The 112,480-nt window shown below is 47.3% G+C and overlaps 2 protein-coding genes and 1 pseudogene across 2 annotated transcripts; all 3 read right to left on the reverse strand.

The window, feature by feature from the left end:
• Nucleotides 1-1,462: 1,462 nt before the first annotated feature.
• On the reverse strand, nucleotides 1,463-2,821 carry LOC144167855 (uncharacterized; annotated as a pseudogene).
• Nucleotides 2,822-15,080: 12,259 nt separating this feature from the next.
• Nucleotides 15,081-20,357, reverse strand: LOC144167004 (uncharacterized). Its single transcript, XM_077696413.1, has 2 exons — nucleotides 20,218-20,357; nucleotides 15,081-15,801 (listed from the first exon to the last, which is right to left on the reverse strand). The coding sequence occupies exons 1-2, from the start codon at nucleotides 20,340-20,342 to the stop codon at nucleotides 15,393-15,395; spliced, it is 534 nt and encodes a 177-aa protein (XP_077552539.1). The 5' UTR covers nucleotides 20,343-20,357; the 3' UTR covers nucleotides 15,081-15,392.
• A 2,542-nt stretch (nucleotides 20,358-22,899) lies between these two features.
• LOC144167857 (glutamate receptor ionotropic, delta-2-like) lies at nucleotides 22,900-90,540 on the reverse strand. The gene is made up of 12 exons (XM_077697009.1): nucleotides 90,519-90,540; nucleotides 87,397-87,501; nucleotides 86,274-86,307; nucleotides 83,773-83,896; nucleotides 59,225-59,386; nucleotides 53,903-54,012; nucleotides 52,254-52,341; nucleotides 44,158-44,316; nucleotides 34,938-35,070; nucleotides 32,753-32,982; nucleotides 25,245-25,381; nucleotides 22,900-22,960 (listed from the first exon to the last, which is right to left on the reverse strand). Exons 1-12 carry the CDS (start codon nucleotides 90,538-90,540, stop codon nucleotides 22,900-22,902), a joined length of 1,365 nt encoding a protein of 454 aa, XP_077553135.1.
• Nucleotides 90,541-112,480: the final 21,940 nt, after the last annotated feature.

The following is a 112,480-nucleotide window of genomic DNA, read 5'->3' on the forward strand; positions in this document are numbered from 1 at the left end:
CTTTGGAGAACAAGTCGGTTACAAACCGCTTGTCATGATCTCCGAAAGCTCTCAGTGATGTGCGGAGTATTCAGGTAAGCTTCAGGTAGGCATATTTTATATTTCGAATTATCGATATATCGAACTATTTTACGATCCCCTTGGAGTTCGTTATATCCGGGATCGACTGTAGATGGTCACTTAAATCTGATACAAGTACTGCGGTTCGAGTGCTTTCCGCGTGTAAATTTGTGACGAATATGTCAATGAGTGATGATGAGTTGACCGCGAGTCTGGTGGGTAGTGTAATTACGTTCTGGCAACCATTTTACTTTAGCAGAACATCTAGTTTAACCTGCGAGGTATCACATTTCAGCATGTTAATATTAACATCGCCACCACAAATTACATTAAGCTGATTATTATTCACAAAATCAAGAAGTGTTTCAAGATATTCTAAAAAAGGTGTCAGGGAACCACTTGGGGGATGGTGCATACAACAAGAAGAGTGCCTTGAAGTTTTACGGTCAATATTTCGTAGTCATGCGTCATTGCAGAAAATTGAGGTATTATTTCACAAGAAAATGCCTTTCTAACCAAATGCAAACTCCACCGCCACGGCCTGTGGGGCGATTCAGATAGAAAGTGTGATAAGATGGTTTACGAAAGACTTCAGATTGTTGTGTGCACCATGTCTCGGTTAACCTAAGAACATCAAATGATGGCTTTATTTGATCTAAGAAAAGATTCAAGTCAACTGCTTTGTTCCGAATGGATCGTACGTTTAAGTGGCATGCTTCTTAATGGCATGCTTCTTCTCGCCTTTAAAAAACCCGAGAAGAAGCATGCCACGACGTTTATTAAGTGTGCCATTGGTGTTGTGTACGAGATCCCTCTGATTTGTGGTAAAGTGTATATCGGCCAAACCGGCCGATGCAATAATGACCGCCTCAGAGAACATGCCTTGTCGATAAAAAATGGAACTGGTTCGCACTTGCCACAACATTGTAAAGATTGTGATTCTGTAAACCCAATCTGGACAAAACAAAAATAATCGAAAGGAGCAGAGATGCTACCGCACGTGAGGTTGCCGAGGCTTTTTTCATAAAAAGAAAAGGGCCCATGTGCGTAAGTGTACCGTCACTTTCTATATATGATAAGAAAAGTGCATTTCTACAAACTTTTTTCTGATGTTCGCCAGATGACCGTGATGTGTAATGTTTTCCCTTTCCTTTCTTTTTCTTCAGTGCATGCCTGCTATTTATATGTTTGTGCTTTTCGAAATAAACTCAGTTGTTAGCAGCGCCTGTCCCGTTTGCCACCGTCCTCGTCTTGTTTGCGCTAAACCTTCCATTTAAGTGTAGACATTTAAATGACTTCGAAAACTGAGTACCTAGGTACTTATCAAAAGCGTGCGGTTGCACGTAGTCTTCGGAATGGGCGGATGCCATGGTATTTCCAGTTGGCTTTATTTTTCTTCATCTTATCTGAGCCGGTCGCGGTCGCAAGCATTAGTAACCACCACCACTGGGTCGCCATCTACTTTGCGCATGAGTACTTTGTTGTTGTTATGCCATACGTATTTGAAATTGTTAGCCTTGGCCCAGACTTTTGTTTCTAAAAGCAGAGTGCGTGTCCTTTTTGTCAGAATTTCCAGCACGAACAAGTCCTCATGCGCATCAGACAGTTTCTTCCTATTCTGCCACCACATGTCCCTGTCGGTCTGTTTCGCAAAGCGACAGATTACGCCGGGTATCTTATCTTTCTTGGAAGGGAGGCGGTGGATGGCTACGATGTCAGTTTTGTCCAGAAGGGGCAATTTTATTCTGGCTGCAAGCTTATTGATTTCACTGACCAAGTCTTCGTTTTTCAGCTATCTGTATACCGTGAAATTCAAGATTAAGTCGCCTGATTCGCCATTCAAGGTCATCGACCTCTCGTCTCATCTGTACAAGCTCGTCATCCTGAGCTTCCACTTTTTCGAGCCTCCGCTTCAAATCCCTTGCTTCCTGCTCGTTGCGCTCTGTGCGTGTTAATAGTTCGTCGTAACGTTCGCTCATGAATTGTACACTGTCTTCAATGCTTTCCACAGTTTCCTTCAATGGCATCAAGTACTCGAGTTTTTCATGCCTCTAGTTTTTCATAAATCCCCAGTGTACCGCAGCCGCCCGGTGGCAAATATCGTGACCTTTGCAAGACACATCCAGGCCGCCTTCACCGCCATTGACGACAAGATGAGGGAAGCAGTATTTGACGCTATGTTGATAGGCTGCCGAAATGCATCGACGCTGACGGCGGTCACTTCGAGAAATGAGGACACGAGCCCTTCGTTTTTTCCTTCTTGTTTACTTTGACGACTACGTGGACGGTTGAAATCAGTACATTGCTTTTTTTTACTGGGCCGACGGCGTGAATTGCCGGTAAAAAGGTCCTTGCTAGGGACAATAAATGCTGCGTAGCGAAAGCATATGAACTTCTTCACCCCCAATGTCCTATCTCTAATTCTTAGCGTAGCAAACTTCTAAGAAAGTTCAGCGTAACTAAAAAATTGGAACTGACACACTGATTTGCACGTTTTTCATGCGATGTAACAGTAGGTGAGGAAACAAATCCAACGTTTATTGGCAACGATGAATCGTGGGATTGTTTTAGTATGATTGGTATCAGCTGTTATGCAAGTATTTGTTATAATCGTAAACTAGGGACGAAAAATTTTTCTTACCGTCTGCTACACCATTTGGCTTCTTCCTACCATGAATCCGAAACGTGGGTTTTGCTCTGCATACCCTAGGTGGCGCCGTCGTTCCAATATCAACTTGCGCACGTCCAAATCAGCCGCCATTTTCCCATAAGCGAAAATTGTCATTTTTTTCCAAATAACCAGGTAAGTGCCGTTGTTGTTCGTGGTGTCAAAAAATAGACCACAATACGGGACTTTCGTGTGAACTTTGAGCGCGAACAGAGCAGCGGTTCGTTCAGGAAAAGTTTTCAAAATGTTCCAATTATGGCCGCACTACCCTGTATTTGGCTTGGCGACTATTCGACGTTAACACGAACTACGCTGAGAATTTCCTAGAAACTGTACTTCGTACACAGCGTTCGTAACCAGCACTATCCTGTGTCAAAGCGAAAATTTTGCAAGCTTTTTTACGACCCTTTTTTTTGGGAGTCGATGCGATCTCCGAAGTAGCGGGCCTTATCGACGCCTTGCGACGATTCCGCTGCCATGAACACATTTCAGCCTTACATTCTGCGATTAGTGTCGGGTTTAAAATATTTAAGCACGCTCAGACCAGATAACATTACGCACAATTTATGTGTAAGTACACTTACCGGTCATGTGAATAATGGTGGCTTCGTATATCCACCCGCGTCTCGCTATCGCCAGACCAAAACGCGTCGTGCAACGTCTCTCTCTTGTAGTCATCGACGTCTTGCGGAAAAAATCCGCGCACGTCCTTGTGCTCGACCACTTCTCTTTTTCCCTGCAAAACGTACTGCACGAGAGCGTAAATTTTTAACACGAGGATGCTCGCACAGTACAAGAAAAGAAATGCGCTGCGCAACGCTGCCCCTGGCGTGGGCTGCGGCTGCGGCTTCAGTCGGCCCACTACAATGCATTAGTTGAAGTCAGATGTGGAAGCGCACGAAAAATACTTCAAAACTCGGTAATTTTTGTTTTTTTAATATAAACAAATGTTAGTAACTGTTGATGAGCTTTCTGAATAAAATCTTACATTGTATTGTCCACTAATACCACCTTCCAAGTTTTTCAAGGTTCCCCTTCAAATCGCGTAATCTTACGTAATTTTCTCTCAGTAAAACAGCTTCCTGTAGATTGTAACTACTTTTTGCGTCTTTTTTATTGAAAAGTAGCACCCCTTTTTATTGAGAAAACGGCATTGGCAATTTTGTTAGAACTATATTTTTATTTTGTACGGCGCGCCACATTAGCAGCGGTGACAAGCAAAACTATCGCGTGACCCATGTAATGCCGGGGTCTGGCAGGGTCTAGTTTACTGTACAGGCCACAGGCGAGTAGCTGTATCCCCATCCTTTGTTTTTGTAGTTTAGTGCTATTGAGTTGTTTTGTTTGGTTAATTAAGGTGTTACAATGAGTACACCGGCCGGTAAGCGGTATCGCCGATACCCCGAGCCCGGAGAAGCGAGAGATGTTCTGGAGGCAACGTTGCGTTATCAGCGTGGCAAAACGCTCTCGCGAACTTGATGGTGTCGAATTCTGTGAAAGTGGCTCCCAGCTGTCGTCCGATGGAAGTGAAGAAGGACAGAACTTGCCTCACAGTGAGTTTGCGGAGGAGCCAGATCAAGGTTCGATTGGCGACCAGAATGCGTCCGAGGACAGCGACACGGATGGCTACGACAGCGAAGGGGTCAGCGACTACGAACATGCGGTCGACTTCTTTGACTGCCCAGATTCTGCTGACGACTCGACACCTTTTGATTATGGCGACGAAGACATTAAGCACTTTTTTGAGAAGTGTGCCCATGAAGTCCTTCCGAATCCAGCCATCAACAAGGCGCAGGCCATATTGTTTTTATTTACGTAGGTTGTGTTCGCTCGCTTAACTTGGATGCAGGTGGGTGGCTTGTTGAAGCTCATCAACACGCTCTGCGGTGCTGAAGTTGTTCCAAGGAGCAAATTTCTTTTTAGGAAGATGTGGCAGTTGGAATAGGTGTTCAGTTGGAAAAAAAAAAGAACAGCGGAGCTGCTCACACTCTAACAAGCTCGAAAGCCGACTTCACTGTTATAACACCCTCTCTGCGGTGGTGCACCCTTTACAGGTGGCCCAGTTTTTCTTTGTATTATTTTGCTAATGGCACCGAAACTACCTCCTGAAGCTTAAAGAACTTCACTGGTAATAAATTATGCCAATTCATATGGCTGTAAACATCGTGAAGTACAACCCCCCCCCCCGCCCTCTTGTAGAGAATGTTCAGTCCACCCGTGTAAACAGGTACAAAATGCCTCCAAAATTGGAGGTCTCTCCACCTTTTTTCTTCGTTGGCGGTTTTACTAACACCCATTTTTTCTTTACGCCCTTTGTCTTAGTTTCGAACACCCTAATTTGTAGCTTTACACCCTTCTGGGAAAAAGGGTGTTGAAATAATGAACACCCTTTTTGAAGGGTGTTGAGGTGGCAGGGAAGATTTGTATGGTATTTAATAAAATTCGATAAGTTACGGATCAGAAAAACTGCCGCGTAATTAAAAAGTTTTTGCAAATCCGCGTGTTGATTTGTATGTTCTCGTAGTAAAATCCATACTTCCAAAATTAGCGCTAAAATATCAGTTTTTTGCGACAAGCCCACCGACTCCGTCTGGGGCCTTTCCTCTGCTGGGTAGAAAAGCAAGAACAGCACATGTATTGCTAAGTAAGTATGCACTCCCTGTACCGCTTGCATCCCGTGTTCCAACTGTAACTTGTAAGTATTGTCTGTTTGTGTTGAATGCTGCGCGCTCCGCCGTTTCAAATTGCCTCTGCACATGCTATCACCTCAAAAAAGGGTGTGAGACTCAACGCCCTTTTTTTAGGGTGTTGAGCATCCTCAGCATCCTTTTTTAAAGGTGTTGAGCTCAACACCCTTTTTTCATTCATACACCCTTTTTTTGCCAAAACACCTTTTAAGGGTGTTAGCCATGGGACAAGATTTTTACACCCTTTTCGGCCAGAAAGGGTGTAAAAAATTTAGTGTGCGGCGTCGCGTGCGCGAGAAGTTACAGAGATTGTGCGTTCCCGCACGCGCGTACGCCGTGAAAGAAATTGATGGAATAGAAGTCGTTGCGAAGTCGCATTCTCAGTAAGGCAAGCTTATTTACAGGGCCAATTCAGCTCAGTATTAATTTTTCTTGTTTCACAGCCTAATAAAGTGACCCCAGCGTATACAACCGCGTTCCACGACAGAAGCGTGTTTGTGTTGTTTCCTCTGTTCGCGCAACCACACTACAGTTACTTTTCGGTTGCCCTTTTCCAGCTCGGTTGGTATTGTCACTAATTAACAACGGATTCCAAACGTTATTAGCTGATGACAAAGTAACGCAGTTCCACACAGATGGAAATCTGCTGCGGAGCTGCGGTTGTCTTTACAAGGATTCCATTTAGTTTCGGCTTCTATCTTGTGAGCTATGTTAGAGTCGTCTTAGCGGCTAATTGTGATACAGTTTGTTTAGGCCGTTCAAAATTCTCCAAAAAGTATTTCCTCATCCTGCGCATCCTCTGCTTAAGCAATAGTAACCTCAACTTCCAGAGTTCGCAAAACGCACTAAAGAAGTCGGCGCGAGTGAATGCAACCTTGCCTTTGATAGCTTTCCACGCTCTCGCTTGGAATGCGTGGTAGAAGTAGATCTGTAGAAGTCGGGGAACAAAGTAGGGCAGTAAGCGGGATGCGCACTGACCGTCTTGACATTGATTTTGGCATTCCCCGCGAAGTGCTGTGAACATATTCTTGTGCCGCCTTTTGGCATCCATTCGGTGCCGTGAATGTCGCTAAAAAAAGGTTACTGCTGATAAAACTATAGTGGCGGAAGCCGTAATACCTTGTGTTATGCAAATTCAACGACGGCATACGATTCATCGCAGCGCGCGATGTGTATGGAACACTGAAAGCAAACGTTTTAGTTTTACGGCCCTTCGTGTCTGCGCTGCGCATAAACAGTCCACGTACTAGTAATTTTACTCCTTCCGCTGGCAAAAAATGTCATGGCTTTCTTACTGCTAAAATTCATTTCTTGCGACGCTTATACTCCACGGCTGCCTGAGAAACCTCTACAGAATGAAGGCAGGCTGCCTTTCACGATTGTGGCAGTCCTTCACGCAGCAGTAGCGGCGCTGCCACTAATTCTTTCCTGCAGCATTTTGTTCCTTTCAGACCCTGCAACTTGCAATTATAACTATGTTTCTTAAAAAAACTTCCGCCACACAACGTCACACCGCACCGAGCGCCCGTGTTTTTACGTGCGCTGAACGGCCGGTCGCGACGTCCACCGACACATGGTTGCTAAGCGGCGGCGAGAGGTGGCGCTGAAATCGCAAGCAAACTTCAGTGTCCGGTGCCTATAGGCAAGAATTTCCAGTGTGCACTGGGCGGCGTCATTTTTTAACGACCGGTGCGCCATCGGGCGGCCATTTCTTGGGGACTGCGTCGCGAGCAGACGCCGCCACAGTCACACGCTGTTGTTCCGTGCCGCGCGTGGATATCAGACGTCCCAGCGGTATCAAAAATCGGTAAGTGTCATTTATTTAGTATGTCAGAAGTGCGAAGTTTAACAGTGCTTTAAGGAGAAAGTTCAAAACGTCCGAGAGCTGTCAGGTTTGCCCATAAATTTCCGTTCTCAACCCGCTAAGGTGGCATGCTACACTACCCACGCTTTGTGCTCACAGGGGTTGCCTGTGCGCTGTTTCGCCGCGCCAGCCGGGCATTCTCTGTTCATTTTATTGACGGGGAGCCTACAAAAATAAACCCGACACATATATGCTGCAGCACGGGTACGCGAAAAAGGCGAGCCGGAAGCGAGATAGTAGCGTCGCGGTAGCGGAGCACGCCCGGTCATGTCGGTAATTATTGCTGTTAGCGGTTCCCACCCGCCGCTGCAACGCAAAAGTTCTTTTGAGCAAGCAAACGGTGTGAAATATTGGTGTGCTTAATACATTGCTCCTGTGTTTGTAGCAGAAAATATTGTTATGCGGGGGAAAATATGTCTCCTGCGAATACCTGCTACGCCCGCTCAGAAGTCATGGCTTGGTACATTCAGCGAATGCCTCCGATGGCGCAGTAGTGAAGATTTATAAGCATGGCATCCTGCTGTCGCTGCGCGAACGTGAGTCGGTTCTTAAACCAGGCCATGTTATATTCGATTTGCCTGTGCAGGTCTTAGACGTTACATGCTCATAAAGGGAAAATATGTTTTAACAATATCTGCCGCCGCATAACATGCTGATAAATTTGCCCTACCGCGCAATCGGAGGCATTCGCTGAATGCACCAAACCACAGACTTCTGAGCGTGCGTAGCAGGCATTCGCAGGAGACGTATTTGCCGCCGCATAGCACTATTTTCTGCTACAAACACAGGAGGTACACCATGATTTCACGCCGTTTGCTTGCTCAAAAGAACTTTTGCGTTTCAGGGGCGGGTGGGAACCGCCAATAGCGATCTAATTACCGACACGACCGGGCGTGCTCCGCCACCGCGACGCTACTATTTCGCTTTAGGCTCGCCTTTTTCGCGTACCCGCGCTGCAGCATATATGTGTCGGGTTGATTTTTGTTGGCTTGCCATCAATAAAATGAACCGAGAATGCCTCTAGAGCACAGAAATGTGCGATAAGGATTGAGCATGAGGGTGAATAAACAGCGCTTCCACAATCAGCGCACGACCGTACTTGCTCTCGCAAATTTGCTAGGTTCGAAATCTCCGAATCAGCGGACGACGCATTCGCGGCGGCACTCAAAGGACGCAGGAAATTTGTGCAGCGAATAGACTCCGCACATGCAGACACTTCTTTTGTGGTGGTGCACTTCGCACATTTCTTGTATGAGTACTTTGAGCTTACGCTGATTGTTGTTGCAGCCAACAACGGTGCAGTGACGCCCGGACGAGTAGATTCTTTACATCGAAAGTAAAGGCAATGACGGCAACCTGTCCAGAATTAAGAAAATAAACATCCATTGGTGATACAAAGTCGGGCGTCCTGCTGGCGCGGGTAAGCGTAGCCTCACAGGCAAGCCCCGTGTGGGCAAAGCGAGCGTAGGGTGGCAAGCCGCCTTAGCGGGTTGAGAACGGAATTTATGGGAAAACCTGACAGATCTCGGACGTTTTGGACGTTCTCCTTAAAGCACTGTTAAACTTCACACTGCTGAAATACCGAATAAATCACACTTACCGGTTTTTGATGCCGCTGGGACGTCTGATATCCACGCACGGCACGGAACAACAGCGTGTGGCTGCGGCGTCGTCTGCTCGCGACGCAGTCCCCAAGAAATGCCCGCCAGTGGCGCACCGGTTGCCGCAAAATGGCCGACTCGGCAAAATTCTGGTCTATAGGAAGATGTGCAGAACACACTAAGAACGTCGTTATTCGGCAAATACTTCTAGTTCTTTGCGGATAGTTACAGCGAAGACATTATGAAATAATTTGCTTGCCTGGATATTCCAAGCGACCGTGCATGACAGCTGACTGCCCACTCTAAGAATGCCGTCCGCCCGGAACGATGGAGTAAGTAGGAACGTTGCCGTGTCGCGCGAGAATTCCCCGCAGACGCCACTCTGTGTTCTCGCACCGACCGCGCGGCAGTCCACGCGGGCCCGTCGATGTCGATTGATTGATTGTAGAGTTAAACTAACCTAAACTTCACAGGCGATGAGGATCTTCCGAGTTGAGTGTTCCGGATTAATTTTGACCACCTGGGGATCTTTAACGTTTACCCACATCTGGAACACGCGGATGTTTTTGCTTTTTGCTTCTATCAGAAAAGCGGCTGCGGCGGCCGGGAATCGAACCCGCGTCCTTGTGCTCATCACCAGTCGATGTCAAATAATTCACCAGGCTGTTCCTTCTTTGCTACTTTTTGCCACAAGAAAGCGATCACTGCGCACACTACACGCTTGAATTGCGGGCAAACACTACGCACAAAGCGCCTGCTTCGGGCGATGCCTCAAACGGCTACAACTCCGTTTTCCCGCCAAAATCACTGAAGCGAGCGCCACCTTTCAATGCCTCTGCGCAATAAAGGAAGGAAGCACAAGCCACAGCAGCATGCAGCAACACGTCGCATGGCACGCTTGGAGATATGTATCACGACCAGTAGTTGGTCGTGATATGTATCACGGGGATGTGGATATGTATGTATATGCGTGATGAAGAGAGCTGCGATCGGCGGCGTGGGATATTCCTAAGCGCGGGCAGAGTCCTTCAATGCTTTACTCGTCACGAAACTTCGGCGCTCGTTTCATATAGGGACCGCGCGCCACTACAGGCGTCACCGCCGCACGAAGGGCATCCCAGCCGCCGCGCGTGCGGTGTATTGGCCAGCTCTTGGCGTGCAAACGCTCGCTGCTTTTGGTGTCTGCGCGCTGATTAAGTGTGTTTTTTTTTCGTAGTAGTTAGCGATGAATAGTCCTGTTTTTGTGTATATCACCTGCCTTCAATGGGGTTTTATTTTTCGAAGTAATTTACCGTAGACTTCAGCCGCGAACGGCAACGGCTTCTGCGTGCTCTGGCAGAAGTGCTGCGCCGTCGTGTTTACGGGTTTTTAAATCTGTATTGCTTCTTTTCTTAAAGCAAAAGTTGTAAATACCACACATACGGTAGCTGCGTAGTCACGAATTACTGCGGGCCTATCGATAACTGAACGAAACCAAGTACGCGTCGTTCAGACTACGCTTAATGAATCCGTTGATTGCTCTGGAATGCACAGAACGCTAAAAGAGATAGCCTAAATAGTATTTTCGTTTTGATGAGTGGGTACATACTTGAGAACATCTAAAAACGCTGCAGAAACGCGACGGATCAAAACACGAAGAGATATATGTTGCGCCATGTGTCTCCGCTACCATTGCAATCCTTGCAAAAACAGGAAGCTAAAAAAGAGCAGTAAAACTGATTTTATCACACGCAACAAAAAATTTCAATGTTACGAAGGGAGACAAAAGAGCGTGGTCTAGCGCACAAACATTTGTTTTTTCGCACTGCGATGTGCAGCACACGGAGGAAACAGAATATTGCCACGTAGCCAAGAACGACGCAAAGGTTTTCTGAACGCATCGAGCTAGCGAGCTTCTGCTCTACAAAAGACTAGCCTGAGATACAAACGTCGAAGAAGCAGTCCGCATTGTGACGTGCAGAGATGAACGTCGATAAAGTGAGTTCCGCGGCGTTTGCTATGCATGCATTACTCTCGGAACGTTATAATTTCAAATACATGAAAATAGGATAGAGAACACTGTCGAAAAAACAAAAAATCAAGCTAGCGACAAGGTGGCACCCTTTACATACCAAACAATATTGCCCGACGGGACGTACGACAAAAAGAGCAAACGTGCGCTCCGGCTGAAACACCAGATAAGAAACCGGAATCGGCCATGCGCGGTTAAAAAGCAAACAAAACTAACCCTAAGGGATAATTCGCCGAAATATGAAAAGTAAAAGCACAAGGACGTAGCAAAGCTTTTTTCACACGCGAGCCTGAGCGCTAGGTAATACAAGTTTGCAAACAGGTAATGAAGCACCGCTACAACCTGACTAATATGACAAAAATCAGGCTCTAAGTGAGCCTTGTACAATTCTCGGTCCACGATGCTCTCAAAAGCGTACATTCAATTTTCCATCCTCAAATACATTGCATTTCCACACATTGTCCCACACTTATAATCGAAGCTGAAATCTCCCGTTGCTTACCTTGGAATGGCGCGCCTCCATTTCTCAAGCAGCTCCCCGTCGCTCGGTCAACAGAACAAGGAAACATTTTCTGTGGTATCGTTGTACAAGGAACGGCATCCCGGGACGCAACACATGTTCGGCATCGTCATTGCACTACTTACGTCGCATCACAAGAGCGCGAGATGCACGTTACATTTTTTTTCCCCGCACAAAACAAACACTACTCGCCGCGGCTCCGCCGTTCGAGGCAGCGCAACGCCTGCCCAGGAGTGACCTCAGTGAGAGGGTGGCGCTACCGAGCGGCGGCCAAACGCAGCATATGAAGCTCTCCCATTGAGTTACGGAGCAGTTTCGTGACCAGTAAAGCATTGAAGGACTCTGGCGCGGGTTTTCTGTTTCGCATACATACAATTTTGCGTTACGCATACAATAAAGCGAATATGGCTTTTCTCGACCCGATTCACGCTTCGATGTAAGAAAACACGTATTTTGAGTTATGAAGCTTACGACCCCACGCAGCGTGTTGCGCGCTTACTACGCGTGACCAATTTTGAAGTGTAGAGTTTGTGTAATTTTGAAGTGTAAGCGTACTAGACAGGAAACGGCGCTTGGGAAAGCATCCCGGCGTGAGAGGGGGGGGGGGTTATGGCCTTATGGGAAGGCCACATCTGATGGCTTGGCTTGCCTACCAGATTCTCAAGCGTCTTCTTGAGTTTGCTTTCTTGACTATGCATTGTTATGCCTACGAGGTAGCCGCTCGTGCTGAAACGGCCAAAACTCGCTTCGCTTACAGGAGAGTTTGTTGCTGGGCTAGTTGGTGCATATTAAGTTTAGAAGAAACCAGCTGAACATGGAAACAAAGGACTAAATGTTAACAAAAACTGACAGAGACAATGCTGGTTTCTCTTCGCTTCGAATGCTTCGCTTCTCTTGTTTCTCTTGGAAAGTAGAACTTCGCTCCATTAGTTCATGCTGAGATGGTTGCGCTTCGTTATAAGCAAGTTGAAAGACTAAGCTACCATCCCTACTTATTCGCGTATGTACAAACCCACGATGTAGACACGTTAGTTTTTGGTAAGGAGAGTGCGCTTCCCGTTTTTTTTTTTTTTTTTTTTCTTTTGCAGTAGCAGTACATATCTTGACCGCGCCCGGACAACTTCACTTAGCGGGTAATTTGCCGCCGCAGAAACTGTGGCAGATGGTCGGTTGCGAAACACGGACGAAAGCACCGGATGGCGGTGTTTTCATAGGTACGCACAGAAAACCTACCTGAGCTTTTCGACGGATTTATTATTTGAAGTGTTTGCAAAATAAGGGTCGTCAATTAATTTCCTCCCAAATTTTGCATCATTGTTAACTGTCAGCTTGTACTGCAGAACGATAAGCATAATCGTCCTGGCAGACTCTCACTAAAAAGAACACGTTTTATTTTTTATGTCTTTAGCTTCAACACAGTGTTTTAATTTATAATTATGTAATTACTGTCTGTTTGCGTTCTTGTGACATTGTATGTGAATTTACGGCCACTGAAACATTTCAATCCAATCCAATGACGAAACTAAGGCAAGCGTGGGGCTTTATGCGGCCCATGACTACACCGACGGCCTGCCTTGATGTGAGCTGCACAGACGCTAGCGCTAGACTCATTTTTAGTGTATACTGTAAGAAACGCTATGGCCTCCACAAGTGTTTCTAGCAGACATGTGCACGTTACCGCCAGAAAATGTAACTAAATGCCCTTACTCGTTACTCGCTCGAAAAGTAACTAAATACGTTCCTCGTTGCCGATTCTCAAAAAGAACGCGTGAGTTACCCTAATAGTACCGTGCTACTTTTTGCGTTACTTTGACGACCAAACGCACAGGTGTTTTGTTTCATGGTTCACTGTTTTCTTTTTAGTAGTAGTAGCACTTAATCCGTAGCTGCCTCTCGAAGTTTTTATCAGTTATGTTTCAACGCTTCCTCAAATCTCCGGCGACGCTAAAGAGCCGTTCTACCGAGGCGCTCGAAAGAACGGCAGTGTTGCGATGCAGGAAGAGCAGGCGAATATTCGGGAACTGTGCGTTCATCAAGGTCAACGGGTACCATCCGGCACAAGAAGAAACCGAGAAAGTTCCTCCTGGTCATCGACGGACGTTGACAATGGAAAACTAAAAAAGCTGCCGGCTAGATCAGGCTTCTATGAGAGCGTCGTTCCATCCTTCCTACCTTGAAAATTTGAGAGTTCGTCCTTGACCATGCTTCTATTCTCCGAGCGTCTTGAGCTATCTGCGTTCCACGAGAGCTTACACCCTAGAATGATAGTCGCCGCCAGGATAATCCCCGCTGTTGGCATTTCAGGCAGTGCGCCTACACTTGCGTAAATTGAATGCGGCTACAAGAGGCCACGACGGGCGTGATATGACTCGCAATAGAAATGACGCCCCCAACCACCAGAGTGTAGAAAAACTGCGCTGCTGCTTTCGAGGCAATCATCAGCGCAATGTGACTATAGGCATGCATCTGTGCATGCACCTATATATAGTCGCATGCGCTGGTTAGAATAAAAAGAAGGTCCTTTAAGCGCTGTTGCACACCTTACTCGTGAGAAGTAACGAGATGCCGTTACTCGTTACTTGGCCTTAAAAGGAACTAAATGCGTTACACGTTCTTTTTTAAAGTAACTAAATACGTTTCTTGTTACCGAAAATTGTGGCTAAGTAGAAGTAACTCGTTTCTTGCAACGCGTTACGTGCATGTCTGCTAGGGTGTCTTGCTCCGAGCTCATCTGCTCGTATACCATCCACAGCGCTTTGAAGCGCGAGGAAAGAGCAACAGCTCCAGCTGTTATAGCCTTCCCAACCCCATTTAGTGCCCCTTTAATTATGTTAACATCCTGCGCGCTTACATCTCGTGACCCATGCGCGGTACAGTGATTAAAACCAACCCAGTTCAGGGCAAACAGAATGTCATCGGCCCACCGCAATGCACTGAATGAGCGCCATAATCCTCTCGGCGATAAAATAATCATGTTGCTGCACGTTACTTTTGCATACATTTACCCGGCACGAGGACATCTGCGTGACGTAGACATTTCTACAAACAGTCTTGTCTTGTTTAAAAATTATATAATTGGAATATTTACTACTGCATAACTATTCTTGCTCTCCCGTGCCGTCGCAACTTCTGTACCTAGTGTGGTATTGCTTTATTAGGTTGAACTTGTCTTGAAAAAAAACCCATTCAACATTGTTTTCCCAGAGAGTAATCAACGTTACCTGCATACGGTACCGCTCTGCTTTCATAGCGCGTTCAGTCTAGATTCCCTCCCCCTCCGTATCAGAGAGCGCACTCGGCCGGGTACTTCCTCTTCTGGCATGTCTTTGCGATGCTTGTATAGTGTCGACAAGTATTTATCACTGTATTTATTCGCTGGCCAAAAGCCGGGCAGGTGGCAACACTTTTGCACTTTGACCATGGCATGGCACGTTGCCTCAGCATGCAGCACGCCAAGATTCGCAATCCGGCGGCTACCGATTGTGGTTCTGCTTGGGCAATTAACACAGAATTGACACAAGTCTGTGTCTGTTTGCACAGACACAGCGACAAAGGCAGCTGCAGGAATGCGTGTGGGAAAACTTCAAAGAACTCCTCAAACACCGCGCAGCTCATCCAGGCTTTTCAATGCTGACACATGAGCAGACTTAGGGCTACTTCGTAGGTCTCTTTATTAGTAGTAGTATTGCCATTTTTGAAGCTACAATCGGTGAACATTTTAATGCAAAATCACGCGCTTGAGACGCTGTTTCGCCCGTGAGCTTCACTTCTTTTTATTTGTTGGTGCCTCCAACTGGAGCTGGGTGTCAATCCTAAAATCTACTTTATTAGTGGCCACGCTCCCTGCCGGGTAAATAACTTCATCGTAAATACGGTGCGCCGTTCATGGGTTGCCACTGGAAGAAGTAGATTAGCTGCTCGCTAAACTCCTTCTTATTACCGGTGCTGTAAACAGTCGAACCGTCACACAGAAAATTTGCTTCAGAAGCGCTGCAGGCGTCTCTGCCGCGTTTCATGAAGACCCATGTCTGCGGTAAAAACTCGAACCAGGGGTTCCTGGCGCTTCCTGCCTAAACCACTGCATCGTCCTTCCAGGTGGTCACGCGGCCGCCGTAGCGGCTGGCGGCGGCCGCGGTGCGCGGCGGGGCGACGTCTGCCGGCAACCACGCGTTCGAGCACCAGCGCGGCAAATCCCAGGGCGTATCCGATGCCCAGCAGCCAGGCCGGACCCACGAAGTCTCCCAGGTCGATGGTCGTGGTCGTCCGCGTCTTCTTCTGGTCGGCCACGCCACCCATGAACTCCTTGGGGTCGAAGTAGGGATTGCCGCCAAGCCTCATCGCCTCGTCCATCCAGCGCAACGTGTGGCCAGTTTCGAACAGGTAGCGACTCCTGCGGCGCGTTCGTAAACCTAATAAGTACGTGCGCGGTCGGGCTAGTACACTCTAGCCGTCTTAGAGCGACGGCGCGCGCGTGCTTGTACTGCCTTCGCAAGAGGTCTACTTTCTGCCTGCGATTGCTACGACGAGCCGGCGCTGCGGGTCCACCCTGCCTAAGGTCCCTAAAATTACTATAGTAGCGCCAACTGCTCCCTCCTTCTCCGCTGCCCTCCTCTTTTTTCTTTCCCCTCACCCGCGGCGCCGCGTTCTCTTTAACTATAGTGAACTAGAATACCTGGGTATTCTAGTTCACTATACTTTAACTACACGGCGATACCGCCATTTTTGTTGGGTGCTTCAAAAAAGACGCCCTCGAAACACTTCGGGCCGCTCGCTGATTTTTTTCTTGCAGTTTGCTCTTGTTTTCGCGCCGCAATCGCTCTTTGGTAGCATTCATAGAATTTCTAGAGCCCCGTTTTACCAACACGGACTGAGGGAGGGTGTTTCGTTTTATATTTTTGTCTACAAGGGGATATTTGCGGGGTGGATTCCGCTGGCGCATAAGCACAGCGCGGTTTTTTTTTACGTGTGCGGCATGCTGTAACATCTCAGGATAGGTCGTGAAAGCGAAAGGATCGAGCGTGGACATTTCAAACTGCTCTGTTATGGTAGTTCCGTTCTGGAATTCGCGTGACTGTAATCATGCAATCACTGCACAAAGGGCTTGCCCACGGTTCACGGCAGTATACAGAGGGCTTCATTCCCAAATGCCGTCGTTCGAGCGCTGCGCTGGCGTCCTTGCATTTTCCTTTCTTGCGATGGTTGTGAATAATTAGAGGCGTAAACTCTGCGCCCGCTTTTACTAACGATCGACGTACATCCTACATTAGTTCCGCGCAGTTTAGAGTGTTTGCCGTTCGTGTAGAAATGTTTCTTTCACCTTCATGCGTTATAGGCTGCTGTGAGTAGATTAAAAAATATACACATGCTGTTGTGCATGTGTGCATGTACAGCGATGAGAAACGTCCCTGCTTCCCCGACAACGCAGCCGGATACACTAAACTGCACTTGCGGCCATACGTTCATGTGCGAACCGAGTGAAAAACGCAGGCTTGTAATTCTGGAAATTGGCGCCAGAGAAGACTGCGATCAATCGATCGGGTAAACCACAATTACAGATTTGTGGCCTCTTGTTTCTCATACGAACCAGAGATCGAGTCCCTCTAGGTACAAACTATGTAACTAACTACTACAGTTAATTAATCATGCAATACGTTTTTTTACCTAACGCGGTTTCGGGAAGGCCAATACCCTTAAGTTTCAAGATCAATTTGTCGTGTGGAACCCTGTCGAATGCCTTACTGAAATCCAAAAATATTATGTCGGTTTGCCTATTGTTATCCAGGTTAAGTGCAAATGAGTGAATTATTCTAACCAGTTGTGTCATTGTCGAATATCCTTTTCTAAAGCCGTGCTGAAAATTGGTCAGGATTGAATGTTGTATCAAGAAATTTCCAATTTGTGTAGCAATTATGTGTTCTATTAATTTGCAGCAAGATGAAGTCAAGGATATGGGTCGATAATTTTGAGGCGACAAACGATCACCTTTCTTGAATACAGGACTTACGCGTGCGGCTTTCTAGTCACGTGGTAGCTTTGATGACAACAATATGATGTCAACTCTAATCATTGTGGTTTGCGGAACCTTTCTCAGCCGTTTAGGTGTTCTTCCTGCAGAGATTGTAATGATGGTTAAGCGTCTACTCTATCGTTCTGCCAGGCGGATCGCTGCAAGGATGGTTTTCCGTTCCTGCGCGTAAGAGTCGTTACGCCTTGTCACGGTAGTGCACCGCAATTGTCTTTGTACTTCAAGCGCCCCGGCTTCGGCGTGTGCTGCATATTTATGGTTTTAGAACTGTCCTCGAAGGACTTTGACACTGGCTTGTCACCTCTCCTTGCGTGAGTTAGGATCTGGGTTGATCGGTATGGGCAGGGCTTTTATAAAAAAGTACTGCATCGGCGACATAACCATAATGGCGTCCAGATGGTTTAAGTGAAGAGAACTTTACGCGCTCGCCTTGTCGTCGTAGCTCGCTCGCTGGACCCAAGTAGAGCAACAGGGCGTCCCGTGGTGACGCTGTCGTTTGCGGCGTACCCCAGGTGCTTCGAAAGCCAAGCGGTTTATATGGTCATAATCGTTCGAAACTCGTGACCCGCTTTCGCTTGTCCTACATCTCCCTGCTGTTTAGAGCAAAGAAAACTATAGGTAAATTTGATGCAAAATATACGTAATTAACCTGCAGCGCTCACGTTCATTTAGTTAGGAACGCTCGTTGGGTTGGTTTTTCCGATAGAAAGCGGAAAAAGTGTCAGTGCAAGAAATAACGCAGAAGGCTCCAGCCAGGCAAAAAAAAAAATGGCGCGTTCGAAATGACGCAGAAAAGCTCCACCATACGAAATTAAAAAAACCACAAAAAGAACAGAACTCTTGCTGGCGCAGTTCCAGGCAGGGGGTGCGCGAGCACTGCGAAGGCGGGAAATTTGAAATGCATGGGGTGGTAGCAGTGAGCGTATAACGGCAGTACAGTACATTACGGCGGATCACTGCTCCGTACTTCCGACAGATTACACGTTCCGTGGATGTGCTTTATTTTTCTCTTAAGTTGAGCCTGTATTCTATATGATGACCGGTCCTTACATTATTTTCTCAGACGTTACTTTTGGGCTTGGTAAGGAACTCTTTAGTTTCTTCAAAGGAAGTATGTAATACAATACAAGACCCTTGCAGTGGTCGTGAAAATTGGGAGGTTGAGAGCTGCCCTATCGCTGTTCTGATATGCTGCCTTCTTCAGGTCGGGCATACGTTCAGGTACGGCAGGCTGTACGATATCTGACTAACGATGAGTGCTTGCATAAGTTGTGTCTTTTCTTTTATCCCCGCTCTTCGCCTGCCCAGGCACGTGTTTGTCAATGTGGTCCGAATGGACTTTCGGTATATTAGTGATTGTGAGATCGGCTGTGCCACTTCTCTGTAGGGCCAGCAAAACATTCTTGCGTGACTATCTTTGGAATCACATGCTGACCTGTTGTTGGGGTGCTCTTTTATTGACAGCGCGGCGCCATCCATAGTTTTGCCGACAGAGCCTCCTCCGCTGACAGGACCGCGAAAAATTTTGAAGTGTGTTATTGGACGGTATATACTCCCTTTTACTGGGACATATTTTGGTTCATTTTTTATATTATCCAGGCTTCCTATGGGTTTTGATAGCCTGGCGTCATTCGTTTGGCCCCCATTTGGGCTAGGTGACGCAATCTTACCGTCGGTCTCATTTGATAGTGGCGAGCACGGCTGGCGTCCATGTCTGCTAAACATTAGACCACACACGGCGCGCAGAAATACAATCACTCTGCAGGCGCGGCGCTAACTGAAACCATACAGTTGCATACTAATATATACTAGAGGGAAATCTGGCGCTGCATTCCCGGGCCGCCGTGGGCCGCGCCAATGTAGCGATGTTCCTCGCCTACTTGGCTTGGTTAGCCGCATGTCTTCTTTTTTTGTCTCGAAGCCAAAATCAACAAAAAGGGGTAACATTGTTTTCATCTCCATCTTGCTGGAAATTTCTAAATTATCCCTGACAAATAAACCTTTCTGGAGCTTTATTCTATAATAACAAAACAAATTTGATTAATCTTCTGCAGTAATATCGTTGCGTTTTTGCAACCAGAGGCAACTTTCCAGTCTGTTCGTGAGCCATGCCAAGGACAAGTGGAACGTGCCTGCCCGGAAGATGACGGCATAGAGTTTCACACTACTGTATATTAGTATAAAACCCTTTGGATGACGGAACGCTCGCTGAAGCGCGGCTCCCCTACACAGTGGCGCCAGATTTCCCTCTAGTGTATACTAGTATAAAACTCTATGACTGAAACCGCGTATCTTTACTTTTGAGCCTGTCCTTCTTTCCACAGTCTGCCGCTACTCCGTTCCCAGGGCAAGCCCGCGTAACTTCAACTGGCTGCCTCAGATGAAGTTTCTTGTAAGGACGGATGACGTAATTCCGCGCACGCTTGATGAGCGCGGCTTACAGCGGACGGCTCGTACGACGCACTAAAATTGAAAAAATGAGCCTAACAACGGTATGGCGTTAAAAGAGGTGACAGAAAGAACAACTGGCCCAAAACAGGTTGGCAGGGTACTTGTGGACCACCATAACTGCCGACAAGACGCACTTCTGGGTTTCAAGTGGCGCACGTTACCCGGAGAGCGTAGCGAGAGATTGTTGTGCGAGCGAGACTTCGCGACGTATATACGTTTGTACGTAAGGACACTTTTTGTTCTGGATGCACAGACACACACATCACGTATGATACGTGACCACGTGGACGTGGTTGGGACGGGAATTGAGCAGAAAGGAGGGTGGCGTACCGGTCGTCAAAAAGTTTCCTGAGCGGACAAGCCTTCTGGAAGACGAAGCTGCAATAGTCGATGCCCAGGTGCTCGTTCACGACGCGCAGTCCCCGCTGTTCTTTCTCTTGCAGCAGCTGGTGCATGCCGCTGAGCAGAGACACCCTGCGCAAGCGCATCACACGGAGCAGCTCAGCTGTTCGTCCCGGAGAAGTAAACGCTACACGCCCAAGCGTCCCGAACCTCATCCCGAGACGACTCGAGGTAGTGTTCGCTGTTCTAAGGGGAAACCTTGAAAGGACCGGTAAGGAACCCAGATAAATACAGGCATCTTGTTCACTGTCGCACCTGTTCGCCGATTCGTAAGGTTCTCGTTCATTCAAGTTTTTGACGTTCTGAATCCTACACCCGCTATTTATTTTCTACTCTATTAAAAGTAAAGCCAATATTTCACCCATTGGATGAAAGCTAAGCTCACTTTGCAGCTGCATCCTTGCAAAGAGACTAAAATTTGGGCCCCTAGTTCAGCGGGCTTGCCTGAAGGCAACCTGGTATCTAAACAATAACGTTTATTCATCGTCTTGGTCATCTATTAAAAGCCGCTATCGAGTAGTGTGAAAATTCCACAGAGGACATGCAATTGAATCGGGCATGTGTCAACTTGGCCTCCTTCGTTAGCTTGAAATGGCTTATAAGAAAATATAATAAAAAAGTGTGCTTGAGTCAAACTAGACTTTGTGTGCCGTCATCGAGTGGAAAGATACCAGGCCTCCCGCACATATTCCACGGAGTCCCTACCCGTACCTGTACTTCGTAACTACGCGTAGTTTATTCCCCTGTGTCTGTCCTCGATGAACCGGCGAACTTTGTAATTTCTCATTTCGAGCCACGAGTCTCGCAGACTTCCCTCTCGCGTCACTCAATGAGAAACGACCATGAGTATTACCATACTTTCCAACTGGAACCACACAGCGAACAGCATCCAAGGATTTCAGCACCAACTAAGCTGCGCATTACTTCCTACGTAAAATGTTTTGTCTCCGCTTATTTCAGTCGCTGTTTCACCACCAACTGTTGCGCCGCAACCTTGCCTCGTTATATTTCATCTCGCTTGGCTCGTTTCCACAAGATCGGTTTGACTTTCTGCCGAACCCACACCTTCTCTCAGATTATACCACGCACGCCTCAAGAGTGCTATACCCCTTCCCCATCAACGGAAATCACTGCAAATTACGTGCATTTCAGAAGCGCACTTTCCAATCTGTTTAACTTTCAGTCAGCCTGCGTTCTGCGGCCCAGTATCGTATTGTTTCTGTACACTACTTATTTTGTTTCGTTGTTTAATGCGTAGTATTCTTTGCCCAGTACACTCACAGACAGGACCGTGTAACGCCCTGCATTTCCACAAAAATACCGATATCGGGAAGTCCCACCTGTACTCTCTATAGTACCGTAAATGGAGATAACAGGTCGCACGAAATTTTCAACACCTAAAAAATAGGAAAAATGGAAAAAGATAAGGGAAATTGGCGAACCGTTTGACAAATTGCATTTTCACAAAAATGTAGATTTCGCGAAAGTTTCACATGTCATCGTTATGATAACGTAAATGGAGATAATTGGTTGGAAAAATGCATTACGCATGAAATTTATACAATAATGCAGATTTCGTAAAACGTTCATCTGTAATGGTTATAAAAGCGTAAATGGAGATAGTAGGTCGATGGAAATTTTGAAAACAAAAATTAAGAAAAATATAAAATAATTACGGAAACTGGCGGACCGTGCAACGCCCGGCATTTGCACAATAATGCAGATTACGGGGGAAGTTCCCAATGTATTCCTTATAATAACGTATAGATTACGGGGGAAGTTCCCAATGGATTCCTTATAATAACGTAAAAAGAGATAATTCGTCGCGCAAAATTTTGAAAAACTGAATTATAAGGAAAATAATGAAGATATACGGAAAATGGCAAAACGTAACACGCATGGCATTTCCACAATAATGCAGGTTTCGCCAATGTTCCTCTTCTAATCTTTATAACAGTGAAAATGGAGATAATTGGTCGGATAGGATCTAGAAAAACCAATACCTTTGGCTGTAAAAAGCTCACATTCAATACAAGCGTCATAAGAATGCTACGCATTAAAAGATAATTCTATGAACTTCTGCAGAAGTTTTTCTTTTTTGCGGACGGTAACGCATAAAATTAGCGTGGTTTCATTTGCCATAAAGCGTTCTAGCTAACAGCGTATAATGAGGCAACTGCAGCGCGATTTATTGATTACAACTGCATTTTGTCAATTCCCTGTGTTTCGATTTTACAAAAACCCTTTCGAAATGGCTGTTTAGCCCTTATGGTAATGAACACTAGGATTCACTCTTTCTCTGATTTTGATGTAAAAGCGTCAGTCAACCGCATGTAAAGTCGGTGTGGCCGCACCTGAAGCTTGCCGTATTTTATAGTTGTCCCTTGCGCTGTGCGTGACGTGGAATAAAGGGGTGGGGCTACGCACCCTTGCGACGGCCCAGCTGTACACAGAACTTCACTGTTTGAAGTCTAAAAAGCGTCGCCAATCGGTACGCTAAGTTCGGCACGCAATGGGTATTACGCTGCTTGGAATTTTCTGGGGCTCAACCTAAAAGCTTAGCCTAAACATAGCCTTATTAGGCCTAAGCGTAGCACACTAAGCCTAGCTTTATGTTTTGAGGACCGGTGCCCATTGGAAGAAGTACTCATTGTACTCAACGTAGCTGGATCTGCAAAGGCTACAAGACATGACTTCAGGTGAAAGCTGCGGTACTCTGTGTACAGAACAGCGACACGTATCCACTCTGTTTCACGTGCCAGCAATGGTGTATTGGACAGTGTGTTTTTAAAAACAATGCATCCTGGTGCAGTGCGCGCTGACGCAACCGCTGCTGGGGCAACCATTAATGCGTTACTCATAGCGCAAGCACTTGAACGGTCGATTTTTAGGAGTCTGTGTCCAGGTTCCTAACCGTGTGTGCGTACTTTAAAGTGCAGCGCAGTGTTTCCGTGACGGTCACAGAAAAAGAAACCCACAACGGGGTATCGGTCGCAGCAATATGAACAGCATTGCATGCTTCTTTGTGCTTCACTAGCGGCTCGCCTGTGCACCATTCACGAATTGAAACGTCAGCGCAATGGCTTTGTCTCAGGGATACTCTGCAATCTAGTAGTTATGCTATTGCCAGTGTTGGCAGTTATGCTGTTGATGGCTCGCTTTATGTGTGGAAGTGTCCCCAGCTTACGTATACAATAAACGAAACCTACGTTCTAACGTGACCATCTAGCGCCGATGCGAGCCTTTGGGTAGCTTCGAGTTTGCCATTTCGCCTACTTTTTTCCAGACTTCTTCAGCTGAAATCAGGGAAATCAAAGCTCAATGTGCTATTGTGTGCGTGATGTCGGGCCTGTTTAGGACAGCGAAGAGCATACATAGCGCTTTCCGCTGGGTAATTTATACCCTGACATGCCTTGCCATTTGGGGAGATGTTAACTAATTTCATTGGCTGCGTGATTTCACAAGCGGGCCACTTTTGCGTCCGCGGAAAATTTCTGACATCAGCAAAGACGTGTGCTGATGTGACGGGAATGCTGTTGCGCAAAACCTATAAATAATACAGGGCGATGGTTGGAAGGGGTACAAGAATAACTATATAGCTGCAAACTTCGAAATCAGCGTGAATCAGTTCAGAACAATCGACATTTGGGGGGGTGGGCACTGGTTGAACACGTTGAAGCACAGCCAGATGAAAAATACACGAGGTAAGAAATAGACAGGACGGCACCATATTGCCTGCACTTTTTCTTGTCTCTCTCTTTTGCGCTGCCCCTGAAGATGTTTGTCACTTTGCTGTGGTGTGGGGAAATGCCTTTGCAGGCGTATCCTGCTGATGACTAACGTGGTTAAACTGAAAAGATTGATGGAATAACTGATTGATTGATTGATTGATTGATTGATTGATTGATTGATTGATTGATTGATTGATTGATTGATTGATTGATTGATTGATTGATTGATTGATTGATTGATTGATTGATTGATTGATTGATTGAAGACGGGTCTAGAATGCATGCAGCTTCAGGTGATTCTTACAAATGCTAAATTCCGGAGCACTGTAAATGTCTCACAGGTGTTTAGCGCACAAGGACCTCCAGTAATCAAAGCTATCGTCGACTGCACACAGCGATTACTCTCTACGCTCTGCATGGGGGGGGGGGGAGGCGAATGTGTATGCATTTATTTGCAATATTTTGTATTTGACCGCTATAGCAAAGCCGCGGAGTGCCGGAAACGTTGTTGCTACCTTAATTATTCTGAAGTCCGTAGTACGCAACCCATGTGAACTGCCGTCCACCCAGATTTTATAGGCCGTCCACCCAGATTTTTGAAATAATAAAACTGCGTTCAAGCAGGTGACTTGTGTTTTCCTCTGCGCACAGTATACGCTCACGTGCATTCTAGCCCCGTATGTCCGCGCTTGACCTCCTGTCAGAACGTATTATTTCGTGTAAATTATTCTTGAATGTAAATTTGGTTCATAATAATTGCGAAATACATTGCCAGTAGAGTATGCAACACAACAAGACTGTAGAAAGTGCTCTGAAAACGTGTCTAACGCATTTCCGCTCGTTAGAAAAGCTGCTGGTAACCGCTCTTGATGGATGCTGTTCTTTCGCGCGTGGTCGGACGTATTATAAGAAATATGTCCACCCATTGAATGCGGAAACAAATTTCGGCAAATGTCAATTAGTGTCCCTGAAGAAGCTATCCTTGGCGATTGGTTGGGCACAAACAAACGTAGGTACAAGTTATTAGTTACCCATACAATGTAAACGAAAAACGAAATGATTGCAGCTGCATTTGCTGTTTAATAATGCGATGAGAAGCGGATACGAACAACGGCAATATACGAAGAGCACCTGGCTATAGCGTTGTGTGTAGCACTTTCTCTTGCACATTCCTTGTTAGAGTGTACTGATATAGTTCTAGACGAAGTAAGGAGCGTGTCTCGCCTCGAGTCCATGTACGCGAAGTCCTTGTACAGCGTCCTCTCGAATCCCGTCCTGCGGTCGGACACGAGCACCGTGTCTTCTCTGCCGCCCTCCAGCTGGTTCACGCGCACTTCGTTCAGGGCGCCCACGTTGGAGGCCTGACGGGAAGGGCGCGGTCGATGTGAGTGTTGCGAAATAGTTGTTGAATGCATGGCGGCATTTGGTACGCATCCATAGACAGAAAATTCTCGCGAAAAAAGCAGTTCCTTGCTGAACTACGGTAGTCCTGTCCCCCTTCCGAAACATTGTATTTTAGTGCTACATGGAATAAAGGCGCACGATTTGGTGCATATTTAGGCGTAAAATGGTGCGAATAGAGATTGGACACTACAGAGAAGAGCACACACACTAAGGGCGGAAAGTTGGCTAAGTACTGGACACTGAGGACATTATATTAGCACTGTTGGACGGGGCTCTTAGAAAATTGAAGGAGGCCAACTCCGCATCCTGAATTCAATTCAAAGACTCAGCATTACCCAGGAAAATCTAAATGAAAAAGTTACTAGCATACCTGAACGCCTTGTCTGTGTTTAAACGGAGGGCGAATCTGTGGAATCACTTAGTGTTGACGTGGCCTTAGAGCATGACTAAACTAGAAGTATAATAAACGAAAACGAAGTCATACGAGCCCGTTTGAGCTATCTTGAGGATAGAACTCACAGGAATTATCATCCTTTTTTAAAACGTTGCTGACTCGCCAGATGAGAAAGGGAACAATCACAAGAAAAGGTTTCGAGCGTAATTCGCGGACAAATGGCGTTAACCATTGCAGGCACGGATATTTCATGTGCTCATAGGATTGCCGCAGCCCACAAGAAAAAAATAACGCCTATAATGGTACATTTTTTCAATTTCAAAGCTAAAGTACAGGTGCTGCATGCCAAATCGCAGCTTAAGATATTAGACATAACCGTCAGTGAAGATATTTTACAATCTACCAGGCATGAACGTAAAAAACTGGTCGAACTCTCAAAACAAACCTCGCCGGCCAAACAGTTCAGCCTTTGTTACAATAAACTCATCCTCAAAAAGAAATGTCAAATGTAATGTCCGGTGACTGATGATGTTTATGAACAAACAAAGTAAAAACCAGTTACTAACTCTTTGCCGCATCAATTCCAACAAAAAACTGTTACTGGCAGAGATAACGGTGGCCCTTCATCGTCGCCATAGGTATCCGGCAGTGGTCACCGGTGCGCGCAGGAATCCAGAAATATATCAATTCTTTTTACTGATATACGCAGTGCGGTCCCCAATAGTGATTCTATATCTAGCACAGCCGATCCTGCGGCAGCTGATATAATAGTTCTAACTGAAACGCATCTCAACGACTCTGTGCATAATCATGAAATCGTTTCTTCGCAAAACAACTACCACCCATTCCGCCATGACCGGTTCTCAAGGCGTAGTGGTGGCGTTTTGATTGCTGTAGCAGATGGTTTACCTGGTTTTCAAGTAAATATTGCCAGAACTCTAGAGTTGATTTGAGTGGAAATAACAGTTAACTTCACAAAGCTTATCTTCTGTGTGTGCTATCGGGCAACTTCCACGCCAGTGGGATTTCGTAGTGACCTCCACGACACATTAAGCGCCATTCATACCAAATTCCCTGATAATCTCATGTTTCTTTCCGGGGACTTTAACTTTCCTGATATTACTTGGTCCTGCCCCTCAGTCTCTAGCGACAAATCCTGTCAATCGACCCACTTCTCAGAACTTTGCTCGAATTTTTCATTAATGCCAGTTATTACAAAGCCAACAAGAGGAACATCTTGTACGTCCAATATTTTACACCTGCTGCTAACTACCGCACCAGATTTTGTTTCAGACATAAATTACCTACCAGCTATCAACGATCACCGCTTACTTATTATTTCATTGAACGTACCATGCCGTAAGTCCCCCAATAAGACTAAGGTTATCTATAATTATGCTAAAGCAAATTTCCGCGCTCTTAACGACTGCTTAGAACTTTTCCTGGATACTTTTCTTGTTTACTTCGATAAACGGTAGGTTAATGGTAATTGGTGCATGTACCGAAATGTCCTTCACAGACTAATTGAATTGCATGGTCCACGCAGAGTTGTTACGACTAACCGCCAGTTTCCTTGGTATACTGGCGCTTTAAAACGGCTTGCCCAAAACGAAAGACGAAATTTAAAAAAAGCCAAGTTTTCTGGAAGATTCCAACACTGGTTAGCCCTACGGACGGCCAGTGAGACGTAAAAAACGCCTTAAAAGATGCGAAGAAAAGCTTCATGAATGTGAAGTTACCGCCGCTTTTAGCAAACGATCCCAAAAGATTTTGGAACACTGTGAACGAGGTGGACCGCTCAAGTATATTTCTTTTTGATAATCAATCTAACCAAATCGCTGAAAATGATTGCGCTGAAGCACTGAACGAAGCATTTATGAAGGCCTTTTCCAGTGCTTCTAACCGATCAATCCCCAAGTACGGCAGTGGTGTAAAATTTCCAATGTATCCTATTAGTAGTTTTGACTTTGATGGCATAGTACGTATTATTGATTATCTAAAATTATCCTCTTCGAGTGGTCCGGACAATATTAATGCTAAAAGTATTGAAAACACGAAGGCCTATTCAGCCATTGTATTAACTAAAATATTTAACCAATCATTGGAACACGGAAATCTTCCTGTTGACTGGAAGATCGGTAAGGTGGTTCCACGCCATAATTCCGGTGACCGTCATTCATTACGCGATTAATTTCATTAACCAGCATCTGCTGTAAGATAATGCAACGTCATATTTTCCCACCTGTCAAACTTTCTTGAATCATTCTCTTTTTTCACTCCTGTTCAACATAGGTTTCGAAAAGGCTTTTCTTGAGAAACTCAACTCGTAACATTTACAAAGGACATTTATTGTGTGTTTTATCGGGCTTGTAAAGTTGACTGTATATTTTTAGATTTTTTCAAGGCATTCGACAAAGTGTCTCACCAATTGCTTTTGTACAAATTACGTTGTCTCAATATTGACCCTAATGTATTAATGTGGATTCAGGGTTTTTTGACTAATCGTTTCCAATATGAGCATGCTAACGGCCATAACTCTTCAACAGTTCGTGTTATCTCTGGTGTTAATCGTATCTCTGGCCCGTTACTCCTTATTTTGATTAATCATCTACGTATGAATCCAGCATCTCCAATAAAACGTTTTGCGGATGATTGTGTACTATACCGTGAAATAAAAGGCCCTAACGATGTTCTGTTGCTGCAGAAAGACCTTAAAGGAGCCATGAAGACAAAATACAAGTTGGGTTTATTAGAAAATCTGCTTAGTCCCGATAACCATGATACCAATATCATCGCAATCTTCGAACAAATAACGGAGATATTAAAGGAAACGTGTGAAGCAGTCGCGACCAACTAGCCAATTTCCCGCAACTTTTCTGTGACGTCAGCGAACCTTGTTTGTGCGACTGGCGGCCGCCTAACTGACCTGTCTCGACGAGACATGACTGGACGTCTCTAATGGGGCCTCTTTGACCGCATCACTTCAATGCTAACATGCAGTTAACGCACTCAAAATTATATTTTATTGTTGGCCCGTATGACGTCATTCTTGCTCATAACACGTCACTGTGGCGCGAAATTTCAAAGTTTTTAAATACTTCTTGCGTTTTTTTCGTTAAAAAAACATACTTTGCGGCTGTAATGGAGCTGAGTGAGATACTGAATCCTAGTTCTTTCAAATTAAACGAATTTCTATTTTCTCCTCATGGCTCCTTTAACGTGGTGTCTAACTGGTGCTCGCAGTGGCAAATGACCCTAAATTTGAGTATATGTAAAGCAATGCGCTTTTCTCGCCGTGAATGCTCTTGCCGTTCTTCGTATAGTATTAACAATTTCCTTTTACAATCGGTAACGTCGTATAAATATCTTTGCATCATTCTCACATCAGACTTGTCATGCAATATGTGCGTCACTACTATCACGGCTAGTGCTAACCGCATACTTGGGTATATGAAAAGATAATTTTCAAAAACTTCATCCATTAAACTTCTTTTCTATACGTCACTAATCCGTGGCAAACTCGAATACGCGGGTAGAGTTTGGGACCCTTTTTCTGAATCGCTCACCCACATCCTTGAATAGATGCAAAACCGAGCAGCCCGTTTCATTATTTCAAACTACGACCGGTCCTCCGGCGTAACGCTCATTAAAAACTCCTTACCACTTCCGCCCCTTTCATTGCGCAGAAAGATTTCTCGTATGTGCCTGTTATTTAAAATATATGAAGTTAATACTTCACTTAAGAACGCATTATTCACGCCACCAAGTTATATCTCATCCCTCATAGATCATTTGCGAAAAGTTGGCGTGCCTGAATGTGGTACTGCTTCCTACTTCAATTCATTCATCCCTAAAACATCAGCGGAGTACAACCGACTGCCGTCTTCCTTGATGCTTGTAACCAAAGTGGAACAGTTTAAGAAGCAGCTGACTGACTTGGACATGCCACGGTAAGTTTCAAATTTTCTGCCTCGTGTTTTGTGCGAAATATTGTGTATTTCGTTAGGTTTGTTTAATGAAGTCAATTTTTGTTTTTACCAAAGTGCTACGTTTTACACGTGCAAATCCATATGCCGCGAACATTTTTTTACTCTTCTTACAAAACTGGGTTGTATATTTCTGCCAAGTTTCTTTTGCAATTCATCACAAATGTTACTGTGCTTTTTGTATGTGTATTGATGTATTCGTTTTGTACCACTCCCCACAATAATGCCCAATAGGCCATGAGGGCATCTTTTTTTTGCGAGTTTGCCGTACGGCATAACAGTTATATATACAACATCACATTTGTTTCACGCAGAAACGTCAGCCCAGATATCCTATTTAACGCTTTGCAAATCCTTTTGCAGAACATTAAAAAGGGAGCGGAAAAAAGGTATCACAAAATAGTTCGAGCACATGGCTCTAATGTACAATCACAAACAGGGAGGCATCGATGGCGACGTGACCTGAAAGAAATGGAAGTTCCAAAAAGAATGGGCACGAGCAGACTCCGCACAGAAGTACGTAAAAATACAAACGTACAAAGAACAATAAGGAAAATTTAGTTAATCAAAAGAAACGAGAGAAGTAAGAAGCGCAAAGGAAAGAAAGTAACCATGATCGAACCACAAAATCGTGAAATGGAATGCTAATTCTTAGCAGCCAAGTAGGGTCGTTGACCGTTACTACGAAAACGTTTTCTGAGATCAAAATATGTTCAATCGTATAGGGGCGCTTATTAAAGGGACATCTGAGGACAAGACCAAAGTTGGTCTGAATAGATAGATTGGCGTCCCCTGAACACGAATGTACCAGTCTCTGGGCGCTACATTTCAAATAATCTCGCAAATATTTAAAAAAATTAACTATCAGTTGCGTAGCAGAGATGACGTAATCAGCGGCTGACTGAATGTGTCTACAATCACGTGACGAAAGACACAAGAAGCGTGCACACAAGCTCCAAAAGAAACGCGTAAAATCTCCCTTCACACGTTGCTTTTAGAAGTCATGACCAGTCTAATTTATGCCATGCCGACATTCGCAAGCTGCCGATCCGCGGCGTCACTGACGACTGCGATCGCTCTTGCAGGTTAAGCGTAGTCACAGGCCTGCTACCTACAACCATGGGCGTCGGCAGGGGTGCGCAAAAGGGGCACTTCTACACACACGTCCTCTCCCCCCCACCTAGACCTCACCAGCCCTTGTTATTACCCTTTCTCATCCGCCCCGCGCTTGCTTATTTTCCCCCTAACATTCATAAGAACAGAAACTTTCCGGAATGTTGTTTGCGACCAAACGTAAAAAAGTGTGTGTGTGCGGAGAGGGGGGGGGGGGCGAAGGAGGGGGACATATATTTCTTCATAGAGAACGCAAGTATAACCAACCAACAAAGACGTTAGCGAGCCACCCCTGGTAGCCTTTACTCGTCACATCGGCGCCGGGCATTTTCTATGAAAAACCAAAGTGTCGCCTTGAGACGTATTCGAGATTTACTTCTTTTGTACACCCAAAAACAGACGTTTACGGACCGCGAAAGCAACAATTTTGAGTTATTTCTCTGCCGCACGGCTTATACGGCATTTCGCGTGCATTCGTCAGTTTGTTGGGCTGCTATAGGAAGAAAAATAACCCGAAATTGCGATTTGCCTGGTCCATAATCTTTTGATAGAAGCTGATGACCTTTTAAAAGTTAATCAGGGATTAACAAAGTTCATCCCTGATTCAGGGATTAACAAATTTAATCCCTGATTAACTTTGCCTTGGTTCTCTGTTAACGATCCCCATGCCTGAAGGCAGGCGTCGAGGAACTCAAGGGCAGTGTCAAGGGCGTTCGAAGGGCTGGCATTCATGCGCTTCGCTCCTGCAAAACATATTGGTCGAAGTTTGCTGTTTCGAGTTCGAACGTACGTATATATATTTTTTCCAAACTGCCAGTGTTTAGTCAAACTAGATTTAGTTTACAGCTTCAAAGAAAGGCGTCTTACTCGCTCGTCTTGCGCAATGAATGGACCCATGGGGTAACACCGGGAAGTTAGATGTTCTAGACATTGAGGATGCTCAATGGAAAAAATGTAGCACGTACCATAATCGTATATATTTGCACGCGCAGTTTCTTACAAAATTCGCGTTTTAAATAGACAAATGGACACTTCAGAGGTGCAGAAGTAGATAAGTCTTCTCATGGACCCACCTCCCGAGCACGGGATAAAGGCGGAAAAATCCTTCTCAAACTGTTACTCAGACATCTAACAGACAGCAGGGCAACTAGGTACGAAAGTCAGTGCGCTCGACATGGTTGCACTCCAAATTCTCTGGTCCAACATTTTTAAACTGCCGAAGAACACTCGTAGCATCTTCACTCTTTATTTAGGCCATTGTTACCAGGACGTGAAAAAATTCGAGACACGCCACACTACCAACATTCGCCGAAGAAACAAGCAAGATTTTGCGACGAATCTCTGCGAGCCACTAAGATATTCTTCCACCTCGGTAACTGCGACTGTGAAGCTGAACTTGAGCATCGATTGTAAATGAACACGGACATTAATGGATGCACGATGAATCTTCTAGGATTCGCTAAAGGGATCTATGCATTACCATATCAGTCGCTCTGTGCAAACAACCATCACATTCCTCACAACGACGTGTTGTCCCGAACGAGCATTCCTTTAGCTCGACTTGGCTTGTGAAAAAAAACTTTAGACGCACTGTAATTGTGAAAACTATGAATTCGGCTGCTACACAAAAATGAGCACGATTTCTTTGCCTGCGACTAGAAAAGTACGACTAATGCGGCAAGTGTAAGGCCACACACTGTTACGCAATCACCATATGTTGTCGGCGCATTACTGGCATTTCCTGCAGGCCCTCGCCATCTCTGCGTATTACCGAAGTAGTGTGAAAGAGATTGATGGGGGAGCACAGTTTAAAAATTGCCGCCCCCGTTGCGCACTTTGATGTACTCGATGAAGATGGTGGCGCTGTGCGTGCACAGCAGCAACTCCCGTCTGGCCAGCGCCCGCTCGAGGCTCTCCAGGTCGCTGAGCCAGGGATCGTACACGGCCACGCTCATCATGGCCACCAGGCGGGCGCTGTACGTGGTGGTCAGCACCAGCACCAGCAACCACCAGGGCACGAGGAAGACGCGGTAGGCAGCGCTGTCGTGCTCGTTCTCCCACGGATCTGCGCGCAAAGTCCTGCTGCTACGCTACTGAGGCCAAACGTCGCGCTCTGTGCTTGCTGAGCCGTTGCTTGTGATGCGAAAGATTGTTACTGTGGTAGGAGCTCTATGCCTTGTTCTACCGAAAATAGGCGCTGCAGCAAATATAACATAGTATCCCACAATATAGTTCAAATAGGGCGAAGGAAATTGGCATGGGCTGGTTGCGTAATGCGAATGAGGGGCAACAGGTGCAGCACTCGTTTAACAGGGTGGCTGCCACTAGACCGCAAACGCACTAGGGGTCGGCCGAGAACTCGTTCGTGAGATGAGCTACTAAAATTTTTGGGGAAAACATGGACTCAGATAGCACCCGATAGGCGTGGCTGGAAATCTTTGGGACAGGCTTTCGTCCTGCAGTGGGGACAAACAGGCTTATGATGATGATGATCATACCTCAACATTTCCCTTTTCACAGAGCTTTGTGACAAAGCCTTGGCCAGCTTCGGCCCCGAGGAACAACTGTGCCTAATCGGAAGTGCTTTCGCCGCGACGCGAAATCAAGGCTCCAGTAATAAGGACGAGTCTGCGAAGCCATTTCCCTCGTAATAAAGGTTTGGTCTAGTTCTCAAGTACTTGCGCAGGCACGCAGCAACAAATTCCTTCCAGCATATTTCCTTCCCCCTTGATATACTCTCAATACAAGGGCCAGCAGCTAATGTCAAAAATATTCGGCAGAAAGGCTAGCCAGGAATTTACTGCTAAAAGAGTTTTTATTTTATAATTTGACAGAGGCCACTTTTCAGCGAAAATTTTTTGAAGCAAAAGATACAAAAGTGTTTGCATCCGTACGGGCTGCTGCCAAGTTGGAAAAGCTGGCAGATCGTTCAGGAGCTCGCTCCCAGAATGTTATTTTGTTTTTGGATGTGTGTTAAGTACACTTCATACAAGGATACTTATGAAGTGGGGCTTATTATTGCAGAAAGTATTGTAAAGTCGCCCCCAGAAAGAAATTTGTCTTACAGTCAGCGCATAATCCACTCCTTAATAACTTCAAAGGTCCTCCCCCCCCTTACTGCGTTTTCATCCTTCTGTATTTGCATTCCAGGTAATCACTCGACGCCTCAATGGCGTATACTTCCGGTTAGGTGTACGATAATTAACCAACATTGTCCCTTTTATGAGGTGTACCCGAATGCCCCTCTCCTCAAAGGGTTCCTCTACCCAACGGCTTGACAAGCTTTGTTCAGATTTTGTTCCGATATTTATTTCGAAACTTCCTATCTACGGTACTCTGTTTTGCAATATCTGTCCGACCAGGAGATGTCATGCCTGTGCTCCCTTGAGGCCCCGTTAACGTGACTACAACCTTAGCGCATCGCAGCGAGCTCGCGAAGCTGCGATATTAGGCGCCCGAGCTTAACGGTGCCCTCACTTCCAAGCGCGGTACGCCGTGCACAAGTTGCCGGCGCTACTGAAACTGAGTTCGCTGCACATCTGCCACAGCCGTGTAAACGCAGCCAGGGATATGTTATCATTATTGTTCTGTATCTAAGTCTGCACCTAGCTAGGTGCAGCACCTAGTTGGTTGTTAGCTGTACCGATTTAGCTGCACCCAGTCAGCTGCACCTAGTTAGCTGCACCTAGTTAGCTGTACCTAGTTAATTGTTTAAAATAACTTTTCATTATTACAGTTTTTTTTTGTTGTAGCGCTTTTATTCTGAGGATCAAAGCCAGCGCCAGCCCGCATAATGGCGACTCAGGGAAAACAAAAAAAGCAAAGAAAAGCGGATGTGATGCGATGTGCTGCGATGTGATGCGACGTCGTGTTTCATCGAGAACGCGGAGTGTAAGGAGAAAAAAGGGAAATTTTCGTATGCCTGAATAAAATTACTACCCTTTACAGCATCTCTGAGCGGCCTCAAACAGGCTTGTTGGATCAGACCAGCAGCCGATTAAAATCAGCTCAGCGACCTACTCTGACGGCTCAAGGTGGACAGGAGAAACCAGAAGTCGGGCTTGTTGTCGTCGTCTTTGTGCCGCGGGCTCCAGCGTAGACTCAACAGCAGTAACGACGAGGCCACCAGTGAGCAGACTACGCAGCCCCAGACCTGAAAAACAAGTGCGGGGTAATGCAGTATGAAACGCAAGCCGTTCTCCAGCATGTGGGCTCTGGTCCCATGCTCGTTGCTACAGCCATGGCGAAAGCCGGGCTGTATCACGGGTATTCTGCTCACAACCAACGTAACTACTTCTAACCTCTTAATTAGGGGGATGAATCGCAATCCACATCACGGAGGTGCGACAATTCCCAAGCCGCACTCCGCTCTATGTATCAAATTATTAAAGCGGCACTTAACCAAAAATTTTTCATCGCGGTGTTTTTGTTGCGATAAATAGCTAATGACCTACTTACCACGTGGGGAAACATCATTTGCTTGAGCGTGCGACAGTTGTTTAATTAGAGGCGTTTTCAATGCGGCCAGTGGCAGTTTCGGTTTCACCGGGTGCCGCGAAACGTGGAATTTTGTATAAACAAAACTGTCCACGTGGCCGTGGGACAGATATCACAAAGCAGAGCTGCCGTAGTACTGTCGAATTCGCGTCGCCGGCAGTTTTTTCGAATTCCCCTGCCTACTTATCTCGTCTGTCGCTTAATCAAAATTTAAAGCCGTTCCACTCAACGTGAAAGCTGTCGGAAGTTCAGAGCAGGGATCCGTCATCTGCGGCGCCCTTACACCCTCATTGCTACCACCCCCTGCGCTCTTCGCCTCCCTACCTCACTCCACTGTTGAATAATTCAACTGATGTTTGCCCAGTGTAATTTCTGTGCAAGTGCAAGTTCCCGCAAGTTTCCGCCTTCGAAGTGCTGCCTGGAACAGCACGAGCGGGAGCTCTATTCTTTTCAGTGCACAGCACTTTAATAATGCGCTCCCCTTGTCGTCTCAGCTCGCTAGCGGTCGATGCGACTGCGGAATCAGGTTCGTTATCTCGCTGCGCCGCCTAAGTAGAGCCTTCTGTACGGGCGTCCGGGAGCCACGCTCAGGCTTCCGAAAGCAACCAGTTTAAATAGTCATGACCGTTCAAACATCGTGAACCGCTGGCGCTTCTCATGCATCTATCTCCCGGTTACTTAGCGCAAAGAAAACTGCAGGTACATTACGGCAAAATCTGTGTATATAACCGGCAGACCCGAACGCTCGTAGGTTTGGTTTTCACGATAGTAAGCGACCAAAGCGGCCGCGCAAAACAAAAACAAAAACAAAAAATGCCGCCTTAGAAGGGCCGCAGAAAAGCTCCAGCCCCGGAAGAAAAAAATTATGCGTTCGAAATGACGCAAAACAGCTCCAGCATACGAAAGCAAAGCAAGTGCAAAAGGGACCGAACTCACGCTGGCGCAGTTTCAGGGAAGGGGGGGGGGGGGGGCGAGCGTTGGAAAGGCGGGAAATTTGAAATGCAGAAGTGAGCGAATAACGGCGCCGCAGCCAATTATGGCGAATAACTTCCGATAGCTTTCACATTGAGTGTAACGGCTTTAATTTTTTTGTGCTTGCTTTCATCTCACACGTGCAGGAGCCTTAATGCGCCGTTTTTACGCGTGTCTTCCGGGGCGACTTTTTTCGCATGCTGTCGAAAAAACCAACCCAACGTGCGTTCCTAACTAAAGGGATGGGGGGCTGCCGTTTAATTACACAGATCATCATCACCATCATCACCAGCCAATCTACGACCACTGGAGGGCAAAGGCCTCTCTCATTAATCTGCAATTACCCGGGTCCTGTGCTAACTCCGACCAAATTATCCCCGCACACTTCTTTATCTCATCTGCCCATCTAACTTTCTGCCGCCCCCTGCAACGCTTGCCTTCTCTAGGGATCCCCTCTGTTACCCTTAATGACCAACGGTTATCATGCCTTCGCATTACATGCCCTGCCCACGTCCATTTCGTCTTCTTAATTTCTACTCAGATGCCCTTAACACCAGTTTGCTCCCTGACCCACTCCGCTCTCTTCTTGTCCCTTAATGTTACACCTATCATTTTCCGCTCCATTGCCCGCTGAGTCGTCCTCAATTTAAGTTGAACCCTCTTAGTGAGCCTCCAAGTTTCTGCCCCGTAGGTGAGTACCGGTAGGATGCAGCTGTCATACACTTTCTTCTTAAGCGACAATGGTAGGCTGCCATTCATTATCTGAGAATGTCTGCCATATGCACCCCACCCCATTCTGATCCTTCTAATTATCTCTGCCTCATGGTTGGGATCTGGGGTCACAACTTGGACTAAGTAGATATATTCGCTTACCACTTCCACTGCCTCGCCACCTACCTCAAACCGCTGTGCTGTCACTGGGTTATTGATCATTACTTTGGGTTTCTGGATATTAATTTTCAGGCCCACGGTTCTACTCTGTTCGCCCAGTGCGGAAAGCATGCTTTGCAATTCGCACCTGCAGCTTCCTTTGCGCTAAATAATGTGTAAATGTGCGACAATTAGCAGCGGTTCAGGAGTTTCGAATGGTTATGACTATATAAACCGCTTATGTGTTACGCCATTACGGCGTGGGGCGCTGTTTCGATCGTCTATGTCACTGCTTCAGGTGCGACGGCAAGGTGGGACGCTAAAGTGCTGTGCATTTAAAAGCGACAATGGACGTGACGCAGGAGATGCGAGTGCAAGGTGCTGCCGCGGCGAGAGAACGACGCGCGACGCTCAAGACAGTGGGTGGGGAAACGCGCGCCGCCCGGAGCAGCTGGCCGGGCTGCCTGCAGGTCCGCGTACGGATGGGTTAGGCTTAACACTAAGGCAGGTATTCGATTGCCGCTCTCGTAAGCGAAGCAGTTGACGATTTTTATTGCAATCCGTGATCGCATCGTTAGCCCCTTTCTAGTATGTGCTGCCTTGTTTGGTACTTTAGTACCATTTCGAGCAGAGGTAACAAGCTATCGCTCGAGCTACCTGCGCCGGCCTGCGCCACTCGGTAGCCGCCGCCTGCGCAAAAACCATGCGGCTCGCTCAGTGCGCTTTTTTTTTTGTCCCAGGCGCGTTTTCCCGTCCAGCGTAATAAAATGAATAAAAATAGAGTGCTCGGAATCGGCGTACAACTTAGGTCGCGGGCAGCTGCCCGATAAGCCAACGAAAGGCGCCTCCGCCGCCAGCGATCGGACGGCTCGTTGTTCAAGAGCACAAGTTCCGACCTGTGATCGGAGCGGCGAGCCGGCGAGAAACGCCGGCAGTGCGTAAGCGGCCAACACAAACTGGTGACGTGTTTGGATATTGTGTGTTTACTCCACATCCGGGGAATGTCGATTGCAAGAGGTCCTCTGCCGGCTGCTGGGTTGCGTTTCGCACGCTTTAAAATTGCTTTTAAATTATGTTCTAGGCTGTCTTGGTTGCTGGTATTTTGCAGATGATGTTGTCATGTGTCAGGGCACCCCCTGAGGGGGGATGCATCGAAACCCTCCCAAAAAAAGGGACAAAAAAAGAACAAAGGAATGGCAATTTGAAGTGCGCGCCAGAAGCGCGCCAATCAGCAAGCGCCAGCGCCGACGCACCGAGGAATCATGTGCAAAGGTGGGAGCGCACTGGTCGGCCAATCAGGGAAGGCCACGCATGGGACAAGTGGCGAAATGACCATATAAGGACAGGGAAGGAGCAAGAAGCCAATGGGAGTGCGCCACGAGAGAGCCCAGAGGGTATAAAAGCGGGGCGCACAAAGAGAAGGGGGAGGCAAGAAACCGAAGAACCCAGGAGGCGGCCGGACCACGTGCGATTCAACGAACGAGCCAGGGGGACGCGGCCAGGCCATCGACCACGCCATCCGAGCCTGGGCGGGAGCGGGCCGACTTCGCATCGGCACCGTCATCCTAGGTGCACCACGAACCTGTGTCTTCGTGGCCCCAGAGGCATCGGTCGGGCACCAGCGGCCAGCGTCCACGCTCCGTCGACGTTCGTCTCCACGGCCCCGAAAGGCTACGTTCGGGCCGAGCCTACCTGGAACCTCCAGCGGCAGCGGCTACCAGGGGGTAGCCACCGTGGAAGCACGCCGCCGAAGGGATGACCGCGCGCGTCGAACGCCGTCATCAAGGACCTCCAGCGAGAGCGGCTACCAGGGGGTAGACACAGAGGAAGGAAGTGAGGACGCGCGGAGCCCACGCCGTCCAAGGAGTGACCGCGCGCATCGAACGCCGGCACCGACGAAGTGAGACCACGGCTACCACCGAGTCGGAGCCACGCAAGGGTGCGACACGTCAGCGCCGACGACCGGGGTAGGCCAGTCCAGTAGGGACGCAGTTGTAAAGGACACAACTAGGGAGTTGCGGTACAAAAGAAATTAACTAGAACTTGGTTAAGGAGTGTATTTAGAGTGTACTTAGTGTAGGACGTTATTGTAGAGACTTTTGAGTTTTGATTTGAATTGTATATTGAGCTGTTAAGTTAGGGGTTGTATGCGAGTTGTATTTTGGGATTGTAGAGGTTTGAGTGTTTATCGTTTGTGTGTAGTTTAAATATTGAGTGCTTTACCTGGGGGGTTTTGTGTGTGCATTAAATGAGTGTTATGTCAAACTCGCCAACAGCTTCAATGTGTCCATGGCTCCGAGCTGGTAAAGACCACCCCACCATCCGTTTACGTGACAGATGGTTGTGTGCACCGCAATCTATCTCCGAAGTTATCTCACCATCCAAATTTTGTGTCAGCCCTTTTTAAGGAGTGCAAGATCCGGCATTTTTTGCTATTATGTGAGGAATTAAGCAGTCGCAAGAAGTCGCAAACAGCTACCGCAAGCAGTTGCAACCAGCAGGCTCGTCATTCCGCCCCCATCCAAAGTAGTTTCTCCTAAACGTTTAGCCGAGAAAATTCTTAGCAGATCAGAAAAAGGGAGAGAGAAATAAAACGTTATTGCAAAAGTCTGTGGGCATTCACTCTAAGGAATCACTGATACGTGTTCGTTGGGAAGGCTCAGTAAACACGAGCTGCCCTTTGCGTTTTCAGCTTGAAGACACCTAACGAATTCGTACTTAGTGGGCAAGCATGCCGTGGTTTCCACAACATTTTTGTCGGGCGCGTCAGGCCATAGTTTACTGACGATTGTTGACGCACACACCCCGGCATATGTGCGCAAGCGTGTCTGCGTAAGTGGCGTGCCTGCGTTTGTGCGCGCAGATGTCTGCCTGTGTTGGTGGTCCTGCGTGCGCTTGCGTGTGACTTCAATTGTGCGTGTGCGTGTATGCGCCCGTGCCTGTGTTAATGCGTGCAAACGTGTATAGAGGACACATTTGTGTAGATGTGCCGTACTTTTTTTAATGAACATATTCATTCTGTTTTTATATTGCTGTTGCCGTCACTCAGTGCGTATATTACATCGCTGCCATTTCTTAGTCCCCTCTTTGTTGTTTTTAAAATTTTCGCCTCTTCAATGTTTCCTGAATTTTTCCCCTGTCGTATGCAAGACGTCATCTTTTTCAACATCCTCCCCCGCGAGAAGATGGCTAAAAGTATCCCGGCGTGCTAGAGTCCATTGCCGAAAGCACTACAGTTGACAGGCATCAAGAATTCAAGTCCGTTGAATCAAACCGATTCGGGGACCTCGCCGCTTCTGCTTCCATCGATGAAAACGACGCTTGATAGCGTGCCGAAGCGTAGACCTTTTTTTTTTGTCTGAGAAGCCGCTACACCGTGGAAAAGAGTACACGAAAAGATTTTTTTCATTGCACCTTCTGGGTGGAAACTTCGTTAGCGAGCCGCCAGTCGTTTTGTTCATCACAGAACCTCATACTCGCATCACTTTGAAACGCCTTGCAGACTTCTGTAGAATGATAGGCACTATTTTCCTTCGTCTTTTCTTTAGATTTATTTTCTCCGTCTTCTGGAGGCTGTTCGCGACTCTTTGTTTCCGCTTCACTTTGCGAGTCTTTGTCCAATGTTGCCGCTTCCATCTTGAATGCATCACTTTGCGAACAAACCCTGTCCCAAATTTCTTCTTTTTCGGTGTGGTAGTTCCTTCACTGCCTTTCTGGTGGCATTTAAGAGGTTTGATGGGATCTCTTACTCTAGGGAGCATATGCGAATGCTCCAGAAACGTGGTAGCTTTTTTCTCTGGCCCTTCAGAGGGCCTGATGCTATCTGTTTATTGTAATTTCTCGTGGTCGGATACTTCAACTGCCGCATTTGTCATTCTTGGTGTCTGATAGCCAACGGTTGAATCGTCAACGGTGTTTTCCGCTTGCTGTAGTCTCTCTTATTCAGAAGAATTTCACTTTGCTCTGAGCAGTTATTTGTCCGTTAGATGGTATGAAGAATTTGAGCCACAGCACCCAAGACAGCCGTTATTCATTGGCAATATATCTTACAAATTGAATGCTGGATTGTAGTTGCATCTGTGATTTGGGGGTCCAACATTTTTCTTTTCATGCAGTGTTTCCACATTTTCCGCATCTATATCTTCATCCCTTCGGAGCTGTCGGAGGCCTGACAAAATTCGGGCTTCGACGGGCGCTGTGCGAGCTTGTCGGTTAGTTTTGGCATGGGTGATCTCCATTTCCAGTTGAACGTTCGCCCATATTACCCTGCCTTCAAAATCAAAGGCGTCAAACATCTCCGTTTTCAGCTTTTCAATGACTACGATATTTTCTATTTCCCGGTTAACATTTTCCAGGCAATCGTTTCGGTCAGTCAAAATTCTTAACAGATCAGTTAACTCACATATGGCTGGTAGCCCGATGCGTAGAAAGTCTTCAACTTTGCCGATAACAAGTGTTCGTCGTTCCCACACGATCCGCCGTTATTGGATGAGGGCCTCCATGGTCCAGTTCAGCGTCACAGACGTCAATGTGGCTGGGGTAACGCTCACGGGGCAGAAGTCGGCGCCGTAGTAGCGGGAGTCACGCAGCCACAAAGGCACAATTCATAAGTCGACAAAGGCGATGCAGTATGAATGGTTCCGGCTCGCTTCTTCTTCTTTAGCTGGGACAACCTTTCTCAACGGGTTCGCTAGAACGGCGGCTTCATTTCTGTTCCCCAGGGGTGGGAAGGCAGTAATAAGACAATTTCGCTACGAGTGGCTCACCTCCGGAGGTCCCTTGGTCCCGGGCTTTGGCACCAAAAATGTGGAGAAAGGGACGACGATCCGCCAAGACCCGTTCTGATGAGTGGTTTATTCGGATGTGATCATGATGATGATTATGGGCACGAGGGAGGCAAGTCATCATATTTTTCAACACCCCCATTAGTAGGACGATCACAATCAAAATTCGGTAGAGCGGAGAGACACACCGGGACCCTTCTTGAGGACGGTTATAACTTGTCACCCTGCTTCATTTGTCCATTGTCCTCCACCGACTGCGATGGAACAAAGTATTACAGATATTGAGGCGTCAGTAGCGATTGGCCATCCTGTTCACAACGATGACAAGGCGTCGCGACAAGCGTGCTCATGGATGGTGCTTTGCATGGAACGTTTGGGTGATCCTATTGAATGATTCCGTTTGCATTACCATGTGAAAGATGTGTTCCTTAGTATCTATCTATTCTATTTCTTTAAGAGCTACTGTGAAGAGAACTTATGAGTAGCCAGTCCCGGTGCCTTATAAGCGTCCTGAAGCGTCGACATTGATACGGGCTTCGCAACCCCTTCGAAAAGTAGTTCTAATGTCCGCTTTTACTGCAAAAAGACATTTCTTATGGCCGTGCTCTTCCTGCCAACCCATCAGCCAGCAACTGTGCACGCTGCACACAGCTTTACCGAGAACCTTGCATTTAAAGCCCAGTGCTTAATGATTCAAATCGTCCGACCATGGATGAAAGCTGTGGAGAAATTTTTTTCGTTAACCGTTCACACCCTTCTTCACCTCTTACAAGGCGTTCTCTTTTCATCTCCATTCCATTTATATCTATCATAACAAAATTCGTTACATCTTTGAGCAGGCATACCGCCGTTCTTAGTGTATTGTATTCGCAGCTCGCGCCCCAGCTACCGCTATTAGACTCACATTTATTCTGCTTATCAAAGCTGAACCGCACCACTACACAAATCGGTGCTTATGGTTGGCCCTATCACCAGGAAACGCTCAACCATTCACTCAGAATAGGGAGCAAGTTGGCTGGGTGGTGGGTGTTGAAACGTGACACAACTGCGTGAAAAACGGGACGTAGAATTAGGAAACGCAAACACAACACTGTCTACATAGCAAGGTTTGCTACTTCAGGCGCTTTAATTGCATATTTGCCAGGAAATAGAAACGTTATTGATTCTTATTAATGAATTCCATGTATAGTTGCCTTTTAGACTCAGAACATTGCTGGCACTAGGCGGGACAAGGACGGGGATCTACACACACAAATAAAGCGCACTAAACCTCGTCCTTGTCCCGCCTAGCGCCAGCAATGTTCCGAGTAAAAAATATTGCGCCCACCTCCCCGCGAGGGGAACCCTGTGTAGATGCGACGCATCATGGGGTTCACTTGGTGTTTCCGTTGGATTGATTCTGAAATCATGTGAAACGTGTCGGGAACGCGTATGATTATTATGTTTTATGATTATTATTATGTTTTATTGGCCAATCTTGGTCAATCTCTCTAAGTGGTATGCTTGGGGCTTCGCTGTCGCAACGACCTTTACTCCATCATTGTTGCTGTAAGTGGGAGCTTCTTTTCTTTTATTGCAAGTGTTAATCATTGCCCCATCATGCGTTGTATGAGTAGCATCTTGACGTAGTTTGAATGAGTCAAGGATATAAGGCGCGTTCGTAGCATTTGATTCTGTCTCGGTTTTGTGGCGCAGTGGTCAGAGCACCATGTACCTCGCGTTCCGCCCACAGGGTCGTGGGATCGAAACCGGGCGCCGCTAACTATTATTTTTTTTATAGTGTAGGGGGAGGGGAGTGGACAACGCCGTATGGAGGGACAAGGCCAGTGAATGAGATGCAGTCGCATCTAAAACCAACTAGCCCCATTTCAAGCTCTGGTTGCCTATTAGAGCTTTTTTCCTTTTTTATTACCTTGCAGTTCTGCATGTAAGGTTTCTGCAAGCAATAAAGTGGGGTTCTTATTCAACGCTGTTTTAAACTGAAGCGTTGTTATTTTTTTTTGTCTCAAGCGGTGCTAAGCGTTGTTGTGTTGCTTTGTGCGCTATTCTCTCACGTTTGCCAATAGACAAGTAGGGACACATTACAAAGTGTCGCCGTGAATCAGACATAAACTCACGTCATCGTTGAAGGGCTTCACTATCGCCATGGCGAATGGAATCACTTTCGGTGCCTTGGTGACGTATGACAGCACGTCGTACAGGACAGGATACATGTAGTTGATGACGTCCGTGCGATTCAGGGTGTAGCTGATCTCACTCAGGGCCAGGTGGCTTCTCTGCAATAGAAAGTTCTGGCAAGTTTTCATCGGACAATGTTGCTTGCAGACGAGAAACAAAGCTTGCGAAGACACTTGATGCAGTACACTCTGCCACCTGTGAAGGTGGTTGGACTGGCACCCACAACGATTACACATGCGACGTCTTTTGAATTCAAGCACGTGGCTCTACAAAGAGTGAAACTAGACACTCTGGCAGCCGTTACCTGGGTTTCGCGGGGGCGGCGTGCACGTTACCGAGGGAACAAACGCGGCAGCGATGGCAGATAAGAAAACGGAGAGGAGCGCATGCAGAAGGGTGCGGAGGAGGGCGGCAGGCGCGGCTATGGCTCTCTTACTGCCTCCCTCTCACTCTTTTTCCAGGAGTGTCGGCCAAGGCCCTGACACCGTCTCAAAGACGCTCTTCCGTTTGTCGCTAATCCAAACCACGGGAACGCGTTATCGTACATTATGCGGTTTTCATTTCACACGAGGGCCTGTGCTCGTTGAGTACACCGCCTGTCTCCCCGCCACCTTCCGCGGTCGTAGCTTAGTCGCTAAGACGATGGGCTGTCGCTGCGTTTCTCTATTCGGGTCCAGCATCGATTCCTGGCGCTGCCAGTAATTTCGTTCATCTAGCCTGGCGCTTCCTGCGGACGCGGACACGAAAATTTTCTTAACTGGTACAGGTATACTGCTTCGCAGCAAAACAGGGTGAGAATGTTTGTGGTAAACAACCAGAAACTACTTTAAAACAAAGCGCTATTGAGATATGAAATTCGCCAAAGTGCATTGCTGGGCTACTTGGCGTAAAGACACCTGCCCGCAGCGGAGAATGCACGGTGCAGATTTCTGGTATAACAAAGCAAACGCTTTTTGGTCCCACTGATGCCGGATATAAACGAAAACGAAGTGCGGGAAACCGAACTTCACACAACGACAGGGCACATGATGAGGACGATGACGACAAAACAAGGCATTCCGCGCTTGGAAGCGAATTTCGGTCTTTCGCGTTATGAAGCATACGTCTATCCGAATGCGCAATCGTTGCATCCGGGTCGCTTAGCATTTTCGTCGGGTTTGTAGCGCTGGCGTGGTCTTTGAGCTTTGGCTGACTTGAAATTGACTTTGGCTTTGGCCTGTGGGAGTTCGGAATCTGGACTTTGGGAGCGTGGATTTTGTTGCTTTGATTTAACTCAGTTTGCGTTAAGAAAGCTTTACTTTTAGGCCATCTTTCTCCAAGGACAGGGGCTTTGGTTTTGATTTTTAGGACAGCCCTTTGGTGGCCGGTATCTGGGCTTGGCGGTTGCGGCGTCTACCGATGTCCGCGTGACCAAGTCATCGAACGAGAGGCGATGGCAGAAAGAACACGGATGGCTAAGGGTGAGCAGGAGTTACATGCGTGTGGCGAGGGCGCAGGAGGAGGGCGCTACGCACGGCGATGCCGTCATCTCTCTCACTGCCTCCCCGTCACCCTTGTGCCATACGTCTCCGACAAGCAGTGCCATCCCCCTGACACTTCCGCCGACGCTGTTTCGTTCGCCGCTATTCCGAGCCACATGTCATTTCCGCGGTAGGTTCAAACACAATTTGCAACAATCTCGCTGCTCCCACTTGTGTGGTTAATCCAGACCACGTGACACTTTCGCGGGAGGCTGAAACATGGTCTGCAACAACACGTTGGTCGGCGGCGGCGACGCGCTGCCAGATAAAGCAGGGTAGCGCGCACCGCCGTACGTTCGCTGATCACGCGATCACTTTCTGAAACGCAGAATATATGCGCCGTGACCGAGAAGACTGCAGTTCGTGCTGCGCACAAATTTTTCATTAGAGGGTATGATAATAGCCAGTGCATTTTAGTTTGATTTCACTCTTGTTTTTCTTTAGGAACTATTAACATTTACAAATTAATTTTGTAGAGACGACGGATTCTTGTATGTAAGCAGCCAGCCTGTGAACTTCACAGATTCTCTGTTCAATGTTATGGAAGATCAGAGGTTTTTAAGCTTGTTCTCAGGCTAAATGGCCAGATTGTCAGCTTGAAAGCTTTACTGTTCAGCTTATAAAGAAAAAAAAAAAGAACAGGGCCTCCTTTAGTTACTCGGAGTGTTCTAATCAAGTGCACAGTTGTCAGTACAGCCGCTTTATATGTCGTCTGAAAGCACGCTTTTTACATCAGTGCAACGTGAGTTAGATTTTCCTCGACAATAATACCTGCCATTGTAACCGCGTTGCTCACGACAAGGCGTGAAAGCTATATTTACGAAGCATGAAGGCTGGCTACTTGGCTCCTGCTTAACTGGTAGCAGTGCGTGAGTAAATGGACAGGGTGTTGAAATTGCGCCAAAGGCAAGAACACCAAGATAATGCAGCGCGCTAAAAACAAGATCACATAGAACAAGAACAAGAAAACAAGGACACATAGAAATTGGAGAATAATAAGAAGTTTTATTCTTGGCACCTACCAACGGGAATGGTGTTTTCGTGACAGTGCGATATATTGAAAGTGACCGCAAAAATGAAGTACAACCGAGTATTATTATAAACAACTAGCCTCCCGCAACGTACTGAACTTCATTGGGGTCACAAAGTACGCTGCTACACAAGGTTAACTGTGTCTTAATTTGGCTAACACTAAAGCAGTGTTAGTCGTGTTTTAGCAGTTTTAGCTCCATATAGTATTCAGGTGCGACGACCATACAAACCTGGCGGCACCACAACAATTGATCGTGGCAAGCGTCGGCGTTTCGCAGCAGTACAAACAAGCCCCCTTGATATTGCCGAGAACTATTCCCTCTGGTTTGTTCAGTTCAATATTATGTTGCCAGTGTCTTGCAGCGCCCAACTTTCTTGTCTCAGAAGCGCGGCACGGTGCGTTTCCTTCTCTTTTTTTCGTATGCCACGGGGGATATCTTATTTGATAGAAAAATGGTATCACCCTGTCGTCACTCCAACAGAATGTTCTTATTCGATCACCGATGTTCTGCAACTGACTCCATTATTCTAGAAGCATTACGGCAAAAGATGAATGCTCGCAGGACAAGCATCGCGCTATTCGATTTGGCGACACACACGTCGCACATTCCTTTGTTTACTGCTGCTCTTTCGCTTGTGTATCCGTTGAGTTCTTAGGGGAGCAGAAGTTCGCTCCAACAAACGTGAAGAAAGCGGCGTCGTCCTTGGTTTTGGGACAAATCATTCGAGCTGGTATATTAAGTGGCTGGTGAATACCAACTATTTAACCTTTTTCGTATTATATTGTCAGGATGAACAAAAGAACTATTGACAGTATTTGCAGAGGGTAGCCAACGCAGAGACCACCGCAGCGATTGCGAGCAGATTGTCCTCAGGACGACCGAAGAACGTCCTGTTTCTCTAATCGTATCCCAACATTTATCAACATCTACAGTCACTCCTACTTCTTCGTCATTTGTCAGTCTGTCCGCTAGCGTCACATAACGCCATCCCCGGCGGCGAATGCACTGTTCCTGTGCTGGCTAAGGGTCGCTAGCGGTAGGCGTCCGCTAGGCATTGAGGCGAGACTCGATTGATTGATTATAGGGTTTAACGCGCCGACGCGACGCAGACGATGAGGCGCGCCGTAGTGGAGGGCTCCGGATTAATTTTGACCACCTGGGGATCTTTAACGTGCGCCGAAATCTCGTACACACGGGCGTTTTTGCTTTTCGCCTCCATCAGAAAAGCGGCCGCCGCGGCCGGGAATCGAACCCGCGACCTCGTGCTCAGCAGCGCAACGCCTTAGCCACTGAGCCACCGCGTTGAGGCGAGACTCACAAACAATGTGAGATGAAGGGGGCGTATGGGACGATGAGGTCGGGCAAACAGGAGAAACTTCGTATGTGACATCTGCCACGTGGCGTACCATCTGATAAGGACAGGTGTATCGGGCCTTTAACTTTTTGGAAATGTCCACACGGCGAACAGGCGTCCACAGGCGGATAAGAGAGCTTGGCTGAAAAGTCGCCATGCGGTGCTTATCGTCATAACCGGCTGTTGGGGTCGTTTCACGCCGCCGTGCATGCGCAACATGACGTGCTAGCGCAGTCCGCGTTATCGCGCAAAGGGCGTAACAAACTTGTCAAGAGCCACTGGCACTGTGCTGGGAAAATTGTTGGCGAATGTCACGAAAGCAAGCACTGTGTCCAGTCTCTATGATCAGAGAAAACTTACATGGTTAGCATGTCAGTTAGTGTTCGTTTGAAGTATTCTGTCAGGCGGCTAGTGTGTGGATGATGCGCTGTGGTAAGACTGTGACGGGTGGAGTACCATCGAAGTATGTCGTCAACTACCTTGTATAAAAAAGAACGGCCACGGTCTATGAGAAGCTGCCGCGGAGCACCGTGTTGCAAGAACATATTTTGAGGAGAAACTCGGCAACATACGTGGTACAGCTGGTCAGTATAGCACCCGTGATGGCATAGCAAGGTGCGTAGTCTGTAGCACCTGCAGTCCACTTGTTACCGGAATGGGACAAAGGAAATGGAACGAGGAGGTTTACGCCGATAAAAAAGAAGGGTTCGGAGGGGGTATCTAGAGAATGGAAGCGGCCTGCAGGAAGCGTAGTTGCTGTTTTGCGGCACTGGCAGAGGTCACAGGCGCTGACATAACGTTTGACAGATTCCTAAAGACCGGGCCGAAAAAAAACCGGCGCCGAGCTCGGTCATAAGATTGCGTATCTCCCAGATGGCCAGCCAAGAGCTCATCACGGAGCTGTTTGAGCGCGTATTGATGCAAATGTTAAGGTACAATGAGTAAAACGTCGGGCCCATCAGAGCGGTAGTTGTGATGGTAGACTCCATCACGCAGGAGGAACGCACGTAACGAAAGGTCAGCAGGATTACTTTGGAGGCGGTGTATGATTGAGCGCAATCAAGAGTCGCGGCACTGCTCATCACCTATGCTAAGAAATTAAAAATTGCCAAAACTTGGACATCGACGCTGTTGTCAACGTTTTTCGGGGCACCGACGGGGTCGACAGTTAGTGACTTTGTTCGACTTGCCGATCTTGTGGACGGCACTGAACCCGCATTCTTGCAGCCCAGCGACCGAGTCGTCCTCTGGGGTCTTTCAGGGACGACAACCAGCAAAGCGCCTGATGGTCCGTCACTGTGGTAAATAGGCGCTGGTTTAAGTACTGTCCCAATTAGGGCAGTACTTCAACTTAAACTGCCTACAGCCCACATTAGTGGAAGGCACACTCGTTCTGTGATGGTGTAGTCGCTTTCTGCGGAGGACAGGATGCAACCGGCGTGGACAATTACTCTGTCGTGGCCGCTCTGGACTTGGGCTAGAACAGCACCTATTCCATGGCCACTGGCGTCGAAGCGTACTCCCGTTACAGCGGAAGGATCAAAGTGGCCCAAGATTGAAGAGCTGGTCAGAGTGGTGACAATCCAACGAAAAGCACCTTCTTGGTAAGAGGTCCCCAAGTAGACAGGACATCGTTCTTGGGGAGCTTGGTGAGACGGCGAGCGATCTCAGTAAAGTTTGAGACGAATGGGCGGAAATTGGAGCACAAGCCTACGACCATCTTTTGATGACCGCTGAACAGGAAATGAACGTACAGCTTGAATTTTATCAAGGTCGGGCTGTATTCCGCTGGCATCGACAAGGCTTCCAGGTATGGGGACTTCCTGTCGTCCACACTAACATTTTGTAGAGTTTAGCTTCAGTACTGCTCGGCGAAAAATGGCAACAGTACCAGAGAGGCGCAAGGTTGGTTGGAAACGTTGGCGAAAAAAAGGATGACGTTGTGCCAATAGCAAAGCCATGTAATAGAGTCCATCGATCGCTCAAATGTTCCAGGAGGGTTACAAAGGTCAAATGTCATTACTGTGAAATGATAGAGCCAGTTAGGCGTGACAAAAGCCGCCTTTTCTGGGTTCATGCCGTCGACAGTCACCTGCCCCTATCTGATATCAAAGGAAGAAAAGTACGCTGCTTCATTAAGGCATTCTAGGGCATCGTCGTTCTGCGGAACTGGATAAACATCCTTTTCTGATCTTTTTAAGTTACCAATAATCGATGCAGAATCGCCATGTGCCGTATTTCTTTTTCACCAATACAACCGGTGACTCCCATGGTCTTCAAGAATGCTCAATGATACCTTTAGGAAGCATTTTGTCCACTTTCTTTAGTATAATGAGCCGCTTTGCATAGAAGAGGCAATACGGCCGCATGCACACTAGGCAGGCGTCTCCGGTGTTGATGCTATGGGTTACTACTGAGGTCTGTCCTAAATAGCGATCGACAAAACAAAATATGTCGCTGTATATCTCCAAATGGCGTCGGGGTTCTTAGGCTTGGGCAGGAATACGATCCGTACCAGCCATCTTATAGAGGTGGGAATTAGCCCAAGGATGAGCTGGGCGTGTGTGTTTGCCTCGGTTGGTGTTGCGTTGAAGGGTACAGACGAAACCCCCTGGTCGTGTACCGGTGCAAGCGTGGCCAACGACATGCCGCGCGGAAGGTCGAGCGGCGACAACCCGAAATTGAGGATTTGAAGACGGACTTTTTTGTGGGCCACAGTCACGAGGGAATGAGGCAAGATCAAACTGTGCGTAAGCATCACGTCGAGCACTGGCGACTCGATGTAATCGCCGTAGAGAATTTGTGATTAGCAGGAAAAGTGGACATAGATCCCTGCTCGTGGAGCGAAGTGAATGTAGTCCTTGGAACAAAGCCTCCCGTTGGGTGCGTCGTGAGAGGCGGGAGGAAGCGGCAGCTTGAGGCGTAGGGCACTGGTGGAAGAATCGGGGGTGGCAGCGTTGTTTGATAACACATCAAGCGCATAAATAAGTTCACGGGAGCAATTTTGAAGCAGTGTTAACGGAACAGCAGTATGGCCGTTAGCTGCAGCAACATGGACAGTGCACATCCCCAGCATTGTGGGTGTCCCGCCATCGGCCACTTGAATCAGGTGGGACGTGTCGGCATCGTCCTTCAGGCGACGACTGTGGGGCTTACAAGTAACGCCCGTCACGGATTTTCAGTTTATAGGCAAAAGGCGCGAAAGGCAAACACCAGAAAGGTTTCAGTTCGCTTTGAGAGCACCTTTCTCAGTATCCTAGCAAACAGCGTTAGGCACTATAAATGTTGTTCACAAGGAGCCTTTGTTTCAGATACGAACGTACAAACATACTTTTATGTGGTTTTTGTGTCAGTCGCGAAATGTGGTGGTCGCGCAGACTATCCTTAATGAATATGTACTCCGGGGAAGGTGCAGGAAGGCGTATAAAATGCGATATAGAGTAAAAAGTTATGTTTAACATCCAATTTTAACTGTGCGACAAAACGTCGGTCATTACCGCAGAGCTTTCCGAGAATTGCGATGCGATGGCACAAAAGCTGAGAATCTGTGCCGTTCTTCCGTAACTGTCGCTTTTGCTGGTCCGGTGAGTCTGCCTTTTGGCAGTACGCCATAAATTCGGTGTATTTTTATGTTCTTTCCTGTATCCTGTCGAAAGGGAAGAAATTCTTTTTATAAATGCTCCTAATAAGTCCTGCAGAATTATTCGCGCTTACCTTCCTCTCAAATAACGTGGAAGCCAGTCCCCTTGCATGCATCGCTTGTAAATGAGGTTCCCCAGGGACATTCTTTGTAAATCGGTAAGGCATGGCAGGTAACGGCATATTGTTTTGTCAAGGGTACAAAAAAATTTAGTGATACTATTGCTGACATCAACGCGTGGTTGAAGAAGTTGTCCCAAGAGGTTGGCGATTTCGAAAGTTGGCTTTCCCGCTGTAACTGGGGGTTGTTGACGGCTGGCAAACTACTGCTGTGACCACTATATTAACATTTAGCGACAAAAGTTCAGATGTTTCTGGCTGATAGTTTTGAAACAAAATAAAGAAACGGACTTCCTGTATCAGTGGGGTCAATTGACTTCCGGAGCTCATACGCATACAGGAATTGACCGCCTCGCGAAGGCACCCACCCTATAAAAGACGTCTCCCACGAGGCCGGTCCAGGTTCCATTTCTCAGGGCTCCGTACTCCACATTGGGGTCGATTAGCAGCGTATACCTGAGAGGTGGGGAAACGGGAAATGTTACTTTCTACGGGCTGTCGCCACGCCCCTATCAACACTGGCGCTTTCAACAATAATTTCATAATTAGTGCGCATGTACTAGGTACGTCACATAATCTGTCCTAGTGCTCTGAAGGCTGTGCGTCTAAAGCGCGTACGCGTTATATGAAGCACACCCACAGCGGTCATGCTGGCCGGAACGGTTGTAGGCTGCACCTCTTTGAGGTTCCTGGCAACGGCGGCCAAGGTATCTTCCGGAAACCAGCAGTAATCAGGTATTTCGTATTTCCCCTGACACTGCAGACTACAAGAAATGCAGCGTGAGCAGGACTTCTTAATCGCACTCCGCAGTCTGTGCTATATATACACCTTTTAAAACTTTTGGATTGGCCGAGTCATAGTTAAGTAATGCTTTTTGGAACGAAGCTGGTACATCTAGCACACCTGGTCTTTCTGAAAGGACATGTTGCGGTTAACAAATTGCAATCATCCCCTCTGTGGCAACTGAAAAGTAAAATCTACACCAAGTAAACCAAATCCAGTAAATCAAGTAAACCAAAGTAAACCAAATCCGCAAGACTTGAAAGTTCCTAACGCGACTTTGAGTGCACGATTGACATCCGCAGGATGCGCACCTTCGAAAACTGCAGGAAAGTCATCTACGTATCGAAAAACCTTTGCATGAAAATCTGCAGCAACGTGCTTAGCAATACACTTGTCAACACAGGATAAAGTCCGGTCACCTAAAACAGAGTCTATACAAGAATTGATACACAAAACTTATTTTGGTTGAACAACTGATCATTAAAATCAACCGCAGTGGAGGAGAGATAAATCCGTTGCATGGAAATCAAATTGTCCGCGTTCAGACGGATAGATTTTTTAAAAGTCTCATGGCCGAAATCATGAATGTCATTCCTCACAACCGAGAAAAGCTCCATTTGCGGTAACGAGTGGTATAAGTCCTGCATATCAATTGAGAAGGCGTAAAAATGGTACTGTGGTAGTTCATTCTTAGATAGAAACTCCAAAACCTCATCTGATTTTAAAACCAAGAACGGATGTTTAAGGCTTCGGCGGGAACTTACGGCACGGGAACTGCACGTAGGCTAAAAGGACAGCCGCAATACAAAACCATGATTTTACTAAGGTACAAATGACGGTCTTGAACTGAAGACAAATTCGTGTGTCCACTTGTAGGTATGTTTTTACAGCCTACCAGAAAAACGCATGGTCTAAAGTCGAACCGACAACCACGTGCTACGGAGGGCAGTGCTGTAGCCACTGAGCCAGTGCCACTGATGAAGTGGTAGGTGCTGACTCCGAAGAAATGCCACGACAAAGAGAAAGCTCTAATACGCCTGTTGCATATGGACGTGGAACGTGCTGTCAACGCTGTATTGGGTAACATCTTTCGCAGCCTGACCACATCAACAGACATCACATACTTTCTTTGGTTTCAAAATTAGATTTGTGGGAATGTATACAGATATGCTACCCGAGTGTCGCTGATTGTGTCAGCAGTTACACACGAGCAATGGAAGGAGACAAACTTACGTGAAGTTGAGACTTCCACTGATGGCCTTGAGCAGATCAAGTTCCACGCCTTGCTGCTGGCGGTACTCGCCATCAGGTCCCGGCTTGCCCACAACAACGTATGGCGTGTTCTAGAAAACAATTGTCAACATCTAATACCTCAACACAGAAGCGAAGGGAGACTTGCACTTTTACGAGGACAATGATCAAAGCGCTGGTGGCAGTTCAAGCTCTACACTATAGCGTGATCCGGGTGGCAATATATTAGTCGACGTTGTCCGTTTCTGTCTTACTCCAGCGAAACTTTCCCATCACGTACAGTGTCGCGCAGACGTAAACGGAGCACGGGAGCAGTGCCCGGACTGCATCGCTGCGCCGAGTGTGGGTGCCGACGGGAACCATGGAGCGCCGGTCTAATAGTGTGTTCGCAGCCCACCGGCGGCCCTACCTGATTTCTTTATTCACCGCTCTGCTGGCGTGTAACTGGAGGCAAAATACTGGCGTGGCGGTTTTCAAAGGAAAACTGTGGGCTATAGAGGGGCGTTGGTTGCATTTCCGCTCGCAGGCATCAGCGGCGACCGAATGTGCGGCTGTTGAGCTGGGCGAAGTTACGCCTGCTCAGCGACATGCCTTGTTGGGCGCTGTAAAGGGACGGGTAAAATTGTAAGCCGCTGCGGTTTGCCATAGCATGTCTTTGCGACATAATGCATTGTAAGCCGACAAAACCATTGTCACATTAACAGAAGTTTTCGTTATTCAGAGAAAAAATCCCGCTTCCAACAAGTTTTTTTTTATTTCGGGCATCTCCCCAGTCATTGCTCCCACTCAGTTCTATTACAGCTGGCCTCACAAGGAGCATATCTTATTGTGGCATTAAAAAACCGACGTTATTATTTTTATTCAGCACCTTCTATTAGTTAAGAAGAGGTACTGGCTTTGAAGTAAACACATTGTCACTATTATGTTGATGGTGCGGCAATAAAAAACATTAATTAGCTAATGCTTCGGCACGCGCCGTTACAAAAATCCGTGCCCTTCCACTCTGCGAAGAAGGATTACCAGCGGACATGTGGTCCCTAATGGTAGAGTCGTCTTAGCGGCTACTTGTCATATAATTTGTTTCCCGATACTTCATGTAAAACAGCAGTTACAGCCGTTTTCTGTAACCGTGCTGCATGCGTGGATGGCCGTGTATTGACAAGAGACCATAATTTCGCATCGTTTACAACTTCGCGGTGAACTAAATACCAAATGTGCAGCCGTTTTCTGCAATCACGATCCCTTGAAACGGGCACAAAGCAGCAGGAGAACTCAGCAGCCGCGCTGGGCTTGCTCCGTCTCCCCATCACGGTGCTCGGTCGGCCCTCTATCGACTACTACCGTACCAAGAAGTCACGGAGCATCATTGCATCTCCCGCCGCCTCTATCCCCCTGCCCATACATCCCCCACTAACGCTCAGGAGCACCTATGGGGACTCCTTCGGACCAGTTAGATCGCCAGTCATTCCATCCTCCACAAGATCTATCCATGTCATCTCTCTTCCCCAACTGTCCCCTCTGTGACTCTCTGGACACACTAACTCATGTCATGTGGGCCTGTCTTCTTACGCCATCGCCCACAATCTGCAGAATCGAGCAGCGCGCTGGGCAACTCGCAAGCGGTGGTGCAGCCACTTATGGTGGACCGTGCCGCCCCCGAAGCCACCGCCGCCTTCATCCTGCGGCCACAACGGGGTTCTAAGACAACTTGCTCGGACAATAACGCGGTATCGCTCTCTCTCCCTCCTCAGATGGCCATGCTTCACGGCATAACAAGCAATGTGGGAAAGCCGGACTACAAAAACCAGACACACCCATCTTTCCAAAGTCGGGTTCACCTCCAAGGGCAAATGCATTGTTGGAGGTCATTTTTCAGAGGTAATATAAGCCGTCTTCTACAAAATATGAAGTCGGTGGGACCACTGGTTTGTTTTAAAGCGAAGCTTTCTACCTCTACCAGCGAACGGTTCTTTCGCGGCGTGTGGGACAATAAACCCCCCAACGCGGCAGAGGCGGCGGCGGGGGGTGTAGGGGGCAGAGGGCTTACTTTACAGAGCACAGTGTAGATGGCCCGGCGAATTTACCCAGCTTTCCCCGCGCTGATGTGGCTGCTCACACTAGCAGGCGCGTCGGCGGTACGGCTTTGTCGTCTGCTTTTAGCAATTGTTGTCTAGACCTGTTTTGGCGCAGCTTCGCGTCCATTAGGCGCTTCCTCCGCACGGCTTCATTGCCTTGTTCGACAGCACCTCCGGGGTAATACGGGCCCGACGAAATGAAGTGGTCGTACGCAAAGATGCACTAAGGACTGGTTTTCAGGGCTAGAAAACAACATGTAGAGACCGCATACAGACATCTGGCTGCTAGAGAAACCTAACTTTTGCGCACTGCTAGCCACAAATGGGACAACGTTTTCTAAATTGGTGAATACCAATTCGGTTGTATATTAAGAGGTATTACAAAAGGCGAAAGGAGCAACTGGTTCTGCTGGATAGCGATTATAAAAGTTCCTTCAGCTTTCTAGCAATTCTCAAACTTACTAAACTAACTATCGGTATGTATGGGAATCGGTATAACTGGGAATCATTAAGCTCACATGCCGAATTGTTGCGGCGCCTGCGCTTGTGTTGCGCGGTGGTGTAGTCCCAAGCTAGCACATCAGGATGGCTAGGTTCCGCGGTCTCACCCTTCGAAAGTCGCTCCTCTGCGTTTTAAAGAGGATAGTTTTTCTTTGGCTATTTAAAACAAAAAAATTTGGTCTGTCTGTATGTCTGTTTGTCTGTCTGTCTGTCTGCCTGTATGTCTGTCTGTCTGTTTGCCTGCCTATCTGCGACTCCATACAGCCAGCCGGCCAAAGTGAATCGAAGTCTGCGCAATAGTCTTATATCATCACCACCAAATCTAAACGTGTAAGAGCGGTTTATATGTTCATACTTGACAATACTGTTGAACAAGAACAAGACATTGCGCAAATGTAAGAGAGAAAATTAATACACAAGGGATATATACAGTGTTCCTTTATAAAAGAACCCATTGATGCTTGGTTTTCACGGAATGAAATACTACACCCACTGCACAAAAAAATTCACGCTGTCAGCGTGGTCACGAGGCCTTCTGGACTAAGGAGGCTTCCCACACCCCTTGCCCTTCCCCTGTCGCTCCAATAAACTTTCACCACCACCACACTTTCGCCTGCTGTCGCCCGCGCCACTACTGCTCCAGGCTGCTTTTTAAGAAATCGAGCGCCAACAGTTACGAAAGGTTCCTGCCATTGGATATGTTCCACGTTCTGCTTGGAACGCACGTAGACTAAGGAGACGCGGTTCTATAAACGTTCGAGTATAGGCCGCCTCGATTCACGCGCGTCTCCACCGTACGGCAGCGCTGGCATCGAGGCACCTGGCCTGGAGCAGTGGAACGCGGTTAATTTAAACTGAATTGAGCAAACTTTTAGCGTGTTTACCTTGGCAGGAGCGCCACGCAAGACCAACAACATGAGAGGTGAGCGGGGAAGCGAATGGAAGCATTTGCTTAGCAAATGTCGATAAAGCCTATCGTATTTTGTCGACATTTGCAACGAAAAGAGCAGGTACGCGGCTAACTTTTCTTTATCCCGACTCACGGCCGGGCTACAGCGGCGGCGTCCGTCCCTCTACGTTCGGGGCGCGGCGTCGCGAAGCGTTGTAGCGTTCGGGACGCCGCACCCGCGAATTCCAGGTAATGGCTGGCACAACTTTTAAATGCAGAGCATTTCAGTAACTCACAATGTCACCCGCGTTGTCCCGTCGTAGTCCGCACCGTCGTTGTCCGCACCCCTCCCCCTACACTATATAAAAGAAAATACTATCCGGCGCCAGGTTTCGATCCCTCGACCCTGCGGGCGGAACGTAATGTACATGGTGCTCTACCCACTGCGCCACAAAGCCGACACAGAATGGGACGCTACGAACGCGCCTTATATCGTTGACTCATTCAAATTACTGCTGACGAGCGCTCTCTCGTCAGCAGTTGCCACAAGTGCAACAACCTTAACGTAACGCAAACTACTCAACGTCATGAAAATTTAAAGCGCAACAAATTTAGACACAAGACGAATGACACAGGGACAAGCGCTTGTCAGGATGACAAGCGCTTGTCAGGATGACAAGCGCTTGACAGGACAAGCGCTTGTCCCTGTGTCATTCGTCTTGTGTCTAAATTTGTTGCGCTTTAAATTTTCACTATGGAGTACCAACTAGCTCGAACCCTCACGTACTTAACGTCGTGCGCCCCCGGAAATGCTCTGCATTTGATCGTGCCCCTCGCGAGGGGGATGTTTCTTTGTCATTTTTAGTTTCAATAAATTCGTATACAGGTGCGTGGAAAGTATTTTTTGGTTTTACTCTTTGTAGAGCAACGTGTGTAAATTCAAGTGACGTCACATAGGAAATTGTTGAGCGTGTAGTTTAAAGCTTTGCTTTCCACCACCTTCGTTGGCATGATCTGAAGCGCAACAAAAGCACCGACGAAGAAACAGAGTAGACGAGACAGCCGCGCCTGTCTCGTCTACTTTGGTTTTTCGTCCGTGTTTTTCTTGCGCTTCAAATCATGGCAATTATTCACCAACTAGCCCAGCAAGACATTCTTCCCAACCACCTTCACAGCGTGAATTGGAGGCAATTTTTTTCCACACTGGGATCCGGCTCTTTCGGGACCCCAAAACCTGCTCCGGAAAAAGTGTGAGGCGATTTACAGTGGGCATGGTGAACTGACACATCGTTCTTCGTGGGTTCGGATCCCACCCGGCGGGCATTGTTTTTCCACTTTCTTTCTGTCTTCCCAAATCCCTATCCGTTTCAATGACCTACCACATCCTCTCCTTTGTTTTCCAATGTTTTTCTTCAGTGCCAACCTTTATTTCTGTCTTATTTCAACGAGCCCATCATTTCCCATTCTGATATTATTGCATATTTGTCCATTCGTTCAATATCAAAGATTTATCAGTGATCTATATGTCGAAATCGAAAGATACAGCAAAATAACTTACCACTTCTCGAGTTATTCAAATTCCGCGTCTTCCTAATCAAAAAGAGGTGAAGAAAAGCAGGTTTCCGAATAATTGGGCCACGTACAAGCATGAAGTTATTCATAATGCGATTCTCGCAAAAAACCGGTACAAAGTCTTGAGTTTTAAAGCTTAAGTTGCGCCAAGCAACCTACTTTGAGCACATTTCAGCGTGATGCGGCCTCTACACGAGAGCTTATTACGGCTTTCTGCTGCCTAAACTCGCGCACTTCAGGTGACATCATCGCCAGCAAAGCACTCACGTTGACGGCGCTGATGAAGAAGTGGGTGCCGCTGATGTTGGGAAGATGGCGATACCCGTGTTCCTCCTTGTGCAGGAATCCACAGTTGGTGCAAGCTAGGGTGAAATCGCCAGCTGCGTACAGCGTCCACGTTGCGCCGCCGTCAAAGCGCTGTTCCAAGGCCTGGAGCAGAGATGCGCGGCCACAGTGCAAAGTCGTCTAGCTCATGTGGACGACGCTAAGGCAGAGTACTGGCTGGGGTACTACGAGAACAAATTTGGCAAATAGTTTAATGGTGATAAAGAAATTTTTTGCCGACCCCAACTATGCATCGCGGCGCTGCCTTTCGGTAAGACGACGAACTTTTCCGCTTGCTTAGGTTACTGTGTTTTGCTTACTTTAGGTAGAATTTTAAAGAGGACAAATATATTGTGTTTTTCTTGCTGTCGCCTCGCGACATCTTGGTCATACTGCCGCGAGAGTGTATACCCATAAAGAGTGTATGCCCAACCGACCGACCGACCGACCGATTGACGACTATTACGGCAAGTAACGGTTAACTTGATACATATTATGCCCCTGGATATATTGGTCCACTCGGACACCGCCAGAAACTACACATTGTCCCAAATAAATGTCACACAACTTTTTGCGATCGCTAAGAAGGAAGGATTTAATCAGGCTGGTTTTAATTTCCTTATTGAAAAGTCATGATGATCAAGAGGCTACTGTATCCATTAGAGGACGAAGCCTTCTCTTAGGGGTTTCTAACGATTCCTGCACACATGTTTTCCTAATCACATCTTTGACCACAAGCTCTTCTGTTTCATGCCTACATGAGACATTTTCCTTCCCTTATTTTGTTTGCCATCTCTTGCCACTCTGTTTGTCACGCGGGTGGTCCACCGACTGTTCGTCATTCGCGTTAGATGACCCTCCCAACAGCAAGGTAGCTTGCGTCACTGTACGAACAAAGGCACACCTGGTGCAGCCTTCTGTCTATTTCTTCCGCCTTTCAGGATTTCGATAACCACTAACAATTCACACAGCATAGCTATTACTTATCTCTGCAAGTATTTTGTTGCTTACATTAGGCGCGCCCGTCGCGCGACTCTAATGCAAAACTGTTATTTTTTGGGTTTCTTTTTACCAAGCAAGTAAAAATTTGAATACAATTATCGAACCGCGTCCTGCAACTTATCAGGGGTCTGATCAAACAAAACCAAGTCATCTGCGAATCTCAGCTGGCTAAATTGTTCTAGTACTCTTGTAAAGTGGCTGAATATATAACAAAGATTTTCCCAATTAACGCTTTGTAAACAACCCTCATAAGCTGGCTGTAGGACGCCATGAGAGGCTGCATCTCTTCTCTGACATGATCCCTCATTTAAAACTTCTTTGTTGACTTATGTAGAAGTATCCTCTCGTACACCCGTCGTATGTATTTTGATCACACAAAGCTTGATCACACAACGCTTCAATTATTGAAGCTGTGAGTACAGTCGAATGCATTTCATAATCTATAAACGCCAAATACAAAGGCACATTTCACATTTTTTTATATTCTCCGCTTATAAACATGAGTAGGGTATGTTATTATAGGAACATTTATTAAAGGCGGCTTCTCGTCTAAGGATGTGTACGTCAAAGGGCTGTTTTATGCGTTTATGTATTACTTTTTTAGGGTAAGACCAGTATTTTTGCGCTCTTTGACATCCAGTTTTCGAAACTGAAGTTAGGTCTGCATTTTGCAATGCATGCTATGCGTTTGTAATATGTATTTCTAAGAGATATTTCTAAGCAGTTTTGTGACCTGTCCCCCCATCGTCCGCGCTTCCTTTGTCACCTGCAGCTGTCTCCTTAATGGCTCTCTTGAGGGCCATTGCCACGTTTTTTTGGAGTGACAATTTCAGCGTGCCGTCTGACGCCTGTGCTTCCAAAACAGTTATCCGCGATGTGGCCTCAAGCGCACAAATTTGCGTAAAATTTGTCTTTTGTCCAGTATATCATCAACGGTGTTTGAAACCGTACCTTTTTTTCTTTCCTGGCTGCACACATGTTATTACGGCCAGTATCTAGTTAACTCTGTGCTATTGGTAAGGTTTCGAAGTATTTAGGGTTCTATGCAGTTCTATGCATGTTCTATGCAGTTATTCCCGTAGTATAGCTTTTGGTATATCGGATGACTCTGCCAATTTTGTTTTTCTGTAACATTACATACCGCCACACTTCTACGCTTATCAGTCAGGTCGTTACGTTTATGGATTGGTTTATTATATGGGTTTCTGGCTGAATTCGTCAACGGCTGCTGTTAATAAAACAATCCGTTAGTAAATTAAATGATAATTCATATTGTATGCATCGTCCCCATTGTCGTCAATCTCGAAATTTGTTCCGTTACAGTACAGTTCTTTCCGAAGTTATAACGGTTACTCCTTTTATGAGGTGTGTAACAGCACCGTTGTTTTAACTGTGAGTGTGAGTGTGAGTGTTAATGTGAGTGTTAATGTTAATGTTAACGTTAATGTGATTGTGATGTTAATGTGAGTGTGACGTGCTTCCTGCCTACGGCGGTAGTTTGTACTCAAGCTCCCACTCTGTGTTGCTTTGCTCACATCAGCACGCGCAAACCAGAATAGACTTTTTACTGCGTTGGGCTGCAGAAACATCGCAAGAAAAGGCTCTGTTTAAGCGTGTCTTTAATCCACTAGTATAAGCTTACGTATATTCGTTAAAGCACAGAAAGTGTTGCATTTGTTCTTGTTTTTAATTGTTCAACTGCCTCTTCGTTGTGGACTGAAGCCTACTGTGTATTCAGCAACTCCTTTTGGTTGGCGCTCCCCGCCCTCCCACTCCAGTACTGCACCTTGTGGCGCTGCTGGCAATAATAAATCAAATAAATGAAATGAATAATTTGTTGTTGTTTTTTTCATCTCATTCGAGTCTTCATTGAGTGCCCACTTACATTTCCCACACGTCAATAGTGCTACGCAACTAAGGCTGGTGGCAAACTGAAATTTTATAGGGTGTGAACAGGTTTGAAGCAAAGACGCATTTGTCGAATGATGCACAGGACACATCTATACACGGTTACGCCAGCGCTCGCCGTTCTCTGGCAACATTGTGTGCTCACCTGAAACGTTCACTAGAAAGCTTCCTGTTTACATTGTTTTACCGTGGTTTCAGCCTGCGTTGGTGGCGGCGGCTGCTTGTGTTTTGATGTCTTTGGCGGATAAAATTATTCCGATTAAGCGCTCGCGACTCGGACACTGCTGTGTTGTGCTGGGATGCAGTCTGCGTTCAGGAACGAATTTGCTATCGGAAGTCAGAACGTTTTGTTTCCCGAGAGATGAAGGCCGAAGGAACGCCTGGCTTGCAGCGATCAAGCGGGAAAACTGGACAACCAAAAGAGCCCGCACATTTGTTCTGCCCACTTCATCAAAGGCAAAGAGCTGCGCGAAGCGTATTTTATCCGAAAAAAACAGCGGAGGCTGTATCAGTGAAGCATCAGTATCAGTGTTTTCTAAGGAGACACGGATCCTAGACAACATGCGATAAAAAGGTGTGATTGTGGTCTTCAGCTGTGGCTATTTGGTTTTTATATTATCTTTATAGGATCTATTCTTTGTGTATGTTTGTTGGTTTGAGGACAAGCTACTTATATTCCTGTCTTTCGTTTGAATAAATCAGTTGTTAGTAGCGCACCTGTCTCGTCGTTCTTCGTTTTTTCTGTCCTCATTTGTAGCGCTCGATTTATCTTAACCCAACGTATGCTTCAATTGCACAGACGCGATGCTCAGACGTTAGTCTAAGGTCCCCAATTACAAGGAACACGTCGGACGCCGTCGTGTTCCACCCATAACAGTAACAGCGGTGACGCTTTAGTTGGATAGCAAAGCCGGTTAACGCCGAAAATACATTGTAAAGGTGTTCCTTGTACTTAGAGGTTTATTGATCAGTGATGTGTACTGTTTGAAACAACACTCGGGACACCAAAGTAGCCACGCTCCGCATGAATCGCCGCACAGCGTACGTCGCGTTGCCCACCCTTTGTTGCTAATTACAGTGGCGCCGTTACATTTGCTTTTTATGAGAGCGACGCCTGCGAGTGGGTTGTCATCGGTGCGAGCAACTGACTAATAGTTTGTCGTGTTGCCGCCAATGGAAATCGTCGCACTCCAGCTAATTTACCTCTCGGTGTTAGCGCGAACTACATGTAGGCGGGTTAACGTGAAAGTTTGGTTCATGAAATTGGTTCATCACATAATGAGTACGTTTTGTTACCTTAGTCACACTGAACACCTTAGATCGCGACCGGTTCCGATCGCCGCCGCTCTCTATCAAAACTGTCCATGGTGACACAGGCGCAGTAAAACGCGATTTATCGTGATGTGTGCCAAACGTTTGAGTGGGTCAACTAGCCCGTTTTAGGCAGCTTAAAATACGTGTGATGAAGCGTAGGTTCCGTTTATGTGAAGTGGCGTACCGTACACACCCCTTCTTATGTGAAAAAGAGGCGTTCATTATTACGACTTTGTTAATAGTGTTGTCACAGTAGTAGCCATGTAGTCGCTAGACATCGCTCTAAACACATCTTAAGGAATGCGCCAGAAATAATGCAGAAACAAACTCAAACACACCAGGCAAACACCGCCGTGACGGCCGCGACCATTAGAAACCATTACCGGAAGTGCCGCACCCCGGGGCGAACCGTTCGCCGCATTCATGTTTGTTTACAAACAGCGAATGTGTATATACGCCTATGTGTACACCAAATGTGTTCGCTAGTACTTCCGTTGTCCTGACCTAACCTTCTCCAGCAGTAACATACCGGGACTGGTCTCAGCGGGCGTGAAATAAGCCCTTTCGCTCTGATAAAACACTTCAACCAACCAGACTGGCAACAGCACGTCAAGGAAGTACAAAACGTGCAGTCGTGAGCGGAAGTAAACGGACCACGGGAGCGGTGGCCAAAACTAATCGCTGCGCCGTCTGGTTGCGCGGCGCCTGCTGTCGAGACCGCGCACAGCGCAGGCGCGGCCTAGCAGTACATCACACGTGCCGCTATCGCTCGCTTTTTCGCTATTGTCTCACGCTCCGATAAATTGACGCCAGGGGATCCGCGCTGCCCCTTTGCTGTCTGCTGGTCAACACGCCTGTGGAAACGGCGCGCTGGCGCAATCGGCGGCAACGCGGCTGCGCTGGAAGAGCTGGCGCGCTGATGACTGTCTCGTGCTTGTATCTTTTTTTTTGCACCCCCCCCCCCCCCCCAATTCAGGCGTCGTATATTGAAGCATAAAATGAAGCAGAAAAAAACTCCCACCTCCCCTCGCGGGAACCCTTGTGTAGATGCGACGCATAGGCGGAGCGGCGAAGGGACCGCGTTTTCTAGCGCGCATAACGTTGAGGGGACTGCGTAAGCCGGTCCCAGTCGATGACGACGTTGGCGTACTTGTAAAGCGGCGTGGACTCTAGGTGTTTGAGCCAAGCGTGGATGTTGCTTCGCCGGAGAACGGCACACCGGTTATATGCGCAGCGCGCCCGAAGGAGAGGAAACCGCGGAAGAGAGAGTAGTGCCCATGCGCCGGCCCCAGCGCGTCTGCCGCGGCTATGAGGCAACGTGCCGCGGCTATGACGCAACACAATCCACTTTAATCCAAGCCAATCCAATCGAATCCAATCCAATGCCCCTCGCGAGAGAGTGTTCGCTATCGGAGAGGAGAGGGGGTGAGCGGCGGAGAGCGCAGCTGGCGCGGCGAGGAGAATGGGGGAGGGGTGGATAACACCGACGATGACGACGACGCCGGAGGGACACGACGAGTGAATCAGATGCTCTGCATCTAAAAAATCACTTTGCAGTCGAAGAAAATAAGACAATACACCATCTTTGACGGTTTTGAGGATAGAGGCGAAATATAGCCTCCGGAGAATATAAGTGAACTCGAAAAAGTATTGATGCTAACCTTACATGCTAAGCTTTTGACAAAAACTGCTCTGCTTAGGTATGTACTGCATTGCTTCATGAAACTTCGTTTGCCGTATGCTGCATATGTGCCGTTTCGAAATTGCTCCGAAAGATCCAGGTTCGCACTTTTTTAAAGTTAGAGGCGCCGACACATCATTTAATGTTCAAGGACTATATTGCGATTTGATACACCGTTGAACCACGCCTTAAATTCCCCACGACTATCGAAACGCATGGAAACTACATTTTTCCATTAGATTTATTTGCATTTGAAAATATTATTGACACGAGTTGAAATTGAAGGATTCGATCCAAAGGGGGATCGGTCAGTCGAAAATTGAAGATAAAAAGATTACTAGCTTATGTTTGGCGGCATGCGGAAAACAAACGACGGTATACTTCAAAACACCCAAGTTTATTCACACGTAATATTTTACAAAGCATTGCACAGGGGCGTCGTTTTCAGGGGGGGGGGGGGGGCGCAGACAAAACGAGGAACTTAAAGACACTTCGGACTCCGTGGGTCCCTCCGCGATACTCCCCCATTTCTTTTTTTTTTTCCGCAAACTCTGTCGCGAACTAAAAAAAAGTGGAATTGCCGCATGACGTGTTACAATAACTTCTCCGCACAGCTTAAATTTCAAAGCTGGCTTTTTGCACAACGTTCCACTTATGCAGAAAAGCCACACTCAAAAGATGGGCATAGAGATATGTGTATGAGCGACTTTGGCTTCAAGGGTTCATTGGGCGACAATAGGACACGTATCACCATGTTTCATCGTGGTATCCCCCACAACTTTTGCAAGCCCAGAAGGAGTCCTCAGCACGTCACCGGCTGGGTACCACTGGCATGAAAAATCAGAGGTCGGGCAAGTCCCAAGTCCTACGGGCAGCCACATTTCCCTCACAACGCCATACACTTAAGTTTAATTACAAAAGTCCCGCCTCCCAAAGAGACGTCCCAACAGAGACTGGGGAGGACCTATCAAAGTTAACACTGGGCCGCTGAGCGGCCACAAAGACAGTTAATCGTTGTGTACACAAGTAGCCATGGGACCAACTCTGTCACTCTTATGCGGAAACTCGAAGATGTTTATCTAAAACACGCTACGGAACAAACAACAAGGCCACATATCTCAACTGAGAAACTTCTTTACTTAACAAAAAGACCTCGGGTGCTCCGTATACATCCAATCAAGCTCCGCGATAGCCGGCGCCGGTATTCTCAACCCGTCCTCCACCCGCCCACCTTAATCGCGGAAAGCCTGGATTACTCTGCTCACCGCAGTTCCCGATATCCGGGTGCGGTGGCAAATTTTGCGTTTCGGAACCCCTTCCGTCGCAAGCTTTATAATATAAAGTCTCTCTTCGTGCGACACTCGTGACACCATTTTAGCAGAATACAAAGCAAGAGCAGAGCAGTCTACTGGTATGGATGTTTCTGTTCAGTCATAGGACAGAAACCATATCACTGGCTAGCCGCGAGTGTTATACTACTTTGGAAATCACCACCATAAAAAGTACAAAAATACATTACGTTCTGCGTCGCTTGCTTTACGATAATGACCAAAAAAGGTCGATAAATTTACACGCTGCACGGACGTAATCGACTGTGTTCTGTGGCATGCGAAGATGCTTGTCTGTAAAGAATTGATCACAAAGGAAGGAATCGCTCTAGTCACTGCAGCGCATCTTTAAAATAAAATAATATGGGCCTTGCTTTAACGAAACAAACTTATTTTACAGGAAAGCTCTTGGTGGTACCTAACCTGGGGTACTTCGTGTCGCCATCTTCTGTAGGACATAACACGCATTGCATCCAAGCCACATCCCTATAACTATAACTCGCGTTTGAATACGGATATCTAAAAAAAGAATGCACTATATTTGACCTCAAAGACCACTGTGAGTAGTGTCACGTACTCCCTCTAGTTAGCTCACGCTGGACTTACAAACGTTTAGAAATGTCTGCGGCTGTCAATATATCGTTCGAGTGAACAGTTCTAGCTCGTAAAGTGCATTCTTCAAAAACCATTAAAAATCAAATGATACTATGGTTGACTGCTTCAACGACTACTCAATCGCGGGGAGGTTTACCTCAGTCGGCCGCATAGATATTTAGCAGTAGCAGTTTGAATACGATTACATGAGGGTACTGCTTCAGAACCCTTTCGAGCAGCCTAACAAGGTTCGCGGAAACGACTGTGAAACTAGTCTTACAGCATCCACATTTCTACCTGCTAGGATAATTCCACGTTTCATCGATCACACAAAAGTAGGCCGGCTATGATTCCGTTTAGTTTTTTGAGCTAATTTGTTTAATACCTTCGTGAAAATTGGAAAACAATTTTAGTCGTTTTTTTATATATCCTACATCTTAATAAGTTTGAACAGATTATTAAACTGCGAAACAAAGCAACGTGGAAACATCAGCTTCGCTGGATGCAGTCATTTTGCCAATGAATTAGTGGTCGCTATTTTTGCCTTTTGATTTTAATAGATGTCCTTGCCTTTTGGTTTTAATGAATGCTCCAAAAGCAAGATATATTGTGTTTCACCTAACCAATCACCCATGTGGTATTTCTTTTTGAGCCGTTGAATTTATGGGAAACCTATGAACTGCCCCAAGCACGCTAACACACCGACACATTGGTCCCAAAAAAGCTGCTATGCTCGATTCGGTGGGTGTCTTTGGCAAAAACTTAAGTGCTATAACGAGGTGTGATGTGAAAGATTGCGGGATTATGTGACGCCCCGTAAGGGGTTGTGGTAGCTAAATAGTATAGGATTCACTGTAATGTGATCGAAAGAGTGTGTTGGTGCGGGCTTGCTGGTACATAACTGAATATGGAAAAACAGCGCTAAAACGGGACAAAGAACGTGACAAGACTGGGCGCTGACTAACAACAACGAGTTTTATTTCGCCGTGGCGGAATATATACCCTCGGAAAACACGAAAAGAAGAGAAAGGGAGACAAACAATCAACTGATCTACAAGACGCATGTGCGAGAAAAACTTTCATTGATCAAGGTATCTATGTTCTTTTTCCAACAATTCAATGAATGCCTTACTGACAGACGAATCACCCCGCTTGTGGATGACATGTGCTTCATAGATTTCTCTGGCACTTTTCCTTTATACTTTCTTAGCACACGTGTCTGCTCGAAAAGAGGAGTACATTTGCGATCTGCGCACTCCGCACAATGGAGAGCCAAATTACTGCCAGTTTTATTTTTCACTGTGTTCGCGTGTTCTCGCAGCCTATCGTTCAGACACCGCCCTGTTTGGCCCGTGTATGATTTACCACAGGACAACGGAATGTCATAGACTACACCAGACGAGCATTCAACGAAACGCTGGGCGTGGTTCTTCAAGCAGACCTTGGTGCCAGTTCCTTCCCCGTTTACTCTGGCGCAAAACCCACTTAGTTTGTTTGGTGCACTAAACACAGCAGTCACTGCGGCTCGTGCTGCAGCCTTTTTTAGCCGGTGGGAAACACCATGAACGTAGGGGATCACTGTCAACTTCTTCCGGTCGATCACTTGGCGTTCTTTTGTAGGGTTTTGGCTGCGTATTTTCTTCAGGAGGGTATCACACACATTGAACAACAAATGTTCAGGGAAACCAGCCCTTGGCAACCTCTCAGCTTGCGCGGAAAAGCTGACCCCCATTTGATGAGAGCACGACCTAATGAGGGCGTTCCTGAGTGCCGAGGTGGCAATGCCTCTTTTTACGATTTTTGAGTGGGCCGACGTGAAGGGCAATAAATTCTTCTTCGAGCGGGGACAATATTTCCAGCAGACGTGGTCCGGATGCCGCACGAGCCGGAGTGACCGCTGTGTTTAGTGCACCAAACAAACTAAGTGGGTTTTGCGCCAGAGTAAACGGGGAAGGAACTGGCACCAAGGTCTGCTTGAAGAACCACGCCCAGCGTTTCGTTGAATGCTCGTCTGGTGTAGTCTATGACATTCCGTTGTCCTGTGGTAAATCATACACGGGCCAAACAGGGCGGTGTCTGAACGATAGGCTGCGAGAACACGCGAACAAAGTGCAAAATAAAATTGGCAGTAATTTGGCTCTCCATTGTGCGGAGTGCGCAGATCGTAAATGTACTCCACTTTTCGAGCAGACACGTGTGCTAAGAAAGTATAAAGGAAAAAGTTCCAGAGAAATCTACGAATCACATGTCATCCACAAGCGGGGTGATTCGTCTGTCAGTAAGGCATCCATTGAATTGTTGGAAAAAGAACATAGATACCTTGATCAATGAAAGTTTTTCTCGCACATGCGTCTTGTAGATCAGTTGATTGTTTGTCTCCCTTTCTCTTCTTTTCCTGTTTTCCGAGGGTATATATTCCGCCACGGCGAAATAAAACTCGTTGTTGTTAGTCAGCGCCCAGTCTTGACACATACTTTGTCCAGTTTTAGCGCTGTTTTTCCATATTCTGTGATAAAAATAATGTTTCAGTAGGCGACAAGTTTTTCCTGCATCAGGCGCAAATATATCAAAACAAGCAAAGTATCCCGTACACCATCTTGAGCTAAGAGAAAGCACCCGCGTTGGTTGGCCATTTTTTCGGATGTATTTACTGCAATGCTTTCCCGCTGCGACCTTGTGATACCAAAGAATAAAAAAAGCTACGTGTCCAACGCAGCCACACCACCATATGTGTGGCAGCGTAGCACCATTGCCGCATATCAGGTGAGTCGCATCATTTTCAATGATAGGGCGGTGCCCGGCAGTGTTCCCATAGAGAAAGAAATACTAGAAAGAGTGGACACTCCTATAGAGCCCTGCGGCCAAATGACTGTAGTGTAGTGTAGCGCGTCGACCGGGTAGCCAAACTACTAACCAATGAGGTTAAAAAAAATTCGTTCACTTTCGTACGTTCTCTTTCGGTTTCGGTTTCGTGGACACTGATTTTGGCGGGTAGTTTGAATTGCCAGAAAGCGCTGCTCACGGCGACAGGCATAGGTACGGTATTCGGACGCTTTCATGCATTAATTAGTGTTTATTTGAATATATCATTCTCAGGCTTAGTGACCGCATACTTTTAACACAAAACAAAAAATTTTGTTTTTTGAAATGTGAAATTGCAATTTACAGTACCATTCACAGTTGGTTAAGAATTCTGTCGTGTGTTCACATCTTGTCAAACCACATAAAAGAGACACGTTATAAAGAAAAAATATTTATTGAATGTCACTAAACGGAACAAGTTGAAATTGTCATCATTCTTTGCAACACACATATAATAATAAACACTGGGTAATACACCACAACAGAGACAATACACAGTAGTGAAAGGAAAATACGTTTCCAGGAATGAAAAAAAAAGCAAAATAAAGGTAGCACAAGAACACAAAGATTTACTCTCCATGGTTTTGAAAATGGAGAAAACCCAGAAGATTCAGCCATCTACAGTTTTACTTGTATCTAAGACACCCTCAGACTCTGTGCGCTGTTGCAGTCATACAAAAGTATCAACCATAACAAAATCTAGACACTGGGATACTTGCAACTGTTTACGACCACAATCTCCACAGATAATTTTTATAGACTCGCAATTTCTCCAGTTAAGGTGTGAAAGAAGGGAAACACTCGCACCGCGTTTACCAAAAACGCTTTGATGGCCTTGCTTATTTGATGAACTCTAATGAGGTCTATTGCCTCGGGGCAACTTCAAATCAGTAGCAGTAACTGAACAGAAATCACATTTGTGTGGATATTCACACGAAAAAAACGTTAAGAAGAAAAAAAATCAACTTCCTATTGGTTCCTTGCACGGGTGCATTTTCCCAAGAAACCGGGTTACCTTCCGAAAGCGTCGCCTTCACAGGGCCATGCGGGGATATTTTAGGTACTATTATGAGCAATATGAAAGGGAACACAGGAACGCGTGGCAAACAGCCTCGAAACAGACTTGGAGCGATACGCGGATGGCGCTGTGAAAATGAAAGGGAGAAGGAGGGCGCTCTTCCACTAACTGTTGGCACTCCCACCACGATGAGATTTCTACAAAGCAGGAGCTTACGTCATTTCGCCGATAATATGGTATCGTCCGACAGCCGATAAGACGCACAGCGGGAATGGGAACAGTTGTTAGAACAGCGTCCCCCTTTCCACTTTGTTTCCGACGGCGGCCGCTGCGTATCACGCATATCTGGGTCTGAGGGTGTTTTCTATGCGTTCCCGTGTTCCCTTTCATATTGCTCATAATAGTACGTGTACGTTGTCAAACGACAGGTTCCAGGCTCGATTAAGGCACACAAATTCGTGTCTTTCGCTGTCAATACGAACAGTCTAATATAAGAAACAGGGAAGGAGTATACGCTTGTGTATGAGACAATGGTGGCACATTACAGACTACCATAAGGTAACGCGACATTTGTGGGGCCACGCGCCACATTTTCGCCATTTAGAACACGCAGCCAAGCACAATTTCAAACGTGCCGCGCACAAATACTCAATTGAACATGACATTACTATTCTTTGCATCTCACAACGAGGCACCAGGCAGTGAGGAATGCTATTTCAGTACATTTTACATCCGGTATGTTTCACAATCCACCATGTGCTATGAGAGAGGTTAAAAATGTCTGTGCCGCCTATATACTCGCAGATTACAGCACATATGTGTATTCAGCCTGGCATTGTACATTTTATCTGCCTGATTAAAATAAGTATTACAGTGCAAGTTGATTTACGAGGCACATCATGGGAGCACAGCGTATATTTGCATGATGTGCTTCACCCAAAAAAAGATTCCGGAAAAGGACCACCCCACTACACAGTCGGCGTACACTGCACTTACAACAGGTGCATCTATTTGCCACGATACGAGTGCACAATTCGCCAGAAAAAAAACCACCTGACTGAAGTTTTCTCTTTTGAGGGCTTACACTCAGTACCGACAAACTTCTAAGTCGCAGCAAGAGAGCCATATTTTGGAGCGCAACAAGAAACACGAACAAAGAAACAGAGTAGACGAGACAGGCGCTGGAAACTATTCCCAAACAAGTCCAGCATGAAGTTCTCAGCTAAGACAGGCATCCTTGCTGAGGACGTTGCGAGCGCATATGACAACGTAGGTCCCAACATGGTTTTCTTCATCTAGGTGACTCCCACAACACGCGGAACGTACGGTGACAAAAGACCTTTAGCATGACCTCTTACCCTGGTAGTCTTCATAATGTAAAAGGGTTTTCGTGGATGCACTGTTTTCACAATATTACAGCTAGCAGCAACAATAATTTGCGAATGGTGTTTGGAGACTGGACGCTGTTGTGAGTGGTTTTAGTGAGATCAGGCACGTCAGAGATAAAAAACAGTTGTTCCTTCTGTCAACGAGTCAACGATAGGCTGTTCAGTTGTCACGCCTCATTGAGTGCCGAGACTTGCGTTAGATTTTCGGGTACTAATGGCAAGGTTCAATAGATAGAATACTGTTGCGGTACATGGCATCAGGAGCATCAATAAGGCAGCAATCAGCCTTCCAGGCAATCATTCATTCAGCTGAATAACTCTGAGAGAACAGTTGGCAGGGCAACTTTTGTGAGTCGTGCGAGGACAGGATTCATGAAGTCCTGTGCCAGAAGTCCTTACACCATGTTTGGTATGACGAATGAAGATGGCTGGTTGGCTCTGTATTGAGGGCACCTGTAGACCTGCACAGGTGATAGGTGATATAGTACACAAACTGTTTGCAATGACACATGACCTGCGAACAGTCTGTAAATTTCACTGCAACTAGTACTCAAGTATTGCCTCCAGTGCATGCCACCTATTTAAAACATAAGTTCTCTTATTCTATTCAGCAATCATGGTGTCAAGCTATTAGCAGCACTAAAAATATGGGTACAGTCAAACCCGGCTATAACGAACCCGGATAGAGCGAATTATGCTATATATCGAACAAAATAATTCAGTTACGGAAATACATGGGAAACATATTCCTTATAACGAAGTTCACATCCGATATATCGAACTCTGGGCGCCTGGAATGGCCGCCGAAATGCATCATCTCGGAGTGGCGATTAAGATGGGGATTGACCGCGACCACGGAGCAAGAGCCGCGACTGAGGCATTGCGCCTCGCACGGAGCGACGTGACGCCCAATACTTTCCGGAACGGTTTCCGATGCACGGGACTCGCGACGGAACCTGCCCAGTCAGTAAGTGCGGACCAAGACAGCCGCATCGGTGAACTGTGGGAAGAGCTCGCCAACGTTCCCGATGATGTCGCCAGTGAAATCCGTCCGACGCTTATAATGAAGCGCTTTCTGCAGTCGATGTGCTCCGCCAGTGCTTCTTATATTTTTGAGGACACGGACTCGAACTGGTGCAAACAATGTTTCGTGTAGAGAATGCTATGCTAGTTGAAGCCGCCAAAACGAAAGTGAAAACAAAAATCACCGTTTTTTTTTTGCGACTTGGGCAGTTAAGGTCGAAAGTAGCTTTGATACTTGCAATAAATGGATTATTTTGGTCTGGTAATGGCTGGTCTGGTAATTTTGGTATGGTAATGGTACTGTGTTCGTTTCTGCATACGCGGATGGCGGAGTTGGGGAGGGGGTGGGGGGCTCCCGCGGATTGCGAACTCGTAACAATAAGCTCGTTATAGGCGGGTTCGGCTATATCGAACTATTGGATATATCGAACTAATCGCGGTGCATATTGCAGTTCGCTATAAACGGGTTTGACTGTATTTGTAATTTTGCAACACTGTTTAGGCACATTCCTAATGCAATTCAGCTATTGTTTGGTTTAACAAAAATGATGATGCTGCTCATATAGCCTGAATCCCCCTTTTTTTTTTGTAAAATCAGGACGAAGAGCGAGAGCGAACTGAACGTAATACGAAGCTTAAACAAACCTGTTGCCCAACGGGCCCGCGAAAGAAACGCCTCCCGAAAACGGGCACCTGGCGAAGGTATATTATGGCGCTGTGTGGGCACGATGGCAAGCAGCAGTCAGCGTCGTACTGATGACCGCCAGGGGCCATGGACTGAAAAACATGGCAAGAACACACACAGCTCCGACTGAGTAGGTGCAATCTGCGCAATACGTGTCTTATGAATCTAGCCAAAATATGACTAGAGAAAAAAGAGGAGACCCTTGAAAAAACGGCAAGTGGGGAACAGTTTTATGCAATGCCTGCGATACCGGACTTGATATACGATGTAGAACGAAGACCAAATTTGAAGGTTTCAATTCACGGCGCACTCACCCCGCCTTGAGCGAAGCTGTTATCTTCCGACTAAGGACGCGTTTTTACCGCACCTGACGCGCCAAAGCAAAGCGACGCGCGCGCTATCGGCGTCGTCGGCGAGTGGGTTCGCTTGGTACGCAGGCAGCTTGGATTGCACACATGTGTAGAACTTTACGACGAGTGTACGGCTGCTGGTTAGCCCAGATAAGCCAAATAATGCAGATACGGCTACTTCGTCGCGTACGTTCGCCCGGACGGCTTTGCAGTGCATCACGGCCATAATAAATAATAGCAGTAACAGTTGGCATAGCCAGCAATGGCTATCTATTATAATACAACGCAGCGTACGGCTCACGTAATTCAGTGCAGCGACAGCGCACAACGCCTGCTTCGCCTACGGACCGCCGGCTTGCCGGCTGGCCACTTCCGCAACTACCGCCGTCGTTTGCGGCATGTAAACGCTACGTGCGACGACGGGCGCGTACCGCTGACATCCCTCAGCGCTAGATGAAACGGCACGACTAGCCTGAAATATCATTACGTCCGGCTAAAAAAATGGTGTTTTACGCTTTTCCGGGGCGTTTCCAAAGCGCTTATCCTAAAGACGCAGAACTAGATATGCCTGATTTCCCTGAGGCTACGCAGTGCTCGCAGCGTTTGCAGTACAAGGAAACGTAAATATCATACGCCGCACCAGCACTTTAAAAAAGAAAGTCTCACCTTTAGTTCAGGATGCAAATCTGATGTCGCAAAGAAAGCACTAGGAGTTTCCTTCTCCACAACAGAGGTTAGCACGAGGTTGCAGAAACGCACGTGGAAACGCTGTGGAAAGAGCCAAATGGCGGCTTGTGCTTGCGGCTTGGCCAGGCTTGTCACAAAGAAGCCATGAAAATTTACATTCACAGTCATTCAACTTGCTACATAAATAAAAGTGTGTAGTCTAATGTGTAACAAAATTTTACAATCATAATATTTTGTGTTAGCTTAATTTTAATAATATTGTTTTTTACCACTTGCGCCAACTGCCGGACGGCGCAGCTAGGAGTCAAGCCATTCGGCCGCGATAAGCCCGTGTGTCCTCAGTTCTAATTTTTTTGTTTCTCTATGGTGTTCCTCCAACTGCGCGGCGGGATTCACCCAGCGCAGATTTATCGAAGCAAGAAGTAGCCGCGAAGAAGCGAGCGATAGCGGCATGTGTGCTGTACTGCTAGGCCGCGCCTGCGCTGTGCGCGGTCTCGAGAGGAGGCGCCGCTGAACCAGATGGCGCAGCGATTAGTTTTGGCCACCGCTCTCGTGGTCCGTTTACTTCCGCTCACGCCTGACCATTGATGTTTTCAGGTTCACTTGCTGGTGGCGCTCGTGAGAAAAAAAACATATTGCCGTGAACCACGCATTGAAGTTGTTTATTTATGTTTTGGTTGTACCATCCAGCTGCGCGGGGCTGTGCCATCGGTGTCCCAAGCGAAGCGCGTGTTGCTTCTTTCTTTCTTATGCCGCACGGGTTATCTCATTTGATAGGGAGAATGTTTCGCCCTGTCACCACTAGCCTAGAATTTCGCTCTCCAATAACGTTGTTTTTTCTTCAAGACAACTGCGTCATGTTTTACTTCGTGACAATATCTCCAATGCTAACTCGATTAACATCTAGGAAATTGTCTTCGAACCGTTGAAATATTTTAGGACACAATTTTATTGTTTTTTTCGTAAAGGAAGTAGTGCACTTTTATAGCCAACACACTGCAACACCAGTGCCGGATAAGGAAACTTTGGGGCCCGGGGCTACTGCGTCCTTGGGGCCCTAATGATGATGATGATAATTATGATGATAATGGTTCCGCTTTATTAAGCTTAAATTTTTGAAGCCCATATTAGGCTTTTTGATCAGTGATAATTGTACTTAATTTTATAGTTTCCGGAAACTAATTTCTTGGCTTGATGCGTACTATTATATAACACATTTTATCAGTCGTAAATGTTAGTATCGTGTGGATGCCGGTCCATCAGAAATTCACAATTAATCGAGGCGCGGGTCGCCCCGCACACCCCATAGTACAGGATAGTATTTTGTTACAAGAAGCACGCTTTATTAAGCCTTTAAAGTTTTAGTTTTATACCTATAAAAATCATCAGGACGTATGTATTGTTGCAAATTGTAACCAGTAAAGTTTTTTTTTTTTCGGAAGTGTAGCATCGATCAGAAACCAAATCGCCCGGCTCTAGCTGATTTGGCAGGGGGCTCAGCATGGATATGGTGTTGAAACTTTTGGAGATTATGGCCGAAGTGACGAACTCGTGATGTTGTTGATGTGATGACGGGAAGTAAAGAATCTATATACCGTGACGGCAAGTAAAGAATATACCGATTGAGCACGGGAAGCTGTCTAGCTCGAATGTTCAGCTAAAACCCTTCTTGATGGCAAAACGTCGGCATTTTGTTGTCTGTACAATGCCCCTCCAGTTCTCCACCTGCATATTTGGAAGGGCACTACGTCCGCGCAGGCAGCTGTTACTCACAGACATCTGCCCAACAGGTAGCCGCCGCGGCTTACGGGCCAAAATCCTGTAGGTTACCCGCGCTGACGAGAAAGCACGTGGCGGTTAGAACAAGCGCCGCTTGTGAAGGAGGACTGGGGGGGGGGGGGGGGGGGGCTCAGACTTGCTGCGCAACGCAACCTTCCTATCGCAGCACGATTAGCACCAAGACGACATGAAGAAAAATGTGGTGTTTTGGGCCGGAGAGCGGTCCGCTTCATGCGCGTGTTTGCGCATGGGCGTCGAGCTTTCAGCTGCGATGAACGCCTGTTGCGCCTCTGTAATGGTATTGCTAGTCGGCAGGCTGTTACACATTAGGGGGTCCCCTTCGGGTTGGAGAGCAACAATGAGTACGAGAAATGGCATCCGACAAAAGTTTAATAGGGATACAATGCCCCTGCGCACCCAAGCGCTGCTGCTCCCGTCGGCTGCCGCACAACAGTTACAGCAGCCAGTAGTTCGTTGTAGATCGGTCGGGTTGTCGTATGGTCGTCACTGCCAGTGGAAACACGCCGAAGCTCCGTGTCTGGATTCGGGCTCTACGACGGAGGTGACTCTGGGTCGACCTCTCGCTTTCGAGTGCTCAATAGGTCTGCTGCGTCCACTGTTTTCCTCGCACTCCTTCGGGGGTTCATATCTTCCTGCCGCCGTGCCCAAGCGGGACCAGATCTGCGGGCCGCCTTTTGTTCCGGGCCCTCCACCGGCTCATTCCAAAGCGAAAAGCGCCCACTGGGACAAACAGCGTACCGTCCCCGAGTCGCGGCGGAGGTCCCTTTCCAGGACGGCATCGAAGGGACCGCCGCAGGATGCGATTTTAAGTGGACACAGCTTTCATCGTCCCTAAAAGAAACAGGCGTTGTTCTTACTTATTCTGGCGTCCACATCTCAGCTCTTCACGACGACTAGACCTGCTGATTCCCCAGCTCGAAGTGAGCCGCTAGGAACGAGCTGGCCCGGCAGCCTCTGCGTCCACACGAGTAGGGCATAGAAATTGCGCTACGAAAGGAGTAGCGCGGACGTGTAGCACCCGCATCGCTTGTTGCTTAGACAGCCTGCAGAGGAGATACCACAGAGGCGCGGGTTGAAGCAGAACGACCTCACAAGTGGCCTACACAATCTTTTACATTTAAACAACCATACGTTTACCATTGCTGCATGTGCATGTGCACTCCAGCACACAAAAATACACAGGTTTTGCGCAGATCAAGCAGCGAACGCCAACGAGAAATCTTCCAGGCATTTCACATTGGCGAAGAAGGCGACGGCTGTGTCAGCAGCCCTTCCGTGGCATTGTCCAAAACAGAGGTATGGTTCCTGAATCGCGAATTAACGCGCGCACGTGTAAAATGAATGAGGCTTCTGCTTTTCTCTGTTATGTTTCGGGTTTTGTGTTCTCTTCGTTTGGTGCCCTCGCCGACGTCGGAACGTATGCGTGTGTCTAGTGAACTGCCGAAATTAACTTCCTTACCAAGCGCTCTACTAAAATTTCTGGAAGAAACTTTGTACGCAGATATCTCAGCCTGTACTGCTTATTTTTGTCAATACTTGCCTTTAACGCCCCTCAGCTTTAAACAGTTTACAATGTTCCTCAGTAATTATTTCATTATTCGCAGGCTGGGCCCTTTCTTATACATTTTGTGTATATAACCCCCCATGTATCATTTGGAGATATTAATAAATTGATTGATTGATTGATTGATTGGAAGGGCGGGCGCCGAAACGTCCGCGTACTTAGAGGTCTGTGTTCCGAATCGAATATCGAAACGACCTATGCCGAAAAAGACCGAAGCCGAGCTCGGGGCCTTTTTTATGTGGCTTCTTAGACCACGTCAAGCTGTCTACCTACGACGTTTGGTCCAAGGCGTCTTCTCAGCAACACCGGGAAACCAAGGAGGAGGAGTAGTAAGAACTAAATAGAAATGGAATCGGAATTTGTCAACCATAACGCGCGGGGCACCCCGCTCGTCCCCACCTGTCGCGAGTTAGCTTCGGTGTGAAGGTGGGCCTACATTCAACTTTCGATGGGGGCAGCCAGCACACTCAAGCACTTTTTTTTGTGGTCGAGAGGGGCGCCTGACAGCTGGGGGCCCGGGGCTGCAGCTGCCGTAGCCCCCACCTTAATAAGGCCCTGTGCAACACTCCCCCGTTCCTAATAACCCAGCCCCCCTACTTTCACCGCGGGTACTCGTATTCAATATGAAAGTACTACTACTACTTTTTGAAGATTCTCAATACCAAATTCTTGTATACATGCTCTGGATTTCGGTCCCAGTTGCATTACTTTTTACACAAACGGAACGGAAAATATTTCGCCGCCGCTCACCGAAAGCATAGTGGACTGCATACGTTCAGTAATTGTCTTTTTTGTATGTTATTACAGAAACTTTTGGCAGTCGTCTGGAGTGCTCGTGAAGCAGTTTTGGCCCGTAGAAAGTTCATTGTCATTTACGCAATTGTCGCACCTGCCTCGCAATGTATCACATGACATAAATGACATAAGGTTATCGATGCAGCCTGATCGGTATTCTCGCACGACTTCTTTTGCCTAGTAACAGCAAAGCGTAATCTTACTATGAGCTCCCTGGGCACATCAGGCGGGCCAAAGCCAACGCTTAGCGCACGACAGCATTGTAGAGATCGGAAGGCCGTGATTGGATCGTGTGTCTTCAGAGTGGAGTATTCAGGAAGAGCCAGGTGGCAGACAGCGGGCACTTGGGCTTTCAAGGGAGTCTGCGAAAATCAGAGATGCAGCGCAAAAGAAAGAAAAAGAACTTGCAATTGACATCTACGTATATGTCTACAATGTGCGACGCTGTAGCGTTATTTTGACGCCCAGCAAGTGTTTCGATAATCAGCTAAACATTTTGTGTAGTTAGGTGCTATACACTGGGTTTTATTTCTAATTAGGACCCACTTTAGTTCGTTCCTGCTCGTAATCTATGCCTTGCTTGTTTCTTGAGAGACTGGCGCTAATCTTTTGATACATGTTTTAGTTAGCTGCCGGCGTCAGTTTTGATGGGAGCCTCCTTGGTGTAATGGAGACTCGTGTTACCGTGAAAGAGGGTTTTCCTGTCTTAAGGTGGAACCTGCGGCTTGTGGAAATCAAACGCACAACTCTGGCACTACGTGATATACATTGTGTGAGATGGAAAAGAGATTCCAGGCCTGCACCACTACCAGAGTTGTGCGTTTGATTTCCACAAGCCGCAGGTTCCACCTTAAGACAGGAAAACCCGCTTTCACTGCTGCGCACAATACCCCGTTTCCAGTCAGTTCTGCCACAGCCGTGGTACCCCCCCCCCCCCACGGCCACGTGTAACCATGAGCCTGACATTGTACATCTGCCCATGTTTCCGAGGGGCAAAACATGGGTATCTCTTTCAGCGAGGCATCATTGGTCAGATCGGCACTATCACGCCATCCACCCTCACACCCTGCGCCGAACGTACACGCTGTTAGAACCTTGCCATGGGTATTACACAATCAAGACCAACTCACGAATACAGCGTTCGCTGTTTCTGTTTTCGGAGAAAGATGTCACCGTAGCCCAACGACATGCAACTTCGATGTATTATTAGGCCTTATATTGGTGCGATAACATTTAAATTACCGCATAAATTAAACTGAGGGACAAAGTGGGTTCTTGCAATGTTGTTTATAAAATAATTATGCTGTTTGGTTAACTTATGGCAACGTTAATTTTCTTCAAAGGTTCAAAACAAGAAGGCTTTAAGATACACTGCCTTCTGTATACTAAGCCATTGAACTTTACCAGTGTTAGGAGCACCACTGAGTAGCGGCAGAAAAAAAGTTGCTGTGATCGCCAAACGAACGAGTTTCAGTGATTTCTTTCGGGTTTGGATGTTACATGAGCCACTGTGCCTGTTACAGAAAAACTAGTTATACAAAAGTAGCTACCCTGCCAAGTAGTTTGAAGAATTGTAGAGCGCAGCAAAGTGTGTCGCAGAAATATTAGATCAGGGCTTCTACGGAACTGTAAGTGCTCTGTACGCAGCAATGTTTACTTTGCAGCTTGCGTGATGAGTACGCGACTGGGACCCTCCAAAGTGTGGCTGAAAACGTTAGGTTCTATCTCTAGGTTGAACGTAAGGCTGTTGCTTTGAAATGTTTCTGCTATGATTACTAGGAAACAGGCACAACTGTGGTAGCAACAGACGCCTACACCTCTATTTAGCACCGCGAAGGACGCTGCTGAATATAGCTACTGTACCAGCACGACTATTACCAGACGTTGCGCATTCCAAACGCCACCTCTTCAGTTTTCTTGTACGTGCGCGGCTGAATATACGACAGCACGTAGGGTGGGGGGGGGGGGGGGGCGTAGAAGGTGGCCTATTGAATTTTTTAAGGCGTGCTATGGCCCTGAGAAGAATTTTGCGTCCGTAACAGCGGGCCGAGGGCCAGTGCGCCAGAGTGCCAGAAATTCAAGCTCGCATTTAAACATGGATGAATTGCTGGTACGGTAATTCCTGGGAACTTTATACTATGCCCACAATCAATACCAAGGGCTCTAAATGGTGCCTCACACGTCTCACTTAAAGGTTCAACCAGAATGACCCGGCGTGTACATGAATGATGCGAAACCCGGAGTAAATCAAGGAAGCTGGGAAGCGAACCAAAAGCCGGTCAGCAGCGCACGAGAGGTGATTAGCCATTGCAAAAGGTAATTAATCATGGTTCAACTGTATTAAAAATAAGGATGGGTAAAATAGGATGGCATAAAATGAATTAGGTTGGAATCGTAATTCGTTAGTGATTCATAGCAATAGTTATTAAGGCAATGTTCAAGATGAACTACGGTTGACTAAGATAAAATATTTCAGATTAACGTGAACTATGGTAGGGACGAAAGGGTAATAAGGCAACAACTAAGTTGTATTAAGGTGAGGGACGGTATATTAGGGTAAATCAAGACGGATATTTTAAGCCACTCCACTTGTATTTGGAGCACGCTAATGCGGGCTGACTGGGGAAAAAATTGGACAAATTTTTTTTAGGAAGCCCGCCCATCCCCGACGCAACAGAATAGATTAGAGTAAAATAGTACACACAAATAGAACGAAGCATACATCAAGGGCCCACCTCACGCCCTCGGCGAAGAAAAAAATGAGTATATCAGGCGCTTCACGCACTTCCCATGGCACACAGCTTTTGAACACACCCAAACTCAAACTTTATTTTTGTCAGCAAACATGTATCCATTCATTATGCATTACGTAGACAAATGCTAGCATTAGACAGGTAGATTGAGCTAGAATACAGTGGGAACAAAGTGGATTAAGATGAATGATGGTAGAGTTAAACGAAACAGTATGAACTAGGATATATTAAGATAGATAAAGGTGAATTAACAACATTAGGATGAATGAATTAATTTGGATAAAGATGGAATAAAGGCGGTAAAATAGTGTGGCTGCTTTATCGACAGGTGAACACGCATATAAAAAGCACCGATAACAACAACACTCCAGGTTTTCGCTTCCAAAGCACGTAAGAGAATTTCAGTGTCTCCAGAAATGTTCGTTTTTGAGAGTGCGCCTACTCGACATCGTTCTTGTTTTCCCCCGTACAGCAAGATAATTACTGCAATGCTTAACTATACAATGCTTAACATTCCAAACAGGTGCAACAAAGCATTAAACAGAACAGTACAGTGCAACGCAACGGTCTCTTCAGCAATTCTTGAGCGTAAACCGGAAACCGCAAGGCAGCAGGTCAATACCACGGCTGCTGCAGCGGGCCACCTCACGAAGCAAGACATTGATCCGGACAACCGTCCCCACGGAGTATCGACGAGACACTTATGGGGGCCCGACGGCGGCGTCGTCGTCGACAACAAACACTGAAAAGAGGGGAGTCTAGACACATATATCGTAAAAAAAAATACTCCGCGAAGGTTTTCGACGATACACAGTATTTTATCTAAATACGTACAGTGCGCGTCACGCTTGTCTAGGGCAACTGAGCGCGCGGCCTCGGAACATGCTGGCGACGTCTGGTGATAGCTGCGGGGTTGGAGATAGCTTGCCTTTGTGGGTGCGTGGATGTAGGAAGGTTCGGGCCGGTCGTCGTTTAGCTTGGGCCTCTCAAATTTGCAGTCGGCGTCCGCTTTTCTGATGGAGGCGAAAAGCAAAAACGCTCGCGTGTACGGGATTTTGGAAGACGTGAAAGACCCCCAGGGTGGTCAAAATTAATCCGGAGTTCTCCACTACGGCGCGTCTCATCGCCTGCGTTGCGTCGGCGCGTTAAACCCTACAATCAATCAAATTTGCAGACGCCACTAGCCGCGAGGTGCATGCACTTGTGTGCAGTAGTGCCAGACGTAAACGGTGACACCGGAGATTATCACCACAGAAAGCTACGTAATCGCACAAAAGTTTGTACCGAAAGCATTCCAGCGCATTCTTGGTGCGTGCTTTTCGTTTGGTATGCGCGCGATTCAGAATACACGCAGTTCCCTGCGGTGACAGCATCGCGTCAAAGGACGCGTCCATATGGACTGTCACCACTCATGACTGGCACTGTGGAAGATCAGCATCCCTCGTGGGTGGTGGCGTCTGCAAATTATAGTGGCCTATGCGAAATGAGGCCCGCCCCCACCCGAGATCCGCCCACGCGCAGTGGCAAGCTATCTCTAACACAGCGACTATCAGCAGATGTCGTCAGCACGCACCGGAGCCGTGCGCTCGCTTGCCCTATATACAAGCCTAACGCGCACTATACATGCATATACGTAGTGGAGATTGTGCGTTAAAATATATGCCACTAGAGGAGGCGGTTCCAACTTCTGGGCGGTGCAAGCCACGTTTGGTTTGAGTTAAATAACAGGAGGAGCTCACCAGCGGCTTCAACAGGTCCGTGATGAAGTTGTGCGATATGTTTGCCAGCAGGACCTTGTAGCGCTGTTGACCATCACGCATCCACGTTAAAATGTCGCTCACGATCGGGTCTGTACCGCTCGAACTGGAGGGAAGGGCTACGTTCACCGGGCAACCAGCCAGGTGAAGCAGTTCCAGCAACGTTCCTGTACGAATGTGTGCGACAGGGCATTGTGTACCTGTTTGCATTAAGTTAACTTTCGCACATTCCGTGTGGCCTTCCGTTCCCGCAAAGGAAGCCCATGTAGTTTGCAAACTTTCTTTACCTTTGGTTCACGCTTTGCCTAACTTATGTATTCAAAAACGTAACCAACCTGAATTGCTGCTCATTTTTTTCCCCTTGTCATTTTCGGAGCTCAAAACTTGCCCTGAAAGCCCGCCACTTATTGTACTGTTCTTAAAGGGGCCCTGAACGGCGTTTTGAGCACACTAAATGAACTAGCGCAATTGTTAGATTGGGTCGTCAAGGTCAGCTGTGCCAAGTATTACTCTTTTACTTGCAGCGCAAAGCTCACACTTTTGTTGCAAAGTTTGTCACCCATTTCTCACCCTTCCCTCCGTGTTTTTCTACGCCGGCATCTTCACATGTCTACGTCATCGATTCCCAGATGTTTGTCATGAGCTAGACATCCTGTTATTGGGCGGCTTTTTCACGCACTTCCGGCAAAGAGATGTGTCGTCTGCTGTGCGTCGGCTCGCCGGGTGATCTGCCAGCGGAGTGCCGGAGTGCTTGGACATTTACGACAAGCGAAACAAGTGTAAACAAGCGCTTAACCATTTGTATTGAATGCAACACGGCCATAACACGACATGGATATTATCTAACGTGAGCACGTACCGTAAATAAAGCCTCGAAGCCCCGAGGCACTTCTTTCGTGCAATCGCAGAGAACGCCCTGAGCCGAATTCCCGGGTTTGACGCATACATTTTATTTAACTTTAAAACAATCCAGAGATGCGTTTCGAACGAACACAACGTCACAACATGCGTTGCAAGTTTGAACCGAGATTGAGAGACGATCGCTTGCCTCCTCCTGCGCGTCGTAAATTCGGCATTCACCTCGCGCCCGGTCTGCGGGGAACTTAACTCTGGCGCGCAAGCGAAGAAGGCTTTTAGCCAGGCACACTGCACATACCCCACGCGAGGTTGAGTCGTACGTCGCTCGAGAAAGATAATACATACCATGGGAAGCAATATCCACCCGCAGAAGCACAACGTCACATTTAATCGCGAAACGAACGCGTCCACAACACAGGAGGCGATTCACACACACACACACAGCTTCGGTCGCTGCCTTGGCTTAGCTACAAGCTTCGTTCGGACAGTCAGCGATGTTACGACGTTACAGAGCTGCGTGAGGGCGACGTTCTAACCACTTGACGAATTTAAAAATACAGGGGCAAAGAACTTGGTTCATCGGAAGCAAAAAATCTTTCCTCCACCTCGCGCTACTTGCCGCCATGTTGTGGACGCTAAACGCTAACGTTTTGCATCCCGCTACGTAAACATCGCGAGGCGAGTTTTAGTAGAGCGTCTCATAAGTTTTCAGTATCGACACGCTAATGCATACCCAGATGTTTCGCGAAATGACTCGCAGGGTTACTAATAAAGCGATCCGATCTGGCGCGTTTTGTGCACGGGTTCTGTGTCGGTTTAAAATGTCTTTTTCACATGCCGCCGGTAGGAATTACCACCGCAACACAATAAGACCCGGCACCAGCGGGGCCCCATCTGAGACGGCTTTTGGGATAAACAGTGCGCGGTGCATCAAAGGGAACGGGTGCACGATCCTCCCCGTTCGGCTGCGAGTTCGCCGCCGAAAAAAGTCCCGTGCCGCCGATAGCAACTGCAGCAATGTACACCGCGAAAAGGCACGGCCAGGCAGCACACATGCGGCCAGGTCTTTCGTTCGCTTTTCCAGCTTTGAGCGGAGTGCGGTATCCATGTACGGGGTCAACAAAGACGAAAAAGCCGAAAGAGCTTGCCCGTATCATACAGCAGTCTGAGGAGCGCAATAGCGGAAGTACGTCACCGCTAAGAAGCGCAGCATCATGTGAGGGAAACCTTCGCGCCGTCAACAGCGAAGAAGAAGTTGAAAGGAGGAGAAAATACGGCGCGACGATAATGCGCGGTTTTTGATTTACAATTTCTCAGCTAATACTGATCGCTTTAACGATATTCTTGCAGGTGGAGATTGCTAATACATTGCTTTATTAGGTTACATGTAGATCCATGCATCGGCGGAAGGTATTTCATGACCCCTTTAAGCTGTTCAGAGCCCTGACCCACTTTAACTCTGCGCACCCCCCACACGGTGCCTGTCTATGTTAGCTTAGCTCTGTTTGTAAATTGCATGCTTCGTTCGCAAGAAATGAATAAAGTTGTAGACAAATGTGATAGTTATCATGAAGCCTACTTTACATGCTAAAAACTTGGACCCAGCCGCATTTACCCGCACCGACCTGTCGGAGGCGAGCGGCCGCTGCATGGCGCTGCCTGCGCGTAAGAACAGAAGCATGCAGCTGTCCCTACAGCTTGTCGCCATAAGCAGAAATGAAACCCTTGAGGAAGGACAAGCTAAACTTGAAGAACAGCGGATGCTTTGTGGAGAAAAATACCGCAAGAGGCCATCCTCTTCAGGCATAATGACAATCAGTTTCCGGCTCGTAGACTAAGCCTGAAGTTATCTGCAAGGACAGGCTACGATGTACTCCGGTGGATGTAAATGCTGTGAAACGACTAGCGCAGGCGCGTCTCATCTTCGTAGAGAAAGAGTAAGGCAGGCTTTATCTGGGTAAGCTGGCGCGCAGCTCAACATCATTCGCTCCTACAGTGACAGGTGCCTAACTTGTATTTATTTTTTGTAAGCGCACTTTCAATTATCATCAAAACGCTCTGGGAACCGTGGCTGCATTTTCGCATGCCCGTACTCTTGCAAACTTCGCAAAAGCCTGTCTTATCGCACAGGAAAGTGAGCTTTCTGTAACGCAGCTAAGTGGTTATTCAAGCCAGAAGAGATATCTTTTACCATTTACCTGCTTCAGCCCGCAGGTAACCTTTTGGAGCAAAGCAGCCGTCTGCATTGGTAGCGTTTACGTGTAACTATTCTTTTGATCGGTAGCGGTTGCGTTAGTCTGAAATAAATATCGGCTGATGTATGCCTAGCTTTAGCGCTAGGTCAATGCATCAAGACACCTAATCAAAACACCTGGTGTTTCATCTAGACAATATAGTGTTGCCATCAAGTAAGTTTCTTTATGTTAATATTTTTGAATACGTTCTATTATGACTTAGATTTTTAAAACAGCAAACCTAAGTTATTAACGTAAACGGAAAGAAACAGGCGATGATTTTAGTCACGCAGACGTTTTCTATGGTCTGATACCCCCTCCCCCCCACCTCCATTTTGTTTTTAATGTGAAAGGTGCGATTGCTATAATTCTGTGACGTGATAGCGACGTCCAGCCTGCTCGAATTCGTGTGGGTGGGAGAAAAAAATATTACGAAACCGGAGAATGTATACAATTGTTTTAGTGTAGCAATAGCTGTGCACACAAAATGACAAGTATGTATACGCCAGCCAACCTGCAGGCATTGCACTGATGTCGCTGTAGACGAAGGTAACCTGGTAGGGACCCTGGCAGAAGTCGGCCAATGCGTCGCCGAGGCTTGAGTAGCGGTGCCCAGAACCTGCACATGTGTGAAAGCAGGCAAATTTAAATTGAAACGTGGTTTCGTAGGTCACAAAACACGCTTGTTCAACTAAAGACAATTACATGCTCAAACCAGCATCGTTTCGGCACCCTGCCTGGCAACGCAATTTTCGTGCCTATATCATGCTCTACACGTTAAACAAGCCCTTTGTGTTAAGCACATGCTCACTTTTAGAGTTTAGTATTAGGGATTGCACAGGCATGAGCAACATTGCATGCAGAATAACGACATCATGATAAGATTTACACGTCCGGGAGCACATGTATACCTTCTTCGTATTATTTCATTAAAAACTCGAAAAAAAGGAAGAACATAACCCACTCCCTGGGTACTACCTTCACCGGCTTAGTTCCCTTCTGCTTCGATGCCGTGCACCATACACTGTTATAAAGAGAAGATGGATTGCCTTTCCCTCCACTTTTCCAGCGCAACTGGTGCTGGGGGGGGGTCTTGCTCTCACGCGCTCTGGGTTGCTTAAAGGGCTGAGTTTCTTACAAAGCCACCAGATGTCGCTTGGCTCCACAAATTTTGGCCCGCAAGCGGTATAGAAACGGTGGTGCGTGCTTGGGCTGCCGTCACACACGTGGGCTGGCCACGTACGCAGAGGGAGCAGAATAAACATGCGCCAGCCAAATGGCTCGAAAGCGTCCAATCGTCTTCGAAGACCGAGCCTGATACAAGCATTGCGGGACAAAGCCTATTAGGTGCGCAGTGATGCTTGGTGCACGTTGCAAATGTATGCTGGCTCCAAGACGGGAGTTACATGGCAGCCGTGAAAGTGGCAGCCATGAAAGTGTACGACAGCCGTGAGCGCTACAGCCACAAACCAGGCGTTGCAGAGCGACGCCTGGTGGCGATGCGAGACAAGCATCGTGTGGAGCACTACAACCTTAACGGACACTTGGAACAGAATGCCCAACGCATGTTCGTGTCAAACTGCAAACTGCACGGCGTCCATCCTCCTCACTACCTGCACAGTAATGGCAGAGGAAGGTGGCATTGGTTTTTCGCTGACCCAGCCCCCCCCCCCCCCCTCCCCATTCGTCCTATCTGACTCTCAGCAGGCCAGCCGCTACTTCATTCGCGGTAATATCTCTCCTCTGGCCTTGCAAATTCCCCTCCAAAACATTCCATCCGACATCGCGCCCCGTTGTGGACAACACCAGCTCACACTGGAGTGGGCGCTATAGTGAAGTGGCTCCCGTCCGTGCTGGCGAACTTGTTGACCGAGTCGCCATTTTCACTACGGCTACCTGCGATGCCTCTGCATGCAATCCGAAGTGCCTCCTACAATCAAAAGGCATTGTTGTGCGCTACCGCCTCCGCAGTAGCCGGTGCCCACCCCGCACCCGCGCCTGTCCCCGCAGGCAGCTCACATGCTGCGCATCCTACAAACACGCGCTTTCCCACATTGAACTCTACTGATATACACTCACCCACACCTCTTTACGACCGCCCCTGCCAGGTTTGGGGGACTGGACACTCACTACCATTCCCTCTGCGAATTTCCTGCACACCCACACCTCCTCCTCTCCCCTTACATATAGGAGGAGATGTTGCGCGGAGCGGCGGAGTCATATCGAGTCGTGACTACCTCCCGTGGCCTGGCGGTTCGCGGCGGCTCTTTCTCTTAACCCAGTTATCGACGGGCACGTGCAAAAATTTCTATCCGAGCTGCTTGAACTCCAATAATGAGGTAATAATGCTAACATAATTACTGTAATCAAATCATCGAAAGCCTCGCTATTCGGCGATTACCATCTATGGCGTCGGATGCGCCAATATTTTTAATCTTTTATTCTGCAGGCTCGCTTGACTTGAATATATAAAAAAACATGCACCCCTTAGTTTAACGACGACGATGGTTGAACGCGAAGCTTTCTCAAGGTGGATTCTTAGGTTGTCATCTGAGTTAAGACTGAGTTTTGACCATCTCGAAATGGAGCAATAATTGTTCATTGTGTTTAGTTTTGTTTTTCAGCTTGTAATCAACTCATTTGTATGTGCACATAGTTTTTAAATATGTGTTGTAAATATTGTTTCCTACATTGACATGTAGTGCAATAAATACCATGTGGAAAACAAAAAAAAAGAACAGAAATGAGGCAACCAGGTAGACGACGGCTTCATAACGCGAGAGATTCAGCTTCGATTCCGGCACTGAAGTGTTTTTTTTTTTTCATTCACCTTACCCCCGACCATTTACCATCATCGTCAGAGAAAGTTGGCTTTGCGGAGCGGCGTTTTCACGTAGCAGACGCCATAAGTGAAAAAACTAAAGTTTCGCTTTTGAAATTGGCTGCGCATGCCTTTTTTGGGCTCCTCAAAGTGACCCTAGGAGTGATTATAAATATCGCCTAATTCTGACTTAAAGCCATAATTAGTGTTTTAGCATGGTAATTTGACGGTCTTATTTACATTATTTTCCAGAAGACGTCCTTGCTAACACGTAATCTTCCTTCACGACATCGACACCACCTAATTGAGACACAGGTTTGTCGGCATTGCGGATAGTTGGGGCCCGCGGTTTGACGAATTACTCGCTGGTCTAAAGTATATATTTTCAGCAATCAGCAAACAAACATTGCAAGTAAACCTTCAAAAGCCGAATATTATTGCAAAATCACATGGCAGATCAGTGTGATTTTTATGTGGTAGCTCGCAGAGAGGCCCCGAATAAGGCATGGTAGTTTTTCCAAGCAATGCACGTAAACAAAAGCTGCTGGCTTTTGCTGAAAGGGAAACGTGTCATTACCTGCCTTGAACGGCAAAATATGGACACAAAGTTCACCAACTGCACTTTTATGTTTCAGTGGGCTAGAAAGAGGAACACAAGCATACAAATCAGGGAAGCTTGCGTTCTTTAGAGAGAACCTAAACTCGGTACGAAGGGCCTGGAAGATCTGTCCATGTGTTCAATTTAGAGGTAAAAGCATTGCACGCCTTCCACCGGGAAGCACAACGTAAACTGAATGTCCATCGTCTATACCTACTTGTGGTTCCAGTGACAGGCATTGCCACCAGGAAGGCAGCGACTTGTAGAGCCAGGGAGACATGTCGTGCCGATTCAAGCATCCGAAGCTTGAGCTTTCTTCAGACCTCAGAGCGGTATAGTTGACGCTAAAGAAATAGGATAACCGGTTCTGCAGGCGTCCGTCAGTAGAGTGTGACCACGCGAGTTTTTGACGTGCGCATGTTTCAAAGCAATTTCACTGCCAAATCAATTTCTGTGAAATGATTGTAGTCACGGGACATATGTTCTAGATTCACAACGAAGCACCTATCTAATGGCTCCTCGGTGGCTTCATGCAATGGGGGTAGCTAGCTGCAACATTTCATTAGGAAGTCGAGTCCAGCGTTGTCACGCTCAGGACGCGTCTCAAACCACGGCAGCTGAACATAAGAGTAGCAGGCCCTTGCTGGCGACTCCTAACGTGGTATCCTGTTGACAACCATAATTTCACTGAAAAGGCGCAAATCATAGATGTCAGTCTTCGCGGCTTCACACGCATTGTTCTGTCTGGCGTGTTCCAAATCGATTTTTCATCGGGAAAATATGTCTGCAGTAGCAACAAATGGCGAGGCTTGTGTCGTTCCGTGCGCCCTCCACATGACGACTAAGAATTCAAAGAGCCAATAAATCGATAGCGGGTATTTTTGGCAGCCCATATTCTGGTGTTCCCAATGACGTCAAAGTTTATTTGTATAAAACCATTTTCACCGCATCCTTTATGTAGTGAGGCATTTTTACGTAATTTAGTATTTGCGTTCAGATCTTTGAGTGACAATTTTTAGCACTTCGTGTCAGCTTGTGGACTTACACCACTCTCGCTTACTGCACTCCGATAGAATGTGCTTGCAGTTTTTGTGCTCAGAGGTATACGTTCTCATCGTTTGCTACTTTCGAAGCCGAAACCGCTCGTGTTCAATAACATTATGACCTCTAGAGGCTCTAAATATTCTCGAGATGCGTCCCACCATAAAGTAATTCTTAATGGTCAGGGTAATTTGTCTTTGCCAATTTGCATGCAACACCTATTGCTTCTCGCTCCAAAAAATGTAAAACTACCTTATCATTTCTACTTGGAGGCCAATTTATTGATCTAACGGAGTTTGTGTGCGGCAGAAAGGACAGGGCCGTGTTTAAAACTCATTCGCTTCTAGTGGCTGGAACCGGACGTTGTAATTCGCCAACTGCAAGCTAAGGCCAGATTAGGCTCTCAGTTCCGAGGCCACTGCGAAATGCCCACCATAAAAACAGAAGCATTCCGTCGTCTTTTTTTTATTAGGCCTCACTTGGCGCTCGTGTGTAGGCGTCTCAAGCCTTCGCACAAAAAGAATTCAGGCTCAAAGGGAGAGTATGCGGATGCCCAAAACGTGCCGGCATCGGAGCGTGCCGGAATTCGGGTTTGCCTGATTTGGGTTGCGCTGGGGTTGCATCTTGGGTTGCGCTGGGTCTGCAACGGCAAATTGGGCGACAAAGGGACGGGGACGAAGTTTGCAGGATATGAGAAGTTTTAAGGGGCGTACGCCACCCCGTCGCGGGCTTGGAAACGTACGTAGAGGACGAGTTCTAGTCGGCGATGCATCGTCTTTCACAGGAGTTGAACGAAACATCCTCACCCATAAATGTACACGAGGCGGTGACGGTGACGGGACGGTGAGAGTTAAGGCTGTGTGAGTGTGCTCTTGCACCATTAAGTTCTGAACTAGCACCCTCCCCCTAAACATCGCCAACACCCCTTAAGGGGATATATTCTATTTATAAAAGAGCACGAAGATCGCCCACCACCTAAAATCGATGTCTTTAGCGCCGATGAGTGAGCAAAACAAGCGGGAATCAGTGATTCCCGTGTCGATGAGGGCACTCATTTGTCCTTTTTGCCCATAACAGGAAAGTTCGTGCACTTTTTTTTTGTTCTGCATATCTCGCAATTTTGGTTGGCGGTACGGACACTTTTTTTGTATTTTTTCGCACCTGACCTGGAAGTTGGCCTATTTCGTGTTTTTCACTGCGTTCTTTTGCAACTTTATGACTGATTATTTAGTTCCGGTCGAACATACTATTTTACTTCCTGACGAAGAGCTTATCATTACGGCTGGAAGAAAAGAAGGTAGATACCCCAGCCATGCGCTGTTTATGCGTAAAACAGAAGCAAAAGAAGGTATATGCAACGCCAGTGCGGAAACACGCGGGCAACCTTTTCTGAAGCTTTCGGAAGCGTCGTTTTTACACCGACCATCAAGCGTAGCCATTGTTACCCTAACGAACGTTTTCTTTAAGCCCGCACGGTTTGTAGCCTGACATAGGCTAGAAAGCTGGAGTTGAAGTTTGGAAATTCTCTTGAAAAAAGTTCCCTTCAACACTACGTCGCGCAAGGCTTCAAACGTGGTGGAGCTGGAGGATTTTCTTATATGTAAGCAAGGAAATCACCCCGCATGTAACCATCACGTATTGCATTGGGTTTAGAATTGCTTCTTTACACGTTCCGTCGTCGCTTATAACTGTCATAGTGGTATAGCCATCTCCGTATCCGTCGATATCGTCGTCTTCCCCATGCGTGACTGGCGAGCCCGGATCGTTTTATCCGCAGGCTTCCTCAGTTCTGCCGAAGTGGAACGCGTCAGCACCCGCCAAAACCGGCGGTGACAGGCTTCGCCGACGGGGGGGCTCCTGCAGCGCGAGCCGTCTTGTGGTCCCCCTCGGGGCTCGGATGAACGTGGACTGTTTGCTTGGTGTCTTTTTGCAAGCGCAACGGGCAAACCTGCACGATGCCGGGCGGGCGCACCTCGGGATGCGCGTGCTGACGTGCGCGGTAAAAGGCGGGAGTGACTATGACCCGGGGTTTTCAGATGCCGCCGCACACGTTACGGCCAGCAACAACAGCTCCGCTGTTAAAAACGCGGGTAAGAGAATGCCCGCCAGCCAGGCAACAAGAATCGGAGGGTATGAACAAGTGTCTAAGGGCGTTTACACTAGCTTTTTCTAGTTTTTGATTTCTTCACGTGCAACGAATGAATCTCATTGTTTTGGGATACATTTTAATGATCTAAACAAGAAACTGCTCCTCGTTTGGCGGCAGCTTTGTTGTGACATGTCTGAATATGTTGCAGCTTTCAATCAGGGCTGTAAGAAATGTACCCGAAGAACCGGCAGGGGTAAAAAATTGTGCTATTCATTTTAAATGCAGAGCATTTCTTTAACTCACGATGTCACCCGGCGTTGGCGTGCCTCGGCGTCCGCAACAGCCGTTCCAGAAGCGCCCTCTCCCCCACTCCTCCTCTCCCGCATCACGCTACCCTCCTCGCTCTCAACAACAGGTCCGCACCCCTCCCCCTACACTATATAAAAAAATAATGCTTACCGGCGCCTGGTTTCGATCCCACGACCCTGCGGGGGGAACGCAAGGTACATGGTGCTCTACCCACTGCGCCACAAAGCCGACACAGAATGGAAGGCTACGAACGCGCCTTATAACCTTGACTAATTCAAACTACGTCAAGAAGCTGCTGATACAACGCATTCACTACCTGTGGGCGGAACGCGAGGTACATGGTGCTCTTCCCACTGCGGCACAAAACCGACACAGAATGAAAGGCTACGAACGCGCCTTATACCCTTGACTCATTCAAACTGCATCAAGAAGCTGCTGATACAACGCATTCACTACCACCAACTCCCCAAACACTAAACGTTAACGCAATACAGCCACCCCCTATGCGACGCATTTACCCGAGTCCCCCTCGCGGGGAGATGGGCCCTTTTTACGTTTTAGCCAATTGAAATCGATTTATGATAAGCAAAAACTGTATTTTCCAAAACGAAAGAAATATCATACCTTGTGTAACGTGGTGCGCTTATGGACCCGGAAGCTGGTATATTTGGGGGCATGCTGTTTGAAGATGGGCAAATGGTAGTAGCCTGTCCATTGACGCTGTTCGCATTTCGGTGCCCCATGGAAGCTGATTTTCATGATGCTGCAATGGTACGATAAAATAAAAGTAACCTTGGTGCTGTGCTCGTACACCTCACCCCCTCTGCGGAAAAATAGAAAGTTGTTACTGATAAAACGAACCGTTTACGATGTCTTTAGATCTCAAGATAAGCTCAACACCCAAAAGGTCAGGAGGCACATGCTTGCAAGAAATATATAAATTGGGGCACGTACGAGTACTGCAGGGAATACAGTTTTGGAGTGTCTGTGGGAGAGACAGGTAATACACTAAAAATATGCCTTTTTTACCTGATATAAATACCACTCCCGTGAAACTCTACAAAGAGCCACCTTACATTTATTTGTCACCTGTCTTGATGCCCGATTTCAGTAGAATATCTTATGGAGGAAGTAATACAACTTAGGAACTAATACGCTTTTAAAATACTCTTTCCAATACATCAAACGTTTTTACCATAAAATGAACCAACATGCGGAAGCCGGAATAAATCAGTTGGTCGGAAACGCGAGCGCCGTTTCTGTAACAAGTTCCTGAATATTGTCACGGCCCTCTTGACATTTCACATGGCAATGCACTGGATCACCTGGTGGTCAATCCATCGTACATTTCATCTATGGGTACGTGCCGCATCAGTGGGTCGCGCAAGGCAAGCCGAAGCGAAGACGAAGAGGTCGCGCAGAGACAACAACAAGAACAGACTGGCTCGAGCTACGCTGGTATCCTCGGCTTCGGACTGTACGCCTCATTCTTTGAAAATAGATCGCTTTTAAGCACAGCGTGTAAATAGCCCGCATCTGCCTCGTAACATCTTTTTGATGGACGTCGTCGACCATTCGTCGACGCACGATGCCTCCTGCCAACGAGACCGCACCCGTTGCGCCCCTCATCATCGTTTCTCAGCCCCGTGACCCAGGCTTCTTCACCGGTGAGGACGACACCGACGTGAAAGAATGGATTCGCATGTTCGAACGTGCCAGCGCCCATAACAGGTGGGATGGTACAATAATGCTGGCTAACCTACCTTACCATCTAAGAAACACAGCCAAATCCTGGTATGACACCAACGAGCACACGTTGACCAGCTGGGACGTTTGCAAAGAAAAGATGCGCAAAATATTTGGCAGCCCCGTGGGTCGCCAGCTCGCCGCACGTCAACAGCTCGCTTCGCGCGCCCAGTCCGCCACTGAATCGTATATCACGTATATACACGATGTTTTGGCCCTCTGCGCAAAGGTTGATCTCGAAATGTCGGAAGCCGACAAGGTAGGCCACGTCCTTAAAGGCATTGCAGATGACGCCTTCCATCTGCTGATGTGTAAGGATGCCGCTACAATCGACGCCATTAACGAATGCCGACGCTTCCAGGAGGCCAAATGCCGCCGCATTGCCCACCAGTTTACTCGGCTGCCTCACACGGCGGCAACGTCGTCGTGTCAAGATGTGTCGGTGCCACCACGCACAACGCTGACGCCTAGCACGGAGGCCCAGACTGAGAGCCTGACGAAAATAGTACGCCGTGAGATCGAGGCTATGGCTCCAATCGCTGAGCACTGCGCGCACGACCGGAACGGCCCCACGATTTCTCTCATACAAGCCGTCGTTAGAGACGAGATCACGTCCCTGGGCCTTCACTCAGTTTGTGCCTTGGGACGCCAGGATCCCTGCGACGGCTTCCGTGCCCCTTCGCCCCGTACTGATGTCCCGCCGCGCTACGACGTTCTACCACGCTACCGACGACGCAGTCCTCGTGAATGGAAAACAGCCGATGACCGCCCCATCTGTTTCAACTGCAATCGCGTTGGACACGTCGCCCGTTATTGCCGCAGCAGCTGGTCGCCATTTAGCCGTCAACGGTTTCCCGAGAACAGCTACTCCGACGACTACCCTCGACGTTTTCCGCCACGTCCTCAGCAGCCCTTCGCACCCGACAACACACGACGCAGCCTATCTAGCCGCTCGCCGTCACCTCAGCGTCGCCAGTCGCGTTCGCCGCAGCCCCGCTGCCAGACTCCGCCGCCCACTTTCTCGGCCTCCCTCTCCGAAAACTAGCCAGTGCAGCTCCCGGAGGTGATGCTGCATTAACGACCCGGCCTGCAAATCCTGTGTTGACTTCGGTTTCAAGACCCAATTTGATAGATGTTCACGTTGACGGGGTTCGTGTTAGTGCTTTAGTGGACACAGGTGCCAATATTTCAGTCATGAGTTCGAATCTTCGCCGCACTCTTCGGAAAGTTATGACGCCCGCGATATGCCGTGCTGTACGAGTCGCCAACGGAGGAACGACCACCGTAGCTGGAATGCGTACCGCCCGCGTCGCAATTGCCGGACACGACATCCCTGTCTTGTTCACCGTCTTGGACACATGTCCTTACGACATAATATTCGGACTGGACTTTCTTACAGAACACGCCGCCCTCATTGACTGCGCCGCCGGGGTTTTACGTCTTGAGCTGCCCACAACACCCCTTGATGACATCACGCCCACTTACCGGCTTTGCGGCGCCGAACATGCTCGATTAGCTCCCAAGGCCATGACCTACGTGCGTTTATCATCGTGCCCGCCAGTTCCAGATGGTGACTACCTTGTCTCGCCCGTCACCGATATACTCCTTGAACGCAACGTGACCCTTCCTTATACAGTCGTGACTGTCGCGAAGAACGAAATTGGCCTCCCATTTTTGAACTTCGGTTTATCCACCCAAGTCCTTCCCCGTGGAATGTCGCTTGCTACACTGATCCCCTTGGCTGAATGCGAAGTTTCCGTGGTGACAACTGACGACTCTGAATCCTCTACGGATAGCCAACGGGACATTTCAAGAACTACCGCTGATTTTATGGACATGATAGCGTCGGACCTTCCACCTCCGGAAGCCCTTCAGCTCCGTTGTGTCCTAGCGTCATATCGGGACATTTTCGACTTGGACAACCGTCCGTTGGGCCAGACTTCCCATGTGACACATCGCATAAACACTGGTGATGCGACCCCTATCCGCCGACGTCCATATCGTGTCTCCCACGCCGAACGTACCGTCATTCAGCAGGAAGTCGAGAAGATGTTGCGGAAAGATGTTATTGAGCAGTCTTCTAGTCCATGGGCGTCTCCAGTCGTGCTGGTCAAAAAGAAAGACGGCTCATGGCGATTCTGTGTAGATTACAGGCATTTAAACAAAATAACCAAGAAGGACGTTTATCCACTTCCTCGAATTGACGACGCCCTCGACTGCCTGCATGGCGCGTCGTATTTCTCGTCCATTGACCTGAGATCAGGGTACTGGCAAATTGCAGTCGACGCCATGGACCGCGAAAAGACCGCTTTTGTAACACCAGACGGACTGTACCAATTTAAGGTCATGGCGTTCGGGCTCTGCAATACGCCAGCCACATTCGAAAGGATGATGGACTCTCTTCTCCAGGGATTTAAATGGACGACATGCTTATGCTACCTGGATGACGTTATCGTCTTTTCCCCCACGTTTGAGACACACTTGCATCGCCTTTCCGACATCCTGGCAGTTTTTCGCAAAGCTGGACTTCAGCTAAATTCGTCAAAGTGCCACTTCGGTTGTCGCCAAATAAAGATCCTTGGGCACCTCGTCGACGCTACCGGAGTCCAACCTGATCCAGACGAAATACGAGCCGTAAAAGACTTCCCTGCTCCTCGATCGGTGAAAGAAGTTCGAAGCTTTGTGGGGCTCTGCTCCTACTTTCGGCGCTTCGTCAAGAACTTCGCTGAAATTGCCAGGCCCCTCATGGATCTGCTTCGGCACGATAACCCATTTTCCTGGGGCCCTGAGCAAGCTTCCGCTTTTTCAACACTCGTCAATCATCTCACTAATCCACCTATTCCGGCGCACTTTGACCCTTCCGCTCCGACCGAAGTCCACACGGACGCGAGTGGACACGGCATAGGTGCTGTACTGGTTCAGAAACACGCCGATCTCGAACGAGTGATAGCGTATGCCAGTCGCCTTTTGTCACCTTCCGAGAGGAACTACTCGATCACCGAGCGCGAATGCCTGGCTCTTGTATGGGCCGTGAACAAATTCCGCCCATATTTATACGGAAGGCCTTTTTCTGCGGTCACTGACCACCACGCCCTATGCTGGCTTGCTTCCTTGAAAGATCCCACTGGTCGTCTTGGTCGCTGGGCTTTACGCCTTCAGGAGTTTGACTACTCCATGGCCTACAAGTCAGGTAGGCTCCACAGCGACGCCGACTGCCTGTCGCGTCAACCGCTCGACCAACCTGATACAGCTGACAACGACCTTGATTCTTGTGTCCTTGCACTAACTGACTTTCTCAACATCGCCGACCACCAGCGTCGCGACCAATCATTACAGTCGATCATTGCACGTCTCACCACCATGCCGTCAGACCCTGCATTGAACGGGTTTTTGCTACGCGACGGCGTGCTGTTCCGCCGGAACTTTCGCGCAGACGGCCCTGACGAGCTTCTCGTTGTTCCTGAACACCTCCGATCTGACGTCCTCCATAAGCTGCACGACGAGCCGACGGCTGGCCACCTTGGCGTCGCACGAACTTACGACCGTGTACGTAAGCGATTTTACTGGCCCGGACTCTACCGATCAGTCCGCCGCTACATAACGGCATGTGACCTGTGCCAGCGTCGGAAAACCCCTTCTTTTGGCCCAGCCGGACTGCTCCAACCGATAGAGATTCCTTCTGAACCTTTCTTTCGGGTCGGTTTGGACCTGCTCGGCCCTTTTCCTCTCTCTCGATCGGGAAATCGCTGGATCGCTGTTGCGACCGATTACGCGACCCGCTACGCTATTACGCGTGCTCTCCCCACCAGTTGTGCCACCGACGTTGCTGATTTCTTGCTTCACAACGTCATCCTACAACACGATGCTCCCCGTCAGCTCCTTACCGACCGTGGCCGGTACTTCCTGTCTCGGGTTGTTGACGACCTCCCCCGCTCTTGCCACACGAAGCACAAGCTGACCACCGCCTACCATCCCCAGACTAATGGCTTGACGGAAAGGCTTAACAAGACCATCACCGACATGCTCGCGATGTACGTTTCCGCAGACCATCTGGATTGGGACGTCACTTTGCCGTATGTTACATTCGCATACAACTCATCCCGCCATGACACCGCCGGTTATTCACCGTTCTTTCTTCTCTACGGCCGTGAACCCTCTCTTCCCTTAGATACCCTACTTCCTGGTGCGACACCTCTGGCTACCGAATATGCCCGCGATGCTGTCGCTCACGCTGATGTCGCCCGCCAGGTTGCCCGTGCCAAGCTCGCGGCTTCCCAGTCTTCCCAGAAACACCGCTATGACGAGCAACACCGCACCGCCAACTTTACGCCCGGCTGCTTGTTTCATGTCAGCACCCCTTGCCGCCGCATTGGTCTCTCCGAGAAACTGCTGCCTCGCTTCAAAGGCCCCTATCGGATTAAGCGTATGGTCACACCTGTGACGTATGAAATTGTTCCCGCCGCTCCTTCCTCACCGTCACTGGACCCATCAGCTCAACTCGTCCACGTCGGCCGCCTCAAGGCGTATTACTCAGCGGCCCCAACTGTTCCCTGACCCTCGATTTCAATAAGCACCGAGACGGCGCTTCTCCGCCGGAGGGGGGTCATGTCACGGCCCTCTTGACATTTCACATGGCAATGCACTGGATCACCTGGTGGTCAATCCATCGTACATTTCATCTATGGGTACGTGCCGCATCAGTGGGTCGCGCAACGCAAGCCGAAGCGAAGACGAAGAGGTCGCGCAGAGACAGACTGGCTCGAGCTACGCTGGTATCCTCGGCTTCGGACTATACGCCTCATTCTTTGAAAATAGGTCGCTTTTAAGCACAGCGTGTAAATAGCCCTCATCTGCCCCGTAACAATATGTAGAAATTTGTGTTTTTTCTTAAGAAATCGATTGCAATTTTTTTATTACACAATTAATGGCCGACGCGAAAGAACAATGTAAATCTAATATGTTATGGTTAAGGTAAAGAGTGTATGTTAAAAGGGTACCAGAAATAACCGTTTAATAACTTTTACTTCATCACGAAGTATTCATAGATAAAGCACTTAGGTGATCATAGGTAGCTTTGGCAAAAATACTTTGGGGAAATCTATTCACAAGGGCGCCAAAAAGCCTTATTGTTGAAGAGAATCACCTACGGTCACGCTTTAGTTCTGAGATTGAGCGACTAATCGATTTAGGTGTTTACGGCGCGAAAGGACCACAAGGGCTATGAGGCGGGCCGTTGTACTTTGTAGAAATGATTGAAAAGTTCAGTTAAAAAAAAAAAAACTGCAACATTTTTGTATGTGTTTACTTTTTACCAGCGACCACCGTTTTTCGTCTCAGAAGACAACACTGGTTTTTCTTACAATGGGGCTTAAGCCTTAAAAGGACGATTGAAATTACAGTAATAAAACAACGCGAAAAAGCGTGGTTTACGCCATTTTTTCCCACTGAGGTTCTCGTACACAAAGTTGTTATATATCTTTGAAAAAAAAAGAAGTGCATACGTTCGCACTGGGTGGGCAACACAGCTGTTCCTTTGGGGCGTGCAACGGGTGCTTCCATTTCAGACTGACTGAAGGTGAGCCCACTGCATGTGTAAAAAATTAGCAGAGGCTTACCTCGGCTATGGCAAGATATACGTAGCGTGATGTTTCTTGGTTGTCTAGGATTAGCTGATAATCATGCTTACTGCTACTAAAACGGTTTCCAACCCAATACAATCCAATACAATGCAATCTAGTCCAGTACAGTCCAGTACAGTCGAGTCACTGCTCCTCGCGCATGCGCAGCACGGCTCTCCAGGAGCCACGCGAAACAGCTATGAAGCGGCTCCCGCGCAGCGTCAGACTTGGCTACTGCGCAACCGAGGCGCACAGCTGGGCACGCGCCGGCTCCAGTGTGTCTGTCGCGGCTATGACGTCACTCCTCTGGAATACGCAGACCGGCGAATGTGCAGACCCAATGCTCTACATACCCGTACTCCAATCGGATTGGGTTTTCAATCCAATTCAATCAAATACAATTTATTCCAATCCAATTCAATTCGAAGCCAAGCCAATCCAATCTAATCTAATCCAATTCAATGCAACTCAATTCAATCCAATGCTCCTCGCAAAGGTCCACGCGAGACTGCTCAACTCGGCCAGTGCAGCTTACGCTACAAAACAAGCCCTCTCCTCGTGACTCGCGACATAGGGCGCCCTCAGTCACTACGTCAAGGAAACGCGCTATGGAAGCTCACTTACAAGCGCAGAAGGCTCCAACGAAACGAAGAAAGCGGAACGTTATTAAACGGGCTTCTATAAACTCCGACGTCTCCGAACTCACGCATGCAAATATGGTGTAGCAGTACACAAGGCCTCGTAAAGTATCCGACACGAAGTCATAATACTTATTCGTTCAAGCTGCGCGACTACACAAAATGCAGCAAGAAATTTTATTTGTGTTTAGCGGATGCTTATACATGATTCTGTTCATTGCACCGTTTATTGTTGGAATTCCCGGAGCTGCATCCATTTAAAATCTACCTATTCTTTCGCATTATTGCGAACAAGGACACTGTTCTCCTTGAATATATTTTTTGTGGCTCTTACGGGCAGGAAGGACGGGGCCGCCCTCGCAAGGTACAAACCGCCAGTAATACAAACGGCGAAATCGCCAAATACTCTGCCATTCTACCGTCCGCAACGCTTCCTTTGTAACTTTGCTCAGGGTTGTAACCAAAGCTTCTCTGCAACCACGGCACCATGCAATGCGCGTTCTGCCTCAGAGAAGCAACTAGCTAAATCAAGGACTTGGCACTTTGCTCAACTTCCTTAGCGAAGCGTTCATGACTGTTTTATTTGACTTTCGCCCGACTGTAACCTGCATCTGCTCAATCCTTTCCTAGACATTGCCGAGCTTTGCCAGAGGCTTCGCGCCATCCCAGGAGGTATTTTCGTGTTTGTTTCTTAGTAAGTAACGGTTTGCTGGTTTGCTTTTATTGCGGTGCCCATTTGTCAGGTTTGCTGATTACCAGAAACGTAAGAAGTCTTTAATGTGGACGTTTTTCGGTTTTCGCGTATTGGTGCATTTCCTTCCTTCCTAAGGCCACCCTTGCCCGTTTGACAGGCTTCCCTACTGCACACGACAAAACGTAAAAGGAAGCGGCTGTTACTTTGTACCCACCCGTTCCCCGGTGACCTTAGGACGGCTGATTGAGACGTGACTCTCATCTGTGCTGTGCGTACTGCGTTCTCTATTAAAGGCGCCGGGAATCTCCAGTGGCAGCATTACCACGAATCAGAGAGTTTCCGAGGGGCGCGCTGCTTGGACATTGGAAAAGAGGAGACGCCGGTGACGTGGCGTCCGTGCCCCTGGGACGTAGCTTACGGGGGCTTCCGGGAAATCGCGTTGCCCCAAAAATGTGGCATTGTCACGAGTTTTTGTACCATGTGGCTTCGCCTTTGTGTACTGAAAAGAAATCAGACCGTAACATTTTTTTCGCTTTGCTCTTCTTCAATTACAGCTTTTCTGTGTTACTCTACTGCTTGACTAAAAATGATTCATTGTAGGTTTTACCGCTCCGACGCAACGCAGGCGATGAGGCACGCCGTAGTGAAAGGCTCGGAATTAATTTTGACCCCCTGGGGATCTTTAACGTGCGCCGAAATCACAAACACACACGGGCGTTTTTGCTTTTCGCCTCCATCCCAAAAATGATGAAATCAACGTTTAGGCTTGACTAAAAATGACGCGGACATTTGTATTCACTTTGGTATATATCTATGACTGCCGGAGTGTTGCCTTTATTTCATGCTGCGCTGCTGTGTCCTTGTAAAACTACTGATAGGAAAGCAAAGTTTTCCCTGTTTACGAGGCCGCGTGTTCTGCAAAATACTGAACACACACACACAAAAATGGCGCAGCTTTCACCAGTGGTGCAAGGCTGGAGAAACACTAGAGCGGGCGGCCAGTCTCCCTTCGTCGGAGAGCCGGCTGTTGCGCCTCACAAGGATTTCCGAACTTGCCGCCGAAAGACGTCCATGACTGGCAGGCCGTGATTGTTTGGCAGCAGGCTTTCACATCTCTCCCAAAGTGAACCGCGTTGGGACGCGCTATAATCCGCGGGTACAGGCTTCGCGAACTCGGAGTCTGTAGCGCGAAGTGGCCGTCTGTGCCCCAACTTCAGGCCCGAACACACGGGAACTGGGGACGAGAACAGTACGCGAGACGCCACGCCACGAACGCAATCGCATCGAAGCCGCTTGCATAACGCGAGGGACCCAGGTTAGATTCCGACTACAGAAAGTTTTTTCCCCTGGTTCGTCCCTTGGCTTCTCTTATCTCGTTGTCGTCCCTTTTTATTTATTTTCTATTGCGCTTTATTGGTGAGGTTAGGTTGTTGCTTTTTTCGCTCGTTTATTATTTATTTCCAACGTATCAAACCCATGTGTGCAGCTTCACATCCGGCCTCATAAGGAGGCGGCCTGGGAAGGCAAGATGAAATTGATTTCGCACACCATGAGGGCATATATTCTTCCCTGTTAGGTATATCTGTTTTTTTTTCGCTGCAAAACTTACCCATTCCGCTCCAATCCTTGTGAAAATTTCTATGTGGCGTATTTTCCTTGTAGGTGGGCCGTACTGCGTGCCAACACAACCTTTTGTTTCTTTCCGATTGGCTGCACATGTTGCTTTTCCCCGCCTCTGCTACCCCGTACCCCCCGGCCTTTTTGGGTGTCCCAGTGGTTCGGCTCCTGGTATCACGGCGTAACAGCCCCGGGTTCGATTCCAGGGAGCTCCCTATAAACATTTCGTGTCTTGAGGCGGGCATTCCCACTATCTTCTCGTGAGCTCCTTGCCCCCTCGCCACTTTCCATTACACTTCTTGGCCTAGCAGTTTCCACGTCTTCACTTGGCCGACGATGGTAGTTTTCTATCAGTGATCCACGATGGTTCATCAAGTTTAAGTAGCTCCGCTGTGGAAAAATTAACTTAGGTAATTTTATTTCCAATATTGGCTATAGGTCTCAAGCTCATAACAAGGGAGGAAGTGAGGTTGTTAGGCGGGAAAGCCCAGTCAAAAGAACGAACTTGTCGCGTGCAAATATTTCCCAGAGAATTTTGTATCATTTCCGCTTTTTGCTCTTCAAGTTAATGGTTTAAACAAATGCTCCTTAAACACATAGTGCAATACTCGCTTATAGAGACCACAACTGGTATTGACAATTCACAATAACGACATGTTAAAAAGATGTACACAATTGAAAATCGTAGGTGGACAACAGTTTTTGCGGTGGCCCATAGGTACACTGTATGCATGAGACTTAAACATCGCTTTTCAAAGATACCTTTTTTTCAGTGATGGTCACGGCATTCTTCTCGTGGTTGCAATTTTTCACGCACGTTTTTTCCCCAGTGGCCATTTCGTAAACGGTGGGAGTGGCTGAACCGTTCCATATGACTTTGTGGAGAGAGGCAGCACAATACGTCTTCTGCATTAGGACCACCAGAGGGCACAGCGTGTTAGGTGGAGAGAACTGTTCGAAAAAATGAAGTGTTACTTTGGACTCGCTGCGCGTATACCTGCGTGAAGGAGGACCACCCCGTTATAGGAGAGACGGCGGGAGGAAACGTAAGCTGTCAAATTATAGTCTTCAGTCAATGACAGTCTTTCTTGGGCTACTTGAAAGGCAAAATTTTGGTCTGGCTGTCCGTATGTCTGCCTGTCGGTCTGTCTGTGTTTCTGTCATTTAATTCAGCCAGCCGGCCAAAGTGAAACATGCTGCGCGATAATCTTATATAGCCACAGCCAAAAATAAACGTTTAAGTACGGTGGCAACGCTCATACTTGTCAACGTTGTTGAACTCGAACAAAATATTACGCAAATAAGAGGCTCAAAATCAGTACACAAGGTATATTTGCTGTGTTTCGTTATAGATGCTTGATTTTCGCAATAGCAAATGAAATGCTATATCCAGTGCAGAAAAAGAAACCCTCCGTAACCTGCTGTCACCCGTGCACTATAACTCCTGGCAGCATTTTGAAGAGTTCGAATGGCAACAGTTACGAAATGTTCCACTAGATAGGTTCCACGTTCCGCTTGGAACGCCCCTGAAGTAAGGAAATGTGGATCCATAAACGTTGAAGTAGGGCTCATCGATTCACGCGCGTCTCCGTCGTACGCCAGCTATAGGTCTGAAGCAGGCCTGAAGCAGTAGGACACAGTAAATTTAAATTGACTTGAGAAAACCTCTAGCGTGTTTGTCTTCGGAGGAGTGCGATGGGAAGGGAACAGCCGAAGAGGTGAGCGGTAAAACAAACGGAGGCGTTTACTTAGCAAATGTTCACGAAAGACTATTGTCTTTCGTCGACATTTGCAACAATAGGCTCAGATACACGGCCAATTTTTTTTTGGCTAAAAACTGACTCTTACTCATGTAGCTTCAGGAGTGCTGTTGAAGCGCGAAGAGCCAACTATTCTCTAGTTCCCCTCCCACGGTTCGTGCAGTCTCTGTCCTATTTTTTTTTAATGAGAAACTTTATTCATAAAAACACGAAGTATGTACAGACACTGTTTGGACCGATAGCTGCATAGGCTAGTGGCCGGTCCAATATAAAATTACAAGCAATTCACAAGCACTTAAACGTCAGAGCGTAGAGGGCTCAAGAAAAATTGAGATGTACACAGGGCTACATGTCATACAACTGGAAAAGTACGTATTCACAGATAGACACAACAAATACAACAGAAAAATATTGTCACTAAAAAGATGATTCACCTAGCAAGAGTTTCCGATAAAATTTCACAAGACTTGTAATGCTGTTTAGCGGCCATCTTCAAATTTCTCGCTGTTTTCACCTCTATCGGAAGGTCGTTCCATATTTTGACTCCACTGAACTCGATCAGGCGTTCACCATATACATTGTTACATTTGGGAAGGTTGAAATTGAAATTCGAGGCTTGCCTTGTACTACGAGAGGGTAAGGTGAAAAGGCTTAATGGAAAGGGAGAATTGGTGTTTATTATATTGTTGATCACGAGAGAAATTTTGTAGTTACGCAAGGACCAAAACGACAGTACGTGATTATCATGGAAAAAGTTGTTTCTGAAAAGACCTGAATCAGTTATCAACGCAGTCAATGCTCGTTTTTGCATACGAAGTAAAGGCGACAGGTAGGTTTTATACGTTTGACCCCAAGATTCACAACAATAACTGATATGTGAATGACAGAATGCATAGTAGAGTGAGCGTCGTACAACGTGCGGAAAATAATATCTCGCCTTAAAGAGCGCGTGGCAACCAAAAGCTAGTTTCTTGCATGTGCTATTTATTTGTTCTTTCCAGTGTAAATGACAGTCAAAAATTACTCCTAGGTATTTGAAATGCGATACTTGCTGTATTAATGAGCTGCCGAGAGTAAGTGTAAAATAATTGTGGGTGGTCTTATACCTAGAGTGAAAAATGACGTACTTAGTTTTGTCTGCATTAAGTGTTAAGCGGTTTTCAAAAAACCAAGAAGATAGGTTTTTCAGCTCACTGGTTATTCTGGTTTGAATTTCCTGAAGAGATGTTCCGGAAACAACAAGAGCGGCATCATCTGCATACATTATTATTTGTGAGAAGGAAAGAGCCTTAGGGAGATCGTTTATATAAAGTGAAAACAATATGGGACCCATAACGGAGCCCTGTGGTACATCGCAAGTTATCTCTTTAACGTCTGACAAAAAACCATTAATAAGAACCCTTTGCTTCCGGGAGGATAAATAGCTATGAAAGAATTTAAGTGTGCACTCTGTAAAGCCATAACTTTCTAATTTCTGCAGCAAGATTGGATGATAAACCGTGTCAAATGCCTTTTTAATATCCAGAAAAACAACGACAGCTATGTTATTCTGATGCATCGCGGAATTGAGAGCCTGTGATAAAGTAAGTACGGCTGTTGAAGTAGATCTATTTTCTACAAAACCATGCTGCTGGGGTGCAGTAATATTATTTTCTTTAAGAAATTTTTTAACCTGTTGCGCAATTAGTTTTTCGAAGAGAGTGTTGAGCGCACTCAGTACTGATATCGGCCTGTAACTACCTGGTTCGTTTGGATCTCCATCTTTGTATATGGGGACCACTTTCGCAACTTTGATTATATCCGGGTAACAGCTATTTTCAAGGGAATGGTTGAACAGGTGGCATAAATAAGGACCAATGATATCAATGTTTTCTTTTATAACCCGCATCTGGATGCCATCAAGACCCGATGCTTTATTTACTGCCATTTTACTGACACTGGCTCGCATATCCTCTATAGAAATGTTATGAAAACAGAAGTTATTATTTACAGTTCTGGGTGCAGGAGTAGTAGATAACTGTAAAGGAAATTTCCGGGTGAGGCCAGAACCAACATTAATGAAGTACTCGTTAAAATTATTAGCAACGTGTTGAGAGATATCTTTTGGTGTGACTTTGTTTTGTCGATCTATTCCAATTACGTTTTTGACAATCTTCCATAGTTGTTTCGTGTCACCTTTGTTTTGTGTAACCATTTTTGCGTAATACAGTTTCTTCGATTTTCTAATCATTGCTACTGACTTGTTTCTGTAGTACTTAAACTGCTTGCGGTAATACTCATTTGTTTTGTTTCTTTTCCATCTGTTGTAGTACGAATCCTTACTCTTCAGAACAGCAAGTATGTCTCGAGTTATCCACGGGCACACAGGGTCTTCATAATTATGTTTGACGCATTCGCCCGTAGATTGGGTAATTACATTTGTGATGTAAGAAACAAAATTTTCAAACTCAATGTTTACATTGTCACTACCCAGGTTTTCAAACTTATCATATCAAGTAGTTTTCTAACACTCACATAATCAATACGAGAAGTTCGCTTCGGGTGACTTTGAAAAGAGGGTCTCATACAGGCTCGTCATAAGAACATAAATGTTGGGCAATGATCGGCAACAACGACATCACACACACCGGCTCGCAAATTCATATCTAAGCTGCACAACATGTGATCGATGAGAGTGGCAGATTTACTGGTAATTCGGGTTGGGGAGTTAATGACATTTTTTAAATTGAAAGACTGTAAAAGGAAGACATAGTCACTACAATCGTCCGATGAAAGATCAATATTAAAATCACCGCAGACTACGATGGGATTCTTGGTTGTCGCATATGACATCAAAATGGTTTCCATTTCAGAAACGAATTTTTGCACACTAGAATGCGGCGGACGGTAAATAACACCAATTATGAGGCCACACTGCAACTTTACAAAAAGGGCTTCAGTTGCGTCACTGCTGTGTTTCTTAACCTCAGAAGCGCAAAAGGGAAGTCCAGTTTTGATAAAAAAGGCTACGCCACCACCGCGTGTAGTGCTGCGCCTAGGCATCGATAGCATTTTGTAGCCTGGTATAAAATCAGATTCACCTCCCTTCAACCATGTTTCTGTGACTGCAATGACGTCATATCGAAAAGAAAACTGTGACAGGTAAGCGAGAAGATTATCGGAATTTTTACGGATACTCCTTACGTTGCAATGTAGAATAGATAAATCATCAAACGCAAGCCTAGCTTGCTCTATTTCGGAAATGGTAAAAGCCATCGGATTAAACAACTCTGTTCAGGTCTTCTGCGCATGTCACATGGAGTACTTTTGTTTTTTCTGCTTTCCGCATTAGAATTTTTCCGTCAGAAACCCAAGTGTATTTCCAGTTTTTTTCTGGCTTCGCTGCCAGAGCCTTTCCTAGTAGTAGCTTATTCGCAGGACAGAGATGTTCATTGATGAAGATAGGATCATTTTCCACAAAACCCAGCGCAGATGTATTAAGCCGGCATTTCTTGGCTGCTAGTAGGACACGGTTTCGGTACTTCAGGGAGGCAAACTTCACAATGATATTTGATTTAGTTTTATCTTTTGTTGGAACACGGTGTATAACTTCGATGTCTGCTTCCGTGATATCCTCTTTCAGCGAGGTGCAAATGGCCTGCATCGTGTTGTGCATTTAAGGGCAGCTATTTCAAAAGTATATACCCAAGTTGCCCACCTTGAGCTCCACTAGAGTAACACCAGGCGGGCTATAGCAGCCCTCAGAGACCAACACGCAGCTCCTGGGGAACCACATTAACCACCCTGCGCCGTACTGCTGCTTGTATACAAAAAATAAGCGGGGCTATGTGACCATACTCTGATACTACGAAGCTAGAGTGTCACGCAAAATAGGCAGCACTACGGGCAGTTTCTGATGACCGCGAACTGGCCGGGGTGGCCCTAGCGCGCCTAAATCTGAAGAGGGCGCCACCCAAATGGGCGAGGGCGATCGTTGCAAGTCTGCAAGCGGCGTATTGGAGCAATTTTATCGTTGAACTGTGCAGAAAATGCTTCCCGTGTCTGAACGCAACCGTAGTCGGTTACCGCGTTTGTTCACGACGTGATTTGTTACCTGTAAGCCACATTGTGTGTTTTGAGCATTCTCATTGCGTTTCATATGGTTTAGTGTGCGTCCTCACGTATGCAAGTGTAATTCGGCTGAATAAATATGAGTCGATTTGCGCGGACGTGGTTGGCAGTGAAATTGGATAGGCTCGAGAACCCATCAATCGTGATATTAGACAACCATTTTAAAGCATTGTGGTGTTTCAGAAATAAATCCGGTGGTACACGAATGTATCATATACTTCTTCCTAAGAGGTAGAAAGATTCTCCCTTTAAGAGGGAGGAGCGCGTTTCTCCCTCTAGGAGTGAAGGAAGATTTCCCCCTTTCATGAGATAATGTAGGAGTGTTCCTCCCCTGACAGTGCTACCAGAGCAAGGCTAGAAAGGCCTAGAGAGCTGCTCGGTTTGAGGATGGAGAAAGTACAGATAGGTAGGTTACTCTGGTTGTGTGCGCTTAAAATGCGCTAAAATAACCAATCGACATTACCTACCGAGCACGACAACTTCGGTTAGCAAGCCATGGCGCCAATTGTAGATGCGCGACTTCTTACATTCGTCCCGCTAGGCGCTCCGCCTACGCGTTTAGCGCTAACGCGCCGATGTAAACAGAGCAGAAGTCATACCTATTGCTTTCGAAATGCCGCCTTTATTTCCCAAAGACTTGTAACTCCGCCGTTCACCGACATACGACGCATCCAATCTGGCCGGTTGACAACAACTAGTTGTTGTTAGTCACCTTACCTTGCTTCAACCGATGCATCAAAACGCAGGTCGTCTGCAACCGCAAATGTCAGCGCACAGGCGGGGCAGGCGGCACGGGAAACGGATCCGTTGCATCTGTCCGAGCGAGGAGATGACACTACTCGCTCTCTAGCGTACTCGAAATAAAGTAATCGTAAAAGTTTCAAAATGACCGATAGGTGACGCTGAAAAAAAACGGACAGGTGGAGAAGCAGCTACTAAATCATTACTATCAGTAGGCGCTTACATCAGGGCGTTTCCTTTATGGTTAACGTATATAAAGGCAACATTACAGAGGTCGCGCGTTGGTGGGCACAGACTTCGAAGAAACATATCACAACACAGCGACACACGCTTCACTTAAGGCGTTGCCAATGCACAATGCACGCAATAGACAACACCGCCAGCATAATACACGTATAGATACACATTTCACAACACATAGCACACTTTTCACATGTCCGCGTGATCGCAAAGCACACCTAAACCTTAAACGGCTACAAAGTATTAATAACAATGATTGCCGAGCATGCAAGTGTGAAACGGTGAGCTTTTTGTTTGTTTCTAGAACCCACAGCAATGCGCGAGCCTCAAGTGCCTTTTGTTATTTTGTCAAATGTAACCCGTGAAATTACAAACTTTTAATATTTTTATGCTTTCTGGGAAGCAGTAAAATAGCTGAAAGCAAAAAAACCCTAGCGAAATCGTACGGCCGGTATATTTGAGTGATGACGCTCATTGCCTTGCTTGGCGCTTTTAGCGAAATTTATAGCGCGGGCATGATAACCATTCAGACACGCCAGCCAAAATGCTATCGAAAAGGGGCCTTCCGCTATTCATAGCTGATGCATCAATAGGCTGCGGTCCTTGCTCGCTGATAAAAAAAAGGGGGCAGTTTAGTATCGTCGCTGCCCTGTTTTACTTTTTGGCGTCAGTAGAAACGTTGTTAACGTTTAACAGGGCGAAGGCGAATCGCCTCCAGCAAGCATGCAGCGGCGCCCACAGAATGTGCGCCAAACACACGGCTGGCAAGCTGTGCGTTTGCGAGGCGCGCACTTGGTGATAAAAAAAGAAAACCGAAAAGACAAGGAAGTAGCACACTGCAAGGACGGTGTTTCACAGAGTCGTCGTGAGCGCCCGATCGGTGAATGCCACTGTAGAACGAAGAACGGTTCCGTTTCGGCGTCGGCACCGCCGGCTGATCGCAGACTGCAGGGGGGAATGTATACACTCCTCCGTAATGGCCTCCGTCGTGGCCTCCGCGATTTGCTGCCGGCGGCGCCGCCGGTAGCCGATCGCGGAGGCCACGCGTGTATGTGTTCGTAGACGCCGTAGAGAGGGCGCTACGGGTAATGAAGTAAAGGGAGAAACACCCTGGGCTAGGGGAGAAAGCCTGCGATTTTGTCGCGTTTTCCGCCCTTTTTTCTCAGACTGATTGGTTGATTGATTATGGGGTTTAATGCGCCGACGCTACGCAGGTGATGAGTCGCGCCGCAGTGGGGGGCTCCGGATTAGTTTTGACCACCTGGGGATCTTCAACGTGCGCCGAAATTTCGAACACACGGGTGTTTTTGCTTTTAGCCTCCATCAGAAAAGCGGCCACCGCGGTCAATCTATAGCGTATGACTTTACGTTATGGTAACGTTTACCAAAGTGGTGTCCAACGAATTGCACTTGATACGTGCGTTTTCCTCGTTCCGCAGTATTTATGGTCCCAATTATGCGTTATATTTCTTTAGAAACATGAAAAAAAGAGCGAGAAAAACGCCTGAAATGAGTGCACTGCGTCGGATTCCCTGCAGTCTATATAGAATATTTCGGAACAGCAAACACAGTTTGC

Source organism: Haemaphysalis longicornis, unplaced genomic scaffold (genome assembly GCF_048455015.1).
Source record: "Haemaphysalis longicornis isolate Haplotype H1 unplaced genomic scaffold, Haemaphysalis longicornis Haplotype H1 scaffold_2, whole genome shotgun sequence".
Lineage (NCBI taxonomy): Eukaryota > Metazoa > Arthropoda > Arachnida > Ixodida > Ixodidae > Haemaphysalis > Haemaphysalis longicornis.

Excerpts from the sequence above, each read along its gene's own strand:
- LOC144167857 (XM_077697009.1), bottom strand. The coding sequence starts at position 90,540 with ATGCCTGTCACTGGAACCACAA. Across the intron at positions 86,308-87,396 it reads CATCAGTGCAATGCCTGCAG|GCAGCGCCATGCAGCGGCCG; the intron begins GTTGGCTGGCGT and ends TCTTACGCGCAG. Across the intron at positions 32,983-34,937 it reads GTCCACCTTGAGCCGTCAGA|ATCCGTGGGAGAACGAGCAC; the intron begins GTAGGTCGCTGA and ends CTTTGCGCGCAG.
- LOC144167004 (XM_077696413.1), bottom strand. The coding sequence starts at position 20,342 with ATGCACCAGCTGCTGCAAGAGAAAGAACAGCGGGGACTGCGCGTCGTG. Across the intron at positions 15,802-20,217 it reads AGGAAACTTTTTGACGACCG|GAGTCGCTACCTGTTCGAAA; the intron begins GTACGCCACCCT and ends AACGCGCCGCAG.